Raw genomic sequence first — 144179 nt, forward strand, 5'->3', positions numbered from 1 at the left:
CTTGAACGACACACCCCGACCACCATGCCGCCCACACAACCATGGTGACCGGATAGCGCCCGAGCCGTGTGCTCCGCCCACGAGCACCCCGTCTACCACCAGCAGGGCCACCGCCCAAGCATCCGAGCCCAACCCTCAACCACAGATACACTGTACCAACGCGGCCGACCGGAAAGGGCAGAAAACCCCCCTTCCACCCCAAAGCGGACACCTTGGGAGGTTTATGGCCTCGACGGCCAAAATTGGGCGAGGGGAACTCTATCAGCCACACGGTGCAGCCGCCCGATGCAACAGAGGGGCACCCTAGCCCCCTGCCTGAAGTCGCCTGCCACCTTCTGAAGGAAATATGCCCTAGAGGCAATAATAAAGTTATTATTTTTTTCCTCATATCATGATAAATGTTTATTATTCATGCTAGAATTGTATTAACCGGAAACATAATACATGTGTAAATATATAGACAAACATAGTGTCACTAGTATGCCTCTACTTAACTAGCTGGTTAAATCAAAGATGGTTAAGTTTCCTAACCATAGACATGAGTTGTCATTTGATTAACGGGATCACATCATTAGGAGAATGATGTGATTGACTTGACCCATTCCGTTAGCTTAGCACTTGATCGTTTAGTATGTTGCTATTGCTTTCTTCATGACTTATACATGTCCCTATGACTATGAGATTATGCAACTCCCGTTTACCAGAGGAACACTTTGTGTGCTACCGAACGTCACAATGTAACTAGGTGATTATAAAGGTGCTCTACAGGTGTCTCCGAAGGTACTTGTTGAGTTGGCGTATTTTGAGATTAGGATTTGTCACTCCGATTGTCGGAGAGCTATCTCTGGGCCCTCTCGGTAATGCACATCACTATAAGCCTTGCAAGCAATGTGACTAATGAGTTAGTTGCGGGATGATGCATTACATAACGAGTAAAGAGACTTGCCGGTAACGATATTGAACTAGGTATTGAGATACCGACGATCAAATCTCGGGAAAGTAACATACCGAGATGACAAAGGGAATAACGTATGTTGTTATGCGGTTTGACCGATAAAGATCTTCGTAGAATATGTGGGAACCAATATGAGCATCCAGGTTCCTCTATTGGTTATTGACTGGAGACGTGTCTCGGTCATGTCTACATAGTTCTCGAACCCGTAGGATCCGCACGCTTAAAGTTCGGTGACGATCGGTATTATGAGTTTTGTGTTTTGATGTACCGAAGGTAGTTCGGAGTCTCGGATATGATCACAGACATGACGAGGAGTCTTGAAATGGTCGATACGTAAAGATCGATATATTGGACGACTATCTTCGAACACCGGAAGTGTTTCGGGAGGTTTCGGACATTTACCGGGGACCGGGGGGTTACCGGAACCCCTCGGGGAGTATATTGGGCCTAATGGGCCTTAGTGGGAGAAGAGGAGGGGCGGCCAGGGCAGCCGCGCCCCCCTCCCCCTCTAGTCCGAATTGGACAAGGAGGGGGGCGGCGCCCCCCTTTTTCCTTCTCCTCCTCTCTCCCTTCCTTCCCTTCTCCTACTCCTACAAGGGTGGGAGTAGGACTCCCCCCTTGGCGCGCCCTCCTCCTGGCCGGCCGCCTCCCCCCTTTCTCCTTTATATACGGGGGCAGGGGGGCACCTCTAAACACACAAGTTGATCTGTTGATCTCTCCCGGCCGTGTGCGGTGCCCCGGCTCCACCATATTCCACCTCGGTCATATCGTAGCGGTGCTTAGGCGAAGCCCTGCATCGATAGCAACATCATCACCGTCATCACGCCGTCGTGCTGACGGAACTCTCCCGTGAAGCTCTACTGGATCGGAGTTCGCGGGACGTCATCGAGCTGAACGTGTGCTGAACTCGGAGGTGCCGTACGTTCGGTACTTGGACCGGTCGGATCGTGAAGACATACGACTACATCAACCGCGTTGTGCTAACGCTTCCGCTTTCGGTCTACGAGGGTACGTGGACTCACTCTCCCCGCTCGTTGCTATGCATCACCATGATCTTGCGTGTGCGTAGGAATTTTTTTGAAATTACTACGTTCCCAACTGTGGCATCCGAGCCAGGTTTATGCGTAGATGTTATATGCACGAGTAGAACACAAGTGAGTTGTGGGCGATACAAGTCATACTGCTTACCAGCATGTCATACTTTGGTTCGGCGGTATTGTTGGATGAAGCGGCCCGGACCGACATTACGCGTACGCTTACGCGAGACTGGTTCTACCGACGTGCTTTACACACAGGTGGCTGGCGGGTGTCTGTTTCTCCAACTTTAGTTGAACCGAGTGTGGCTACGCCCGGTCCTTGTGAAGGTTAAAACAACACTAACTTGACGAAATATCGTTGTGGTTTTGATGCGTAGGTAAGAACGGTTCTTGCTCAGCCCGTAGCAGCCACGTAAAACTTGCAACAACAAAGTAGAGGACGTCTAACTTGTTTTTGCAGGGCATGCTGTGATGTGATATGGTCAAGACATGATGCTATATTTTATTGTATGAGATGATCATGTTTTGTAACCGAGTTATCGGCAACTGGCAGGAGCCATATGGTTGTCGCTTTATTGTATGCAATGCAATCGCCCTGTAATTGCTTTACTTTATCACTAAGCGGTAGCGATAGTCGTAGAAGCAATAGTTGGTGAGACGACAACGATGCTACGATGGAGATCAAGGTGTCGCGCCGGTGACGATGGTGATCATGATGGTGCTTCGGAGATGGAGATCACAAGCACAAGATGATGATGACCATATCATATCACTTATATTGATTGCATGTGATGTTTATCTTTTATGCATCTTATTTTGCTTTGATTGACGGTAGCATTATAAGATGATCGCTCACTAAATTTCAAGGTAAAAGTGTTCTCCCTGAGTATGCACCGTTGCCAAAGTTCGTCGTGCCGAGACACCACGTGATGATCGGGTGTGATAAGCTCAACGTTCATCTACAACGGGTGCAAGCCAGTTTTGCACACGCAGAATACTCGGGTTAAACTTGACGAGCCTAGCATATGCAGATATGGCCTCGGAACACTGAGACCGAAAGGTCGAGCGTGAAGATATGATCAACATAGTGATGTTCATCATTGAAAACTACTCCATTTCACGTGATGGTCGGTTATGGTTTAGTTGATTTGGATCACGTGATCACTTAGATGATTAGAGAGATGTCCATCTAAGTGAGAGTTCTTAAGTAATATGATTGATTGAACTTAAATTTATCATGAACTTAGTACCTGATAGTATTTTGCTTGTCTATGTTGTTGTAGATAGATGGCCCGTGCTGTTGTTCCGTTGAATTTTAATGCGTTCCTTGAGAAAGCAAAGTTGAAAGATGATGGTAGCAATTACACGGACTGGGTCCGTAACTTGAGGATTATCCTCATTGCTGCACAGAAGAATTACGTCCTGGAAACGCCGCTTGGTGCCAGGCCTGCTGCAGATGGAACTGCAGACGTTGTGAACGTGTGACAGAGCAAAGCTGATGACTATTCGATAGTTCAGTGTGCCATGCTTTACGGCTTAGAACCGGGACTTCAACGACGTTTTGAACGTCATGGAGCATATGAGATGTTCCAGGAGTTGAAGTTAATATTTCAAGAAAATGCCCGGATTGAGAGATATGAAGTCTCCAATAAGTTCTACAGCTGCAAGATGGAGGAGAATAGTTCTGTCAGTGAACATATACTCAAAATGTCCTGGTATAACAATCACTTGATTCAACTGGGAGTTAATCTTCCAGATGATAGTGTCATTGACAGAATTTTTCAATCACTGCCACCAAGCTACAAGAGCTTCGTGATGAACTATAATATGCAAGGGATGAATAAGACAATTCCCGAGCTCTTCGCAATGCTAAAGGCTGCGGAGGTAGAAATCAAGAAGGAGCATCAAGTGTTGATGGTCGACAAGACCACCAGTTTCAAGAAAAAGGGCAAAGGGAAGAGAAAGGGGAACTTCAAGAAGAACAACAAATAAGTTGCTGCTCAAGAGAAGAAACCTAAGTCTGGACCTAAGCCTGAGACTGAGTGCTTCTACTGCAAGCAGACTGGTCACTGGAAGCGGAACTGCCCCAAGTATTTGACGGATAAGAAGGATGGCAAGGTGAACAAAGGTTTATGTGATATACATGTTATTGATGTGTACCTTACTATAGCTCGCAGTAGCACCTGGGTATTTGATACTGGTTCTGTTGCTAATATTTGCAACTCGAAACAGGGACTACGGATTAAGCGAAGACTGGCTAAGGATGAGGTGACGATGCGCGTGGGAAATGGTTCCAAAGTCGATGTGATCGCTGTCGGCACGCTACCTCTACATCTACCTTCGGGACTAGTTTTAGACCTAAATAATTGTTATTTGGTGCCAGCGTTGAGCATGAACATTATATCTGGATCTTGTTTGATGCGAGACGGTTATTCATTTAAATCTGAGAATAATGGTTGTTCTATTTATATGAGTAATATCTTTTATGGTCATGCACCCTTGAAGAGTGGTCTATTCGTGTTAAATCTCGATAGTAGTGACACACATATTCATAATGTTGAAACCAAAAGATGCAGAGTTGATAATGATAGTGCAACTTATTTGTGGCACTGCCGTTTGGGTCATATTGGTGTAAAGTGCATGAAAAAACTCCATACTGATGGACTTTTGGAATCACTTGATTATGAATCACTTGGTACTTGCGAACCATGCCTCATGGACAAGATGACTAAAACGCCGTTCTCCGGAACTATGGAGCGAGCAACAGATTTATTGGAAATCATACATACTGACTCTGTTGGAAAAGGCAGTGCCTAGGAGGCGCTTAGGCACGCCTAGGCGCAAGGCAATGGCCAAACGCCTCGCCTAGGGCATAAATGGAGGTCTAGGCAGGGCAAGCAAGGAATTGCCTACCCAAGCAATAAATCATGCCGCATGCTGCACTGATATGCCAACCGAGTTATATTCCAATGGCAGTAGATGGTAATTAACTTATTTATATGCCCTAAACTAATATGAACACCCATATAATAATCACAAATACACTACGAGTAAAGACTATATTACCGCCTAGGCTGCACCTAGGGCGCTTAGCCACCGCCTAGGCACTAGGCGAAGGCCAACCGCCTCGCTTACGACTATCGCTTTTTCCAACCTTGCATACTGATGTATGTGGTCCAATGAATATTGAGGCACACGGCGGGTATCGTTATTTTCTCACCTTCACAGATGATTTGAGCAGATATGGGTATATCTACTTAATGAAACATAAGTCTGAAACATTTGAAAAGTTCAAAGAATTTCAGAGTGAAGTGGAAAATCATCGTAACAAGAAAATAAAGTTTTTACGATCTGATCATGGAGGAGAATATTTGAGTTACGAGTTTGGTCTACATTTGAAACAATGCGGAATAGTTTCGCAACTCACGCCACCTGGAACACCACAGCATAATGGTGTGTCCGAACGTCGTAATCGTACTTTACTAGATATGGTACGATCTATGATGTCTCTTACTGATTTACCGCTATCGTTTTGGGGTTATGCCTTAGAGATGGCTGTATTCACGTTAAATAGGGCACCATCAAAATCCGTTGAGACGACGCCTTATGAACCGTGGTTTGGTAAGAAACCAAAGTTGTCGTTTCTTAAAGTTTGGGGCTGCGATGCTTATGTGAAAAAGCTTCAACCTGATAAGCTCGAACCAAAATCGGAGAAATGTGTCTTCATAGGATACCCAAAGGAAACTGTTGGGTACACGTTCTATCACAGATCCGAAGGCAAGACATTCGTTGCTAAGAATGGATCCTCTCTAGAGAAGGAGTTTCTCTCGAAAGAAGTGAGTGGGAGGAATGTAGAACTTGATGAGGTAACTGTACCTGCTCCATTATTGTAAAGTAGTTCATCACAGAAACCGGTTCCTGTGACACCTACACCCATTAGTGAGGAAGCTAATGATATTGATCATGAAACTTCAGATCAAGTTACTACCGAACCTCGTAGGTCAACCAGAGTAAGATCCGCACCAGAGTGGTACGGTAATCCTATTCTGGAGGTCATGTTACTTGACCATGGCGAACCTACGAACTATGAGGAAGCGATGATGAGCCCAGATTCCGCAAAATGGCTTGAGGCCATGAAATCTGAGATGGGATCCATGTATGAGAACAAAGTGTGGACTTTGGTTGACTTGGCCAATGATCGGCAAGCCATCGAGAATAAATGGATCTTCAAGAAGAAGACAGACGCTGATGGTAATGTTACTGTCTACAAAGCTCGACTTGATGCAAGCTTTGACACTGATCCGGACGATTCTAAATCGCAAACTGGATACGTGTTTATATTGAACGGTGGAGTTGTCAGTTGGTGCAGTTCTAAACAAAGTGTCGTGGCAGGATCTACGTGTGAAGCGGAGTACATAGCTGCTTCGGAAGCAGCAAATGAAGGAGTCTGGATGAAGGAGTTCATATCCGATCTAGGTGTCATACCTAGTGCATCGGGTCCAATGGAAATTTTTTGTGACAATACTAGTGCAATTGCCTTGGCAAAGGAATCCAGATTTCACAAGAAAACCAAGCACATCCAGAGACGCTTCAATTCCATCCGGGATCAGGCCAGGTGGGAGACATAGAGATTTGCAAGATACATACGGATCTGAATGTTGCAGACCCGTTGACTAAGCCTCTTCCACGAGCAAAACATGATCAGCACCAAGACTCCATGGGTGTTAGAATCATTACTGTGTAATCTAGATTATAGTCTCTAGTGCAAGTGGGAGACTGAAGGAAATATGCCCTAGAGGCAATAATAAAGTTATTATTTATTTCCTCATATCATGATAAATGTTTATTATTCATGCTAGAATTGTATTAACCGGAAACATAATACATGTGTGAATACATAGACAAACATAGTGTCACTAGTATGCCTCTACTTAACTAGCTCGTTAAATCAAAGATGGTTAAGTTTCCTAACCATAGACATGAGTTGTCATTTGATTAATGGGATCACATCATTAGGAGAATGATGTGATTGACTTGACCCATTCCGTTAGCTTAGCACTTGATCGTTTAGTATGTTGCTATTGCTTTCTTCATGACTTATACATGTTCCTATGACTATGAGATTATGCAACTCCCGTTTACCGGAGGAACACTTTGTGTGCTACCAAACGTCACAACGTAACTGGGTGATTATAAAGGTGCTCTACTGGTGTTTCCGAAGGCACTTGTTGAGTTGGCGTATTTCGATATTAGGATTTGTCACTCCGATTGTCGGAGAGGTATCTCTGGGCCATCTCGGTAATGCACATCACTATAAGCCTTGCAAGCAATGTGACTAATGAGTTAGTTGCGGGATGATGCATTACATAACGAGTAAAGAGACTTGCCGGTAACGAGATTGAACTAGGTATTGAGATACCGACGATCGAATCTCGGGCAAGTAACATACCGATGACAAAGGGAACAACGTATGTTGTTATGCGGTTTGACCGATAAAGATCTTCGTAGAATATGTGGGAACCAATATGAGCATCCAGGTTCCGCTATTGGTTATTGACCGGAGACGTGACTCGGTCATGTCTACATAGTTCTCGAACCCGTAGGGTCCGCACGCTTAAAGTTCGGTGACGATCGGTATTATGAGTTTTTGTATTTTGATGTACCGAAGGTAGTTCGGAGTCTCGGATATGATCACGGACATGACGAGGAGTCTTGAAATGGTCGAGACGTAAAGATCGATATATTGGACGACTATGTTCGGACACCGGAAGTGTTTCGGGAGGTTTCAGACATTTACCGGAGTACCGGGGGGTTACCAGAAGCCCCCGGGAGTATATTGGGCCTAATGGGCCTTAGTGGGAGAAGAGGAGGGGCGGCCAGGGCAGCCGCGTGCCCCCTCCCCCTCTAGTCCGAATTGGACAAGGAGGGGGGGTTGGGCGGCGCCCCCGTTTTTCCTTCTCCTCCTCTCTCCCTTCCTTCCCTTCTCCTACTCCTACAAGGAAATTAAGGAGGAGTCCTACTCCCGGTGGGAGTAGGACTCCCCCCTTGGCGCGCCCTCCTCCTGGCCGGCCGCCTCCCCCCTTGCTCCTTTATATACGGGGGCAGAGAGGCACCTCTAAACACACCCAGCCGTGTGCGGTGCCCCCCTCCACCATATTCCACCTCGGTCATATCGTAGCGGTGCTTAGGCGAAGCCCTGCATCGATAGCAACATCATCACCGTCATCACGCCGTTGTGCTGACGGAACTCTCCCGTGAAGCTCTGCTGGATCGGAGTTCGCGGGACGTCATCGAGCTAAACGTGTGCTGAACTCGGAGGTGCCGTACGTTCGGTACTTGGATCGGTCGGATCGTGAAGACGTATGACTACATCAACCGCGTTGTGCTAACGCTTCCGCTTTCGGTCTATGAGGGTACGTGGACTCACTCTCCCCGCTCGTTGCTATGCATCACCATGATCTTGCGTGTGCGTAGGAATTTTTTTGAAATTACTACGTTCCCCAACACCTTCGGCAAGTCCTCACGCGCACCAACACCGCACCACGGAGCCACCCCTGCCTGTCGAGCCCATACGTGAAGCCGTAACGGAGCGAAGAAGCCCACCTGAGTCAACCGCGGATGAACAGACGCATGAGCAACTCCCGCCGTCGCCGCGAGCGGACCAGGCCGACCACGCTGCTGCAAACCACCACCACGCAGAGCCCACGAAGGACCTCTGTCGCCACCCCGCGACGGCCCCCGCCGCCAGTGCCCAAATCCTCACGGATCTGGACGAGGCGCGCCGGCCCGCCACCGCCCGATCTGACCTGCCGCAGCTGCCGATCTGACCTCCGTAGCTGCCGCGCCGCAAGACGCCCTCTAGCTCACCGGCGAGCATCCACCAGGGCCCCCCAACGCCATCCCGACGGAGCGCCGCCCCGCCGCTATCCCCCTCCATAGGCCAGTGCCCCCGCTCGTGAAGCCGTCCCGCGCCGGCCCAGGACCATAGGTTGAGGGGAAAAGGAGATCCCGCCGCCGCCCTAGCCGGCCGGGCTTCACCCGGCGGCCCCGTCGGGTGGCGGCGAGGGAGGTGTGTAGTGGAGGAGGGAGAGGAGGTAGCGGGTGAGGTTCCCCTCGAGGCGCTCGCGGGAGCGCCGTGAGAGGGGAGGGGAGGGGCGGTCAGTCACAAAGTTTTTTTAAGCTCATGCTACAGTTGCATGAATGTTTACAACATGATTTTGTTCTCTCTTCTTCAACTCACCACAAATCCGATGTGACTACTCTTGGCTTTCTTATATTTCATTTTGAATGCCATTTATGTGCGAGAATATTTCGTTTTAAGACTCAGTGCCCCCCCCCCCCCCCCCCCCCCGGCAACTGTCGTTTTATCAGGAAGAGTCGAATACATAAACCCATAATGTTCACCACATTTAACTTTGTTTATTTTATTTTTCTTTCTCATTGCATAATTTGAATGCTCTCTTTTTTGAAATAAATAAACGCCTTTTGATGTCGTATTCTCTACTCACATCTAATGCACATCCAGGTACGCTACTAAGAAGATATGCAATGCTATTATCAACCATCCGACAGCTCGCCCCCCCTTCAAATGGTTTGGAAACCCCGTCATCTGCCAAAACAGAAGTTTTTCTTCTGGTTATCTAGCACACATGGGTTTACACTTAATATGTACTCCCTCCGTTCACAAAATATAAGATGTTTTAACTTTTTTTTTTGAGTAGACATGTTTTAGTGTGCTTGTTCACTAATTTCAGTCCGTATGTAGTCTATACTAGCACATATGTCCGTGCGTTGCAACGGGACAAATTGATGTTTTGTACAAACATAACGTTCCACAACACCAGATTTTCTATAGAAACATGCTGCAACGCAACATCCTTCTACAAAATGAACATAAAAAAATATGATGCAATTTAGCCATGTTCATATTTTCTTTGCTGGGCATAATGTCCCACTGATTTCATTTAAGTATAATCCTTCCTTTAATTACCATGAGTCCTCACCCATTTTAGTCGGGAATCAAATCCTTTTTTTTCTAATTTAGTAGACTCAACACATTGAAGCATACATATCCTTCCCTTTAATTATCCTACTTTTTACCTCAAATCATTACTTTAATTAGCCTCATCTATTTAATATTATATTTATTAAGACCACAATCTTTCTTTTAATTATTCCACCGGCTTACCCATAATCCTTTCTTTAATTAGCACATCCGTTTAAATATTCTATTTAAACCCACAATCCTTCTTTAATTAGCTCACTTGCTTAATTAACTCGCCCTAAAGATAAGGACAGCCACTTGTATATTTAAAGCGAGTTGGGTTTAGTAAATGTGAAAGGCCCTTAGGTCGTTGGTTGTTATATTGAAGAGCCAGACAGGTGGTCTTGCGTTCAATTCCCACAATGTTGATTTATTTTGACCCAATTATTTTTTGCGGTCTCTATGAAAACCCATAAAAGGCCCATCAACATACAAGTACCTGGCCCAGATCGCTTAGAGTGTGTATGAACTTTAGCGTGCACTCAAACCAAACAAAAAGGACCGAACCAAACCAAGAATACCTATTCCCTTTAATAGTAGGTATAGATATAGATTGAAATGCCCAAAACATCTTATATTTGGGGAAGGAAGGAGTACCTTGTAATCAACTTTGTTTCATGTTGCGAACCAACCTGTGGTTGGATGGTTAGAGGGACTGTGGTATCCCCAGCCCACCAGGGTTTAAATCCTGGTGCTCGCATTTATTCCTGGATTTATTTCAGGATTTTCGGCGATGTGCATTCAGTGGGAGGAGACGTTCCCGTCGACGACGAGGCGCCTATGATGACTTCGTAAATCTCAAGATGATATACCGGCTCAGTCTTTCGGAGGCGCTCATAGGGATAGGGTGTGCGTGTGTGCGTTCATAGGGGTGAGTGTATGCGCGTGTATATGAGCGCAAGATGATATGGGCCAGGTACTTGTATGTTGATGGGCCTTTTATGGGTTTTCATAGAGACCGCAAGATGATATGCCGGCTCAGTCTTTCGGAGGCGCTCATAGGGATAGGGTGTGCGTGTGTGCGTTCATAGGGGTGAGTGTATGCGCGTGTATATGAGCGCTTGTGTCTGTACTGATGTTTAAAAAAATACCCTGTTTCATGTTTGTTAACCGTACATTAAGGCATCTAAAAGAACAAGAATTTTGCTGTCTTGACAAAGATTTGTTTTCCACGCACCCTACGGCGTGGGAAAGGTACCAGACTTGCACAAGTCATTATACGCAAGTCCCAGTCCCACAGCTGGAGCATTCTGAACAAGAGTTGGAGCATTCTCAAGAAGAGCCTGGGCATACTGAAGAAGAGTGAGAGTGTTCTGAATAGAAGACATCGTATTCTCCGTATAACTCTAATGGAAAAACGTTGGTGCTGTTAAGACTTTGTTTGGGCAAAAGCCTATCATCTTGGATGCTATTAGATCTTGCATAGACATACTGAAGAAGTAATAATGATGGTCTGACCTCCAATATGGAATAACCGCATAGCTTGGTAGTTGTTTTCATTCCAGCTGTGCTTCCGCCTGCTGCTACCGTGTAGCCAAAACATCTCTCATGTGGGTTGAGTTAACAGTATGATCGATTTGGCACACTCATATCTTTTTTACTTTTGGCATTGCAGTTTTCCCCGTGGCCTTTTCAGTGTTGTTTTACTTTTTTTTTGAGACAACAGTGTTGTTTTACTTTATAGTTCTTGACGCGGTTTGGGCCGGCCCACAAGCAGTAGATGTGGTCCTCTCGCATGCCGGCTCGCTTGCTGCTCTCCGCTCACCTTTTTTTCCTGTGGTTCGCTACTCTAAGAAAACACCAGGGAAAACCAACAGGTTCATGGTTTGGAAAAAAGCGACTATTGTTCATAAAAAATTCAAAAGTTTTCCTAAGTAAAAATGTTCATATTTTAAAAATATTCAGGAATAACGAAAATTTCGTAAATTTAGAAAATGTGAAAGTTTTTATAAAATTTTCAACAATTAAAAAAGCACGTGTTTGAAAAATCTTTGTGGATTTTTAAACATGTTCGTGAATTTGAAAAAAAATCATGATTTGAAAAGTATTGATGATTTACAAAACAATACCCAATTTCTAAAAATATTCATGAATTTTAATAATGTTCAATAATTTCTCAAATTCTGATCAGTATAGAAAAATGTTTACGAATTTGAAAAACTATTCTTGACTTTAATGCAAATGTTCAATTTCAAAAAATTTCTGTAGATTTCAAAATTTTACATTTTTAAAAATAATCTTGAATTTTAAAAATGGTTGTAGACATGAATTTTGAATGAATTTTAAAAATTGCCACATATTTAAAATGAAGGTATAAAATGGAGCAAAAAATAAGATGAAAAATTTGAAAAAGGAAAAAAGAAATGTAAAAGAAAAAATAAACTGAAAAGGAAAATATTTGAAGCAAATTAGACGAAAGCAATTATGCTTATCATCCTTTTTTCAAAAAAAGATCTAGAACTATTAGAAAGGTTAACCGGAAGGAGAAAACATTACAAACACAATAAAAATTACCCGAGGTCCCTATACCACCGAACGGCCACTGCCACCGCCTTAACGGGTTGTCAATGATCCGGATGTCATTGCTGGCATACCATCCAAACATAAAAAGGGACAATGCACAAACTAATTGATCGAAATTGCCCCAATTCTTCAGTAGTTGGGAATGAGTACGATGAACGTATGGTACTATCCATATGGTAAACATGTTCGCGAATTTGAAAAAAAAACATGATTTGAAAAATATTCATGATTTAGAAAACAATACCCAATTTCTAAAAATATTCATGAATTTTAATAATGTTCAAGAATTTCTCAAATTCGGACCAATATAGAAAAATGTTTATGAATTTGAAAAACTATTCGTGACTTTAATGAAAAGTTAAATTTAAAAAAAATCTCTAATTTCAAAAAATGTCTGTAGATTTCAAATTTTTACATTTTAAAAATAATCATGAATTTTAAAAATGGTTGCAGAAATGAAATTTTCATGAACTTTAAAAATCGCCACATATTTAAAATCAAGGTATAAAATGGAGCAAAACATAAGATCAAAAAAATGAAAAAGGAAAAAGAAATGTAAAAGAAAAAAGAAACTGAAAAGGAAAATATTTGAAGCAAATTAGACGAAAGCAATTATGCTTATCATCTTTTTTCCAAAAAAATCTAGAACTATTATAAAGATTAACCGGAAGAAGAAAACATTACAAACATAACAAAAATTACCCGAGGTTTACAACCGAACGGCCACTGCCACCGCCTTAACGGGTTGTCAACGATCCAGATGTCATTGCTGGCATACCATCCAAACATAAAAAGGAACATTGCACAAACTAATCGATCGAAATTGCCCCAATTCTTCAGTACTTGAAAATGAGTATGATGAACGTATGGCACTATCCATGACAATAACATTAGCCCAAGCCTTGGAAATTGTTGTTGCCGTGCCCAACCGCTGTCTAGCCCTAGCTCTCCTCTCTGTCGCTCTCTAGCCTGAACCAAGCAGAAGAAGGAAGGAAGGAAGAAGATAGTGGACACGCGAGGGTTTTTTTCCGGCGCTCGAACGCCACTTCCACGAGCACGAACTCGTAAGCCTCAGCGATTACACAGGGGCCGGGGGGAGACCTTATACACACGCGCGCACGCGTGCCACGCCGCGCCTACTCGCCCCATTCCCCACTCTCCGCGCTCCACGCTCCACGGCTCCCGCACCCGCCGCGCACACACACGGCCGGATGCGACCAGGTCCAGCACCCAGCGCGGCCACCCTCGCGCGCTCCTCGCTAACCACACAACACGGCAACGCACACACACACTGACTCATGCACACACACACACACACACACACACACACACACACACACACACACACACACACACACACACGTCTACACCTGGGCGCGCTCGCACGCACCCGAGGCCGCCACGGGCCAGACCTGACGCGACCTGCGCATGCACACACACGCGCACACTCTCAGCCCCGCCGTGGCTTATTCCTTCATTTCACTCCCTAAGCCATGACCGACAGTAGGACACCGTCCTCGACGCCGGCGTTCGCCAGCAGCGCCTGCTCCGCCGCTGGTGCCCTTTGGAGCTAGGGACAATCCCGCTTGAAGTGGCCGCACTCGCCGCACTTGTAGCAGCGCCCGCGCCTGTTCCCGCCGCTGCTCGATGCCACGCTCTTGTCGTCCTCCTCCTCCTGAGCACCGCCGCGTCGCCGATCCCGCACTGCCCACTGCGCCGCCGTCATGAGCAGCTATCCGTCCACCTGCTCGCCGCTGTCCTGTCGTCGACGCCGAACTCGTTCGTCGTACGCGCGCAGCCGCCCGAGCGCTTCATCGAACGCCATCGTCGTCACATCGTGGAACTGCTCGATGCCTGCGACGACGGGGAAGAGCCGATCCGGCACCGTATCCAGGAGCTTCTTGACGAGCGCCGCGTCGCCCAGCGTCTCCCCGAGGTTGGCATACCTCGCCGCCATCGCCGCGAGCCTCCGGCCGTACACGTCGAGCTCCTCGCCGTCCGCCATCTTCAGGCCGTCGAATTTGCCGCGCAGCGTCGCCAGCCTCGCCGCGCGGACCCGATCGGCGCCGACGAACCTCACCTTCAGGGAGTCTCCCAAAAACCTGGCGGTGAGCTTCATCGACATCTGCAGCAACACGTCCTCCGGCAGCGCTCCGAGCAGCAACACGTGCGCCGTCTTGTCCTTCCGCGCGTTCACCGCCGCATCGCCCGGCGCCACCGCCTCCCACACGGTGTGCACGTCGAGGATGGCCTGCGCCTTGATCGCCCAGACGGTGTAGTTGTCCACCGTGAGCATCGGTATCGCCATCGACGCCGGTCCGCCCGCGCCGCCGCCGTGTGGGATGAGCGCCATGGTCGCCGGTGATCGCCCGAACCGAAGCTCTGTATATCAATTGTTGTTGCCATGCCCAACCGTTGTCTAGCCCTAGCTTTCCTCTCTGTCGCCTCTAGCCCGAACCAAGCAGAAGAATGGAGGAAGGAAGAAGACAGTGGACACGGGAGGGTTTTTTTCCGGCGCTCGAACGCCACTTCCACCAGCACGAACTCGTAAGCCTCAGCGATTACACAGGGGCCGTGGGGAGACCTTATACGCGCGCGCGCACGCGTGCCACGCCGTGCCGTAGGCGCGCCTACTCGCCCCACTCCCCACGCTCCGCGCTCCACGGCTCCCGCACCCGCCGCGCACACACACGGCCGGATGCGACCGGGTCCAGCGCGGTCACCCTCACGTGCTCCTCGCTAACCACACAACGCGGCCACGCACACACGCGCTGACTCGCGCGCGCGCACACACACGTCTACACCTGGGCGCGCTCGCACGCACCCGAGGCCGCCATGGGCTGGACCTGACGCGACCTGCGCATGCACACACACGCGCACGCTCTCAGCTCCGCCGTCGCTTATTCCTTCAGAAATATTTGTCTAGTGTAGTAACCAAGTCCAGCCCATGAGCCATCTCGAGTGGAGGCTGGTCAATGAAGGCAAATTACATGTTTCCCACGGGTCATGAAAGAAACCACAGCATGCAGTGGGTTCCTGTAGAATCTCGGCTGGGGGCGTCCACAGCTTCATTATTTTTAGATAACAGTATATAGAAAGAACGCTCGTAAGGAGTCCTATTAAAATCAAAATGCAGAGACCAGTTTGCATTTCGCTCCATCTCTTCTTTTTTCTGACTGGAAAAGCATAACCTGTCCATTAGACAAATACAACCTCTATCCCATAGGGAGGAAATCCCCCCTCAAAAAATGAAAAAAAAAATTCCCCTACAAAAGATAGGGAAATCGTCCAGCCATGCATACATACAAGAAAAAAGCATCTCCGAATTAGGATAACTACTCATGCGCGACATGGTAACAAACTCTCAGATAGTGGATACAAAACACGAAAAGAATCAAAGCTATATAAGCAACAATAGAGCATCCTTCAGGTATTGGTAAGATTAGCTCCATTCTTCAGCTAAACATGAAAAGATTAGCTGAAGTCTTCAGAGCGCCAACACATTTTATTTTATTTTGCGGGTAAGAGCACTAATACATTACACATGCTTGGAATGACTCCTGGAGCCAGGTTATGCAGTTTCCCAGCTACTATCATCCTTGGACATCTCTCACAGTTCACACACATATTTCACTGATAGCACCAGCAAAACAGAGCACGGCTACTTGCATGTCATACAAATTAAGGGAGAGCAGCGATTCATGACAGTTATCTGCTAGCTAGGACTAATTAAGTGCACGCATCGGTCATGATAAATTAATAACGTCTCACATGGCAAACTGCCATGTATAAACTGCTGCTCATATCACATAATTAACACTGCTATAAGCAATCATCATATATAGATCAGACAAGCTATATATATACAATGAAAGTGCTCATTTACAATAAACAAAAGCAGCAGGGAGCGACTATTTTTACCCTCTAACCGGACAGGTGGCCGCTTTCACAGTACATGCCTCAAGACCTGAAGCGGCAGGCCTTCTAAAGCAATCGTTGACGAGTAGTACCTCATCATCATGACTCAATCAGTTAAGTAGGAGATCGACCAAGGGGATCAGCACGAACCGGTGAATTAGAAGACAGAGTTCAGTTGTAGGATGAGCCAGCCTGAGGCACTCCACCTCCAAACAGGTTGCTGACTTGCTGGGCATGCATATTGGGCCTGCTATTAATTTTCAGTAAACAAAATGAATGACACTTTGAAATCAATGGAGTACTTTAAAGTTGAAAACATAAACGAAAGGCTATATATCTTCGAGTGCAAAGGAGCTAATTTACCTTTCCATTTATTTGTAGGTGGGAATCTGAATCAAACTTTATCTGATGTCTTTCCAGCGGATATGCGCGATCTTTGGCCAACTTTCTCCATCAGGTGCTCGGCAGCTTTCCTTCAAGGGCTCAGAACAACCCCATATGGTTATGTGCTGGAGGGAGGATGGCAGATCTGGTAAAGATGATATGTTGGGGCAGTCTTAGATGTTAAGACTCTTCAGATTGAAGAAGCACTTCAGATTTGTTGGTAGGGTAATCATTTGACAATCATAGAAACTCAGGCACTTGACAGATGTAAAACTGGCGGATTCTTCGTATGAAATGATTGGTTCCTTGCATCCTTTAAGAGATAGAAATGCTGGAACTGTGAAGCCTTGAGCCATGAGCATGTTGTTGAGTATTACAAGACTGCTAAATAAGAGTGAGTTATGTACTCGAAACTGTGAAATGCACTCGGCGGTCAGTTTTGGAACATCAATCAATTGTACGTGTGCAAGTTGCAGGGAAGACAATCCTTCGAGCATACATAAATCTGGCAAGTTCCACAGTGTGAAGAATGCTTTAACGAAGGTGAGACTACCAACAAACAAGCATGGTGTGCTTCTGCAATTGGTTATTTCAATATCATTCATGTGTGGCCAGTCAGTATGGAGGAAGTCTGCTGCAAGTATGCACTTGCCTATGCTGAGCCTCCTTAGGGATAACGGCAAACATTCTGCTCCACATACTAACTCTAAAGAAGGGCAGGAATTCAATCGAACAAGGGAAAGAGAGGTAACAACTCGTAAGCCCCCTAATGACCTGAGACACCAACAATATTGGATGGACAAGCGGTTAAGTTTTGTCAAATGTTGGAGGACCTCTTCCGAAGGAAATGTTGTTAAAGTCATGATATCTTGCAAGCGCAATATTTTCAGTGAAGCCAGGCTATGAAGGCAAACAGCTAAAGCTCCATCTGTAATACTGCATGAAGAAAGAAAAAGCTCACAAAGTCCTGATGGTGGAACCAGTGGCAGCTCAATGCTCATTCCATACATGAGTCTCATCCTCTGCTCGTGACAGTTTATCCATGATTTGATATCATCCTCTTTTACCAATACTTCATCTTCCTCTCTTTCTAGAGAAGTTTGAAGGTTTCGAACATGTGACACATCTGCACGCATCCATATCATCAGCTGCTTCAGAAAGAAACATTCCCATGAGAGTACATTCCTAATATTCGATCCTGAATCCACTTCCCAGAATAAACAAAGTTGTGATGCCAAGTGGTCCATCCTCATGATATTCTCTCTCTTATCATAATGTTCATCCATATAAATAAATATAAGCACTGGGCATTTGTCTACTCTTAACATTTTAAGGCCTAGTGGAAGACAAGGTAATGTCTTCAAGTTGGGCACATTTTCGAGGACAAGTGAAGAGCAAGTCACAAACAACTCAGAATTGGATGGTAGGCTTTGTAATGCGCTGCAATTAACAAAATTGAGATTTTTCAAATTCTCAAAATACGAACCATCAAGTAACCAACCCGGATATTTTGAAGATCTATATCCATCAATCATAAGACCCTCAAGATGAGACGGTGGCATCAGGCCTTCTAGAATGTCCAAATGTAAACTGTCCTCTGCATCCTTGATATTCTTGCGACTCCAGACAAGTTGCAAGCTGCCAAGATGACATTTCTGATACAACTTCGATTCTAGTGCATGATCCTTCCAAGTGACATTCTCAAGATTTGTGCGTCTTAATCTGCCACGAATCTCGTTCATGTCCCTCAGCTGTTGCAACTCATATCCCTTTTTCTTTTGCACAGAAAATTCCCCAGAGTGTTAAAGCGAAATTAGTTTGCCAATGTTAGGAATTGGAGGCAATGCTTTGTGTGACGGGTTTCTTCTGGTATCATGTCGTTCAAAATGCCGTAATTTCCATAAACAGCCGAGTTTCTCAGGAAAACTCTCAACTTTGTCATTTAAAAGAAGTGACTCCAAGTGGTAAGAGCATCTCCAGCCGCGCCCCCAACAGGCCCCCAGGCCACTTTTTCGGCGCCGGCCCCAAAAAAACACCACAGTCGCGTCCCTAGGACGCCGAAAAGCGCCGGTTCGGCCATTTTTTGCGCCCGGCGGTCGCAGGCCGAACCCGGCGCACTGGGGGGCGATCGGGGGCTCCGGTGCAAGGGAAAAGCGCGGCTGGCCCACACCGTCAGGTGAAAAGTCAAGATTTTCTCTCCCGACTTGCCTCCCACCCCCCGCGCCCTCGGCTGCCGCTAGCTATATCCCGGCGCCGCCCGCCGCCCTTCACCGCTAGATAGCCATTCCCCGCCGGAAAAATAGCAGAGGTTCGCCGCGGCAGCCCCTCCAACAGCAGTTGGGCGTTTCCTGCTGCCGTTTCCGGCCGCGGAGGGGCAGTTTAGCGGCCGGTACACGCCCACCGGGCGCAAGGTGTTCGGCGATTTGCCTGCCTCGGCGATGGACTTGGATGACGAGGAAGCGCTCGCCGCGCTGCTGGAGGAGGAAGCCGAGGCCGACGTCCAGGAAGAAGAGCATCTCATGGTGCTCGCCGCCCTCGCCCAGCTGATGGCGAGCAATGAAAAGCCACAGCGAGGTGGCTCGGCGCCGGGGCGGGTGAAAGCAAAGAACATGCATCGACTCGAAGGCTACTGCATGCTCTACTCCGACTACTTCGCCGATGCTCCACTTCACGGCGACAAAACATTTCGGCGCCGTTATCGGTGTTGGGGATCGTTGTAGAAATTTAAAAAAAATTCTACGCATCACCAAGATCAATCTATGGAGTTTACTAGCAACGGGAGGGGAGGAGTGCATCTACATACCCTTGTAGATTGCGAGCGGAAGCGTTCAAGAGAACGGGGTTGATGGAGTCGTACTCGTCGTGATCCAAAACACCGATGATCCAAGCGCCGAACGGACGGCACCTCCGCGTTCAACACACGTACGGAGTGGTGACGTCTCCCACGCCTTGATCCAGCAAGGAGGAAGGAGAGGTTGAGGAAGAAGGCTCCAACAGCAGCACGACGGCGTGGTGGTGGTGGAGTGACAGTTCTCCGGCAGGGCTTCGCCAAGCACACGCGGAGGAGGAGAGGTGTTGGGGAGGGGAGGGGCTGCGCCTTGGATGTGGTGCTGCAGCCCTCCCCACACCCCTCTATTTATAGGGGGAAGGGGGCCGGCCCCTCTAGATGAGATCTAGAGGGGGGCGGCGGCCAAGGGGGGAGGGAGCTTGCCCCCCAAGCAAGGGGGGCGCCCCCCCCTTTAGGGTTCCCCCCAAACCCTAGGCGCATGGGCCCTAGGGGGGTTGGCGCCCAGCCCACTAAGGGCTGGTTCCCTTCCACCTACAGCCCATAAGGCCCTCCGGGGCAGGTGGACCCTCCCGGTGGACCCCCGGAACCCCTCCGGTGGTCCCGGTACAATACCGGTATACTCCCGAATATTTCCGGTGACCGTATGGTGACTTCCCATATATAAATCTTTACCTCCGGACCATTCCGGAACTCCTCGTGACGTCCGGGATCTCATCCGGGACTCCGAACAACATTCGGTAATCACATACAAACCTTCCTTATAACCCTAGCGTCATCGAACCTTAAGTGTGTAGACCCTACGGGTTCGGGAATCATGCAGACATGACCGAGACACCTCTCTAGCCAATAACCAACAGCGGGATCTGGATACCCATGTTGGCTCCCACATGTTCCACGATGATCTCATCGGATGAACCACGATGTCGAGGATTCAAGCAATCCCGTATACAATTCCCTTTGTCAATCGGTACTTTACTTGCCCGAGATTCGACCGTCGGTATCCCAATACCTCGTTCAATCTCGTTACCGGCAAGTCACTTTACTCGTTCCGTAATGCATGATCCCGTGACTAACTACTTAGTCACATTGAGCTCATTATGATGATGCAATACCGAGTGGGCCCAGAGATACCTCTCCGTCATACGGAGTGACAAATCCCAGTCTCGATCCGAGCCAACCCAACAGACACTTTCGGAGATACCTGTAGTGCACCTTTATAGCCACCCAGTTACGTTGTGAAGTTTGGTACACCCAAAGCACTCCTACGGTATCCGGGAGTTGCACGATCTCATGGTCTAAGGAAATGATACTTGACATTAGAAAAGCTTTAGAAAACGAACTACACGATCTAGTGATATGCTTAGGATTGGGTCTTGTCCATCACATCATTCTCCTAATGATGTGATCCCGTTATCAATGACATCCAATGTCCATGGTCAGGAAACCGTAACCATCTATTGATCAACGAGCTAGTCAACTAGAGGCTCACTAGGGACATGTTATGGTCTACGTATTCACACATGTATTACGATTTCCGGATAACACAATTAAAGCATGAACAATAGACAATTATCATGAACAAGGAAATATAATAATAACCATTTTATTACTGCCTCTAGGGCATATTTCCAACAGTCTCCCACTTGCAGTAGAGTCAATAATCTAGTTACATTGTGATGAATCGTACACCCATAGAGTTCTGGTGTTGATCATGTTTCGCTCATGGAAGAGGTTTAGTCAACGGATCTGCGACATTCAAATCCGTATGCACTTTACAAATATCTATGTCTCCATTTTGAACATTTTCACGAATGGAGTTGAAGCGACGCTTGATGTGCCTGGTCTTCTTGTGAAACCTGGGCTCCTTGGCAAGGGCAATAGCTCCAGTGTTGTCACAGAAGAGAGTCATCGGCCCCGATGCATTGGGAATAACTCCTAGGTCGGCAATGAACTCCTTCATCCAGATTGCTTCATGTGCTGCCTCCGAGGCTGCCATGTACTCTGCTTCACATGTAGATCCCGTCACGACGCTTTGCTTGCAACTCCACCAGCTGACTGCCCCACCATTCAAAATATACACGTATCCGGTTTGTGACTTAGAGTCATCCAGATCTGTGTCGAAGCTAGCATCGACGTAACCCTTTACGACGAGCTCTTCGTCACCTCCATAAACGAGAAACATATCCTTAGTCCTTTTCAGGTACTTCAGGATGTTCTTGACCGCTGTCCAGTGTTTCATGCCGGGATTACTTTGGTACCTTCCTACCAAACTTACGGAAAGGTTTACATCAGGTCTGGTACACAACATGGCATACATAATAGACCCTATGGCCGAGGCATAGGGGACGACACCCATCTTTTCTCTATCTTCTGCCATGGTCGGGCATTGAGCCGTGCTCAATCTCACACCTTGCAATACAGGCAAGAACCCCTTCTTGGACTGATCCATATTGAACTTCTTCAATATCTTGTCAAGGTATGTGCTTTGTGAAAGACCTATGAGGCGTCTCGATCTATCTCTATAGATCTTGATGCCTAATATGTAAGCAACATCTCCAAGGTCCTTCATTGAAAAACACTTATTCAAGTAGGCCTTTATACTTTCCAAGAATTCTATATCATTTCCCATCAATAGTATGTCATCCACATATAATAAGAGAAATGCTACAGAGCTCCCACTCACTTTCTTGTAAACACAGGCTTCTCCATAAGTCTGCGTAAACCCAAACGCTTTGATCATCTCATCAAAGCGAATGTTCCAACTCCGAGATGCCTGCACCAGCCCATAGATTGAGCGCTGGAGCTTGCATACTTTGTCAGCATTCTTAGGATCGACAAAACCTTCCGGCTGCATCATATACAATTCTTCCTTAAGGAAGCCGTTAAGGAATGCCGTTTTAACGTCCATTTGCCATATTTCATAATCGTAGAATGCGACAATTGCTAACATGATTCAGACGGACTTCAGCTTCGCTACGGGTGAGAAGGTCTCATCGTAGTCAACTCCTTGAACTTGTCGATAACCCTTAGCGACAAGTCGAGCTTTATAGATGGTAACATTTCCATCCGCGTCCGTCTTCTTCTTAAAGATCCATTTATCTTCTATCGCTCGCCGATCATCGGGCAAGTCTGTCAAAGTCCATACTTTGTTTTTATACATGGATCCTATCTCGGATTGCATGGCTTCAATCCATTTGTTGGAATTTGGACCCGCCATTGCTTCTTCATAGTTCGAAGGTTCACCGTTGTCCAACAACATGATTTCCAGGACAGGGTTGCCGTACCACTCTGGTGCGGAACGTGTCCTTGTGGACCTACGAAGTTCAATGGTAACTTGATCATGATCGTCATCATTAACTACCTCTCTAGTCGGTGCAGGCACCACGGAAACATTTTCTTGTGCTGCGCTACTTTCTGGTTCGAGAGGGGTCATCTCATCAAGTTCCACTTTCCGCCCACTTACTTCTTTCGAGAGAAACTCTTTCTCCAGAAAGGACCCGTTCTTGGCAACGAAGATCTTGCCTTCGGATCTGAGGTAGAAGGTATACACAATGGTTTCCTTAGGGCTGGTTCCCTTCCACCTACAGCCCATAAGGCCCTCCGGGGCAGGTGGACCCTCCCGGTGGACCCCCGGAACCCCTCCGGTGGTCCCGGTACAATACCGGTTTACCCCCGAATATTTCCGGTGACCGTATGGTGACTTCCCATATATAAATCTTTACCTCCGGACCATTCCGGAACTCCTCGTGACGTCCGGGATCTCATCCAGGACTCCGAACAACATTCGGTAATCACATACAAACCTTCCTTATAACCCTAGCGTAATCGAACCTTAAGTGTGTAGACCCTACGGGTTCGGGAATCATGCAGACATGACCGAGACACCTCTCTAGCCAATAACCAACAGCGGGATCTAGATACCCATGTTGGCTCCCACATGTTCCATGATGATCTCATCAGATGAACCACGATGTCGAGGATTCAAGCAATCCCGTATACAATTCCCTTTGTCAATCGGTACTTTACTTGCCCGAGATTCGATCGTCGGTATCCTAATACCTCGTTCAATCTCGTTACCGGCAAGTCACTTTACTCGTTCCGTAATGCATGATCCCGTGACTAACTACTTAGTCACATTGAGCTCATTATGATGATGCAATACCGAGTGGGCCCAGAGATACCTCTCCGTCATACAGAGTGACAAATCCCAGTCTCGATCCGAGCCAACCCAACAGACACTTTCGGAGATACCTGTAGTGCACCTTTATAGCCACCCAGTTACGTTGTGACGTTTGGTACACCCAAAGCATTCCTACGGTTTCCGGGAGTTGCACGATCTCATGGTCTAAGGAAATGATACTTGACATTAGAAAAGCTTTAGCAAACGAACTACACGATCTAGTGCTATGCTTAGGATTGGGTCTTGTCCATCACATCATTCTCCTAATGATGTGATCCCGTTATCAATGACATCCAATGTCCATGGTCAGGAAACCGTAACCATCTATTGATCAACGAGCTAGTCAACTAGAGGCTCACTAGGGACATGTTATGGTCTATGTATTCACACATGTATTACGATTTTCGGATAACACAATTAAAGCATGAACAATAGAAAATTATCATGAACAAGGAAATATAATAATAACCATTTTATTACTGCCTCTAGGGCATTTTTCCAACAATCGGATGAGCCGAAAGCTCTTCCTCGGGATTGTGAATTCCATCCGGGAGTTCGAGAGCTACTTCAAGTGCAAGATGGATTGCACCGGCAAACTTGGATTCACCTCGATCCAGAAGTGCACGACATCGATGAGGATGCTTGCATACGGATCTCCTCGTGATTCACTTGACGACTATGGGCGCATGGCCGAGTCCACCATCATAGAGTGTTTCTACAAGTTCTGTCGGGCAGTGGTGGCAGTGTTTGGACCGCAATACTTGAGAACCCAATGCGGAAGACACTGCTCGGATCCTAGCACAGAATGCAGCAAGAGGATTTCCTAGGATGCTTGGAAGCATTGACTGCATACATTGGAAATGAAAGAATTGCCCATTTTCTTGGCAGGGGATGTACAAAGGCACCAAAGGCGGTTGTAGTGTGGTACTTGAGGCGGTGGCCACACAGGACCTCTGGATTTGGCACTCCTTCTTTGGTATGCCAGGAACTCACAATGACATCAACGTGCTGCAGTGCTCTCCTGTCTTTGCCAAGCTTGTTGAAGGTCATTCTCCTCCGGTGAACTTCGAGATCAATGGGCGGCACTACAACAAGGGGAACTACCTAGCTGATGGCATCTATCCGAGATGGTCTACATTTCTGAAGACTATCTCAAACGCTGTGCCAGGAGGCAAGAAGTCCCACTTTGCCAAGGTGCAGGAGGCTTGCCGGAAGGATGTCGAGTGAGCATTTGGTGTGCTCCAATCTCGATTTGCTGTTGTCCGGTACCCTGCTCAGACCTGGTCGAAAGATCATATGTGGGAGATCATGACTTGCTGTGTGATCTTGCACAACATGATCATCGAGAGCGATCAAGAAGACCCAGTGTTTGACACCGAACCATACAATAGGCAGGGTCCTCTAGCCAAAGTTGATCACCAGCTACCGGCAACCTGGACTGCCTACCTCAGTATGCGTCAGGAGATCCGAGACCCACAGGTGCATCATCAGCTGCAGCAGGATCTGGTGGAGCACCTATGGAGGCTCAAGGGCGACGCCGGGCACGACGTGTGATGAAATATGAGTTTTTATTTGTTGAACTATATAATTTGTATTGAACTATTTGTTGTTATACTATTTTGTTGAACTATTTGATTTTTCTGTGATGAACTATGTGATAAAAAAATATTTATGTTCATAATTCAACGCCGAGCCACGGCGAACCACGCCGAATATGGGCCTATTCTCGCCCATATGGGCCCTTTATTCGCCGAAAGTGGGCTGAAAAGTGGGCCAATATCGGCGCCTGGGGGCGACGGCTGGGCGCAAAACCGCCCCCAGCGCCGATTGTATCGCTGGCTCGCCCCCAGGGGCGATTTTTATGCGTCCTGAGGGGGGGGGGGCAACGGCTAGAGATGCTCTAAACTGTACACACTAGTGCATAAAATTCTAGCTATGGCGTGCCAAAAAGTGCCTTGCTGGCGTAGGAGCCCGACGCCACCAATATGACGCCAATGTTAAAATATAGCGGCATCGTTGGTTCGTATGCCAGTACAGTATCTGGTACCTATGGCATTGGATAAAGTGACATGCCGGCAGTGCCAAATATACCCACGACGTAGGTGTTTCTCCACACGTCACAGATATGGAGAAACCTTAGAGGCGTTGCATATACTTCCGACGCCATTACTTAGTTTGAAAGCATAATAGAAAAAAGCTACCACGTCAGCCGAAAAACGGTGTCGTGGCAGCGTTTTTTAAGATCAATAATATTTCTAGCCACGTCACATTAATTAAAATACATCCATGATAATTATGTGTAGCACTTAAAATTAAGATAGCTAGGCAAAGTGTACGTAGCTGATCGAGTAGTTCCACCGACCTACTTCTTTCGCCTATATATACTCTTATACCCTGAAAATATCCAGGAGAGCCACGAAACCACTTTTCCACCGCCACAACCTTCTGTACCCGTGAGATCCCATCTTGGGGCCTTTTCCGGCAATCTGCGGGAGGGGGATTCAATCACGGAGGGCTTCTACATCAACACCATAGCCTCTCCGATGATGTGTGAGTAGCTTACCACAGACCTTCGGGCCCATAGTTATTAGCTAGATGGCTTCTTCTCTCTCTTTGGTTCTCAATACAAAGTTCTCCTCGATGTTCTTGGAGATCTATTCGATGTAATACTCTTTTGCGGTGTGTTTACCGAGATCCGATGAATTGTGGGTTTATGAACTTGATTATCTATGAATATTATATGGTTCTTCTCTGAATTCTTATGTGCATGATTTGATATCTTTGCAAGTCTCTCGAATTATCGGTTTAGTTTGGCCTACTAGATTGATCTTTCTTGCAATGGGAGAAGTGCTTAGCTTTGGGTTCAATCTTGCGGTGCTCGATCCCAGTGACAGAAAGGGAACCGGCACGTATTGTATTGTTGCCATCGAGGATAAAAAGATGGGGTTTATATCATATTGCTTGATTTTATCCCTCTACATCATGTCATCTTGCCTAATGCGTTACTCTGTTCTTATGAACTTAATACTCTAGATGCATGCTGGATAGCGGTCGATTTGGAGTAATAGTAGTAGATGCAGAATCGTTTCGGTCTACTTGACATGGACGTGATGCCTATATTCATGATCATTGCCTTAGATACCATCATAACTATGCGCTTTTCTATCAATTGCTCGGCAGTAATTTGTTCACCCACCGTAATATATGCTATCGTGAGAGAAGCCACTAGTGAAACCTATGGCCCCCGGGTCTACTTTACATCATATAAGTTTCCGATCTATAATTCTAGTTTACTATATATTTTGCAATCTTTATTTTCCAATCTTTACAACAAAAATACCAAAAATATTTATCTTATTATCTTTATATCTCACTTTTGCAAGTGGCCGTGAAGGGATTGACAACCCCTTTATCGCGTTGGTTGCAAGGTTCTTTATTGTTTGTGCAGGTACTAGGCGACTTGCGTGTAGTCTTCTACTGGATTAATACATTGGTTCTTAAAAACTGAGGGAAATACTTACGCTACTTTGCTGCGTCACCCTTTCCTCTTCAAGGGAAAACCAACGCATGCTCAATTGGTAGCAAGAAGGATTTCTGGCGCCGTTGCCGGGGAGATCTATGCTCAAGTCAAGACATACCAAGTACCCATCACAGACTCTTATCCCTCGCATTACATTATTTGCCATTTGCCTCTCGTTTTCCTCCCCCCCACTTCACCTTTGCCGTTTTATTCGCCTTTTTTCTGTTCGTCTCTTTTCGCTTACTTCTTATACTTACGCTACTTTGTGTTGGATTGATTGTTTGTCACGATGGCTCAAGATAATACTAAATTATGTGATTTTTTCAAATACCAACAACAATGATTTTATTAGCACTCCGATTGCTCCTATTACCGATGCTGAATCTTGTGAAATTAATGCTGCTTTGTTGAATCTTGTCATGAAAGATCAATTTTCTGGCATTCCTAGTGAAGATGCCGCTACCCATCTAAACAACTTTGTTGATTTGTGCGATATGCAAAAGAAGAAAGATGTGGATAATTATATTGTTAAATTGAAGCTATTTCCATTTTCGCTTAGAGATCGTGCTAAAACTTGGTTCTCTTCTTTGCCTAAAAATAATATTGATTCATGGAATAAGTGCAAAGATGCTTTTATCTCTAAGTATTTTCCTCCCACTAAGACCATCTCTCTTAGAAACGATATTATGAATTTTAAGCAACTTGATCATGAGCATGTTGCACAGGCTTGGGAGAGGATGAAATTAATGATACGTAATTTCCCTACACATGGTTTGAATTTATGGATCACTATACACATTTTTTATGCTGGATTGAATTTTGCTTCTAGAAATCTGTTAGATTCGGCCGCGGGAGGCACTTTTATGAAAATCACTTTAGGAGAAGCTACTAAACTCCTAGATAGTATTATGGTTAACTATTCTCAATGGCACACCGAAAGATCCACTAGTAAAAAAGTTCATGCTACTAAAGAGATTAATGTTTTGAGTGGAAAGATGGATGAACTTATGAAATTGTTTGCTAATAAGAGTGTTTCTTCTTATCCTAATGATATGCCTTTGTCCACTTTGATTAAGAATAATAATGAATCTATGGATGTGAGGAACAATTTTGGTAACAACACATATAGAGGAAATTTTAATTCTAGGTCGTTTCCTAGTAATTCCTCTAATAATTATGGTAATTCCTACAACAACTCTTATGGAAATTTTGATAATACGCCCTCTGATTTTGAAACTAGTGTTAAAGAATTTATGAATTCGCAAAAGAATTTCAATGCTTTGCTTGAATAAAAATTGCCTAAGATTGATGAGTTGGCTAGGAACGTGGATAGAATTTCTCTTGATGTTGATTCTTTGAAACTTAGATCTATTCCACCTAAGCATGATATCAATGAGTCTCTCAAATCCATGAGAATTTCCATTGATGAGTGCAAAAAAAGAGCCGCTAGGATGCATGCTAAAAAAGATTGCTTTGTGAAAGCGTGTTCTTCTAGTTTTCATGATAATAATGATGAAGATCTAAAAGTGATTGATGTGTCTCCTATTAAATATCTGTTTTCCAATATGAATCTTCATAAAAATGGGACTGGAGATGAGTCAACTTTAGTTAAAAGGCGTCCCAATGATTCGGTGTTTTTAGATCTTGATGCAAAAATTGGTAAAAGTGGGATTGAAGAGGTCAAAACTTTACATAGCAATGAACCGACTATTTTGGATTTCATGGAATTTAATTATGATAATTGTTCTTTGATAGATTGTGTTTCCTTGTTGCAATCCGTGTTAAATTCTCCTCATGCTTATGATCAAAATAAAGCTTTTACCAAGCACATCGTTGATGCTTTAATGCAATCCTATGAAGAAAAGCTTGAATTAGAAGTTTCTATCCCTAGAAAACTTTATGATGAGTGGGAACCTACTATTAAAATTAAGATTAAAGATCATGAATGCTATGCTTTATGTGATTTGGGTGCTAGTGTTTCCACGATTCCAAAAACTTTGTGTGATGTGTTAGGTTTCCATGAATTTGAGGATTGTTCTTTAAATTTGCACCTTGCGGATTCCACCATTAAGAAACCTATGGGAAGGACTAATGATGTTCTTATTGTTGCAAATAGGAATTATGTGCCCGTAGATTTCATTGTTCTTGATATAGATTGCAATCCTACATGTCCTATTATTCTTGGTAGACCTTTCCTTAGAACGATTGGTGCAATTATTGATATGAAAGAAGGAAATATTAGATTCCAATTTCCATTAAGGCAAGGCATGGAACACTTTCCTAGGAAATAAATTAAATTAACTTATGAATCTATTATGAGAGCCACTTATGGATGCATACCAAAGATGACAATACCTAGATCTATTCTTGCTTTTATGCCTAGCTAGGGGCGTTAAACGATAGCGCTTGTTGGGAGGCAACCCAATTTTATTTTGTTCCTTGCTTTTTGTTCCTGTATAGTAATAAATAATTCATATAGACTCTGTTTATATGTGGTTTTATTTTTTAATTAGTGTTTGTGCCAAGTAGAACCTTTGGGAAGACTTGGGTGAAGTCTTTGCGATCTTGCTGTAAAAAACAGAAACTTTAGCGCTCACGAGATTAGCTGCCATTTTTTACTGGAGAATGATTTTAGGTTGATTCTTTTTGTAAGATGATTAATAGACAAATTCCTCACGTCCACCAATTTATTTAAGAATTTTTGGAGTTCCATAAGTATTCGTTTGATACATATTGCTACAGACTGTTCTGTTTTTGACAGATTCTGTTTTTCGTGTGTTGTTTGTTTATTTTGATGAATCTATGGCTAGTATCGGGGGGTATGAACCATAGAGAAGTTGGAATACAGTAGGTTTAACACCAATATAAATAAATAAAGAGTTCATTATAGTACCTTAAAGTGGTGGTTTGTTTTCTTATACTAACGGAGCTCATGAGATTTTCTATTTAAGTTTTGTGTTGTGAAGTTTCCAAGTTTTTGGGTAAAGATTTGATGGATTTTTGAATAAGGAGTGGCAAGAGCCTAAGATTGGGGATGACCAAGGCACCCAAAGGTAAAATTCAAGGAAAACCAAAAGCCTAAGCTTGGGGATGCCCCAGAAGGCATCCCCTCTTTCGTCTTCGTCTATCGGTAACTTTACTTGAGGCTATATTTTTATTCACCACATGATATGTGTTTTGCTTGGAGCGTCTTGTATGATTTGAGTCTTTGCTTTTTAGTTTAACACAATCATCCTTGCTGTACACACCTTTTGGGAGAGACACACATGAATCGGAATTTATTAGAATACTCTATGTGCTTCACTTATATCTTTTGAGCTGGATAATTTTGCTCTAGTGCTTCACTTATATCTTTTAAAGCACGGTGGTGGTTTTATTTTATAGAAATCATTTGATCTCTCATGCTTAACTTATATTATTTTTAGATTCTTTTAGAACATCATGGTAATTTGCTTTGGCTATAAAATTAGTTCTAATATGATAGGCATCCAAGATGGGTATAATAAAAACTTCCATATAGAGTGCATTGAATACTATGAGAAGTTTGATACTTGATGATTGTTTTGAGATATGAAGATGGTGATATTAGAGTCGTGCTAGTTAAGTAATTGTGAATTTGATAAATACTTGTGTTGAGGTTTGCAAGTCCCGTAGCATGCACGTATGGTAACCATTGTGTAACAAATTTGAAGCATGAGGTGTTTCTTTGATTGTCTTCCTTATGAGTGGCGGTCAGGGATGAGCGATGGTCTTTTCCTACCAATCTATCCCCCTAGGAGCATGCGCATAGTTCTTGGTTTTGATGACTTGTAGATTTTCGCAATAAGTATGTGAGTTCTTTATGACTAATGTTGAGTCCATGGATTATACGCACTCTCACCCTTCCATCATTGCTAGCCTCTTCCGTACCGTGCATTACCCTTTCTCACCTCGAGAGTTGGTGCAAACTTTGCCGGTGCATCCAAACCCCGTGATATGATACGCTCTATCACACATAAGCCTCCTTATATCTTCCTCAAAACAGCCACCATACCTACCTATCATGGCATTTCCATAGCCATTCCGAGATATATTGCCATGCAACTTTCCACTGTTCCGTTCATTATGACACGCTTCATCATTGTCATATTGCCTTGCATGATCATGTAGTTGACATCGTATTTGTGGCAAGCCACCATGCATAATTTTTCATACATGTCACTCTTGATTCATTGCCCATACCGGTACACCGCCGGAGGCACTCATATAGAGTCATATTTTGTTCTAGTATCAAGTTGTAATCCTTGAGTTGTAAATAAATAGAAGTGTGATGATCATCATTATTAGAGCATTGTCCCATGTGTGGAAAAAAAAAGAAAGGCCAAAAAAAAGAAGGCCCAAAAAAAGGAGAAAGGCCAAAAAAAGAGAAGGCCCAAAAAATTGAGAGAAAAAGAGAGAAGGGACAATGTTACTATCCTTTTTCCACACTTGTACTTCAAAGTAGCACCATCATCTTCATGATAGAGAGTCTCTTATTTTGTCACTTTCACATACTAGTGGGAATTTTCATTATAGAACTTGGCTTGTATATTCCAACAATGGGCTTCCTCAAACGCCCTAGGTCTTCGTGAGCAAGCAAGTTGGATGCACACCCACTTAGTTTCTTTTGTTGAGCTTTCATACATTTATAGCTCTAGTGCATCCGTTGCATGGCAATCCCTACTCCTCGCATTGAAATCAATTGATGGGCATCTACATAGCCCATTGATTAGCCACGTCGATGTGAGACTTTCTCCCTTTTGTCTTCTCCACACAACCTCCATCATCATATTCTATTCCACCCATAGTGCTATATCCATGGCTCGCGCTCATGTATTGCGTGAAAGTTGAAAAAGTTTGAGAATACTAAAGTATGAAACAATTTCTTGGCTTGTCATCGGGGTTGTGCATGATGAGAGCATTTTGTGTGACGAAAATGAAGCATGGCCAAACTATATGATTTTGTAGGGATGAGCTTTCTTTGGCTATGTTATTTTTAGAAGACATAATTGCTTGATTAGTATGCTTGAAGTATTATTATTTTTATGTCAATATTAAACTTTTTTCTTGAATCTTTCGGATCTGAACATTCATTCCACAATAAACAGAATTACATTGAAAATTATGCTAGGTAGTATTTCACATCAAAAATTCTGTTTTTATAATTTACCTACTCGAGGAGGAGCAGGAATTAAGCTCGGGGATGCTGATACGTCTCCAACGTATCTATAATTTTTTATTGTTCCATGCTATTATATTATCTATTTTGGATGTTTAATGGGCTTTAATATGCTCTTTTATATTATTTTTGGGACTAACCTATTAACCGGAGGCTAAGTGCCAGTTGCTGTTTTTTGCCTATTTCAGTGTTTCGCAGAAAAGGAATATCAAACGGAATCCAAACGGAATGAAACCTTCGCGATGATCTTTCTTGGAACAAAAGCAATCCAGGAGACTTGGAGTGGAAGTCAGAGACGCAATGAGGCGGCCACGAGGCAGGAGGGCGCGCCCAGGGGGTAGGCACGCCCCCACCCTCGTGGGCCCCTCGTAGCTCCACTGACCTACTTGTTTCGCCTATATATACTCTTATACCCTGAAAACATCCAGGAGAGCCACCAAACCCCTTTTCCGCCGCCGCAACCTTCTGTACCCGTGAGATCCCATCTTGGGGCCTTTTCCTGCGATCTGCCGGAGGGGGATTTGATCACGGAGGGATTCTACATCAACACCATAGCCTCTCCGATGATGTGTGAGTAGTTTACCACAGACCTTCGGATCCATAGTTATTAGCTAGATGGCTTCTTCTCTCTCTTTGGTTCTCAATAGAAAGTTCTCCTCGATGTTCTTGGAGATCTATTTGATGTAATACTCTTTTGCGGTGTGTTTGCCGAGATCCGATGAATTGTGGGTTTATGAACTTGATTATCTATGAATATTATTTGGTTCTTCTCTGAATTCTTATATGCATGATTTGATATCTTTGCAAGTCTCTTCGAATAATCAGTTTAGTTTGGCCTACTAGATTGATCTTTCTTGCAATGGGAGAAGTGCTTAGCTTTGGGTTCAATCTTGTGGTGCTCGATCCCAGTGACAGAAAGGGAACCGACACCTATTGTATTGTTGCCATCGAGGATAAAAAGATGGGGTTTATATCATATTTCTTGAGTTTATCCCTCTACATCTTGTCATCTTGCCTAATGCGTTACTCCATTCTTATGAACTTAATACTCTAGATGCATGCTGATGATATTAGTAGAGAAGTTTGTAATCTCCAATCTAAGTATGCTTTTGCTGAAAGTTTGCTAGGAAAAATATCCGATGCACAAGCTACTTTAGTAAATCAAATGGCTGCTAAACCAATCTCGTTAGTAGACAAAAGTGATGAAGATCTTAAAATGATTGGTGTTTCTTCTATTGATTCCTTGTTTAGTAAGTGAAGGATCTCCAAAGGCCTCTTTGAGTAAATGATAGTCGTGGGAGGGTGAGCCTTCTCATGTAACTTTCCTTCAATGCAAGCACTGCAAGCACGATCTTTGGCAAAACTAACATTTGTTACTCCACGGACATGGTGCCCCTTGAGAAGACTTTGCAAATATCTCATATTGACATGGGCTAATTAAACGATGATGCCAAAGCCATCCCACGTCAACTTTAGCCATTAGGCATGTCGCGGTCTTAGTGGGTTGCTCCGAAAAGTTAATCACATAGAGAGCGTTCTCGACATGCTCCACAAAGGCTACTTTAAGAGTCTTGCTCCACAAGAGGGCCACGGTATCAATATCAAAGGAAGTGGCAAAGCCCATGATTGCAAGTTGACGAACGGAAAGTAAACTGTATGCAAGGGACTCAACAAGCATGACCTTCTCGATCGTGAGATCATGAGAAATGACAACCTTGCCAATTCCCAATACCTTAGAAGACGAGACATCACCCCACTCGACATTGGTGGGCTTAGATGGAATCTTGTGCACGTCCACCACCAAGTCCTTGCTTCCGGTCATATGATTAGTGGCTCCACTATCGAGCAACCATGATCCCCCACCGGAAGCAAACACCTACAAGAGATCAATGCTTGGTTTTAGGTACCCATTTTGTAATGGGTCCTTTGATGTTAGTGACAAGGGTCTTAGGAACCCAAATAGACCATTCAATGTACTCATAAGGAGAACCAACAAATTTAGCATAAACATGCCCATCACTAGCACGGCATAACACATAGGAAGGGTTAAAGTCGTCGGCTTTGTTGGAAGGGGTGGCATTACCCTTGTTGACACCACCAGTGTTCACATGGTTCTTCTTCTCCTTATAAGCACCCTATCCCTCTTTCACAAAAGTTTGCTTGAGAGGAGGAGGTCGTTCGGCCTTGTCATTCTTCTTCTTGCTCTTGGACTTGGGTGCGAACCCAATCCCTTCCTTGGCCACAACTTCCTTTTGATTGCTCAAGAGGTCGTTGAGGTTCTTCTCACCTTGTATGCACGACACAAGGCCTTTCTCAAGTTGCTCCTTCAACTTTGCATTCTCCTCAACAAGATGCACATGCTCACAACAAGGGTTAGTAGCATTTGCATTATCAATTAAAACCATATGAGGAAAAGTGGCTTTCTCCTTGGTTAGCTTCACTTCGAGTTGATCATGAGACTCTTTAAGACTAGCATGAGTCCCCTTCAAGGCCTTGTGAGCCTTCTCGGGTATATCAAACTCCTCCTTTAGTCTAACAAGATCAACCCCAAGTTTGGCCTTCTCGGAATTTAGCACACGAGATACAACAAGAGCATGATCAAGATCTTTCTTTAATCTAGCATGGTCATCGTTGTGTGACTCCTCACGAGCCAAAAGGTGACCGCGCTCTTCCTCAAGCGCATTAGAGAGATCCGATATCTCATCGGCATAGTCACGACTATGCCCCTCCATCTTAGAGATGGTTTCTTCATGAGCCTCGATCATGTCATTGGCTTCACCAAGTTGTTCCAAGAGAGCAACAAAGTGCTTCTTGGATTTAACCTTGAGCTTACTCATAAAAGACTCAAATTCATTTTCCTCCTCATTACACCCCTCATGTTCATCAATACAATCCGTCAAAGAAGGATTAGTAATGACGGTAGTTTTGATGTTGGGGATTACCTTGTTGGTGGATTTAGCCATGAGGCACTTGGCAGTGATGTTCTCATTGGGTGAGTCGAAGGGAGACCCCCGTGGAGTTGTCGCAATGGCAACAGAGGACATGGCAACCGACTCACCGTCTTCATCATCATCATCATCCTCATTGTATTCTTCTTGTGCCACTATTCCCTTGGGAGGAGTCTTCTTGGTGAAGTTGCTCTTGTTGGGGAAGGACTTGGCCTTGTCTTTTCGGATGAGCTTGCCACCATTGTCTTCCCTCTTCTCATATGGGCACTCCGCAACAAATTGGCTCACATTGCCACAATTGTAGCAAGTCCTCACTCGTTGCTCTTGCCCTTCGCGCCACTTGAGTTGTTCTTGTTGAAGTTGGGCCTCGTGTTCTTCTTGCTCCAAAATTGCCTTGAAGCGAGAGCCATGTGCTCATGATAAGCATATTTTGTATCTTCGGGATTGCTCTCCTCTTCTTCCTCTTCATCCTCTTCTTCCACACTAACCTTGGCCTTCAAAGTAAGGTTGGGCTTCTTAGCTCTTTGAGAACGCAATACCACATTGTCGGCGGTCTTGTCCAAGATCCTCATTGCCACAAACTCGTCCAACACTTCACTTGAGGACAAGGTGTGGAAGTCCGGCCTTTGATGGATGACGGAGGACATGCCCTTGTGGTATGGCATCATGGCCTTGAGGAATTGGCGCTTGATCCAATTGTCATCCGTATCCTTGCTCCCATGATCTCGGAGTGAGACCGCGAGAGTGGTTAACCTCCGGTAAAGCTCACAAGGTTCTTCATCTTCATTCATTGCAAACTCATCGGCTTCATCTTGCACCACTTCATAGTTGGAGCGTTGAATGCTTGCGCTTCCCTTGTAAAGGGAGACAACATGGTGCCATGCTTCCTTGGCCATGGTGAAAGGTCGGAGATGTGCAAGATCTTCGGATGGAATTGCATCTTGGATGATGAAGAGAGCATTCTCGTTGAATTGATGATCCGCTACTTCTCTAGGGGTGAAGTTGCTTGGGTCATGCGGATAAAAACCTTGCTCAATGATTCTCCAACGGTTAGTATTAACATGATTTAAATGACGTTTAAAGCGATAAACCCAAGCGTCAAAATCCTCATTTTTCACAATCTTAGGAGGAGAGCCGGCATGATTTAAATGAGTGGAGGGAATAGGTCCTCCATAAGTAATAGGAGGTTCCACATGGGCAAAGATGCCACTACCATTTCTACCACTAGACAAAGGAACTTTCTCACTAGTAGCTTCCCCCTTGTCGGAGTTAGCATCCGTCACCTTGTTAGTGGGATCGACCACTTCCAACGGTGCGGTGGATAATTTGAGACCATCAAGAAAGTTCTTAAGCATGCCTTTGACCTCGGCCGTCATGGAGGTTTTCAATGTGTCCAAAGCCACATTGAACTCCTCACGAGAGACCGAGGTCCGTACCTTCAAGATATGTCCTATATGAGAGAAACAAAAAAGAGAAAATTTCACATAGACACTTAGTAGTGTCACACGGATCTTAAAGCGATATTGGAGAGCTAGGATAGCAGGGCCGGGGTGCAGGTGCTCTAAAAATCACGTCCCATAAATTTTGAGATGACTTGTCGCCAGTGCCGATTTGCGGTGGAGACACAAGAACGGTGTGTGTGACCTGGGCTATGCGCGGGTGTGGGCTGGGCTGGGATGTGTGCGTTGTGTACTGAGCTAAGGCCCAGTGGGCCCGCCGTGTTGCGTTCTGTGTTCTGTCTTTGGGCCATGTTACCGTCCTTTGTTTTTACAGCTACAATGCGCAGTATTTCTCAAAAAAAGCACCAAGAAGCACCGGATGAAAAATGCCACTGCAATTTTCATCCTTCGAAAAAGTGTCACTATAGTGGCATTTTCGGAGCTCCATAGTGACATTTTTGAAGAATCTAGAGAACTGTAATGATATTTTTCAAAAGCTGAAAACTAGAATTGCATCTTTTCTGAATCTGCTAAAATTTTAGAGTTTTAAGTTTGACCTCAAACACTCTTGAAATTCTTTGTTTAATTACACCTAAGCTTGACAATCTTGCACTCTTGAAGCCTCTATCAGGTTATTTTTACATTCTTATAATCTTAAATAATCGAATATGTTTGAAATTGTGTAGATATTTAAAAGGAACGCATTGTAATACATTAAGGGCATTAAGTAAGACCGGTATGACTGTGATACTTCTGGTTTGCCTAGATTTATGGTAAATATATTCTAACAGGAAATTTAACATGACAAATAGAATAAAACATATTTTTGCAACATAATAGCATCTCATATTAATATAATTTTATTTTAATAATGAATATTATAATTATATGCTAAATATGCATATTGATATATTGGCATGATGTTATTGTCAAAATTTGTTTGTTGTATTTAAAAAATACTGATATATATTATATCAGTTTGCACAAACAACATATATTTAGTAGCAGTATATGAAAAAATTTAAAGCAGAAAACTTTATTATTAAATACATTAGAATGATTGATATTATATCTTTTCACTCTAAAGTTTATTATACATATACCAAAATGCGGCAAATAAAAACTATTCCTTAATTCTATGTCCTATAAATTTTGACATGATGTGAGGCTTTCAATCTAAATCCTTACATATGTTGCCAGCTCCGAAAAGGTCGGAATCTAAACTCTTCAATTTTTTAATGGTAGAAGAACCAGATTATTGATTTTCGAACTTTTCAGTGATAACATTGACTACAACGTTCGGAACAACATCATCTCTGGCATTAAAGAAAAATGAATTGTATTGTACTAGATTATCAAAGTCTTCACTCAAAAAAATATGTTTTGTTTGATTATAACTTCAGAAATAGTCTTTGTAATAGCTTAACTTTTTTTCATAATACGGTGTTCCATATGATTCAAATAATAAGACAGAAGAATTGTCGAAATACTAAGTTTTCACGTTCCAGTTTCTTCATGATAATTTTTCAAAGGGCGCACCGAATTTTCCATTGTATCCCATATATTTTTAGGGGTCGTCCACGACAGTTAAGCCAAATTTTGAAGGAGTTTCACCTGTGTATACTTACAAACACATTAGTCCCTAACAATTTTTGTTGTTAATATACAAAACTATAAAGGGGCACTATATGCACCTACACTTCCTCGATGCTTGCAAAAGTAACAATCTGTTTTCTTATATAGTGCTTAATGCAGTGCTGATGGATGCTTTTTTCTTCTTCTTCATCCACGCGTATGATCTGGCCACCATACAACATAGTATATCGGACACCACATGTGTTTGAGCCTATGCTAGCAAGAGTCTCATTCATCTAAGCACATGCGTGGACATACTAGAATTGGAGAAAGTTAAGTGCTTAATGACACGCCAATACCCTCTCCTTAAGGCCTTGTATAGTGCAGAGTGCTTGGACACAAGTAATATCACCCCCAGAGCTTCCATCTGCAATATCATTGATGAAATTTTTGCAATCGGAGGCAACTTGTATTCAACGTACTGCTAAATCGGCAGCAAGAGCGAGCCCTTTGCAACGAGCCAAAGCTTCAAGGCTTGCAGGATGGACCATACTGCTATTCTCGCCTCATCACGGAATAGACTATATCCCGCAATTCGGGACAACGCATGAACCATAGATGCGGTCTTTTCCGCGTGCTGGTTGGCTCGTTCCCCACTACGTGCTTTTTTCCATGCCAATCGCTACTCTGAAAAAACAATAGAGAAAACCAACAATATTTTGGTGTAGAAGAAAACATGGCTATTGGCCATAAAAAATTCCAATGTTTGTAAATAAAAAAACACAAATTTAAGGTATCACGATTTTGTACTTTCAAAAATGAAATTTTAAAAATATTCAAGAATTTGGACATTTTCATGAAATTGAAAATATGTTTGCGAATTTGAAAAGTTTTTGTAATTTTTTAAAAACATCAAGAGTTTCAAAAAATATCCATTAATTTGGAAGTTTATGAATTTCATAAGTGCTCGTGCATAAAAAAATGTTCACAAATTTAAAATATTTTTAAATTTGTAAAACTTTTCATGAATTTCAAAAGGTTCACAAATACAAGAAATGGTCAAGAATTTAAAATAAATATTCATCAATTTGGAAAAAATACCTTGTTTTTTTTGTGAAATTCAAATTTTCTTTAATTTGAAGAAAATATTCAGGAATACAAAACTGTTCTCAAATTTTAAAATGTCTGCAGACTTGAATAAGATAATATAAGAAGGAGCAAAAAAGGAAAACAGAAAATTGGAACACAATCGAAAAAGGAAAAGAAAAGATATGAAAAAACTAGAAGGAAGCAATTTTTCTCATCAAATTGTATTCGTCTTCTTTTATAAAAAAGATCCATATCTATTAAAAGGCTCAACCGAACAACAAAAGTACACTCAAACATAATAAAAAATACAATGAGGTCATTGGACCATCAAATGACCATTGTTGCCACTATAATGAGCCATCAATGAGCTGCTGCCACTATCGGTTTTGGAATAATCATTTCGATATAGTCAGGAAGTCTTTCTGCACGTGCCCTTAAGTACCAATGCCTTGGAACACAATTGTCCTCAGCAAGAATTAGCTTCAGTCTTGTTTGACTTTACTAGTTGCTGGTGTGATTTGTTTGTTTGTGTGTCTGTGTGTGTGTGTGTGTCCATTCTAATTATGCAGAGGCCATGTGTCGTGGAATTGTCACGACAGATGTCCTAGTGTGAGGACTTAGTCATGGAGCCATCGCACTAGGTTAGCTTAGAGGGGTTAAACGGGACAAAGGACATATGAGTTTATACTGGTTCGGCCACTTGCGGTGAAGGTAAAGGCCTAATCCAGTTTGAGGTGGTATTGCTTATGTTTCAATTACCAGGGAGCGAATACGCTTGAGCTAGCTTTCGATCTGTTATCTCTTGCGCTAAACCGTTCGGGTCGTCCCTTTATATACATAGGTTGACGCCCTGCGGCTTACAGAGTCCCGACCGGCTCATAAACGTGTCCGGCCCGGTGACTAATTACACTTGCCTTACAATACGAGTCATGCATATATGACGATTTACTCCTATGGGCCGTAAGCCGCCTTTGGGCCTTGGGCTCTTCATAAGTCATCCTCATGAACCGCCATCTCCGATTCCTTCATGGGCTTTGTGACAATGAACCGCTATTGGTATAACCCGGCCCCTCCTGGGCGGGTCATACCTAATAGTTATATCCCCAACATTAGGCCACAGGTTGATTTGAACTTGTTCATGTCAATCTTCAACACTTGAGAAAAATCCTTCTTCACCTGTTCTCACAAGATATTGTAACCCGCCATGACGTCATCTCCTGGAATTACAGAAAACCGCCATGACGTCATCCGTCATTAATTTCACACAATACCCATCATATCTAATAGATCCTTATCTTTAATAGCCATCCCGAAAATCGAGGCGTTGGAACAGCTAGATAATCATTCCTTGGCCTCCTCGTTTCTCGCGCTCATTTATTGACCTTTTCCTTATAAATTGGGCCCGACAGCCTTTCCATTTTCCCCTTCTTCTTCTCATCTTCAACCTCTCCCTTCGCAACGCATCTGCACATCAGAGCACCGCCGCCGCCGAACTCGTCAGCTTCCTCAACTCCGGCTGTTGCATCAACCTGAACGAGACCAGAGAAACCGTGGCGCCTCCATTGCTTAGTGGATCCAGTAAGTGCCTCTCTTTTCCCTACTGTAGATCTCCATTAGGGTTTCTCGAAGTTCTTCAGAGTTCATCCTTGTTCTTCGCTGTAGCTTGTGACTTCAATCCAAACTTAGCACTTCTCCTGCACAGCGGCAGCCATGATATTTCTTTTTGTTATTAGATCATCTCCTTTGCGTAAGAAAAAACCGATCTGCACATATGAACTGCTCAAGCACTGTAATTTAGGTCAAAAAATATTTTTCATTATCCGAAGTGTCGCAGATCTGAAATCCTAACATCAATCTATGAAACCTGTTTGCTTCAACACTAAGTAGAATTCGCTCTTGACAGATCTTGAATACCATTGTTGTCATGGCGGCTTATGTCACCGGTTTATAACTATCCATATATCATTAGGCCCCACTTAAGCCGCCAGTCTGAATATATTCCGTAACATTTTACTTCTAGCTTAATGAATCAACTTAAACCGGCAAAATTTTCTTTCTTTTAGGTTTCTTCCTTCACAATGCCGCCAAAGACAGTCACCTCATGTAATTGGGTTCCCTCAATTGTCACTGAGAACACGCTCAAAGACTCTGTCAAAATCGGCTATTTACCAGCAAAAGATGTCATGCATTGGCGCGCCCCCAAACAAAGCGAAGAAAGACCTCACCCAAAGGATGGTGAAGTCATCGTTTTTACTGATCACATGAACCGTGGCTTGTCACCGCCCGGATCAAAAATTTTCCGAGACATTCTGCACTTCTTCCAACTCCATCCTCAAGACATCGGACCCAATTCCGTGTCAAACATTTGCAATTTTCAAGTTTTCTACGAAGTATATCTTCAAGAGGAACCCAGTGTTGAACTCTTTAGGGAATATTTTTATTTGAATCGGCAAAATGAGTTCAGGAACGGACCCAACTTGGAACTTGGTGGAATCTCAATTCAACGAAGAAGAGACGCCATCTTCCCCTATGCTTGCTTGCCGAGTCACCCGAAAGATTTGAACCAAACATGGTTTTACTTCAAAGATACCTCTCCGGCTAACGAGAATCCACTGCCGGGTTATCGTGTACAACGTCTTGACCCAAAGCATCGTCTTCCCGAAAAGCTTACCGCTGCTGAACATGCAAAGTTTGCCCCCACCATTGCAAAGGTCAAAGTGATACGTCTCCAACGTATCTACTTTTCCAAACACTTTTGCCCTTGTTTTGGACTCTAACTTGCATGATTTGAATGGAACTAACCCGGACTGACGCTGTTTTCAGCAGAATTGCCATGATGTTATCTTTGTGCAGAAAACAAAAGTTCTCAGAATGACCTGGAAATCCACATTTTTTGAAAATAAGAAAAATACTGGCGAAAGAATCAAGGCCAGGGGGCCCACACCCTGTCTAGGAGGGTGGGGGCGCGCCCTCTCCCCCTGGGCGCGCCCCCTGTCTCCTGGGCCCCCTAGAGCTCCACCGACCTCAACTCCAACTCTATATATTCTGTTTCGCGGAGAAAAAATTCAGAGAGAAAGTTTCATCGCGTTTTACGATACGGAGCCTCCGCCAAGCCCTAATCTCTCTCGGGAGGGATGATCGGGAGTCCGTTCGGGGCTCCGGAGAGGGGGATTCGTCGCCGTCGTCATCATCAACCATCCTCCATCACCAATTTCATGATGCTCACCACCGTGCGTGAGTAATTGCATCGTAGGCTTGCTGGACGGTGATGGGTTGGATGAGATTTATCATGTAATTGAGTTAGTTTTGTTAGGGTTCGATCCCTAGTATCCACTATGTTATGAGATTGATGTTGCTATGACTTTGCTATGCTTAATGCTTGTCACTAGGGCCCGAGTGCCATGATTTCAGATCTGAACCTATTATGTTTTCATGAATATATGTGAGTTCTTGATCCTATCTTGCAAGTCTATAGTCACCTATTATGTGTTATGATCCGACAACCCCGAAGTGACAATAATCGGTATACTTCTCGGTGATGACCGTAGTTTGAGGAGTTCATGTATTCACTAAGTGCTAATGCTTTGGTCCGGATCTCTATTAAAAGGAGGCCTTAATATCCCTTAGTTTCCACTAGGACCCCGCTGCCACGGGAGGGTAGGACAAAAGATGTCATGCAAGTTCTTTTCCATAAGCACGTATGACTATATTCGGAATACATGCCTACATTACATTGATGAACTGGAGCTAGTTCTGTGTCACCCTAGGTTATAGCTATTACATGAGGAATCACATCCGACATAATTATTCATCACTGATCCAATGCCTACGAGCTTTTCACATATTGTTCTTTGCTTATTTACTTTTCCGTTGCTACTGTTACAATTACTACAAAACCCAAAAATATTACTTTTGCTACCGTTACCATTATTTCCATATTACTTTGCTACTAAATACTTTGCTGCAGATACTAAGTTATCCAGGTGTGGTTGAATTGACAACTCAACTGCTAATACTTGAGAATATTCTTTGGCTCCCCTTGTGTCGAATCAATAAATTTGGGTTGAATACTCTACCCTCGAAAGCTGTTGCGATCCCCTACACTTGTGGGTTATCAAGACTAATTTCTGGCGCCGTTGCCGGGGAGCATAGCTCTATTCTTTGAGTCACTTGGGATTTATATCTGCTGGTCACTATGAAGAACTTGAAAGAAAACAAAACTAAAATTTATCCCTCAACTACGAGGGGAGGTAAGGAACGGCCATCTAGCTCTGCACTAGATTCTCCTTCTATTTTGAGTAAGCTTGCGACACCTAAACCTGCTACTGCTATTAATTCTAATATGTCGCATGTTATTGATGATGCCACTTCTGCTATGCATGATACTTATGATGAAACTACTTTTGTGCCTGATACTACTGTGCCACTAGGTGAATTTCTTGATGAACAACTTGCTAGGGCTAGAGAGAATGAAATTATTAATTATGATATTATTGAAGATAGTGACGATGAAGGTTCTCCCCCTAATTGTGAATTGCCTGTTGTTCCTGAGGGTTATGTTATGGATGAAGAAACTGCTAGAGATCTGTTTGCTTGCAATGATAGATCTGATCTTAAGAAATTACTAGCTAAACTTAAACAACAAACTCTGAATGCTAGAATGAAATATGACCCTGCTTTTGCTACTTCAACTATCTTTGTTACTGATAAGGATTATGAATTCTCAGTTGATCCTGAGATAATCAGTTTAGTTGAATCTGATCCTTTTTATGGCTATGAATCTGAAACTGTTGTGGCACATCTTACAAAGTTGAATGATATAGCCACCCTATTTACTAATGATGAGAAATCCCGCTACTATTATATCCTTAAGATATTTCCGTTCTCATTAAAGGGTGATGCTCAAATTTGGTTTAATTCTCTTGATCCTGGTTGTGTGCGTAGTCCCCAGGATATGATTTATTACTTCTCTGCTAAATATTTCCCTGCTCATAGGAAACAAGCTGCCTTGAGGGAAATATATAATTTTGTGCAAATCGAAGAAGAGATTCTCCCGCAAGCTTGGGGGAGGCTTCTCTGATTACTTAATGCTTTGCCTGATCACCCACTCAAGAAAAATGAAATACTTGATATCTTTTATAATGGACTAACCGATGCTTCCAAGGACCACTTGGATAGTTGTGCTGGTTGTGTTTTCAGGGAAAGAACAGTCGACCAAGCTGAATTGCTATTAAATAATATGTTGACTAATGAAAATAATTGGACTCTTCCTGAACCAATTCCCGAGCCAATTGAGCCAGCTCCTGAGCCTATTCCTAAACCTACTCCGAAGAAGAGAGGTGTTCTATTTCTCAGTCCTGAAGATATGCAAGAGGTAAAGAAATCAATGAAAGAAAAAGGTATTAAAGCTGAAGATGTTAAGAATTTACCTCCTGTTGAAGAAATACATGGTCTTAATATACCGCCTGTTGAAGAAACACATTGTCTTGATAACCCGACAGAGGTAGTAAAGGTAAATTCTCTCTATAGATTTGATGAAGGTGATATTCCTCGTTATAAGTCTACTAGCCAATGCTTAGATGAGTTTGATAATTTTATTGTTAAGCAAGAAAACTTCAATGCTTATGTTGGTAGACAATTGAAATACAATACGGATACGCTTGAACACTTGAGTAATTATATGTCTAGAGTTAAGGGTGAACTTAAACTCATTAGCAAATATGCTTCTATGGTTACCACTAAAGTAGAACAAGTACTTAAAGCTCAAAATGATTTGATCAATGAATTGAATAGTAAGAATAATGACTATGCTGTCAGAGTGGCTACTAGAACTGGTAGAATGACTCAGGAACCTTTGTATCCTGAAGGCCACCCTAAGAGGATCGAGCAAGATTCTCAGAGAAATACTTTAGATGCACCTAGTCCTTCTAAAAAGAAGAAAAAGAAAAATGATAGGACTTTGCATGCTTCTAGTGAACCTATTGTAGACACACCTGAGAATCCTAATAAATAATATTTCTATTTCTGATGCTGAAACACAAGCAGGTGATGAACATGAACCTAGCGATAATGTTAATGATAATGATCATGTTGATGCTCAACCTAGCAATAATAATGAAGTAGAGATTGAACCTGCTGTTGATCTTGATAACCCACAATCAAAGAATCAACGTTATGACAAAAGAGAATTCGTTGCTAGGAAGCACAGTAAAGAAAGAGAACCATGGGTTCTGAAACCCATGCCTTTTCCTCCTAAACCATCCAAAACAAAGGATGATGAGGATTTTCAGTGCTTTGCTGAAATGATTAGACCTATCTTCTTACGTATGCGTTTAACTGATATGCTTAAAGTAAATCCTTATGCTAAATATATGAAGGATATCATTACAAATAAAAGAAAGATACCGGAAGCTGAAATTTCCACTATGCTTGCTAATTACACTTTTAAGGGTGGAATACCAAAGAAACTTGGAGATCCAGGAGTACCAACTATACCATGCTCCATTAAAAGAAACTATGTTAGAACTGCTTTATGTGATCTTGGAGCCGGTGTTAGTGTTATGCCTCTCTCTTTATATCGTAGACTTGAATTGAATAAGTTGACACCTACTGAAATATCTTTGCAAATGGCTGACAAATCAACTGCTATACCTGTCGGTATTTGTGAGGATGTGCCTGTTGTGGTTGCAAATGTCACTATCTTAATGGACTTTGTTATTCTTGATATTCCCGAGGACGATAGTATGTCGATTATCCTTGGTAGACCCTTTTTGAATACTGCAGGGGCTGTTATTGATTGCAACAAAGGTAATGTCACTTTTCATGTTAATGGTAATGAGCATACGGTACACTTTCCGAGGAAACAACCTCAAGTTCATAGCATCAATTCTATTGAAAAAAGTCCAACTATTATTATTGGAGGTTTTGAATTTCCTCTTCCTACTGTCAAGAAAAAATATGATATTCTTATTAGGGGATGTTCATATCCCCGTTGAGGTAACCTAGTGTTATTCGAAATTTCTCCGGTTCCGTGTTATTCGGAATGAGTTTGTTAGCAAGACTTGATCAACCTTGTTAGTGGATTCATTTTGATGATCATGAGATGGATGAAACTAGAAGGCACAACCTTCTGTACCCTCTTTTTACTTTCTGTTATTTACAATAAATTAAGCAAAAATAGTATTATCTGTCTGTTTTCTGAATTTTCCATGCAATAAAAAAATATCCCGAAAATAAAAGTGCTCCAAATGCCCTGCCAATTTAGTATGATTTTTTCTGTAATATTTGAGGATTTTAGGCACTAAGAACACAGCAGGGGGCAAGTATCTGGCCACGAGGGTCCAGGGCGCGCCCCCTTGTCTCATGGGCCCACGGTGGCCCCCTCGACTTATTCCTGCACCCACACACTCCATCTTCCTCCCAAAAGAATCCCCATCCAGCTCAAGCACGAGTTCTAGCTCACTTTGCTGCGATTTTCGATCTCCTTGCTCAAAGCACCATTCACAAAACTGCTTTGGGAGATTGTTGCTTGGTATGTGACTCCTCCATTGGTCCAATTAGTTTTTGTTCTAGTGCTTTATTCATTGCAATTTTTGCTGCATAGGTGACCCTGTTCTTGTGCTTGCATGTCAAATTTATGAGGTCCCAAGTAATTCTAATGCATGATATAGGCTCTAGGCACTTGTATGAGTAGTTGCTACCAATCTTGTTTAGTTTGATTCACTTTTGTTTTGAAGTTACTAAAAATTTCAGAAATTTTTCAGAGAAAGAAATATGTCTAGGAAAATGTACCAAGGTGGTTCCTCAACAAAGAGAGGACCTAGGCGTGCTATGCGTGAGCAAGACGATGAACCACCAAGGGAAGCTGCGGTGCGGCCTTGTGAATGGCCGTTAGAGGAATTTATGGTCAATCCAGGCATCAAGGCTGAATTTGATGCATATGTGCGTAATGCCGATCTTGAGGACTTCATGCAAGATAAGTGTCCTCAGTACTATTATTTGACTGATTCATTCATGAGAAGGTTTAAATTTTCATCTTCGCGTAATTCTCAAACTGTCCTGTTTGATATATATGATCAATCCTATACCATGGACTTAGAAGATTTCACTACTGCTTGCAAACTCCCACAGTGGGGTAATGTTAATGAACCCCGTAAATCTGAGTATAAAGACTTTCTTGCTAGTATCACTGTGGGAGAATCTAGGGACATAGCACAAGCTACTATAGGGAGCATTCATTTTCCTGCTATACATTATTTCACTCTCTTCATTGGTAGATGCATTAATGGTAAGACGAAGCTTGTCACATGTGTGTTCCTGATCTCTGTGTCCTCAAGAGTGTTGTTTTAGGTAATAAAGACTACAACTTGGGGGCAATAGTTGCACGTAGGCTGCATAATAATGGTTTATCTGGAGATTTATTTGGAGGGATTTATGCGACTCGTGTTGCTAATTATCTTGGTATACCCCCACGTGAGGGTGACATGCAGTTGCCCTCCGCTTATTTAGATTATGACGCTATGGTCAGTCATCGTTTTCTTGTGGGGAATGAACAATTTTCCTCCAGTATCGACTAATCTTTGACAGACGTCGCGCTGTCCATGTTACTCTCCCTGCTCCTTCCCTTTTTCATTACCAGGCAAAACAAAGATATGTTGTAACCGGGGAGGAGGCAACCGAATACGAGAGGAGAGCGGGGGCAGCCCACCAACATGCCGCAGCTCAGGAGGCATTGGCTGCTGCATCTCAGTACGACCCCAGTTATAACTACGGATATGAGCCAGGCTACCCTTGGCATTAGACCAACTTAGGCCAAAAGCCTAAGCTTGGGGGAGTACGTATTTCTCCCCGACTTTACATTCATGTTCACACACTATTCTAGTTGTCGGTGCTCATACTCTTTCATTGTACTATCCATGCTAGATTAAATTCTTTTTCTAGCCTTCTTCTTGTGTGTTGGATAGACTTTAGAAAAACCAAAAAAATAGTTAGTTTAATTTCAATTCTTGTAGTAGTAATTAAAATGAAAACCCAAAAGATTTCTCATTCTTCTTTTACTTGTTGGGAGCTTTCCCGTGTAAATAATTTTATTTCTTTTCTTTTCTTTGGGGGTCGAGAGTAGAAGACCATAATGAAAATGTTTAGTGGCTCCAATATGCATGATTGTTGATTTAACCAAGAGCCCATATTGCTTTGTCTCCTCTCTTGAATTGAATGCTTGCAGATTCCATCTTAGTCCAATGGACGCGCACTATTATTATTATACACACCGTTCGGCCGTGCAAGTGAAAGGCAATAATGACGATATGTGATGGACTGATCGAGATGAGAGAAGCTGGTATGCACTCGACCACTTTTGTTTTTGTAAATATAATGAGTTCATCGTTCCTGATTCAGCCTATTATGAATAAACATGTTTGCAATAACAGTTAGAGATTATAGTTTCTTAATTAGCTATGAGTTTATAATGATTTACCTTGCGTGCCAACATGCTATTAAAATGATTGTGATGTGGTATGATGGGATGGTATCCTCCTTTGAATGAATTGAGTGACTCGACTTGGCACATGTTCACGCATGTAGTTGAAACAAATCAACATAGCCTTCACGATATTTATGTTCATGGTGGATTATATCCTACTCATGCTTGCACTCGGTGTAAATTAATTTTGATGCATGTTGATGACTATTGTCGCTCTCTCAGTTGGTCGCTTCCCAGTCTTTTGCTAGCCTTCACTTGTACTAAGCGGGAATACTGCTTGTGCATCCAAATTCCATAAACCCCAAAGTTCTTCCATATATATGAGTCCACCATACCTTCCTATATGCGGTATTTACCTGCCATTCCAAGTAAATTTGTATGTGCCAAACTCCAAACCTTCAAATGAAATTCTGTTTTGTATACTCGAGCAGCTCATGTGTCAACTAGGGTTGTCTGTATCTTCCATGCTAGGTGGGTTATTCTCAAGAGGAGTGGACTCCGCTCCTCATTCACGAGAAAATGGCTGGTAACCGGGATGCCCAGTCCCATGCTTTAAGAAAATCAAATCAAAATAATTGCAAACAAAACTCCCCCGGGATTCTTGTTAGTTGGAGGCACTCGTTGTTTCGAGCAAGGCATGGATTGATGCTTGTTGGTGGAGGGGGAGTATAAACTTTACCATTCTGTTTGGGAACCGCCTATAATGTATGTAGCATGGAAGATATTGCCATCTCTTGGTTGTTGCGTTGACAGTGAAAGTATACCGCTCAAAATATTATTTATCTCTATTTTAAAACCGAGCTCTGGCACCCCTACAAATCCCTGCTTCCCTCTACGAAGGGCCTATCTATTTACTTTTATGTTGAGTCATCACCTTCTTATTAAAAAGCACCCGCTGGAGAGCACCGCTGTCATTTGCATGCATTACTATTAGTTTATATTGGGTATGACTTGACTGGATATCTTTTACCATGAATTACAATGTTTAGTCAGTCCTTGAGCTTTAAAGGTGCTCTGCATTTATGTTTTGCGGTCTCAAAAAGGGCTAGCGAGATACCATCTTGTCATATCATATTATGATTGTTTTGAGAAAGTGTTGTCATCCGAGATTTATTATTATTGCTCGCTAGTTGATTATGCTATTGATATGAGTAAACATGAGACCTAAGTGTTATTGTGGATATGGCTAGTTCATACTCTTTGCTGAAAACTTGAATGCTGGCTTTACACATTTACAACAACAAGAGCAGACAGAGTTTGTAAAAGTTTTTCTTTATCACTTTCAGTTTGTCAACTGAATTGCTTGAGGACAAGCAAATGTTTAAGCTTGGGGGAGTTGATACGTCTCCAAAGTATCTACTTTTCCAAACACTTTTGCCCTTGTTTTGGACTCTAACTTGCATGATTTGAATGGAACTAACCCGGACTGACGCTGTTTTCAGCAGAATTGCCATGATGTTATCTTTGTGCGGAAAACAAAAGTTCTCCGAATGAGCTGAAAATCCACGGAGATTATTTTTGGAAAATAAGAAAAATACCAGCGAAAGAATCAAGGCCAGGGGCGCCCTCTCCCCCTGGGCGCGCCCCCTGTCTCCTGGCCCCCCTGGAGCTCCACCGACCTCAACTCCAACTCTATATATTCTGTTTCACGGAGAAAAAAATCAGAGAGAAAGTTTCATCGCGTTTTACGATATGGAGCCGCCACCAAGCCCAAATCTCTCTCAGGAGGGCTGATCTGGAGTCCGTTCGGGGCTCCGGAGAGGGGGATTCGTCACCGTCGTTATCATCAAACATCCTCCATCACCAATTTCATGATGCTCACCGCCGTGCGTGAGTAATTCCATCGTAGGCTTGCTGGACGGTGATGGGTTGGATGAGATTTGTCATGTAATTGAGTTAGTTTTGTTAGGGTTTGAACCCTAGTATCCACTATGTTCTGAGATTGATGTTGCTATGACTTTGTTATGCTTAATGCTTGTCACTAGGGCCCGAGTGCCATGATTTCAGATCTGAACCTATTATGTTTTCATGAATATATGTGAGTTCTTGATCCTATCTTGCAAGTCTATAGTCACCTATTATGTGTTATGATCCAACAACCCCGAAGTGACAATAATCGGGATACTTCTCGGTGATGACCGTAGTTTGAGGAGTTCATGTATTCACTAAGTGCTAATGCTTTGGTCCAGATCTCTATTAAAAGGAGGCCTTAATATCCCTTAGTTTCCACTAGGACCCCGCTGCCACGGGAGGGTAGGACAAAAGATGTCATGCAAGTTCTTTTCCATAAGCACGTATGACTATATTTGGAATACATGCCTACATTACATTGATGAACTGGAGCTAGTTCTGTGTCACCCTAGGTTATAGCTATTACATGAGGAATCGCATCCGACATAATTATTCATCACTGATCCAATGCCTACGAGCTTTTCACATATTGTTCTTTGCTTATTTACTTTTCCGTTGCTACTGTTACAATTACTACAAAACCCAAAAATATTACTTTTGCTACCGTTACCATTATTTCCATATTACTTTGCTGCAGATACTAAATTATCCAGGTGTGGTTGAATTGACAACTCAACTGCTAATACTTGAGAATATTCTTTGGCTCCCCTTGTGTCGAATCAATAAATTTGGGTTGAATACTCTACCCTTGAAAGCTGTTGCGATCCCCTACACTTGTGGGTTATCACAAAGCTCTGCTGGGAAATGGGTTAATTGGCATTGACTTCGTTCAGTGCTAGGTTACTTGGCGAATCAAACCCTTGAGCCGCCGGCCCGGCTTAGTGTGTACTTACACGGGTGGTATAAAGGATCCACCGTGCCACAGTTCCGTATGTTTAAGTGATGAGGCCATCAATGAAATGAAGAAGACCTTTCTGAATGAAGATCCGGAAGACTGCATCAAAGTGGGTCTGAACCCTTTCTACAAGCTTAACCCGCCACCAGATGTGAGTCTCTAAATCCCTTGCTTTTACCTCATCATTCAAATGTTCTATTAACTCAACTATGATGACTTTCACAGGCTGAATCGGATTTTTGGAAAAAGACATATGACCATGAAGCTGCCAAAAAGGCCAGGGCTGCCAAGAAAGCCGCCAAGAAAACTAAGAAAAAATCAAGTTCTTCCGAGATGTTTGAACTAAATGACAGCTCTGAGCCGGAGGTAGCCCTTGACTCCCTTGGCTCTTTTCTCAATTACCTTATTGACACTGATTATTATCAGGATGACACGGGGGCCAGCCAAGCAGTTGAAGAAGAGGTAATTGTTATTTCCTCCGGCTCAGCACCTTTGCCAAGACAGAAAATTCGACGAGTAACCCGGAAAGTAAGGTTTTCACACTCCTTAGCTTATTTGGATCCTCCCTTTCTTTTGAAGCAACAGCAGCACGAGAGCCGGCGACAGACTCGAACCGGCGGAGGTGAAGAATTATCATCCGGTTTACCGAATACTCCAGTTCTGCGGAAACGCCGAAACGAGGTCCTCCCGAACATAAACTCTTTTTACCCACTGGCGGGTCTCGTTCGCCAACCACTTAATTCTTCTGATTCAAACTACCAGGAAGCTGCTCGCTCTTCCTCCGACGACTCATTACAGACCCAGTTCCCGTCTTTCAAGACTACTCCTGGGTAATAACAATTTCTTTTATCCTCTACCTTCTTATGCTCTTGTACTTGTACTGACCTCTCATAACCCGTGCAGTGGACAAGCAAAGCCTAGTAAGAAGACAAAGGTGTCCAAGCTGGCTGAAGATCCTAAAATCCATGAACCAGAGCAGCAAGTCACAGCATCAGATACTTCTGAAAAACAACCAGAAGAACCTGCTCATGGTGCCCCACCAGAGATTCCTGACCTCTCTGGCGACCAAACAATACTCAATCCTTTGAATACAGAATCAGCAAGCCCACTTAAACCGTCAGAGACACATGCCGACGATGTTATGATCACTAGCACTGGCTTTACAGAACCGGGAAATCCGACTGTCCTGGCTAAGCACTCCGCTAAACATGAGTTCATTGAAAAGCGGTAAGTGAGATTTGATGTTGCCCACTACTCTCAATTGAGCAGTAGTGAAGTACTCTCTGGCTACCTCAATCAAGTACACACTAGCCGCGATCTTGAAATCGATATGGTGAAGCAGATGCATCAAAAATATGTGGTATGAATTCCTGTTTAAATAAATTATGTACATCTTGCCAGTCCCCAAGTCTACTGGGTATGATAAGATTGAATATGCTGTAGACTTAGAATAACCATGAGCATCGTTTGGAGAATCCTTCCAAGGCCGGTTTTCACATGTAGAGTTAAACCGGATTTCAAACACTTTAACATTGCATCCGTAGTCCCCAAGGACCAGTTTAATTAGCAGGAATGAGCCGGTCCTGTTCACCATTGTTTATAAAGGAAAGCGTACTTGTGTAGCCCCCATGAACCGGCTGTGATTGTTTACGGCACAACCGGGTCATCATAAAGTAGTAAGGAAACACAAGCAATATGCATTAGCCCCCAAGTGCCAAGTACTCTTGCTTGCAAAGTGCTTGGGACTTATTCACATAGGCCGATGTATGAAGAATTTTTTGGCAGGCATTAGCCCCCAAGTGCCAAATACTCTTGCTTGCAAGATGCTTGGGACTTATATTCCTGTAACCCGGATATGAATGTGTTTGCAACTCTGCGCTTGGACAGGATGCCACTGGTGAACTTCAATCACAATCGGCTGATGCAAAAACCCGGCTGGAGAATCAAGAGTCTGAGACCCGGAAAGCCGAGTCAAAATTCCAATTTAGCGTGGCTGAAACGGAAAAGCTGAAGGCCGGTTTTGAAGCTGAAAGAAACGCCTGGGCTGAAGAGAAAACTGCCTTGATGCAATGGGCTGAAATGGCGGAGGCGGCTCTCCAAGAGGTGGCAACTGAGCTTACCGGTTTAAAACACCATGTATCTCAGATGGTTTCTGCTATCTTTGGTAAGTCGTCTTGCTAACATCAAAACTGAATCTCTTCCTTGCTGGTATAAACTGTCTCTAACGAACCCATACTTTTTATTCAGGTCCCATGAGCAGCAATCTTAGCTAAGAAATGCTTGTGAAGCTTAAAGCTGTTTATACACTTGTTGAACAGCTATACGCTGGAACTCAGCGCGCATTGGCCACGATTTCTCTGACTAACCAAGCACCTACTCTCTTGAGTGATGTGTTGAAAAAACTCTTTGTTCTACCTGCTAGGATTGACGAGATGAAGCGGTCATCTGCAAGAGCCGATGCCGTGACAACGTTAAGCCGGGCCAAGGCATGGTTACCAGAACTAGAGCCGTCTGAGGTACCTATTGGATATCCAAGCTTGAAAGAAGATGGCACTCCATTTGATCAAAAAGACTTCGCTCCCTGTGTGAAAGAAATACGTCCTCTGGCGATTCTGATTGCTGATGAAACAAATCTATCAAAATATCAGCCGGCTTATGATGCAGAAAATCAGAAGATGCCCACGCCAGCTTATAAAGTGATGGATCTGATTCCCCCAATTCGTAAGCATATTTTCGCCCCTGAAGTTGACCCGTCCGAACTTATAGATGATGAAGTTAAATTCCGTGCCTTATGTGACATTGATTGGTCATCACCAAACTTCCAGACGGCGGAGGAGGACGAAGAACCGGAGAAGGATGATCCAGAAGCCTCAAGTCATCAAGGCCAAAAAGAGTGAACGCCGGGTGGTTTATATATTTGATCCTTTGAAAACACATGATCTTTTTTGGCTCACTGAGTCATGTAATAGGCTAGTGAAATATTGAACTGTCGTGCCATCATGCACGTTATTGTTTTGCACAACACTGTTTGATCTGCCAGTTGAAAAGCTACCATTTTGTGCCTATGATGATGTCAATTTATGCAGATGAGACTAATCATTACCCTGCACACAAGTAAATCACAGGCGCCCTGGCGGTTTACCGCAGGACGGGTCATAATACCCATATAAAAACACTGGTGACTAAAACAGTGCATAACCAGGTCGGTTCAATTATAATTAGATATAATCAAAAATATCATACCTGTGGTATGTGATTAAACTGCCGGTTTACCATATCAATGTAGTAAAGGTAATAACCCAGAACTTAGAAGACAATACTTCCAAGTATTAATATCATCATATACTGGCGACTTATCGTCCAAAGCCAGACCGGGTTATCAGAAACCGCGGATATACTCAAATATGAGCTTGTAAGAATTGAGGCTACATGGCCTAAATCATTTCAAATCATATGTCAAGATGAACCCAAAAATGTTAAAAAAACCAAACAAAGCAAGAAAACGAGGCTTTCATAGGCCGCCAAGCCTAAAGCTCCGAGGCTTTCATGGGCCGCCAAGCCACTGAGTTAACCTTTTACACTTTGTGAATCCGGCCTCACATGACCGCCGTTTTAACCTGGACAAGTTCAGGGTCTATGTAAGATTGACTTGTCAAGAGTTGACAAGTTCAGGGTCTATGTAAGATTGACTTGTCTACAGTTTGGCTTTTCATTCCAGGATTACCCGGGCAGAGTGGCAGACTCTACAAAGCAGGAGGGCCCGGAAGGGTTTGGCGAATACACCTGGTGTTCCAACCCAGCTCACAAGGGTAGTAACGCTATGTTCTCTTTGGTGAATACAGCTATGTTTGAACATGAAGCCCCCAAGTGTTTTGTGGCGTTGCGCCGATCAAGAGGGATATTCATAGCTGTGCTCGATGAGCAGGAAGCCCCCAAGTGACCATTTCGAGATGTGGCATTGAGCTGATCAAAAGGGATATTCACAGCCGTGCTCAATGAGCAGGAAGCCCCCAAGTGACCATTTAGAATGAAAAAAGACTCGTTACTCTTGGAAACGAAACGATAGAGGCCCTGTATTACCAGGGATGCCGGCTTTATTATAATCATCATAATATATACATTGTCAAGATATATACATTGTAAGAGCCGGTGGCTCAAGTGTAGTAAGGCCGAAGATGAGCAATATTCCACGGCCGACAGGTCTCCTCCTCCGACGTGCGTGAGTCCTTGTGGTCTCGAACGTCGATAAGGTAGTATGATCCATTATTCAAATTCTTGCTGACCACAAAAGGCCCTTTCCAAGGTGGGGATAGTTTATGCATATCAGTCTGATCATGAATAAGCCGGAGCACCAGGTCACCTTCTTGAAAAGTTCGGGTTTTAACCCGGCGACTGTGATAACGGCGCAGATCTTGCTGGTAAATCGCCGAACAAGCCGCCGCGATGTCACGCTCCTCATCTAACAGGTCAAGTGCATCCTAACGTGCTTTTTCATGGTCAGCTTCAACATAAGCCACCACACGGGGCGAGTCATGATGGATGTCACTAGGGAGAACCGCTTCTGCTCCGTAAACCATGAAGAAGGGTGTGTAACCCGTAGATCTATTGGGGTAGTATTGATACTCCATAACACGAAAGGTAATTCCGCCACCCAACAACCCAGCGTCCTTTGTAGCGGAACCATAAGCCAGGGCTTGATGCCTCTAAAAATTTCTTGATTAGCTCTCTCAGCTTGACCATTGGATTGGGGGTGAGCCACAGACGATACATCAAGTCGAATATGCTCACGTTGACAAAACTCTTTCATAGCACCCTTTGATAGGTTAGTGCCATTATCAGTTATGATACTGTGGGGAAAGCCAAAATAGAAAATCACCTTTGATGAATTGAACCGACGTCGCTGCGTCACATTTACTGACCGGCTCTGCCTCAACCCACTTTGTAAATTTTTCAAGTGCCACCAGGAGGTGTGTCTTTTTTATCCTTGGACCTTTTGAAAGGCCCAACCATATCGAGCCTCTAGACTGCAAACGGCCAAGTAATTGGAATCATCCCCAATTCTTGAGCCGGCACATGAGCTCATCGGCAGAATTTCTGACAACCATCACATTTACTGACTAGATCCTCCGCGTGAGCGTGAGCCGTCCGCCAATAAAATCCATGACGAAAAGCCTTAGCCACAAGAGACTTAGGGCCGGTATGATGGCCACAATTGCCTTCATGAATTTCACACAGAATTTCACGGCCCTCCTCTAGGGAAACACAATGTTGAAACGCCACTGTGACACTGCGATGATGCAACTCCCCATGAACAATAGTCATTGATTTGGACCGCCGGGTTATCTGCCTGGCCAAAGTTTCATCCTCAGGCAACTTGCCCCGGGTCATATAAGCCAAATATGGAACTGTCCAATCAGGAATCGCATGAAGAGCTGCCACCAATTGTGCTTCCGGGTCAGGAATAGCCAGATCTTCCTCTTTAGGCAATTTGACAGAAGGGTTATGCAGAATATCCAGGAAAGTGTTAGGTGGCACCGGTTTACGCTGAGACCCTAACCAGCTTAAAGCATCATCCGCCTCATTTTTCCTGCGATCAACATGTTCAACTTGATAACCTTTAAAGTGACCTGCAATAGCATCAACCTCTCGACGATAAGCCGCCATGAGCGGATCCTTAGAATCCCAAGTGCCAAAAACTTGCTGAGCCACCAGATCTGAGTCGTCGAAACACCTCACCCGACTTAAGCTCATCTCCTTAGCCATCCGAAGACCATGGATCAAGGCCTCATACTCAGTTGCATTGTTAGTACAAGGGAACATCAGCCGGAGAACATAAGAAAATTTATCACCTCGTGGGGAAGTTAAAACAACTCCAGCCCTCGAGCCTTCCAACTGCCTGGACCCATCGAAGTGAATAGTCCAATATGTGTTATTTGGCTTCTCCTCAGGCATCTGCAATTCTGTCCAGTCACTGATAAAATCCACAAGTGCTTGTGACTTGATGGCTGTACGGGGCACATACATTAAACCATGAGGTCCAAGTTCAATGGCCCACTTGGCTACCCGACATGTGGCTTCTCTGTTTTGAATGATATCTCCTAAGGGGGCAGAACTAACCACAGTGATAGATGACCCAAAAAATACTGCTTAAGCTTCCGGCTAGCCATAAAAAACCCATACACAAGTTTCTGCCAATGTGGATACCTCTGTTTGGACTCAATAAGTACCTCACTGATATAGTAAACCGGCCGTTGAACCGGATATTCTTTGCCTGTTTCCTTCCTTTCCACTACAATGGCAACACTAACAGCTCGGCTATTGGCAGCCACATATAACAGCAAACACTACAGGAATCAACTATTTTGCCGTCTGCCACGGCGGACGGCAAAGGCATGAACGGCGGATGGCAAAGACCTTTGCCGTCAGCCGCGGACGGCAAAAGGCTCCGGCAAAGTAGGCTACGGTAAAGAGCTAATTTGCCGTCTGCTTCCTGGCGGCTGACGGCAAAGGCCCTTTGCCGTCGGCCGCGGACGGCAAAGAGAGCGGACGGCAATAATTGCGCTGTCAGTCCGTTAAGTGGCTAACGGCAGGCCTTTGCCGTCCGCCGCTGATGGCAAACTTTCTAGTGTCTTTGCCGTCCGCCGTATGATGTCATCTACACGTCACTACATGGCAGGCCTTTGCCGTCCGCCGCTGACGGCAAAATCGTCTACTCTTTGCCGTCTGCCACTGTAGGCAAACTGACCAAATGGGTCAGCTCCCAGGAAGCACAGCTGGATGCCACGTGTCTTCTTTGCCGTCCGCCGCAGACGGCAAAGAGGCCGTTGCCGTCGGTGGCAGACGGCAAAGAGCCTGCATATTGGCTCTTTTTTCTGTTTTTTATTAAATCCAACAATTTTCACAGCAAATATATATGACATATATAGATATATTTCACAAGGCAATTACAGAGCAAACATATAAGATATCCAACACATAACTTCATCATACATGCATAGTTCCATCCAACCATACCAAGTTTCATTCATAGTTCCATCATACATAGCAAGTTCAACATAGAGGCATCCAACCATATATATTACAATAGTTTCATCCAACGATACATGCATAGTTCAACGATACAAAAGAAACAGAGAAAGGGATAAGGAGCACTCCATCTATGCAAGCTTTCGTCAAGTGAATGAAATCTGCAAAATGAAAAATAAGAAAGTTAGAAATAGGTGACTAGAATAAGAAGACTAGAACAAGAAGAGTAGAACAAGAAGAAGACTAGAACAAGAATACTAGAACAAGAAGAAGACTAGAACAAGAAGCGTATGTCATTTATGAGCTAACTTACGTGAAATGGATCATATATGAGCTAACTAAGTTGAAATGGGTCGTTTATGAGCTAGCTAAGGTGAAATGGATCATTTATGAGCTAACTTAGTTGAAATGGGTCGTTTATGAGCTAACTAAGGTCAAATGGATCATTTTTGAGGTAACTAAGGTGAAATGGATCGTTTTTTAGCTAACTTAGGTGAAATGGATCATTTATGAGCTAACTTAGTTGAAATGGATCGTTTTTGAGCTAACTTAGGTGAAATGGATCATTTATGAGCTAATTTAGTTGAAATGGATCTTTTTGAGCTAACTTAGGTGAAATGGATCATTTAAGAGCTAATTTAGGTGAAATGGATCGTTTTTAGCTAACTTGGTGAAATGGATCGTTTATGAGCTAAATTAGTTGAAATGGATCGTTTATGAGATAACCTAGGTAAGATGGGTCATTTTGGAGTTAACCTAGGTGAAATGGGCCATTTTAAAGCTAACGTAGGTAAAATGGATCATTTAGGAGCTAATCTAGGTAAAATGGGTCATTTTTGAGCTAACTTGGATGAACTGCATCATTTATAAGCTAACCTAGGTAAAATGGGTCATTTTGGAGGAAAAGAAGCTAACTCTAGGTCATTATGGTAAGCATATTGGAGGAAATAAAGCTAAGTCTAGGTCTTTATGCATTTGTTAAGCAAAACACTAGAGAAACTTACCGTGATCAGGGAGGTGTAGGAGCGGGCTGGCTAGTGCCGCTACCTGGAGAAGGATCGTGCGATGCGTTTCTGGAGTTAAGCTGCACCAAAGATCATTTCCAATGTCTCGTTAGCATTATGACACTCAAATGTTAAGACTAGCAAGTAATGTCCATTCAAATTAAACTCACCGTGCTCCCAGGAGCAATCACTGGCATCGGCGGAGCGGTCTGACCGGACTTTTCGCACACAGACTGCACATTTGGTTTTCACAACAGAGTCATACTAGTTAGTAATGAGACTCAAATGTTAAGACTAGCAAGTAATCTGCAGAAGAAACTTACCACAAGGAGCTCGTACATGGCCCTTGCCTGCATGTCATTCCGTGCCCTCTCCTCCTCCATCATCTTTCTCGTCCTCTCCTCCATCTCCCGCTGCCTCTTCGCCGCCTCCGCCAGAAGTTTCTCCGTTCTATCTCTCTCAGTCTGTATAGCAGCATGCAACACCACTCACATGACCATTTGTAATCATTGATGGAAGCGCACACAATGTAATGGAGAAAGATTACTGAGTATGTATCACTAACCTTGATGGCGAGTTGCACTGGCCGTTCATGAGGCCTTATCTCAGGAGCGGAGCTCACTGGCGCGCCTTTATCTCCGGGAGAGTGCTAGGACAACGGATAAGTCCATCTCCAATGGCTATGGAGCCATGGGACCTCCCGCCACCAGATATCATCACCAGCTCTGGATCAATGGGACCCTGGCTCGGGTTAAAGTCCTCCCCTTTCCTCGCCTTCCCCTCATCTCTATATCTCACGAGCTTGTTGTGGGAGGAGATGTTGGTGAAGTTGTTTGCATCATCGAGGTCAGACTGAGAGAAAGCCATGACTTTCTTGAAAGAGGCAGTGTGGGCCATGGCATACAGGTCGTACACCTCTGGCACCTTATCCACCTTATTGTGGCGTGCCTGAAAGAGAGAAACAATGTAAATTAGTAATTAAAGGGCTCAAGCTAGCATGATGAATGAATTGCATGAATCATGAAGCAAACCACATACCCAGTTGCGCCCGAACTGATATAAGTTGGAGCTGCCTTGATGGTGTGGCACACCTTCCATTTGGGCACGTTTGTCCTTGGCCTCGTTGTGGAGGGCTAGCCATTCTTTTGAGCACCACTCATTGACCAACACCTCCCAACAATCCATCCGATCCGCACACCATCTCGGAGGCGCCTAAGTTAGCAAATAGAAACTTGAGCGCTACGGCTAAGAATTACTAAATGAAGGAACTTAAGTAGAAGGCCTTAAGAATTACCTTCATGTACTGCTCCTTACTCAGGAACTTATCGCGGCACGCCGGCTTGGTCTTCTTGATACCACGCAAGGCGTAGTAGTCTCGAACAGCCTGCACCCGAGCCTCGTGCCGTAAGTTCTGTAGTAGGCGCTTGCAGACGTTCTCGATAACATGTGCCGCGTCCTCCTCGTATCCCTCCTCACACCTGTAGAATGTCTGCAATCAAATGAGACAATATTGATTAGTACAATTAATAACTAGCTAGTTGAAGATTTTTAAATGTGTAAAGGAGAAATTACCCAGAACTTTCTGATCACCATGTCTGCCCTCGTGTCGCACACGACACCGTCGATAATCTCATCCGGCGGGGCCGGGGCAGCCACGTAGTGCTCCCAGCTCAATCCAAGCTCTGGAAGCCGACCCTCACCAGGCAACGTGACAAACCCCGGGAAGTTTTGCCGGCAAAGAACTCCAAGGACGGAGTTGGGCCGGCGGACACTATGATGGTGGTCCCAACCCCTGCAGCATGACAAGGCCAACGCATTAGTTATTTGAAGAAACGTGAATGCAGAAGGTACAAAAATATTAAATGCACTTACGTACCTCTCCCCATCAGGGAAAATCAACCACCTCTGCTCGCGGGTCGCCGGCACGGATGGGAGCCGAGTAGAACCACGCTGGTAGACGGTGCCCCCCTCCTCCTCAATATCAGTTGGCTCCCCGCCATCATCAGCATGGCCACTCGGCTCCTCGGGCTGATCCGGCCAGGTACCCCATCCGGACGTGTGCTCCTCCGGGGTCTCGTGGGCCGAACTCTCGTGGGCCGAAGGCCAGTCGACCCGAGGCTCGTGGGCCCAAGACCCGTGGACCGGAGGCTCGTGGACCGGAGTCCGTGTAGCCTCCTCCTCGGACGAGTCCACCCTAGCAGTCACGTGCTCGGGTGAAACAGCTGGGGGTGGCGGCGAGGAAGGCGCCGTAGCAGTCACCCTACCTCCTCTCCCGTGACCACGTGCCTCACCTCCTCTCTTCCTACCTCGTCCCCTGCTGGGCACCGCGGTCGACGAAGAAGGGCCCGGCGGTGTGGCCATACTGTCCAGCAACGCTCGGCGGAGAGGTGCGTCTGGAATGGAAGACCTCAGACCACGCGCCGACGAAGAAGGGGCCTTGGCGCGCTCCCGACCAGCGCCCACCATCTTTCAACACCTGCCATGACAAACAGTAAACGAAATTAGTACAACATAAAAAAAAGACCGACATGAATAATAATATGTCTATCACTTAAGTGTATCATCATCAAGTACAACAAAAAAAATTTAATACCTGACACTACTAATAATCTCGATCAGTATCATCAATAAATGCATAATCATCATCATCACTATAATCAATGACGGGCTCATAGGGTTCAGTGGCATCAACATGTGGAAGGCCACCTTGACGTAATCGGTCAAGCAATGATAGGTCATCCGCAGCAGTAACCTCTTCTTGTTCCGGCTCTTCTTGTCCCTCCTATGGGGTGATGTCGGATTCACTGTCGCTGTCTACTTCAATGTTTTGGGGTGAAGTATAGCGGTTCTTGAAACGCTTTTTGGAAAGACGTGTCTCTTGGAAGAATTCTCCTTCATATGTGTCTGGGTTAATGTGAGGTTCATAATCCTCTTCCTTTGGGGCAGATAGTCTAGCACGTGGCGGCACTTCATAAACAACATCCCAACCTTTCAGATTTGGATTAGTTTGGCAGGCCCACGGTAGATAGAATACTTGGGTCGCCTGTTGAGCCGTAATATAGACATCAGGAACATCTAAATTGGTGCTTTGGTTGATTTCAACTAGCCCTATATGTTCATGAGTCCTTCTAGTCTCCTTCGGCTGAAACCAATAACATTTGAAGACTACGACATTCGGTGGGTTTTCACCATAGAATAGAAGTTCATAAATTGCTTCAACTCTCCCATAATACTCGGTACCTCCTTCGCCGATAGCAGATACACAACAATTTGTAGACTTTCGGTCGGCCATAGATAGCTCTTTGCCATAGGTACGAAAGCGATACCCGTTGATGTCGTATTTGTCAAATGAACGGACCTTATAGTCAAAACCATTAGCGACTTGTCTCAATTCGGCGTCCATAGACTCTGAATTAGCCTACAAGTTTAATATGAAAGGATTGTTGCATTACGCACAAATTAGCGAATGAAATGAAATTGTCTAATAGAAATTACCGTTTGTTTGAACCAAGAGATGAAACCGGGATAGCCGCCTCCTTGCTTTGCGAGAAGCTCATACTCTTCGACAGAATCCTTTTGGATCACCGCTCCATACGAGAATAAGGCGACGTATCGACTGTATGAAATATCCAGGAATAAGAGAGTTCAAAGGAAATAGAAGTTGCGAAACTATGTACCGAGAACTTACTCAATGTACGGCCGCACTTCTATCAGGTTGTTGAAGATATACAATGAAATGGTCCGCCATTGTTCGTTATCCAAAGATACTGGATTTGAAACACTGGCTGGTGCGAGATTCCCTTTGAATAGGCTGAGGTTGGATCCACCCTTTTTAGGGTCGTCAGCATTGTACCGAGGCTTCGGATTATGCAAATGACGATTTTTGGCTTCGTAGTGTGCTGTCACGAAGTTTGCCGCCTCCTCAGTGATGAATGCCTCAGCCATCGATGCTTCAATTCTACGTTTATTTTTACATTTTTGTCGAAGCGTCTTCTGCATCCTCTCAGTTGGGTAGCACCAACGATTTTGCACGGGCCCCCCAATCTTGCCTCGGTCGGGAGATGCAAAATCAAATGTTGCATTGGATTAAAGAAGCCCGGTGGAAAGATCTTCTCTAACTTGCAGATCAACTCCGGCGCCAACTCTTCCATTTCTTTTAGCACGCCAGGCGATAGTTCTTTCGCACAAAGAACACGGAAGAAATAGCTGAGTTCTGCCAGTACTAGCCATTCATCCTCAGGGATGAAGCCACGCAACATCACCGGCATTACCCGCTCAATCCATATGTGCCAATCATGACTCTTGAGACCAAATATCTTCAATTTATCAAGACTGGCTCCCCTCCGTAGATTCGCTGCATACCCATCGGGGAACATCAACTGCATTTTCACCCACAAGATAATTTCCCTCATAGCTGGCCTTCCAAGATTGAACCATGCCTTTGGCTTCGTCCAGTTCTACTTTCCTTTCGGTTCTTTCATGTTTTGTAACGGCCTATCACATAGCGCCTCCAGATCGACTCTAGCCTTAGTATTATCCTTTGACTTCCCATCTATGCCGAACAATGTACCAAAAAGTGCCTCGGCGATATTCTTCTCAGTGTGCATCATGTCGATGTTGTGTGGGCAAAGGAGGTCTTTGAAGTAAGGCAGATCCCATAAGCATGTTTTGTGAGTCCAGGCGTGCTTAGAATTATACCCCTTGAAGTACCCTGGACGCTCTGGATCTGGCTCGAGAGCGTTTAACTGATCCAGGGTCTGTTGGCCTGTCAATGCAGGTGGTGCAGAGTTTTTGACAACTCTACCTCTGATGAAGTTCTTCTTGTCTTTCCTGAACTTATGGCGAGGATTCAGGAACTGTCTATGCATGTCGAAGCAAGAAAACTTGCGACCGGCCTGAAGCCAACGAAACTCAAGAGCTCCCTTGCATGTGGGGCACGGGAACCTTCCATGCACACACCAGCCAACGAATAGCGCATACGCCGGCAAGTCATGCGTCGAGTACATGTACCAGACACGCATTATGAAGTTCGGTTTGCTATAGGCGTCATATGTCTTGAACCCATTATCCCAGGCTTCTTGCAATTCGTCCTTAAGCAGCTGCATGTACACATTCATATTTTTCCCCGGATAGTTGGGCCCTGGAATTATCAACGTCAGGAAAATGTTCTTTCTTTGCATAATCTTTCCGGGGGGGAGATTGAGTGGAAAGACAAATACGGGCCAACAACTGTATTGGGCTGCCGTCATACCAAACACACTGAACCCATCCGTGCTGATGCCGACTCGAGGATGCCTCGGATCTGCCGCTTTGTCACCATGTAATTCATCAAACTTTTTCCACGCAACACCATCCGATGTGTGTACAATCATCAGATTCCCATCTGCATCTAGTTCCGTTCTTTTGCCCATTTTGTGCCATGTCATCTATCTGGCCGTCTCTTCGACCATGAAAAGACGTTGAAGTCTTGGTACGATTGGCATATACCGAAGAACACTAACGGGGATTTTGGTCTGTGTCTTCTCACCCATACCGTTGTCTACCACAACATACCTGGAAGACTTGCAAATAGGACAATAGTTCAAGTCCGCATAGTCAAGCCTAAACAAGACACATCCTGTCTCACAGGCATGTATCTTATCATAGGGCATCTTCAGTGCACGGAGGATTTTGTCCGACTGGTACAGGTTTGCAGGCATTACATGGTCTTTGGGTAGAAAGCGTCCAAATACTGTCATCATTGCATCGTAGCATTCTCTGCCCAAGTTGAACTGAGCCTTCAGAGCCATTACTTGCGAGATGGCATCCAACTGACAAAGCTCAGTGTGCTCATGGAGCGGACGTTTTGAAGACTCCAACATTTCATTGAAGGCCTTTGCAGATTCCTCCATCTCCTCGTCCGAATCCCGAGCATCATCGAAGTCTTGCACCATGTTTTCCATCCCGGTACCATGCTCGTCGGTGCGACGACGATCCACCTCAGCTCGGTCACGTTGGGCAGACTCACCATGAAATGTCCACACCGTATAATCGGGCGTAAAACCACTCTTCTGCAGGTGTTTGCCCATTTCAGCCTCTGTCCTCTTTTCCCAATTGCCGCACCGTAAACAGGGGCACCAGGTTTTCCTCTGGCCATTTGCAAATGCGGCTCGCACAAACCCCTTGGTTTTTGTGAACCATTCAGTGCTCCATTTGTTCTGACCAGTGTGACCGGTGTACATCCACGCACGATCAGTCATCTTGACTTTCAGAGCTACTAGACACACAACAAATATATATATATATATATAATTCACCATGTATATATTCATCAGTTGATCTACTTTGTCAATTTCATTATGTCCATGCAACCTACACTCTAATAGGTAATGATAGGTCCTAATCCCACCCGAGTATGTTTAGATTGGGTTCATTTTCCCATGCTATGCTCCGGATCCTATGCAAAATTTCGGCAGCACCTCCCCGCTGTTCTCCTGATACACGTCTCCGCAATAAACAAAAGGATGTGTACCCGGAGAACAACAGGGGAGGCACTGACGAAATTTATGCGTCGGATCCGGAGCAAAGCATATGGGAAAACGAACCCAATCTAAACATACTCGGGCTATCCATGGATAGCGTTGGACAATTCGAAAGAATCAAGGTTATAAATATGCAAATGCATGCATATTTATAACTATGACGCTTTCAAACGGGAGACACATATTGGTTACGCATACTGATGATTCAAGACACATATATAGCTAGCTATCAAGTTTCATCGGAATAGATCAAATAATTAATGGGGGAGGAGGACATGTCATTTGTGCTCACCCACGAACGAAGGGGCAGAGCTCGTCAAACGCACGGCGAGGTCATCGAACACCAAACCTCGCAGCGATGAAACAACTGCACATTTAAAACTACCCGATCAACACAACTATATATGATGTTTTTCATAACAAAATCGAAAAATATATGACCTAACTAATAATCCACAAATATATGACCCCGTCGGCCTCTCGAAGGCCAAAGAACACCTTTTCGGGAGGTGTCGGGGGTCGGGATGTCGTGTCGGTGTCGGGGTGCCGTGTCGGGGTCGGGGTCGGGGTCTCGGGGTCGGGGTGTCGGGTCGGGGTGCCGGGTCGGGGTCGGGGTGCCGTGCCGGTGTCGGGGTCGGGGTGTCGGGTCAGGCTCGGGGTCAGGGTGTCGGGGTCGGGGTCGGGGTCAGGGTCTAGGGGTCGGGGTATCGTGTCGGGGTGCCGGGTCGGGGTCGGGGTGCCGTGTCGGGTCGGGTTTTTTTTCTCTTTTTTCCTTTTCTTCTTCTTCCTCTTCTTCCTTTTCTTCCTTTTTTTCCTTCTTCTGCTTCTTCTTCTTCTTCTTCTTCTTCTTCTTCTTCTTCTTCCTCCTTTCCTTTTTCCTCTTCTTCTCCTCCTCTCCTCTTTTTTCTTCTTCTTCTTCCTCTTCTTCTTTTTTCTTCTCCTCCTCCTCTTCTTCTTCTTCCTTTCCTTTTTCCTCTTCTTCTTCTCCTCCTCTCCTCTTTTTTTCTTCTTCTTCTTCTTTCCTCAAACTAAACTAAACCTAAAACTAAACCTAAATCTAAAACTAAAACTAAAACTAAATCTAAACTAAACATAAACCTAAAACTAAAAAAACAGAAAAAAGGAAAAACTAAATCTAAACCTAAAACTAAACTAAAACTAAACCTAAAACTAAAACTAAAACTAAATCTAAACTAAACATAAACCTAAAACTAAAAAAACAGAAAAAATGGAAAAAAGATGAGGTAGAGCTCACCTGGGGCAGGGCCGGTGGAGGAGGTGGCCGGTGGAGGAGTGGGGCGGGGCGGTGGAGGAGGGGGGCGGGGCGGCCTCGGGCGGCGACGCCGGGCCCGGGGCGGTGGGGCGCGGGGGGGCCGGGGCGCCGGGGCGGCGGGGGGCCGGGGCGGGGGGGGGGGGACGGGGCGGGGGGGCGGCGGGGGGCCGGGGCGGTGGGGCGCGGGTGGGCCGGGGCGGCGGGGGGCCGGGGCGGCGGGGGCGACCGGGCGGGGGGCCGGTGGGGCGCCGGGTGGTGGGGCGACGGCGGCGGGCGGCAGTGGCGACGGGGCGGGGGGCCGATGGGGCGGCGGGGTGGTGGGGCGACCGGGCGAGTGGTGGGGGCGGCGGCGCGCGTGTGAAGAGCAGGGAGAGAAACAGGGCGGGGTGGGGCGCGACCGTTAGATATGTTAAATCTTTGCCGTCCGCCCCCTTTGCCGTCCGCTTTTTTACTCTTTGCCGTCTGCTAGCAGACGGCAAAGAGGGGGGCCGTTAAGTTTTTCTTAAGCAGCTCGTCAGTGGGGCCCACCTCCCTCTTTGCTGTCTGCTAGCAGACGGCAAAGAATCTTTGCCGTCAGCTTTTGGGTAGCTGAGGGCAAAGAGCTTCTTTGCCGTCTGCTAGCTGACGGCAAAGAGCTGGCAGATGGCAAAGTAGCTGATTCCAGTAGTGAAAGGCTCCTTATCAATGGGAGCAGCAAGAACAGGCGGCTCAGCCAACTGTTTCTTCAAGTCCTCAAATGCTCGATCAGCAGCATCACTCCAGACAAAGTGATCTGTTTTCTTCATCATCTGGTACCGCGGTATAGCCTTGTCACCCAACCGGCTTATGAACCGGCTTAAGGCCGCAATAAGACCTGCTAGACGCTGAACATCATTGATACATGCCGGCTTAGCTAAGGAAGTAATGGCCTTGATCTTCTCCGGGTTAGCTTCAATGCCTCTGTTGGAAACCAGAAAACCCAAAAGCTTACTAGCTGGTGCACCAAAAACACACTTGGCCGGGTTAAGCATCATCTTATAAACCCGGAGATTATCAAAGGTCTCCTTCAAATCATCAATCAGGGTTTCCTTCTTTCTGGATTTCACCACAATGTCCACTACTGCAGGATGCTGCTAACGCGACACTACGATCAGAGACCCTTCGAGAAATTGTGTGCGATGCCATAATCGCAAACGGTGCTGTATGAAAAAACGTCATAAATGTGTAAAATGTTTGCGATGACGGATGCATCAAACACAGTTCAGGTTTTAGCTGCGTCTACGATGAAGGGCATACGGTTCAGTTCAATGAACTGTTTGCGATGAGGAGGAACAAAAGAAACGGGCAGCCAGATGGAGGCGTGTGCGATACACAACATACAATTCACTCGGATGAACTGTTTGTGATTAGGCAACACAAAAGAAACGGTCAGCTAGATCAAAGGCGTGTGCGATATACGGCATGCGGTTCACTCGGATGAACTGTTTGCATTGAGACATGAGAACATAAATGGTTCAACTTAACAAGATGTGTGTGATACGCGGGAAACAGGTCTGTAATCAGAAATGTGTCTGAAGACCGATAAGAACACAGACGGTTGCTGCTAATAAGACGTATGTGTTGTGTGATGGGATTGCATACAGAACAACAACATATATATATATATATATATATATATATATATATAGACACACACACACACACTTATAAGGACATGCTTGCATAACCAAATTAAACATCCACTTACATAGGTGCCTACTACAACCATGGCATTTGCACACACCAAAGTAAACTATTACATGCATAATTACATAGGTGGCTACTACACACATGACATTTCCACACACACCAATAAAGTAAACTATATATTACATGCATGATTAACTAGCATAAACGATCATCTGATCATCATCTACTTCTTGTGACGCTTGCTCTTCTTGTGGCTCGATTGGGGCTCGTCGATTTGGGTAACGAGGCACTTCCTCATGTCAACGATCCCCCTGTGCATCTCGTACCATGTGTACACGCTCTTGGCCGCAAACCTGAGGCGAGGTTCATCCAGTTGCCGCATCCAGGCCTTGTGCCAGGATATGGGACTTGTTCTCTGGGCATCCTACTTCATCTTTTCGTAGTAGGGGTGGATGATGGCCGAGGCAAGTTCGACCAGGGAGTCCTGCTTCGTGCTACCCCAGACCCTGTAGTGGTCATGGATTTCGACAGGGTTCTTGCAGGCCAGGCCCGTAACACTGAGCGCTTTACATCATCTTTGGTATCCACCGTGGCGAACTTGTAGTCGGTGCTTTTGACAAACCTGTTGAAACGGTCGCAAGGCTCTGTGGCCATGCAGTAGTGGTAGATGAGGCCATGATGGTGCGCGCACAACTGGGCAACGGCAACCTTCTAATCTATGCCGGGATGACCGGCGGTGTACTGGAGGTCGATGCCGACCACCTTGTACTTGTCTCCAGCAAGCAACTGCTCAACGTTGTTGATGTAGTCATCCACCACGGCCGGGTCGATGGTGTACACCACCGAGAGATCCGTCTCCCTCGCGTGGGTCTCCACTCTATGCTCGCCGAACTCCATTGGTGCGCCGCCGGACATCCCCTCTCTATGTGTCGTCATGGGTGTGCTTGTTGTGTTGTGGGGCGCGATCGAAAGGTTGAAGAGACTAAGGTTATAATGGCCGCGGGAATTAAAGGGGAAGCCGGACGGCCAGGAATATCGGCAAGCCCTGATGGCAGTTCTAATTTGCAGCGTGTAACTCCATCATGCCGCACGTATCTGCATCGCGTGGCAACGCGTGCGGCGCAACCGCATGCATATGGGGCCCCCGACGTGATCGTGCGCACGCCAAACCGCTGGCAGAGCGCGCGCGAAGGGACGCGAGCAGAGCGTTGAGTGGTCGCCTCCAGGAAAAGTTGTCCACAAGCCGAGCGCGCCGACGGACGCGAGCAGAGCGCGCCAACGGACGCGACAGAGCACGTCGCGACGCCTAACGATGAGCACAGCGCACTGCGGCGCCTAACAGTGAGCAGAGCTTGCCGAGGGACGCGAGCAGAGGACGACACAGTGATACGTGGCAAATAAGACGAACTGTGCGAGCGATGCCGGAGACATCAAGCACGAATCATATTAGAGTTGCGTGTGCGGTACATGGCAGACAATTGATCCATCAGAGCTGTTTGTGATGGAATAAGCCGTGTGTGTTGCGGGAAAACGCCTGCTGGTGTATAACCTTAAATTTAACCAAAAAAGTGTTAATGCATGTTACAAAAATTGTATAGTTGGAAACTATGTTCAAATATGACTCCAACGATATAATCTATGGCGACATGCATTCGTATTTTATTAGTTAAATCCTACTTATAAACCAGGACTGGGTATAGTAGGTAATTAAATTGCAAATGTTTTTTTATTAACTGTATCTGTACGTGTCCTCTTGTCCTCCTCTCGCACGTCTTGTCACCCCGTTGCTGCAGACGGCTTACAGCGCAAGTTTGCACAGCGCGCGGGGGCGTTCTTTTGGCCAAACGGTGGCGCCAATGAATCGTCGGTGAGCCCGTTCCCACCCAACCTCGCAGGTTCCCGTGCAAGCTTCCCGCTCGACTCGATGAAATCCCCCAAAATCCCAATGCTTACAGGCCTGCTATAAAAACCCTCACGGCCGGCGAGTCCTGCGTCGCATTTCCCCTCCCTCCCTGTAGCTTATCTTGTCTGCTTCTCCCACAATCACCAATGGCACCGGTCCGTCGTCGTCGCTCAGCCACTCCGCCGTCATCAGAGGACAGCTCCAGCTGGGAGGCTACACCATGGTGGCAGCGCAGTTCCCTGCGTAGTGTAGTGCGCGTGGCATCCCTGTTGGGTGTGCGCAGAACACCAACCACACGCTCTGCCGCCGCTGCTCATCGGCAGCTGTTGCCGGGCGCCGTTGCTGCCACACCACCGTCGAAAGCCAGGGCCATCTCCCGCTCCATCGCCGTGGCCTGAAGGCGGGAGGTGGCCGTCGTGGCCGCCACCCCACTGCCGGCCACTGTGGCCATCACCCGCTCCGCCACCGCGGCCCGAAGGCGGGAGGTTGTGGTCGTGGCCGCCACCACATCGTCGGCTGCCATGGCCGCCAGCCCACCGTCGACCGCCGGGATCATCACCCGCTCTGCCACCGCCGCCCGAAGGAGGGAGGCGGAGGTGGAGGCCCGCACGTGTGTCAGCGACCTTGCGCGCTACATCGAGTTCCTACGGGAGGAGGAGGAGCACCTCGTCGAGCACGCAAAGAGCCTTACCGCAGCCGTGGCCGCAGCACACGCCGACGCTGAGGCAAGGAATCAGGAGATCTACGAGCGGTCGGGCCGCTTCGAGAGGGATCGTCTGGAGCGGCCGTGGGCGTTCGAGCTGGCGAGCGTCGCTGAACGTGCTGCAGCGGCAGGCACCGTATTGCATTTGTCCAGCTCGTCGGTAGGCTCCTCCTCCTCCTCTACCTCTTACTGAGCGCGCTCAGCAGAGGACAGGCTGCCGGAAGTAGCACAAAGCCCCTCCGTGGTAGTAGTAGTATTTACGGGCTATTTTGTTCAGTTCATCTGACTATAGATGTGTGGTCGAACCGTACAACGTACTTAAAATTATCTAGTATATATAGTTGAACTAGCTATTTCAGTACGTGGTTGGCAACAATTGGGGAGAAGTTTGGTATGTTTAGCTGTTGAGTTGAACTGTTTGTATACATTAAGAACGACTGCTTAATCTATGAATGAAATCTATGCTTAATTACTGAATTTTAGTTCCAAAATCACATAGTGCTAATGATTTCTAGCTGCATATTTTGACAAATCGCAGTGTTACAAGGATTGACAAATGGCGACGTTACTAGATCAACAAATGTAAATCTTTCCAGTTTCACAAACGGCAACATACTCAATATGACAGATGCAAATCTTACCAAATTATTTGTATGTGGTTGCACACGGGTCATCCAGAACAACCGTTTGCATTGAAGGGATGCACAAATCCTGCGGTGGCCTTACTTTGCATACGGGTGTTCTATCTAAATCGTTTGCGATCAAGAGCTGCAGAAATCCTGCTCGGCACATTTTCTCTTGGCTTCCTGGGGAAGCTTTCGGTTTGCATACGGGTGTTCTAACTAAAACGTTTGCGATGAGTGTTTTATATTTAAAAAGCGAATTAAACTGCGGTTTGGGCACCATTAATGGAGAGGATGCGAGCAAGGCGGCCGGCCATGGAAGTCAAAGGACTCGCTTCCCAGTGAGCCTGCGCAGCGTACAACTCGCACGCTTCCCGGTGAGCGTGCGCACTCGAGGACAGCTTGCACGCCTCTCGGCCAGCCTGCACACCGGACGACGCTCACACGGTCCCGTTCAGTCAAGGTCAAGCAGCTGTCCGCATGGCACCTCCTACAGCCATTAAAACCAAGACACGTGGCGTCACGTGAATGGTTAACATAATTTTGGATTTACTAGAATTTAAAAACCAGGCATCTCAATGTTTTGCCGGCAATCAACGGTGCCCTGGTGTTTGAAATTCATGCCCATTTCTTGCATCAGACCTAAGCATGCACCCAAGGACAAAGATTTGTTTTTTCAACCAATTTATATGGACTGGAGCATGTGCATGTAGTTCAAATTTGAATTATGCACATAAATGCATTGAAAACTCAGTTAATGCATAAAAATGTCCAAATGAACCCCAAAAAATCACAAAAATTCACACAACACTCCTGTTGTTCTATGTTGACACGAGAAAAAAAAATTGAAAGCAATAAGAGGCAATGGATATCGTTTCGTCTCCAAAGGTGGGACGTTCCCTACCGAAAACCATCATGCTTGTTGTGAGAAGCTCCGGTTTGTGAGAAGCATATACCCAAACCTGCCCCAAATGGGACAAAATTTGTACCAAAGCATGTTGATGCCGCTCCATGATAGCATGCAAAGTTTCATGAATTTCAGACGAGTTTTGGATTTACTAGAATTTAAAAACCAGGCATCTCAATGTTTTGCCGCCAATCAATGGGGCCCTGGTTTTCGAAATTCATTCCCATTTCTTGCATGGGACATAAGCATGCACCCTAGGAAACAGATTTGATTTTTCAACCAATTTATATGCATGGGAGCATGTGCATATAGTTCAAATTTGAATTATGCACATAAATGCATTGAAAACTCAGTTCATGCATAAAAATGTCCAAACGAACCCTGAAAAATCAAAAAAATACACACAACACTCCTGTTGTTCTATGTTGACACGAGAAAAAAATTGAAAGCAATAAGAGGCAATGGATATCGTTTCGTCCCCAAAGGTGGGACGTTCCCTACCGAAAACCATCATGCTTGTTGTGAGAAGCTCCGGTTTGTGAGAAGCATATACCCAAACCTGCCCCAAATGGGACAAAATTTGTACCACGGCATGCTGATGCCGCTCCATGATAGCATGCCAAGTTTCATGAATTTCAGGCGAGTTTTGGATTTACTAGAATTTAAAAACCAGGCATCTCAATGTTTTGCCGGCAATCAACGGTGCCCTGGTGTTCGAAATTCATTCCCATTTCTTGCATGGGACCTAAGCATGCACCCTAGGACACAGATTTGATTTTTGAACCAATTTCTATGCACTAGAGCATGTGTGTAGTTCAAATTTGAATTATGCATATAAATGCATTGAAAACTCAGTTAATGCATAAAATGTCCAAACGAACCCCGAAAAATCACAAAAATTCACGCAACACTCCTGTATCTATGTTGACACGAGAAAAAAAATTGAAAGCAATAAGAGGCAATGGATACTGTTTCGTCCACAAAATTGGGACGTTCCCTACCGAGAACCATCATGCTTGGTGTGAGAAGCTCCGGTTTGTGAGAAGCATATACCCAAACCTGCCCCAAATGGGACAAAAATTTTACCACGGCATGTTGATGCCGCTACATGATAGCATGCCAAGTTTCATGAATTTCAGACGAGTTTTGGATTTACTAGAATTTAAAAACCAGGTATCTCAATGTTTGCGGCCGAGTGACGGTGCCAGGGTGTTTGAAATTCATTCCCGTTTCTTGCATGGGACCTAAGCGTGCAACCAAGGACACATATTTGATTTTTCAATAAGTTTATATGCACTGGAGCATGTGCATGTAGTTCAAATTTGAATTATGCGCATAAAATGCGTGGAAAACCCAGTTAATGTATAAAAATGTACAAACGAACCCTGAATAATTCCAATTTTTTATCGCACCTATAGTTGCATGTTCACTACAGATAAATGTTCTAATAATTCAAACACCATCCTTTGTAGCTGTGACCCCATTACGTAATTCAAATGATCAAGACGATAAATCAAGTAGACCACACACAGTTTATTATCACCAACCATGTGAGATGCAGCACAAAATATCTTGGAGCACCGTCGGTGTATAGTACGCCCATGCCTTACGAGAGAACGTGCGTCGGCTACAGTCCACAGCCGGCATGTCAAGCACACTAGCTAGCTCACTCCCCAAATATCATTTCACGGTTCATTCGTTGCCGGTACAAGATGGGGACGTGGACCCACGTCGTGAGGGCAACTTCGGCGGCCCACTCCGGCGATAGCGCGGCCTGAGCCGCCAGGCGCGTGCTAACAAGCTTCGTGAGGGCGACCGCAGTCTGCGTTTGGGCGGCCAAGGTAGCCCAAACGGCCGCTGTTGCTTCTCAGGCGGCGGCAACAACATCTGCCTCGGGGATAGCAACTGGCGAGAGCGGCATAGCAGCTGTCGGTTCCGCAGCGGCGGCCTTAGCCCTGCTGGAGGCCGCCCACTACCATGTCGAGGCCGTCCACTCCCAGGTCGTGGCGGTCACCGCACAAATCGAACGAAGCTTCTCCGACAACGGTCGGCAACCCACGGCCGAAGAGCTGGCAATCGCCGAGAGAGTCCGAGAAGCCGTCCATTCCTGCGCGGCATACCTTGCCAGGACGGAGCCCGCTAGTGCCCACATGGCGTCCGCCCACGCCCAGCTCGTGGCGGCCTTTTCCAAAGATATGGCGGACGCGGATGGGGAGATGCTTGCCGAGTATGGTGCAATTGATGCCATGGAGCCCCTTCCACAGGAGACCGTCGGGCGTGAGCTGGTCATGGAGGCGGCGGCAGAGATCGACGAGCACCAGCCGTAGTAGTACTCTTTGTTTTGTTTAATTAAGAGCGCCGGTCTTTAATTTGTTAGAGTAATGTTTAGGTTAGCTAGCTCTGTTTAATTGCTGAACATGCTCCATTAAGAAGTTAGTCTCCTTTGTGTACCCAAATTATGCAATGACGTGGATGAACACTGTAACCAGGGAAATTCGAACCAAAATTTTTGACGTTCAAACTCAACACACACGGGTTAAGCTATCTGAATCATTTGTGATGTTCACATATCGTACATAGTTCTGAATAAGGGACCGTGTCTGATGACACTTTGCGCGCCAGTTTTTTGGCTGAAGAGATTCCAAATTTCCGGCTTCCGCGGAAATATCTACCTCCCCGCCCCTGCCCCCTCCCCCTTACCAAAAGCCACATTTCCCCTCTTTCCGCCTTCCTTTCCATGTTGAAACCTTCACTCCTTGCTTGAAGCGCCGCTGCCTCCTCGCCGGCGACCCTCCTTCACGCTCCTCGGCCTCGCCTATCCAGGCAGGTAATCCACACCCGACCCCCATCCTCCTCCTCCTTCCACATCCCACATGCCCCTACCACCGGCGCGAGCGCGACACCTTCCTCCCAAATCACCAACCCCTCCACCAAATAAGCGCCGACCTAAGCCATGGTGCACGCAGTATAGCCAGCACTTCAAGGAGCATTTGGCAGCGGAGAAGCAAATCACGGCCGCACGCGCGGATGAGGTCGCGATGGCTGCCATTCGTGCCGTAGCCCAGATCTTGAAGGAGCACCTTGCCATTTGCTAGCTACGCCGGTTAAGCATGCTCAGTTTACCCGTTGCGTGTGCTGCTCGTGTCTTTCGTTCACAAATTCTAGTGAATTGTGCTATCTAATTTTACCATGCAATCTGTTGCTCTAGTGTATATGTTCTATATGTCGTGCAGTGTGGTGCTCACTTATTAACTGTTTTGTTAATTAGTTGTCATCTTCAGTTAACTGTTTGGTTCAATTCTGGAAAGGTGATGTTCAATTCTTCAGGCTGCAATTTTGTATTGTCTTCCATGTGAGAAATAAATCGAATTTATCTTTACAAAATTGTGGGTGCAGTCTGTTATTGTATACCATCTGAGGAATAAATTGAATTTGGCTATAGTAAATACATGAGAAACAAATACAATTGCTACAATTGGCTGTAGTTAACTCTTTGGTTAACTGTCTGATCTTCTATTAGGAGTATGTTATATTGTGCAATGTGGTTCTCAGTTAATATTTGGTTCATTTGTTCTGGTGTTTAGTTAACTGCTTGGTTCAATGTTATATTGTGCAATGTGGTGCTCAGTTAATGTTTGGTTCATTTGTTGTGGTGTTTAGGTAACTGCTTGGTTCAATTCTGCAATGCGATATCCAATTGTCGTGGGTAGACTTTTGTATTGTTGTGCATGTGAGGAATAAATCGAATTTGGCTGCACTTAATACATGAGAAACATATACAAGTGCTATATTTCGTAGTTCTCAATCATGCTTGGTTTGGGTAAATGGGGTTTCCCTATGGCTTGAATTAATCTGATGAATCTGCAACGTGATTATTTTTCATCAACATATTTTACTGATAGCATGCGAACCCTTACTTAACCTGATGACTAACTACCTTATATGTGTTGCGGGGAAACAATGGGAAGCACTGAGGTTTACAATCGAGGTTAGCACGTGCATGGTCTGTTGTCTAATAGCACATTATTGTGCAATTGCAGGAACCATTCTAATATTTAGGTTTTTTAACAATTTGGTCTTGCACATGTAGGTCCTGCTGTCAGAGGTTTTGACCCACTGTTCGGCCCTTTTTGCATATGGGGAAATGAGTTGTACATGAATATCAGTCAAGTCAAGAAACTCATAAAGATTGTTAGGATAAAGAAATTACCGACAAAAAACAACAAGATCTTTGTCTGCACAATGAATAAGACATCAGTTCACTACAGGATTGTACTAACTATTATACCTTGCCTTTTTAATTCCTTTGCCCCATTTCCAATATTGAGAAGATATTTATGCACATCCTTGTTTTCTGGCGTTTCCAAAGTAGTTCACTGATGATTACCTCTCAAACCACCAGTATGGTCAGGAGGCGAGGAAGGTATTCATACAACACCCATGGTTCAATATTGAAGTGTTCCTGAAGAGGACGAAGGATGGGCGGTCAATCATCCACAAGCACTGGCCTAAAGTTACAAAGACGTTCAACATCAATGAAGGCTCAATATTCGCCTTCTGCTTCAGCAGTTTTCCAGATGAGATACATCTGTCTGTGTACCGTCTATGATGTTAATTTCAAAAGGTTATAGATGTTGCATGTGAAACTTGGTCCTGGTGTAGTTGTGTAATGGGGTAGCTGAGTGCTGAAGCTATATGATGCTGTACTCTGATGTATTTAAATTATGAAAATGAAATATATTGTGTGCTTAATATGAACTGTCAATTAGATTAATAAATGGATTATGAATAATCGGATAATTAGCCTGCTAGTGGCGAATTAGCCTGCTAATTGGGTTTTGCTATTGCAAACGGTTGTTGAAAAAATACCGTGGGCGATGACCGCAGGCAACGCACACAGTTTCTAGTAATAAACCGTGTTGGATCAATGAACAATCACAGACGACTTTCTCTTGAAAACTGTTTGCGTTAGGCCACCTTGCGCAAATGTTTACCACATGAAGACTATGTGTGATGCACATCCTTTGCCACACAGTTTCTTCCACGCACCGTGTGTGATATATTCAATAACGCAAGCGATTTAACGGGAAAAATTGTGTGTGATGTACATGTGAACGGAAACGTTTTCCTTCGAGCGACTGTGTGGGATGTACATACGAACAAAAACGTTTAGCGGGGACTGAATGTGTGGGATGTACTTGCGACCGGAATCAATATCGCCATATAATTGTATTTTTTAGCTCTACTGTACGTATTCCCGTATTTGAGCGATCGCCGGTCGCACATGACCTCATTTTGCCGAACATGTGTGCCAGGAGGGCATATCCCCGACGGTTTCTGGGTCGTGTGGGAAGGACCCCCCTATCGCCCACACTCACTTGGAGACGGGTCCAAATGCCGTCGCGGAAAGGGGTTTTAAGCCGTTTGTTTAGGAGCTCGCTGTAACGACCCGGATTTGGTAAAATCCAAGTCTCTGTGCTTACTGTGCTATCCCTGGATCATAGCTAGCACACACAGTAACAAAAATGAATATCATTCTACTACAATGGTAGATCCATATATATATATATATATATATATATATATATATATATATATATATATATATATATATATAATCATACCTTAGGCACAGCTCAAGCTAGCAGATAATACAGCGGAATTATATGTAGTCGCTAAGTTAGGCTCCATCAACGCCACTGGGCTCGTTGAGTGTAGACCATATCCCTATCGTCTCTTAATCTGTCGAGATCTGCACATGACAGGTGCAGATGAGTACGTGGAATGTACTCGCAAGTTGCAAAGGAAAGTATAACAGATTATATATGCAGGGTAAGTATTGGTGGAGGTTTCCTTTGCATAAAGCCAGTTTTCTCCTATAGTAAATTTTGTAAACTTCTTTTGAAATAGAAATAGTTTTTAGTATAAAAGGTAGGAGTGAGACACTTGGATATACGCACCAGTGTTCATTCTCCAAAAATAGTTTAAAACATACATAAGGTTGAAGTGAAACACATTCACTGTGCTCATTCCTCAACTTTAACCCTTAAAACAGATTTTTAGAAAAGAGAGGGAAGATTCTTCTTCAGTCCAAGTCTTCAGTTGCTCAAAATTGCCCGTAACCGGGGGCACGGCTAATCGATTAGGTTAAACCCTCTGCAGAGGTCGTACACGTTCCCCACATGACACAACCAACCCTGTTTATCGTTACACACTTGGGTGTACGACTAGGAGGAGGTTGTGACGAAGCCTTTCCGTAACAGCCCCCTATACCACCAAGCCGCCCGCAACTTCGGCACGAAGGCCTCTCTCCGATGGTGGTCCTGGGGTAGGGTTTCCCGTTAGTACTAAGCTAAGCCAGAGCCCATAGTAGCATGTGGCTGTACTGGAAGCTACATCAAACTGTACTTGGAAGATCTCAGTCCTCTGGACGGCAATTCCCACCAAAAAAACCTGTGTGCAAGACCCCAGTCGGGCGCATTCACTGCAAGACCCCGATGGGCGCAATCACTTGTAGACGCTCCCGTCAATACCATTCCGCCCAGGGAGTAGAAGTATAATAGTATATAGTTTTGTTTTCCAAAAGTTTTCACAAAACATTGCCCCAAAAGAGGCAAGTTTAAAGGTTTAAAACAACTTTGGTTTTCATCCCACCCATTTTGTGCAAGCGTGTCCAAGCATGGTTGCAAGTCTTGAACTATGGCTCTAGCTAGTAATAATACTTGTAAAACTATTATAAAACATGCATAGTATTAAAATATAAAGGAATATGCATAATATGAAAACATAGGTCAAAGCATGATCAATTTGCAACTTGCCTGAGTCTTGAAGTTAATTCCCTACTTGTTATCGTCACTCCTTTACTTTACGATATATCTAACGATGAAAGAAAATACTTCAACACACAACAATTCAAATAAAGATCCAAATAAAAGATTCAAATTAAGAATACAAACACATTCTTAGGATAATTGCCATGTGGTGGCTATGGTTGAGATAAGAAGTTTCTTTGGATGGGAATGTGTCATAGATTTTATTCTAGGGTGGTCAAGTTGGTTCAAGGGAAGATCATGGTGTCAATATATAGAGTGATTGAGAGACAAGTTTTGACAACCAAATTTCCATAAAGAAACTATTTAGAATATTAGACTTGTGGTCGACTATGGGAATTGAAAGTTATGAGTTTAGGGAATTGAAACTAATAATTTAGTAACTCCAAATTTGTGTGGTAGTAACATATGACCACAGAGATTTGTAGGGATCAATCTAAGAGATTTATCTAAGCATACAATTTAATTGGTCGAAGATGTTAAATTATGAGTAAGGAACGTGATTTTATGGTGTAGAGGCTAAAACATGAACTAAGCATGGTTGAAAAATTAAGGTATGGGTCCTAACAGATAGGTATGGTTATAACGATCAAAATTTATATAATAAGTTTTTTGATATGAATTATAGATTAAAAGATATGGCAAAAAATATTCAATTTACCATTTAAATCAAAACTAAATTTTAGATTGCTCAAAAGTGAAATTTTATAATTTCATAAAAAAACTACAGGTTCCAAAGAATCCGTGGATATCTTATTTGTCGAGATCGGACATATGGTTTGGGAGATACGAATTTCCAAAGTTTGGATATTTTTCTATAAAAACACTTACGGAATTTTGAGGAGGCTTGCCGGAGTTGGTCGCCGGAGTTGTGGAAGACGGTCCCCGACGTCAAGTAGCAGATGAACAGCGAAGAGGCTGACAAGGGGAGTCCGTTGGGAAATATTCCGGGCTTGGCCTCGTCCCGTGGCGGCGTGGAGCGGCTGCCGGAGCTGCAGAACTCCGGCGCGCAATTGCTCACAGAGGAGGGCGAGGTAGAGAGGGGTTTCCTCGGGAGGGGGTGATGGCTGTGAGGTGCTCCTATGGGTACTATTTATAGGAGAGGGGGAGGTCAGAATTCGAGCAGATGGTGGCTGTTCCTCTGCCTTGTAATGGCCACTACGGGAGTCTCCATGGCGCACTGAGGAAGGAAAAGGGTCGAGGGAGGGCGCCGGTGACGATTCAGGAGGTCAGATGGTGCGGGGAGTGAAGGGAGAGGAAGCGTTGGGGTGCAGCCTAGCCATGGCTGTCTCTCTGTACGTGAATGTACAGATGTGCACTAGGAGGAAGACGAAGGCTTCGCTAGTGGGCTGCTCGGTCAGTTGGGCCAGCCTGTAGGTTTAGTTTTTTTTAATACTTATATTGCACAGAAAACTTTAATAGACAAAAGGAAAAATGTTCACAAGCACATAATTATAATTTTGTGCCTAATAAATATAGTTTCCAATTTTAATAAAATTATCTGTGTGCACAAACTACAATTCATTCTTTATGGACATAATTAAATTACACACAAAAAAATATCAATTTTGAGTTTTGCAAATTCACAAAAGGTAATTGTACCATATTAAATATATCCAAATAATATTTTTTTGAAGAAGTCACATTATCTCCTCTCATTAAATTTTATTTGAATACTTTGGAAATATTTAAATGGCATTAAAATTCCATATAAGATCCAATTCCAATGAAACTCAAAAATTCAAAGAACCCCAAATGGAATATTAATCCACCACATTTGAGAAAGTCATTTTATTCTCACTCATATATTTCAATGTGGTTTCAAAATATTCCAAACGAATTGAATGCCCTTTGAATTCTTGAATAAACTTTCCCAACCATATTTTTTTTATTGGACCAAAATGTTATACAATTTTTAACATGGTTTTTTAAATAAATAAATTAAACAAGGACTCAAAAAGTTTTAATTCCCTATGAAAATGAGAGCAATTCAATCAATATTAACATTCCAAAATTTGGAAAATTTTGGGATGTTACACTCGCTGTACTAGTGGTCATCCACATAAGCATGAACATTGAGCCCGATTTGATTATGAAGGCAATTTTGCACACACCATTGCTAGGTCGCCTGGGCACTCTTGAGCCCAAAAGGCATAGACACATAGCAGAAGGCTCCAAACTGAGTGATGAAAGTTGTCTTCTCCTGGTCCTTAACTGCCATTTTGATATGATGATAACCAGAATAAGCATCCAAAAACCTCAAACGCTCACAACCCGCCGTAGCATCAATAATTTGATCAATATGAGGGACAGCAAAAGGATCAGCCGGACAAGCTTTATTTAAGTCCAAGTAATCCACACACATACCCCAAGTGCCGTTCTTCTTAAGCACTAGCACTGGGTTAGCCAACCACTCAGGATGAAAACTTCAACGATGAACCCGGCCGCCATGAGCCGGGCCACTTCTTCCCCAATGGCCTTACGCCTCTCTTCATTAAAATGACGAAGAAACTGCTTTACCGGCTTAAACTTCGGATCAATATTAAGAGTGTGCTTAGCAAGTTCCCTCGGTACACCTGGCATGTCAGAAGGCTTCCATGCAAAGATGTCCCGGTTCTCATGGATGAACTCGATGAGCACGCTTTCCTATTTCAGATCCAGATTAGCACAGATAGTAAACTGCTTGGATGAATCACCAGGTACGAAATCAACCAGCTTGGTGTCATCTACCGACTTAAACTTCAAGACCGGATCATGCTCTGTAGTTGGCTTTTTCAAAGACGTCATGTCTGCCGGGTCAACATTGTCTTTATAAACCTTCAATTCCTCTGTTGCGCAGACAGACTTAGCATAGGCTGCATCATCTTCCTCGCACTCCAAAGCTATCTTCCGGCTTCCATGCACCGTAATTGTCCCCTTGTGACCCGGCATTTTGAGCTGTAGATAAACATAACAAGGCCTTGCCAGGAACTTAGCATAAGCCGGCCGTCCAAACAGAGCATGATAAGGGCTCTTGATCTTCACCACTTCAAAGGTCAATGTCTCAGACGTGGAATCATAATCATCCCCAAATGGAACCTCCAGAGCTATTTTACCAACCGGGTATGCCGACTTACCAGGCACCACCCCATGAAAGACAGTGTTTGACGGCTTAAGATTTTTACCAGTCAACCCCATGAGACGGAAGGTTTCATAATAAAGGATATTGATGCTGCTACCTCCGTCCATGAGTACCTTAGTGAATTTATATCCTCCAACCTGAGGCACTACCACCAAAGCCAAGTGACCCGGATTGTCAAACCGGGGCGGGTGATCCTCACGACTCCACACAATGGGCTGCTTAGACCATCACAAGTAACGGGGAACTGCCGGCTCAACGGCGTTCACAGCCCTTTTATGGAGCTTCTAATCCCGCTTGCATAAACTTGTGGTGAAGATGTGGTACTGCTGTGACACCCAAAATTTTATTTGGCTTTTTCAAAAAAAATTATTAGACTTGAGGGGAGGGTATTTAAAATTTTTTTTTAGAAAAGAACTCTCCCTTTCAAAATATTTTTTGGGAAAGGATTTGTATTTGGATTCACCCAAGACTTGATTTTGGTCTTGGAGGTTCTTTCTGTGATTTGGACTCAAACCAAAATGCCTTTCACTTGGGAAAAATGGCTTTTGAAAATTTCTTTGAAAAATGCACTATGGCCTTTGAAATGATTCTTTGCCACTTTCAACAAAACCTCTCTTGCCATGACCTTAGTGCAAATCCACTCTCATAAACCTCTCCTCACCTTTGGATCATGATTTACTTCTAATCCAGCAAGTTGGACCTCTCCATATATTTATTTCCACTTATTTATTATCAAAAACAATTTCTGCCTCATATCTTGACCCTTGGAGGTTTACAAAGGAACTACACTTTCTGCTTTGAATTTTATTCCCAAACCTTTTTCCCCTCCTAGTCCTTTGAACCCTCAACCAGGATCCATGAAGATCCACTGGTCTTCAGTTCAAAATTTTCAAACTACACTTGCTGCAAGTTTGGACCAGATTTGCCAAATTTGATAAAATTCATTCAAATCCTTCTCCAGAAATTCAGAGAAAAATCAGGCAACCTCTGGGTGCATTGAGAGGTCACCAAGTCCCAGCCCCAGGAAAAATTTTCTTCATACCAAATCATTCTGTCGAACACCTGCTGGACACTGTTTCTATCAGGTTCAGTCAAATTCAGTTAGAGTGGCTGGTTCACTGTCTTTTCTTCAGTGTCCGATGCCAATCTCACCAGTCCCCGGCGTTGCCGCGTTCCCTGTCCCCTCCCCCTTGTCCTCTGCACCGCACGAGCGCCTAGATGTTTGCGGGCGTCGGCGACGTGCTGGAGGAGGTGAGCCGCCCCGTGACCGACGCCAGCGGCGGCTTTGCGGCCGTCAGAGGGAGACGCAGCGCAGACGGCGCCACCCAGCGCCGCCCAAGCCACCGGAGGCCGCCGCGTGGCCTTCCACTCCCCCATGCGCGCTGCCACCCTCGTCGTGAACCGCTGGGCGCGGAGCGCGCTCTCTGCCGTTGTTGTGCCCGTGTGGCCACCCCACTGTGGACCGACGCCATTACGCCATGCCCGACCGAGTTTAGCAGTGGAACGGGACCAGTAACTCTCACTGGTGCTGCCTGTCCACCTAAACCCTCTGCCAAGCCACTGCCTCGCCGTAATCGCTCGCCGGAGATCCTCCGTTCACGGCCACCCCCTCGAGCCGCCTATAAATAGAGGCCCCGAGCTCCAGCTAGTGCCCACACCACCTCTGCACTCCACCAAGACCCTGCCTAGCCACTGGGAGAGCCCCGAGGAAGTCTCCTTCCTCAACTCCGGCCGCCGCGACCCGCCACGGGACCCAGCTCGATTCGCTCCCGTGCGTGCACCCCTGCCTCCCATCTCTTGCCAGTAACCCTCTAGTGCATCCCTCCTTCTGACCTGCGCTTCAATTTGAGGATTGCAGCACACCACCGGAGTTCCCCACCATCGCCCGAGCCGCCGTCCGCCGGAGAAAGTGTCGCCGTCAACGTGGTGCTCTCCGACGCCCAAGTCCACCACCCACCGACGCGGAAGGACACGCTGATACTCTTGGTACACTCCAATCACCCTGACTCGCCGTGGTTCGACGCCGGCAACCACCGCAGCCTTCGGGCACCGGCGAGGTTTTCAAACCTGACATGTGGACCCCCCAAGTCAGCCTCTATTTCTTTCCCCGCGAACCGTTTTCTGTTGGCGCCTTCGGGCAGAGTACGTTTTCTCTGTGGGCTTGCGCGTTTCTATTCGAACTGTTTTCTGCTTTCTCAGTTTAACCCCTGGAACTTTTCTGTTTCATTACAGATGAGTCCCTGGACAGAAACCCTTATAACTTTTTAATAAAAATTGATTTTTGAGTGATTCTTTTTCTGACAGTCTTAAAATTTTGTCTAGTTTTTTTTTGGGATTTATTTGAAATTTTTTTGGAGAAGTTTTTATGCACGCGTTGGTTTTCACGTTAGTGCCCGTTTTCGTTATGCCGTAGGTTCCGGGAGAGGTGACGGAGCTGCGAACTTCGCCGAGCTAGACTCCGACTTCTCCGAACCAGGCAAGCATGTTCGAACCTTTGATATGATAGGTGTTTTGCATGTTTGCGTGAAAGTTTGTGCATGGCATATGAGCATCGGTGGGTATCTCGTTGCATGTGAGACAACTACCCGTGTGTTCCAAAGTTACTGAGATCTCTGATGAGAGATGGCCTTGTCATGTGGTGACATGAAGAACAGTGAGGTGGTACTGTTGTAGCATGCCAGCCTTACGTCTTCCGTTTAAAATTCCGACGTTAACGTGGACGGAGTCACGTTATCGTTCTTTCCCCTTTCGTGCTACCACATGTTTTCTGCCAGAATGCGGTTTAGTAAGTTGGTAACCTCTTTCCGTGTACACACCAAACAGAGGGGCCGGGATGATGGTTCCATGGCCCTGGATTAAAGCCAGTCATCCGGTCAGGGGGCATGGGTGTTTCCGGTTGGGACCGAGAGGGGGGCACCCCTTAGAGCGCGCGTATAGAAATTTGATCCCATGCTACGCGAGGTTGTAGCCTCCCCGTCTCAAGGTTTTTCTTGAACATTGCCGAGGGTGATCCCTGGCTTCGGAATGTTAAATGGGTGTGTACTGGTTAGATGTGTTTCTTCCAAAACACCGTAAACGGAACTAGTCCCTGTGACTACTGAAATCCGTTGGCTGTGGTTAAAGTACAAACTCTGCAGAGTCAAATCCTTCCGAGTCATCGTATCCATGATCAAGTAGCATGATCAGTATATCCATATCTATCCTCGTGGAAATTTATCCCCGGTGAACAAGCTCAAGTGGTAAACCCAGTTAAATTGTTATTTCTGTGGATGGACTAACCTTTTATTTATCTCGTACTTGTAATGATTTATATTCTCGAGCTACTGAATTATTGAGCTACGATATAAGCCCTTTATGTGATGTCGCTCAGACGTCCGACTGTGGCATGTTTGTCTTCTACTTTCAATATAAGCCCTTTATGTGATGTCGCTCAGACATCCGACTGTGGCATGTTTGTCTTTTACTTTCAATATAAGCCCTTTATGTGAAGTCGCTCAGACGTCCGACTGTGGCATGTTTGTCTTTTACTTTCAATATAAGCCCTTTATGTGATGTCGCTCAGACGTCCGACCGTGGCATGTTTGTCTTCTACTTTCAATATAAGCCCTTTATGTGATGTCGCTCAGACGTCCGACTGTGCCACGCACTGCTTTTTATTTCTGTTATAAGCCCTTTATGTGGTGTCGCCTTGACGCCCGACTACGGCATTGTTATTCTTGCTTTTTCCTCTCGAGGAGTCATTCAGACCCTCGTTTGGCACCCAGTATATTATTTTGGGATTTCGGGAGGACTACCGCCCGACTTCTCTTTTATTTCCCGCGCAGTATTATCTCTATGTCTGAGTGCACTTGTTAACCTGTTCTTATGCATCATGTTTACATTTGTTATATCTTATGTCCGAACTGTCTTGCGAGTGCTTTCATAGTACTCACCTGGCTTGTTGATTTGGCCAGATGTTGACGAAGGCGATCTCATGGATGAAGAGTTTGATAGTGAGTCCGACGCCTAGAGGAGTCCCAGTCAGCCCCGTGCGATCCTGGATATTGGTCACTTGTATCATATACGCTTCCGCCACCCGAAATAAGTCTCCTCGAGCCTCACCCCGACGCTCGAAGAGCTGTAGTTTTCAGGAGTCATATCACCTGCGCCGCTGTGATATTTCCACCACCGTTGTTATCGTGAGTTAGTAGTTATGCCACCCTATCCGCCGTTATGTTTTATCGGCGTGCATGTAATAAATTGTTGAGCAGTCTCCGCTCAACCTTGTACTATATTCAGTACTCCTGGTATTTGTCTTCTGTGACCAAGATATTGTCTGTCAGTGAGAAGGAATTCTTCTTTACTGGTCCGTAAAAGGGATTGGTCTCTCAATAAATATTTTATTGAAAAACCGGTCGTGACAAGCTTGGTATCAGAGCCAGGCTGACTGTAGGAAGCCACTAGGTGCGATCGCTAATCGGTTATTAGCGTCTTTTGTGCTTTTTCAGCATTTTGCAATTGTAGCTATTTTCTGTTGGTCATCATAAATTTATGACTTGACTACTCAGAATTTTTGCCTACTTTTGTAGATGGCTGGCAGCAACTGCGAGACTCGAGTGTTCACGAACGTGCCCGAGGGTTTTGTCAAGCTCCTCGTTGCCGTCACCAAGCTCGCGATCGGGCCAGCGACTCTCCCGGAGTTCACACTTTACCAGCACAAGCTCAGTGACGACGTGTCTATGCACCAAGCCGTGGTGCAATTCAAGGGAGGATGTTCTGCATCACGCCACTTCCGTTTTGTGGGAAGGGCCATGCCTACGGAGAGGCATGCCATGCAGATGGCTGCCCGTGAGGCGATAGCTCGTCTTCGGGACATCCTTCCTGTGATGAAGACTCGTCGCTACCGCTACCTCCCATGCCATGTGCCATATACCTGGCACTATGCTTTTGCCTGCCATCGGGGAGAACGAGATGAAGCCATCGAGATGGTTGTGGAGTATCTCAAGGCTCTGGAGGAGTCTTTCGACAACCTCATGGACGATCTTGTGGCTGCCCGGATGGACTTAGTTCGGGGCGGTCCTACCTGCAGGAAGGAGCTTCTTCACACAGCACCGCCTCTGACTTTCGTCTCATCTTCAGCCTCTTATGCACCGACCATTTTAGCCACTGCTCGCCGTCTGCCTACCTCTGAGGAGTTCGACCGAGTCATCGCTCCTACTCCAGTCAGGGCTGCACCGCCTGCCGCACCCACACTGCCACCGGTCGCCCCCGCGCCATCACCGCAGCGCAGTGCTTCGCGCCAGGAGCCTGCTAGAGAGGAGGTGGAGGTTGAATCTCCTGCACCGCTGAGTCTTGCCCTCGGCAAGGGAAAGGTCATCGTCACCATCTCCGACTGAGAGCGCCGAGTAGCCGCGCGTTATGTCTGCTTGTATGATGTGTTTTATCCGTACGCTAGTTTGTAGTAGTTGTGCTCGCTGCACCCCCGAGAGTGTGCTAATAACATGTCAGGAATGTGTACACACATCCTGAGTGTTGTATCGTATGTTTGCGTTTCGCGTGTAAGATTTGTGTTAAGCGTCTCTTCTCCGTGCAGAGTTGTTTATGTTTTCTTGAAAATCTTGAGATCTTTTAAATTTTTGTCTTTGCAAGATTTTCCTTGCACCTCGCAGTTCTTCTCATGATTTTCGCAAATAATACCCCAGAGTGGAAAATGTCTCGTCCATGGACTCGTTCCATGCCCAATTAGCCAGAAGAAGTATTTGGGACTCAGACTAGCAACAACTTCACTCAGGGACAGTCCAGTCAACAGGACAGCAAAGCAGCCTTGTCTCAAGTATGCCGTCTCTTCGAACAAAGCCAGCAACAGCACCAAGAGATGATGAACCACGTCATCAATATGGGAAACCACCGTGAGCCGTACCAGCCACACTCCAAGTTGTCTGAATTACAGAAGGCTCGCCCTTCAACGTTTGCTCACACCGATAGGCCACTTGAAGCTGATGATTGGCTTCGTGACATCGAAAGGAAACTGATTATTGCTTAGTGTTCAGATCATGAGAAGGTTCTTTATGCACCACACTACCTTACTGGAGCAGCTGCAGCATGGTGGGAAAACTTCCTACACATGCATCCCAGTGAACACAACATCACCTGGGAAGAGTTCAAGGAAGGCTTTTGTGGGGCGCACATCCCCAGGAGCATCATAAAAATCAAGAAGAGAGAATTTGATGACCTCAAGCAAAGAGGCATGTCAATGACAGAATAGAACGGTCAGTTTACCCAGCTATCTCGTTATGCCTACGACGAGCACATGACGGAGAACAAGAGGATGGAGAAATTCTTGGACGGCCTGGCACCGGCACTAAGATGCCAACTGGTTGTACACACTTTCCCGGATTTTAAAACTCTGGTTGACAAGGCCATTACCTTGGAGAATGAGCGCCGTAGTCTGGAAGATATCCGTAAGCGAAAGAGGGACAAGATGACTCTTGCTCGCAACAACCGAAGCAGGACTGAGGTCCCAAGGACAGAAGCAAGGAAACCCATGACTACTGATCCAAGGCCCGTCAGACAGTTTCATGCCAGAGACAAGGAGTTCACGTACCGTCCAGGGGTCACATGCTATGCTTGTGGTGAAGAAGGACACTATGCCAAACAGTGTCCAAAACCAAGGAACTCGGCCCCCAAGCCAAACAATGGTGGGAATAATCCAGCCCCCAAGCGCAACAATTTCAATCCCAACAACAACCACAGGAAGGGTCACCTGAACCATGTGACCAAGGAAGAAGCGCAGAATGCCTCAGACATCGTGCTCGGTACGTTCCTTGTCAACACAGTACCTACCACGGTTTTGTTTGATTCTGGAGCTTCCCATTCGTTCGTTTCGAAGAATTTTGTTTTGCAACATGGTTTTCCGATACTTCCCTTGGAAAAATCTATGATCATCAAGTCCCCCGGAAATAAACAAATCGCTCAGAGTTACTGCCAAGGAGTGATCATTGAGTTCGAAGGACTACCATTCCAAGCAAACCTCATCGTGTTGGAAAATAAAGGACTGGATGTCATTTTAGGGATGGACTGGTTGACCACCAACAAAGGATTTATTGACTGTTTCAATCGGACTGTGATCCTCACTCATCATCACGGCAAGACAATAAAGGTTACAGCTCAGGAAAGACCACGGTCACAGCGACCAAATTTGAACAAAATGGACATTTCGGAATTGAGAAAGGTTCCAGTGGTGTGCGAGTTTCCAGACATATTTCCTGAAGAACTACCAGGCATGCCACCAGACTGAGAAATTGAGTTCAGCATTGAACTAGCACCTGGCACCACTCCCATCTATAAGAAACCTTACAGGATGGGACCCTCAGAATTGGTAGAGTTGAAGAAGCAGATAAAGGAATTATTGGACAAAGGATTTATTCGAGCCAGCTCCTCACCTTGGGGTTCGCAAGTTTTATTCGCCAAGAAAAAGGATGGGACACTGAGATTGTGTATAGACTATCGAGCTCTCAATATGGTTACCATCAAAAACAAATATCCGATGCCACGGATAAATGATTTGTTTGACCAGCTCGCGCAAGCCAAGGTGTTCTCAAAAATTGATTTGAGATCGGGGTATCACCAATTGAAAGTACGGGCATAAGATATCCCTAAAACAGCATTCACCTCCAGATACGGATTATATGAATTCACAGTGATGCCTTTTGGATTGACAAACGCTCCCGCTTATTTCGTCCACCTCATGAACAAAGTGTTTATGAAGTTTATTGACAAATTTGTTGTGGTGTTCATTGACGACATTCTGGTATATTCAAGAACACCAAAGGAGCATGCTGAGCACCTCAGAATCGTTTTGGGAGAATTAAGGAAACACCAATTGTACGCCAAATTTAGCAAGTGCGAATTTTGGCTAAGGCAAGTTGGTTTCCTGGGTCATATATTGAACCAAGAAGGCATAGCCTTAGACCCAGAAAAGGTCAAAGCCATACTTGACTGGAAGCCACCAGCCAACGTGACCGACGTTCGGAGTTTCCTAGGAATGGCTGGATATTACCGGAGATTTATTGAAGGATTCTCCACTGTGGCAAAGCCAATAACCCAGTTGCTCAAGAAAGATAAGAAGTTTGTATGGACAGAAGCATGCGAGAAAAGCTTCCAAGAACTCAAGAAGAAACTAACAACCGCACCGGTCTTAACCGTGCCAGACATACACAAGAGCTTTGAGGTATATTGTGACGCATCCCGGAAGGGCCTCGGATGTGTGCTGATGCAGGATGGCAAAGTTGTCGCGTATGCCTCCACGCAACTAAGGAAGCATGAAGAAAATTACCCAACACATGACTTGAAGCTCGCAGCAGTCATACATGCACTCAAGGAGTGGAGGCACTTTTTGTTGGGAAATCGTTGTGAAATATATACGGACCATAAGAGCCTCAAATATATTTTCACACAGCCAGAACTAAATTTACGCCAACGACACTGGTTGGAATTGGTCAAGGACTATGATGTCGGCATTCACTACCATCCAGGGAAGGCAAATGTAGTGGCTGATGCCCTTAGTCAGAACCCCAGCCCGGACAATGACAATCCACAAAACTTGAGGCCTGAGTTTCAGCAAGAGTTCGCTAGGCTCAACATGGTATTAGTCTCTGAGGGCACCGTATCGAATCTGGAGATACATCCCACCCTAGTGGAACAAATTAAGATGGCTCAGCAAGGGCACCCCAGCATCGAGGGAATAAAGAGAAAAGTGAGTCTTGGAAAAGCGTCAGAGTTCGTCACGGACAATGAAGGAATATTATGGTACGGAGACAGACTGTGCGTACCTAACATTGAGGAACTCAAGCAACAAATCCTAACCGAAAGCCACACCGCCCCATACTCGATCCACCCTCGAGGAACCAAGATGTACAAAGACCTTCAGGAAAGATTTTGGTGGCACGGTATGAAAAGAGATATAGCCGCGTTCATTGCTTGTTGCGATTCATGTCAACGCATCAAGGCCGAACATCAAAAGCCAGCAGGGCTACTCCAGCCAAACAGGATACCTGAATGGAAGTGGGATGAGATTGGGATGGACTTTATTGTCGGACTACCTCGATCACAACGCGGGAATGATGCCATATGAGTCATCACAGATAGGCTAACCAAGGTAGCCCATTTCATTCCCGTGAAGACAACCTACTCCACTCAAAGGCTAGCCAAGCTTTATCTCTCCCGTATAGTTTGTTTGCATGGAGTCCCAAAGACTATAATATCCGACCGAGGCACTCAATTTGTCTCTAAATTTTGGGATCACCTGCAACAAGCTCTAGGCACACAACTAGCTTTCAGTACAGCGTACCACCCTCAGACTGATGGACAAACAGAACGTGTAAACCAAATCCTGGAGGATATGATGAGAGCCTGTGTGCTCACCTATGGATCCAGTTGGGAAGAGAGTTTGCCGTATGCCGAGTTTGCTTACAACAACAGTTACCAAGCCAGCTTACAGATGGCACCTTTTGAAGCACTCTACGGACGGAGGTGTCGTACCCCACTTAATTGGTCAGAAATAGGCGACAGTCGTATTTTCGGCCCAGACTTGCTCAAGGAGGCCGAGGAGAAAGTTAAACAGATCAGGGACAGACTCAAGACAGCACAAAGCCGACAAAAGAGCTACTACGATCAAAAGCATCGCGAGGTCAGCTTTGAACCCGGTGATTCCGTATACCTACGAGTATCTCCTATGAGGGGCCTGCAACGGTTCAAAGTTAAGGGAAAGCTAGCCCCAAGATTTATTGGACCATTCCGTATAATTGCACGAAGAGGCACGGTAGCCTACCAACTAGACCTGCCCAAGGAGCTGTCAGACGTCCATGACGTGTTCCATGTCTCACAATTGAGAAAATGTGTAAGTAACCCGGAAAAGCATGTACCTCATGAAAGCATTGATATACAACCAGACCTCACCTACAGAGAGAGGCCAGTAAAGATTTTGGAAGAGTCTGAAAGGAGGACCCGTCAGAAAACAACAAAAATTTTCAGGGTTCAGTGGAGCAACCACACTGAGGATGAAGCTACATGGGAAAGGGAAGATTTTCTCCAGGCAGAATATCCATATCTATTCGAGGATCAGCTGAAATCTCGAGGACGAGATTTTTCCTAAGGGGGTAGGTGTTGTGACACCCAAAATTTTATTTGGCTTTTTCAAAAAAAAATTATTAGACTTGAGGGGAGGGTATTTTAATTTTTTTTTAGAAAAGAACTCTCCCTTTCAGAATATTTTTTGGGCAAGGATTTGTATTTGGATTCACCAAAGACTTGATTTTGGTCTTGGAGGTTCTTTCTGTGATTTGGACTCAAACCAAAATGCCTTTCACTTGGGAAAAATGGCTTTTGAAAATTTCTTTGAAAAATGCACTATGGCCTTTGAAATGATTCTTTGCCACTTTCAACAAAACCTCTCTTGCCATGACCTTAGTGCAAATCCACTCTCATAAACCTCTCCTCACCTTTGGATCATGATTTACTTCTAATCCAGCAAGTTGGACCTCTCCATATATTTATTTCCACTTATTTATTATCAAAAACAATTTCTGCCTCATATCTTGACCCTTGGAGGTTTACAAAGGAACTACACTTTCTACTTTGAATTTTATTCCCAAACCTTTTTCCCCTCCTAGTCCTTTGAACCCTCAACCAGGATCCATGAAGATCCACTGGTCTTCAGTTCAAAATTTTCAAACTACACTTGCTGCAAGTTTGGACCAGATTTCCCAAATTTGATGAAATTCATTCAAATCCTTCTCCAGAAATTCTGAGAAAAATCAGGCAACCTCTGGGTGCATTGAGAGGTCACCTCACCAAGTCCCAGCCCCAGGAAAATTTTTCTTCATACCAAATCATTCTGTCGAACACCTGCTGGACACTGTTTCTATCAGGTTCAGTCAAATTTAGTTACAGTGGTTGGTTCACTGTCTTTTCTTCAGTGTCCGATGCCAATATCACCATTGCCCCGGCGTCGCCGCGTTCCCTGTCCCCTCCCCCTTGTCCTCTGCACCGCACGAGCGCCTGGATGTTTGCGGGCGTCGGTGACGTGCTGGAGGAGGTGCGCCGCCCCGTGACCGACGCCAGCGGCGGCTTTGCGGCCGCCAGAGGGAGACGCAGCGCAGACGGCGCCACCCTGCGCCGCCCAAGCCACCGGAGGCCGCCGCGTGGCCTTCCACTCCCCATGCGCACTGCCACCCTCGTCGTGAACCGCTGGGCGCGGAGCGCGCTCTCTGCCGCCGTTGTGCCCGTGCGGCCACCCCACTGTGGACCGACGCCATTACGCCATGCCCGACCGAGTTTAGCAGTGGAACGGGACCAGTAACTCTCACTGGTGCTGCCTGGCCACCTAAATCCTCTGCCAAGCCACTGCCTCGCCGGAATCGCTCGCCGGAGATCCTCCATTCACGGCCACCCCCTCGAGCCGCCTATAAATAGAGGCCCCGAGCTCCAGCTAGTGCCCACACCACCTCTGCACTCCACCAAGACCCTGCCTAGCCACTGGGAGAGCCCCGAGGAAGTCTCCTTCCTCAACTCCGGCCGCCGCGACCCGCCACGGGACCCAGCTCGATTCGCTCCCGTGCGTGCACCCCTGCCTCCCATCTCTTGCCAGTAACCCTCTAGTGCATCCCTCCTTCTGACCCGCGCTTCAATTCGAGGATTGCAGCACACCACCGGAGTTCCCCACCATCGCCCGAGCCGCCGTCCGCCGGAGAAAGTGTCACCGTCGACGTGGTGCTCTCCGACGCCCAAGTCCACCACCCACTGACGCGGAAGGACACGCTGATACTCTTGGTGCACTCCGATCACCCTGACTCGCCGAGGTTCGACGCCGGCGACCACCGCAGCCTTCGGGCGCCGGCGAGGTTTTCAAACCTGACATGTGGACCCCCCACGTCAGCCTCTATTTCTTTCCCCGCGAACCGTTTTCTGTAGGCGCCTTCTGGCAGAGTACGTTTTCTCTGTGGGCTTACGCGTTTCTATTCGAACCGTTTTCTGCTTTCTCAGTTTAACCTCTGGAACTTTTCTGTTTCATTACAGATGAGTCCCTGGACAGAAACCCTTATAACTTTTTAATAAAAAGTGATTTTTGAGTGATTCTTTTTCTGACAGTATTAAAATTTTGTCTAGTTTTTTTTGGAATTTATTTGAAATTTATTTGGAGAAGTTTTTATGCACGCGTTGGTTTTCACGTTATTGCCCGTTTTCGTTATGCCGTAGGTTCCGGGAGAGGTGACGGAGCCGCGAACTTCGCCGAGCTAGACTCCGACTTCTCCAAACCAGGCAAGCATGTTCGAACCTTTGATATGATAGGTGTTTTGCATGTTTGCGTGAAAGGTTGTGCATGACATATGAGCATCGGTGGGTATCTCGTTGCATGTGAGGCAACTACCCGTGTGTTCCAAAGTTACTGAGATCTCTGATGAGAGATGGCCTAGTCATGTGGTGACATGAAGGGCAGTGAGGTGGTACTGTTGTAGCATGCCAGCCTTACGTCTTCCGTTGAAAATTCCGACGTTAACGTGGACGGAGTCACGTTATCGTTCTTTCCCCTTTCGTGCTACCACATGTTTTCTGCCAGAATGCGGTTTAGTAAGTTGGTAACCTCTTTCCGTGTACACACCAAACAGAGGGGCCGGGATGATGGTTCCATGGCCCTGGATTAAAGCCAGTCATCCGGTCAGGGGGCATGGGTGTTTCCGGTTGGGACCGAGAGGGGGGCACCCCTTAGAGCACCCGTATAGAAATTTGATCCCATTCTACGCGAGGTTGTAGCCTCCCCGTCTCAAGGTTTTTCTTGAACGTTGCCGAGGGTGATCCCTGGCTTCGGAATGTTAAATGGGTGTGTACTGGTTAGATGTGTTTCTTCCAAAACACCGTAAACGGAACTAGTCCCCGTGACTACTGAAATCCGTTGGCTGTGGTTAAAGTACAAACTCTGCAGAGTCAAATCCTTCCGAGTCATCGTATCCATGATCAAGTAGCATGATCAGTATATCCATATCTATCCTCGTGGAAATTTATCCCCGATGAACAAGCTCAAGTGGTAAACTCAGTTAAATTTTTATTTCCGTGGATGGACTAACCTTTTATTTATCTCGTACTTGTAATGATTTATATTCTCGAGCTACTGAATTATTGAGCTATGATATAAGCCCTTTATGTGATGTCGCTCAGACGTCCGACTGTGGCATGTTTGTCTTCTACTTTCAATATAAGCCCTTTATGTGATGTCGCTCAGACGTCCGACTGTGGCATGTTTGTCTTTTACTTTCAATATAAGCCCTTTATGTGAAGTCGCTCAGACGTCCGACTGTGGCATGTTTGTCTTTTACTTTCAATATAAGCCCTTTATGTGATGTCGCTCAGACGTCCGACCGTGGCATGTTTGTCTTCTACTTTCAATATAAGCCCTTTATGTGATGTCGCTCAGACGTCCGATTGTGCCACGCACTGCTTCTTTATTTCTGTTATAAGCCCTTTATGTGGTGTCGCCTTGACGCCCGACTGCGGCATTGTTATTCTTGCTTTTTCCTCTCGAGGAGTCATTCAGACCCTCGTTTGGCACCCAGTATATTATTTTGGGATTTCGGGAGGACTACCGCCCGACTTCTCTTTTATTTCCCGCGCAGTATTATCTCTATGTCTGAGTGCACTTGTTAACCTGTTCTTATGCATCATGTTTACATTTGTTATATCTTATGTCCGAACTGTCTTGCGAGTGCTTTCATAGTACTCACCTGGCTTGTTGATTTGGCCAGATGTTGACGAAGGCGATCTCATGGATGAAGAGTTTGATAGTGAGTCCGACGCCTAGAGGAGTCCCAGTCAGCCCCGTGTGATCCTGGATATTGGTCACTTGTATCATATACGCTTCCGCCACCCGAAATAAGTCTCCTCGAGCCTCACCCCGACGCTCGAAGAGCTGTAGTTTTCAGGAGTCATATCACCCGCTCCGCTATGATATTTCCACCAGCGTTGTTATCGTGAGTTAGTAGTTATGCCACCCTATCCGCCGTTATGTTTTATCGGCGTGCATGTAATAAATTGTTGAGCAGTCTCCGCTCAACCTTGTACTATATTCAGTACTCCTGGTATTTGTCTTCTGTGACCAAGATATTGTCTGTCAGTGAGAAGGAATTCTTCTTTACTGGTCCGTAAAAGGGATTGGTCTCTCAATAAATATTTTATTGAAAGACCGGTCGTGACAACTGCCCACTATTCAATTGCTTCGGGTTACTTTGATATCCAGATTGTTGTTGCTGATTCCCCTGACCGGACTATTGATGATAACCGCCCTGATTGCCTTGATTGCTTTGGTGACCCTTGAAACCGGAATTAGAACCGCCACCACCGTAACCCGGGCCATGAGAACCGCCACCACCGGAACCTGGGCCACCGCCCGGCCCATGATTGTTCTGGAATAAATCAGAATTTTTGAACTCCTTCATAATGTAGCAGTCCTTCCAAAGGTGACTGGATGGTCTTTCCCGTGAACCATGCTTTGGGCAGGACTGATTCAACATCTGCTCATGATTTAAACCTGACCCTCCCGTCCGAGGAGGTGGCTTCCCCTTACGATGCTGACCATTATTCTGCGTATAGGTTTTGGCAACAAAATCTTAATTGTTATCGGCCTTGCGCTTGCCATTGCCCCCTGGCTTGCCGGGTTATGATGCTGACCCTTGGTGCTGCCACTCTTCTTTCCCTTTCCCGGCTTTTCATCATCAGACTCGGGGTCCTTGGTACTATCAGAATCAGCATATTTAATGAGAGCCGCCATCAGCTCGCCCATATCATTGCAGTGACGCTTGAGCCGCCCTAGCTTCTGTATAAGAGGCAAAAACGGCAATTCTCCTCTAACATGAGGACTGTTGAACCGGCATTGATGTTATCCGATGAGTGCAAGATGGCTTTGACCCAGCGCACCCAATGGGTCGTTGACTCGCCTTCTTCTTGGGTGCATGCATCAAAATCCACAATCGACATGGGCTGCTTGCACGTATCCTTAAAATTCTGGATAAACCGGGCTTTTAACTCGGCCCACGACCCGATGGAGTTGGCAGGCAACCTTTTTTTTGGAAAATACAGGCAACCCTTTTAACCAAGTATGAGCCATCCCATCCAGCATCATGGTGAAGTATTTGGCACATGCAGCATCGCTAACCTCCAGCAGCTCCATGGCCATCTCATAACTCTCAAGCCACGCCTCAGGGGGTAAGTCGGCTATGTAGTTGGGCACCTTATGAGGTCCTTTGAAATCCTTGGGCAGATGCTCATTACGCAGAGCCGGCACTAAACATGGTACACCCGTGATTCTAAAGGTCACGCCTGCTTCTCGGGAGACAAAGGAGTAGATAAAGGACTGGCCATGATGACACATGGCGACACAAGAAGCAACCAAAAAGAGGCGAACAGAAAAGAGGGCGAATAAAATGGCAAGGGTGAAGTGGGGGAGAGGAAAACGAGAGGCAAATGGCAAATAATGTAATGCGAGGGATAAGAGTTTGTGATGGGTACTTGGTATGTCTTGACTTGTGCGTAGACTCCCCGGCAACGGTGCCAGAAATCCTTCTTGCTACCTCTTGAGCACTGCGTTGGTTTTTCCCTTGAAGAGGAAAGGGTGATGCAGCAAAGTACCGTAAGTATTTCCCTCAGTTTTTGAGAACCAAGGTATCAATCCAGTAGGAGACCACACGCAAGTCCCTCGTACCTACACAAACAAATAAGAACCTTGCAACCAAGGCGATAAAGGGGTTGTCAATCCCTTCACGGCCACTTGCAAAAGTGAGATCTGATAGAGATAATAAGATAAATATTTTTTGTATTTTTATGATATAGATTGAAAGTAAAGATTGCAAAGTAAAAATAGATTGGAAACTTATATGATGGAGAATAGACCCGGGGCCATAGGTTTCACTAACGGCTTTCTCTCAAGATAGCATAAATATTACGGTGGGTGAACAAATTACTGTCGAGCAATTGATAGAATAGTGCATAGTTATGAGAATATCTAGGCATGATCATGTATATAGGCATCACGTCCGCGACAAGTAGATCGAAACGATTCTGGTTCTACTACTATTACACCACAGATCGACCGCTATCCAGCATGCATCTAGAGTATTAAGTTCATAAGAACAGAGTAACGCATTAGGCAAGATGACATAATGTAGAGGGATAAACTCAAGCAATATGATATAAACCCCATCTTTTTATCCTCGATGGCAACAATACAATACGTGTCATTTCCCTTTCTGTCACTGGGATCGAGCAACACAAGATTGAACCCAAAGCTAAGCACTTCTCCCATTGCAAGAAAGATCAATCTAGTAGGCCAGACCAAACTGATAATTCGAAGAGACTTGCAAAGATAACCAATCATACATAAAAGAATTCAGAGGAGATTCAAATATTGTTCATAGATAATCTTGATCATAAACCCACAATTTATCGGATCTCGACAAACACACCGCAAAAAGAGTTACATCGAATAGATCTCCAAGAAGATCGAGGAGAACTTTGTATTGAGATCCAAAGAGAGAGAAGAAGCCATCTATCTACTAACTATGGACCCGAAGGTCTGAGGTAAACTACTCACACATCATTGGAGAGGCTATGGTGTTGATGTAGAAGCCCTCCGTGATCGATACCCCCTCCGGCGGAGCGCTGGAAAAGGCCCCAAGATGGGGTCTCACGGGTACAGAAGGTTGCGGCGGTGGAAATAGGGTTTCGTGGTGCTCCTGGATGTTTTCGGGGTATATGGGTATATATAGGAGGTAGAAGTAGGTCTGTGGAGCTGCGAGGGGCCCACGAGGGTGGGGGGTGTGCCTAGGGGGGCAGGCGCGCCTCCCTGCCTCGTGGCCTCCTTGCTTCTTTCTTAACGTCCACTCCAAGTCCCCTGGATCACGTTTGTTCCAAAAACAACTCTCCCGAAGGTTTCCGCTTGGACTCCGTTCGATATTCCTTTTCTGCGAAACACTGAAATAGGCAAAAAAAACAGCAATTTGCACTGGGCCTTTGGTTAATAGGTTAGTCCCAAAAATAATATAAAAGTGCTTAGTAAAGCCCATTAAACATCCAAAACAGATAATATAATAGCATGGAACAATAAAAAATTATAGATACATTGGAGACGTATGAAGCATCCCCAAGCTTAATTCCTGCTCGTCCTCGAGTAGGTAAATGATAAAAACATAAGTTTTGATGTGGAATTCTACCTAGCACAATTCTCAATGTAATTTTCTTCATTGTGGCATGAATGTTCAGATCCAAAAGATTCAAGATAAAATTTTAATACTGACATGAAAATAATAATACTTCAAGCATACTAACAAAGCAATCATATCTTCTCGGAATAACATGGACAAAGAAAGTTATCCCTACAAAGTCATATAGTTTGGCTATACTCTATCTTCATCACACAAAATATTTAAATCATGCACAACCCCGATGACAAACCAAGCAATTGTTTCATACTTTTGATGTTCTCGAACTTTTTCAATCTTCGCGCAATACATGAGCGTGAGCCATGGACATAGCACTATATGTGGAATAGAATGGTGGTTGTGGAGAAGACAAAAAGGAGAAGATAGTCTCACATCAACTAGGCATATCAACGGGCTATGGAGATGCCCATTAATAGATATCAATGTGAGTGAGTAGGGATTGCCATGCAACGGATGCACTAGAGCTATAAGTGTATGAAAGCTCAACGAAAGAAACTAAGTGGGTGTGCATCCAACTCGCTGCTCATGAAGACCTAGGGCATTTTTGAGGAAGCCCATCATTGGAATATACAAGCCAAGTTCTATAATGTAAAATTCCCACTAGTATATGAAAATGACAACATAGGAGACTGTCTATCATGAAGATCATGGTGCTACTTAGAAGCACAAGTGTGGTAAAAGGATAGTAACATTGTCCCTTCTCTCTTTTTCTCTCATTTTTTTCCTTTTTTGTGGGCATTTCCTCTTCTTTTTTATGGGCTCCTTTTTTTAGTCGGGAGTCTCATCCCGACTTGTGGGGGAATCATAATCTCCATCATCCTTTCCCCACTTGGGACAATGCTCTAATAATGATGGTCATCAGACTTTTATTTACTTACAACTCAAAAATTACAACTCAATACTTAGAACAAAATATGACTCTATGTGAATGCCTCCGACGGTGTACCGGGATATGCAATGAATCAAGAGCGACATGTATGAAAGAATTATAAAGGTGGCTTTGCCACTAATACGATGTCAACTACATGATCATGCAAAGCAATATGACAATGATGGAGTGTGTCATAATAAACGGAACGGTGGAAAGTCGCATGGCAATATATCTCGGAATGGCTATGGGAATGCCATAATAGGTAGGTATGGTGGCTCTTTTGGGAAAGGTATATGGTGGGTGTATGATACCGGTGAAAGGTGTGCGGTATTAGAGAGGCTAGCAATGGTGGAAGGGTGAGAGTGCGTATAATCCATGGACTCAACATTAGTCATAAAGAACTCACATACTTATTGCAAAAATCTATTAGTTATCGAAACGAAGTACTACGCGCGTGCTACTAGGGGGATAGATTGCTAGGAAAAGACAATCGCTCGTCCCCGACCGCCACTCATAAGGAAGACAATCAATAAATAAATCATGCTCCGACTTCATCACATAACGGTTCACCATACGTGCATGCTACGGGAATCACAAACTTTAGAGCAAGTATTTCTCAAATCCACAACTACTCAACTAGCATGACTCTAATATCGCCATCTTCATATCTCAAAACAATTATCAAGTATCAAACTTCTCATAATATTCAATGCACTCTATATGATAGTTTTTATTATACCTATCTTGGATGCTCATCACTTAAGGACTAAAATTTTAACCAAAGAAAATTACCATGCTGTTCTAAAAGACTCTCAAAATAACATAAGTGAGGCATGAGAGATCAATTATTTCTATAAAGTAAAACTACCGCCATGCTCTAAAAGATACTCCCTCCGTCCCATAATATAAGAGCGTTTTTTACACTACACTAGTGTCAAAAACGCTCTTATATTATGGGACGGAGGGAGTATAAGTGAAGCACTAGAGCAAAATTTTCTAGCTGAAAAGATATAAGTGAAGCACATAGAGTATTCTAATAAATTCTGATTCATGTGTGTCTCTCCCAAAAGGTGTGTACAGCAAGGATGATTGTGGTAAACTAAAAAGCAAAGACTCAAATCATACAAGACGCTCCAAGCAAAACACATAACATGTGGTGAATAAAAATATAGCATCAAGTAAAGTTACCGATGGACGAAGACAAAAGAGGGGATGCCTTCCGGTGCATCCCCAAGCTTAGGCTCTTTCCACTCCTTGTTCCATAATCCATCAAATCTTTACCCAAGAACTTGAAAACTTCACAACACAAAACTCAACAGAAAATCTCATGAGCTCTGTTAGCGAAATAAAACAAACCACCACTTTAAGGTACTGTAATGAACTCATTATTTATTTATATTGGTGTTAAACCTAGTATTCCAACTTCTATATGGTTCATAACCTCCGGTACTAGCCATAGATTCATCAAAATAAGCAAACAACACACGAAAAACAGAATCTGTTAAAAACAGAACAGTCTGTAGTAATGTGCATCTAACGCAAACTTCTGGAACTCAGAAAAATCTACGAAAATAGGTCGACCTAGACAATTTGTTTATTGATCTACTGCAATTTGAATAAGTATTTTATCACGTTGTGGTGATTTCTAACAATTGTTTTCGTGAGCAGAAAGTTTCTGACTTTTTCAGCAGGATCTAAGAACTATCATCCAAGAAGATCCTATAGGTTTTACTTGGCACAAACACTAATTAAAACATAAAACCACATCTAACCAGAGGCAAGATCAAATATTTATTACTAAACAGAACCAAAAAGCAAGGAACAAAAATAAAATTGGGTTGCCGCCCAACAAGCGCTATCGTTTAACGCCCCTAGCTAGGCATAAAGGCAAGAATAGATCTAGGTATTATCATCTTTGGCATGCAATTCTTCAATAGAACACCTATAGCCTTTAGGGTTTTCCTTCCTCTTATTAATGATCAAACTCCTAGGCAAGAAATCAAGAAATTCATTTGTAGCAAATGGTTCCTTAATGATAGCGAAAAAGTCGGGGTGGACACTTATTGATTTGAGATCCACAGTTTCCTTACTAGAAGATTCACCCTTATTTTTAGGAACATACATAAATTTGGCAATTTTGGTAGTAGGAGGATTTGGAGTATTTCTTACGGCAGAAAAAGCGGACCCTAAGTTGGTAATAATACCCTCAAGTTTATCAATTCTAGTGGAATCTTGATCTATTCTTTCATTAACTAAGTGTTTTTTTTCTTAAAACTTTTCAGAGTAACTCCTACCTTAGATCCATATTGGGTAATTTCGTTGTGGATCTTTTTATCCACATTCTCAATCAATTCCACAGTGGCAACTTTATTTTCAATAATTTCAAGCCTTTGAATCACATGTTCCAAAGTTAGCATAGTTCCATTAACCAAAAGAGGTGGTGGGCCAAACAAATCTATCATAGAATTATAAGAATCAAAAGTATGGCTACCCAAGAAATTCCCTCTGGTAATGATATCAAGAATATATCTATTCCAAGGAGTGATGCCTACATAAAAATTGCGAAGAAAGAACAGAAGTAGATTGCTTCCTAGTAGATCTATTTTGAGCATTGCAAATTCTGTACCAAGCATCTTTTAGATTTTCTCCCTCCATTTGTTTAAAATTAAGAACTTCATTCTCGGGAGACAAAGGAGTAGATAAAGGACTGGCCATGACGACACACGGCGACACAAGAAGCAAGCAAAAAGTGGCGAACAGAAAATAGGGCAAATAAAACGGCAAGGGTGAAGTGGGGGAGAGGAAAACGAGAGGCAAATGGCAAATAATGTAATGCGAGGGATAAGAGTTTGTGATGGGTACTTGGTATGTCTTGACTTGTGCGTAGACTCCCCGACAATGGCGCCAGAAATCCTTCTTGCTATCTCTTGAGCACTGCGTTGATTTTTCCCTTGAAGAGGAAAGGGTGATGCAGCAAAGTAGCGCAAGTATTTCCCTCAGTTTTTGAGAACCAAGGTATCAATCCAGTAGGAGACCACACGCAAGTCCCTTGTACCTACACAAACAAATAAGAACCTTGCAACCAACGCGATAAAGGGGTTGTCAATCCCTTCATGGCCACTTGCAAAAGTGAGATCTGATAGAGATAATAAGATAAATATTTTTGGTACTTTTATGATATTGATTGAAAGTAAAGATTGCAAAGTAAAAATAGATTGAAAACTTATATGATGGAGAATAGACCCGGGGGCCATAGGTTTCAGTAATGGCTTCTCTCAAGGTAGCATAAATATTATGGTGGGTGAACAAATTACTGTCGAGCAATTGATAAAATAGTGCATAGTTATGAGAATATCTAGGCATGATCATGTATATAGGCATCATGTCCGCGACAAGTAGATCGAAACGATTCTGCATCTACTACTATTACTCCACACATCGACCGCTATACAGCATGCATCTAGAGTATTAAGTTCATAAGAACAGAGTAACGCATTAGGCAAGATGACATGATGTAGAGGGATAAACTCAAGCAATATGATATAAACCCCATCTTTTTATCCTCGATGGCAACAATACAATACGTGTCGTTTCCCTTTCTCTCACTGGGATCGAGCAACACAAGATTGAACCCAAAGCTAAGCACTTCTCCCATTGCAAGAAAGATCAATCTAGTAGGCCAAACCAAACTGATAATTCGAAGAGACTTGCAAAGATAACCAATCATACATAAAAGAATTCAGAGGAGATTCAAATATTGTTCATAGATAATCTTGATCATTAACCCACAATTTATCGGATCTCGACAAACACATCGCAAAAAGAGTTACATCGAATAGATCTCCAAGAAGATCGAGGAGAACTTTGTATTGAGATCCAAAGAGAGAGAAGAAGCCATCTATCTAATAACTATGGACCCGAAGGTCTGAGGTAAACTACTCACACATCATCGGAGAGGCTATGGTGTTCATATAGAAGCCCTCCGTGATCGATACCCCCTCCGGCGGAGCGCCGGAAAAGGCCCCAAGATGGGATCTCACGGGTAAAGAAGGTTGCGGCGGTGGAAATAGGGTTTCGTGGTGCTCCTGAATGTTTTCGGGGTATATGGGTATATATAGGAGGAAGAAGTAGGTCGGTGGAGCTGCGAGGGGCCCGCGAGGGTGGAGGCGCGCCCAGGGGGGCAGGCGCGCCTCCCTGCCTCGTGGGCTCCTCGCTTCTTTCTTGACGTCCACTCCAAGTCCCCTGGATTACGTTTGTTCCAAAAACAACTCTCCCGAAGGTTTCATTCCGCTTGGACTCCGTTTGATATGCCTTTTCTGCGAAACACTGAAAGAGGAAAAAAAACAGCAATTTGCACTGGGCCTTCGGTTAATAGGTTAGTCCCAAAAATAATATAAAAGTGCTTAGTAAAGCCCATTAAACATCTAAAACAGATAATATAATAGCATGGAACAATAAAAAATTATAGATACGTTGGAGACGTATCAAGCATCCCCAAGCTTAATTCCTGGTCGTCCTCGAGTAGGTAAATGATAAAAACATAATTTTTTATGTGGAATTCTACCTAGCACAATTCTCAATGTAATTTTATTTATTGTGGCATGAATGTTCAGATCCAAAAGATTCAAGATAATAGTTTAATACTGACATGAAAATAACAATACTTCAAGCATACTAACAAAGCAATCATATCTTCTCAGAATAACATGGACAAAGAAAGTTATCCCTACAAAGTCATATAGTCTGGCTATACTCTATCTTCATCACACAAAATATTTAAATCATGCACAACCCCGATGACAAACCAAGCAACTGTTTCATACTTTTGATGTTCTCAAACTTTTTCAATCTTCGCGCAATACATGAGCGTGAGCCATGGACATAGCACTATATGTGGAATAGAATGGTGGTTGTGGAGAAGACAAAAAGGAGAAGATAGTCTCACATCAACTAGGCATATCAACGGGCTATGGAGATGCCCATTAATAGATATCAATGTGAGTGAGTAGGGATTGCCATGCAACGGATGCACTAGAGCTATAAGTGTATGAAAGCTCAACGAAAGAAACTAAGTGGGTGTGCATCCAACTCGCTGCTCATGAAGACCTAGGGCATTTTTGAGGAAGCCCATCATTGGAATATACAAGCCAAGTTCTATAATGTAAAATTCCCACTAGTCTATGAAAATGACAACATAGGAGACTCTCTATCATGAAGATCATGGTGCTACTTCGAAGCAAAAGTGTGGTAAAAGGATAGTAACATTGTCCCTTCTCTCTTTTTCTCTCATTTTTTTCCTTTTTTGGGCATTTTCTCTTCTTTTTTCATGGCCTCCTTTTTTTTAGTCCGGAGTCTCATCCCGACTTGTGGGGGAATCATAATCTTCATCATCCTTTCCCCACATGGGACAATGCTCTAATAATGATGGTCATCACACTTTTATTTACTTACAACTAAAAAATAATATAAAAGTGCTTAGTAAAGCCCATTAAACATCCTAAACAGATAATAATAGCATGGAACAATCAAAAATTATAGATACATTGGAGACGTATCAGCCGCCAGCTCAGCCTCCCAACGTGCTCTATCCTGATCCATCAGGGCCTAAGTATTGCGGGGCGGGTCATGTCCACGGGGCGGGTTATGGCGCTGCTCACTGCTTGACTCCGCTGGGGTGTCCATGTGTCTGCTATAACTCCCGCTTGGGCGAGGGGTTGAATGGATCCTCTCACGACTGTAAGAATAAGCCTCCTGCTACACCAATGCTGTCTGAAGAAGCTCTCTAGCCCTCCGTGTTTCAACCGCAGCTGGAGACTTGCCTTCAACTGGGAGAGCCGCCAATCGCGACGCCGCAGCGATCATGATATCCAAAGTGTTAGAATAATGAACCGGTGGTGTCGGCACATGTTCTGGTGGAATATTATTCTGACGACGCGGGACCGTCGAGCGTGGTTGAGCCGGCGCTCCAGTCCCAAGCGCAGCTACTGCCCGGTTTATCGCTGGCGGGTCACTGGTCCCCGCACCAGGTGTGTTGAAGAGGTTCCTCGCCTTGTAAACTGGAGGCAGACGACTCCGGTGCCTTCTCCTCAGGACTTCGTTTGAAGCATTCTGATCCAACGAGAGTCGGAAGGAATCAGCCTGGATTCGTTGCGCCTGAGCATCCAAAGCGGCTCGTTCCACAGTCATCCTTGTATCCTCCGTCGCCAGATCTTCCTTGGCTTGAGCTATCTCATCTCATAGTTTTGCAACTTCCGCGTTATGCTGAGTTTGATTTGGCGGGTTAACCTCTGCTGTCAACAATGTTTTCAACATGTCCAATAAGTCGGACAAGACCTGAGCCGGCGGGCGCGCAGGGCCTCCTACCCCGGCCGCCGTCGCCGCTGCTGACCCGGAAACCATTGCCGTTGCAGTCGAAGAATTCTGCACTGACTGCATACCAGCCATGAAGATCGCGACCCGGTTCGGCGTCTCATAGGGGTCCGGAATACTGTCGCCGTAGGAACAGCCCCCAAGCCTGCCGTCCTGCAGTCGATACAATGAAGTAGACTCGTGTGTGGACGACTCACCATCAGAATAGATGGCCGTCTCACCGCCAGACATGGATCCTTCCTCTAATTCTCCCCCATGGATGAATCCAACGAAGGCGCGCTTCACGGCGGGTTGAACCAGGGCGGGTCGTGCACGCTGAGCCGTCTCGATGATGTTGGTGTAGGTGTCCGGCCCAGGGCCCGGTTCGCCGATTTTGCCGATGAAAAGACGTGAATTCCGCCGAAGGGGACCCGGTACCCGTACTCGATTGAGCCGGCCTCGGGGCCCCAGCCTGCGTCGTCGATTTAGAGCTTCCCGCGATGACTCTTGGTCATCCGGCCCACGGCGTATCCTTTGATCCCTTCAAAGTTGCCCTGTAAGAACTCGAAACCATCGTGCGCTGGCCCCACGATGGGCGCCAACTGTCGTGGAATTGTCACTGCAGATGTCCTAGTGCGAGGACTTAGTCGCGGAGCCATTACACTAGGTTAGATTAGAGGGGTTAAACGAGACAAAGGACACAGGAGTTTATACTGGTTCAGCCCCTTGCGATGAAGGTAAAGGCCTAGTCCAGTTTGAGATGGTATTGCTTATGTTTCAATTCCAGGGAGCAAATACGCTTGACCTAACTTTTGATCTGTTGTCTCTTTCCCTATACCGCCGCTGGGTCGTTCCTTTATATACACAGGTTGACGCCCTGCGGCTTATAGAGTCCCGGCCGGCTCATAAACGTGTCCGGCCCGGTGACTAATAACACTTGCCTTACGATACAAGTCATGCATATATGACGGTTTACACCTATGGGCCTTAAGCCGCCTTTGGGCCTTGGGCTCTTCATAAGTCATCCTCATGAACCGCCATCTTCGATTCCTTCATGGGCTTTGTGACAATGAACCGCCGTTGGTATAACCGGGCCCCTCCTGGGCGGGTCATACCTAATAGATATATCCCCAACACCATGTGTGTGCTTTTTTTTCTATCCCTTTAGTGCTTCTTTTCAAGCTAATAAATTTCACCTTTTATCGAAAAAGAAAAGGAAAAACAACAAAACAACAGTTGTTTAGTGACTAGGACTAAATAAACAGAGCACGGAGTCGCCACTACAAATGATGCGCCAACAGTATGAGCGGATATACCCCCGGAAGATAGTTGAATAGATGAGAAGTGAGCAGAAGAATAGATTCAAAAGAAAGGGTTCTACAATCTCCATACAATCACAAAAGGATCCGATCGTGACTTTAGTCCGTTAGGTCATGGCTATGGCCGTTGAGGGGGACCACATATTATGATAATGGATGGTCATGGTTTACTTTTTGTCATAATTTTCTTTAACATCCATATCAAAATATCGTATTATCACTATTTCTGGAGGCATTTTTTGTTCTTGTTTCATTATAGCATAGTGCTATATGGAGTTAACTATAAATTTTCCTTAGACTATCCAAGATGCAGATATTGCCATATGGTGGTACTTTAGTGATCATTTAGTAGACTTATTGTGCCGCCTTTCTTGCGCACATGGGTTTACAGTTAACAAGTACGTTATAATCAACTCCACTTCTTGTGCCGCCAACTGTAAGATCCCAAAGTTGAGGCGGTGGCATTGGGCATTCTAAAACCTCCAAATGTAAATTATCCTCACATTTGTATTATTCTCGCAACTCCAGAGAAGTTTCAACCAACCAGGATGACTTTTCTGATATAGCTTTGCTTCTAACGCTTGGTCCTTACCAGTGACAATCTCAGTATTTGTGACACTTTAACTTCCACGAATCTGATTCATCTCCGTGAGCTATTGCAACTCATATTCCTTTTTCTTGTACACAAAAAATTCATTAATTTGTTGAAGCGAAGTTAGCTTGCCAATGTTAGGAATTTGAGGCCGCGATTCTTTGTTTGACATGTCTATTCTATCTTCACGTCGTTTAAGATGGTGTAAATTCCATAGATTGCATAATTTCTCAGGGTTAACATAACTAATTGCAAGTGGTACAGAGAACACAATGATCTTGGCAATTCATGACCAGTCCTCTCCCCGCTCCTGCTAGGTAGCCAAACTCCCCCCCACCCCCCCCCCCCCCCCGCGCCGCTGGCCGCTCCGGCCGCGGCGGCCACAAATCTGACATTCATGGCGCCCCGTCCGGTCAGTCCCTCGAGCCCCACCCCGGTGGTTCCTCGGCTTCAGGCGGTCCGTCGCGCGCTCCTGCCTCACCATCATCACCGACCACCACTCTGGCGGGCTCAGATCCGGCTTCCACGCCGCGAATCCTGCATCGGGGCGAGTTGTCCAGCTCGGGGCTTCGGCTTGGTTCGACGGATCTGGGCGCGTCCCCACATTTTGGGCAAGGCCGTCTTAAATCCATCGTGGTTGCCCCGCCCGCTGCAGTCAACCTTCCCCATCTAGGCGCGGAGGAGGGATGGACGGAAGTCACCTCCAAGAAGGGCAGGCGTGCAAGAGAAGACCCTGTGGTCCATCCGCAGGGGCGGACCGGGCTCCGCTCAGACCGGCAACCCGCATTCACTGCCATGGCTGGCTGTGTCGCCTTCTTAAGCAGATTCAAAGGCAAATGCTTCCGGTGCCTCAGCACCGACGCAAGGACTACAGGGACCCCCTCCGCTGTATCATCTGTGAGCAGCTTGGCCATTTCGACTGGGAGTGCCCGCAGAACCCGAGGAACGGGCCTCCGGGCAGGTCCGTCTGGGAGAGGCTGCCGCCGGTGGCGCCCCGGGCCCCGGTGCGCAAGCGTCTGCGTTTTCGTTCGCCTCCTGTGCCCTCTTCGTCGCCTGCTCCCCCGCCCCGTCGCCGCACCATGGATCGGTTCCTCCACTGCGACCCCTCGCGGCGACCGCACGTCAGCTACAAGGTGGTGGTGGCCTCGCCTGTGCTGGAGCGTGAAGAGTTCGTCCTACGCCAGCACGCCGTCACCCTCACCGCCGCTGACGGGGTCCACTCCACCAATCCCATGGTGGTGGGCAAGAAGGCCATCGAGGCGCAGCTGGGACACCCCCCCCCCCCCCGTTCCAGCTGCGTGTCACCTCCCACCACCCGGAGGCCTTCCTGGTCCACTTTGACCTCCCGGCGCACCGCGACAACGCTGTGCGACGTGGCATCCTGAAGGTGGACAGCGCCAAGTTCTTCATCCGCGCCTGGCACGAGGACGACCATGCTACCATCATGAAGCTGCCCCTGCACGTCCGCATCGCCGGTGAAGATCTCCCGATGCAATTCTAGTCACTGGAGGGGCGGAGGAGGTGTTCGGCGACTTCGGCCGCATCGACCGCCTCGACAGCAGGACGCTGGAGCGGGTCCACACCAGAACCTTCGCATTCTGGCTTTGGGCCTGGGATGTCGCGCACATCCCGAACAAGCGGGCGCTCTGGGTGCTCAAGAGGGGAGCGGGTAGGGTCTACGAGATCCTCAGCTACCCCCCCCCCCGGACCGCCGCGTGCCCCCTCCGCCGGGTGTGCACCACTACGACCTGCTGTTGCATGTTGATCGAGTTGAAGACTGGACCCCCTCCTCCGACGACGACGACAATCGCCCTTTCCCCCGCGTCGAGCCTGGGTCCTGGGCGGGAGGCATTGTAGAAGGGCAAGGGCAGGGACGCCGTCCGGCAGCCTGGCTAGCCATGACTGGTTGCCGGGAGGCCCCTCGGGCGGAGAGGCGCGACCACGACCAAGATGGCAGCAGTGGACAGCAGCGCTCATGGCGCGATGCGTTCCTGGGCAACTCCTGCCACGCCAAGGGCCAGTCCATGGATGTCATCGAGGCGGCACCAAGACGGCGCAGCAGGACCCTGGTGGGGCGCCGGCACGGCGACCAGGGGCGGGGATGCACCAAAAGCAAGGCGGCGGCCGAGGCACGCCTCTGCGGGCTACCCGACCGCTCCCTCTCCGCCCGGTCGCGGCGATCCCGCGTCTCAATGCTCTAGAGCCGGACCCCGTGGCCGCCTTCTTCTCCTTCCCCGGTGGCCTCGCGCTCTCCCCTCCGCCGCGCACGGACGTCATGCAGCTTGAGATTGAGAATGCCATGCTCGAGGCCCTCAACTCCCCGCTGGCCTTTGAAGATGGTGGGCGCTCGCAGCTGCATGCCAGGACACGCTCTGGCGCGATTGAAGATTTCAACAAAGACGGCGACATCCTCCCGTGCATTGCTGACCTTTCTGCCCCGCTCTCCAGCCCCTGCATCACCTCGCCTGCTCCGGCCGCGGTGGGGTTCCATGTCGACGCGATCACGCAGAAGGTGGACCGCATGCAGATCGGCGGAGAGAAAGATCCCGGCATTCCAGAGGTGGGGGACTGCAGCAGCCGCGAGAGACTGCCTCAGCTCTTCGCTCCTGTGCCCCAGGCCGTCCTGCCCAGTCCTCCGGTGCGGCCACATTCTTCTGCACCACCAAAGGTGCGGGCCACCTCCGCACCTTCTCGCCGCAGTGCTAGGCAGGCGGCGGTCGGCTGTCCGGTGCCGGTCGCTCGGAGGGCGGCGCTGCGCCTCATCTAGGAGCTCGGTGGGCTCGGGCCAAAAGACAAGATGACACCCAAGGCTGCCGCTGATCTTCTCAAGCGTTTCCAGGAGATGCTGACCAACAGGGACATTGCTGCAATTGCCAAGCTCACAGGCTGGACTACGAGGCCCTGAAGATCGCTGCCGGCATGGCCGGAGTGAATGATGATGATGTCCACACTACTAGGGAAAACCTTATACACAGAAATTTAGCAGTAGCGCTTGTTAAAAAAGCGCGGTAGTGCTAAATAGCAGTAGCGCATGCAGGATAAGGGCGCTACAGATACAAACGTAGCAGTAGCGCGCCTAACTATAAACGCGCTACAACTAAAATTCTCACGAGTAAGTCGATAAGCTACACATAGTAGTAGCGTTCTTATTTAAACCACGCTACCGCTATGTCTATTGTAGCAGCGCGTTTACGTAGAAAGGCGCTACTGCTAACGAAAAGAAAATAAATCGAACAACAAATAGAAAAGTAAATGAAAATGAAAGAAATAGAAAAAGGAGAAAGGAAAAAAAATAAAATTTTAAGAAAAACAGATGAGAAAGGGAAAAAAGAGACATGCTTAGCAATAGCGCGTTCAGCTATAGCGCATTTCGTTTAACGCGTTACCGCTATGTTTCACTTAACCAGCGGTTTTCCCTCCACTCGGCCACCAGTTCTCCCCCAAATCCCTCGCCCCCACTTCACTGCCGTGTCCCCAATTCGCCGTCGCCCCACTTCGCCGCCGTCTCCTGCCGTCGTCGACGCCCCCGGAGCCACCAGAGCCGCGCGCCGTCGACGCCACCAGAGCCGCCCCAACGCCACCGGAGCCGCGCGGCCTCATCAACGCCACCGGAGCCGCCCTGGACGCCCCTGCCTCCCTCGCCACAACTGCCTCCCTCGCCGTCACCGGAGACGCCCCTGCCTCCCTCGCCACCACTGCCTCCCTCGGCACCACCGGAGCCATCGTCTGTAAGCACCCCTCCTCTCTCTCTCTTTCTCTCTCTCTCTCTCTTATGCATAGCACAAACATTGGACATACTAACTAGCTAGGTTAACTAGTTTAATTAGGTTAATTTTCTAGGTTAGTGCAAAAATGTAGTTAGGGCTTTGACAGAGAACTAGTTAGGTTAACTAGTTTAATTAGGTTAATTATCTAGGTTAAGAAAAAAATTATTTAGGGCTTTGACAGAGAACTAGCTAGGTTAACTAGTTTAATTCGGTTAATTATCTAGGTAAACTAGGTTAACAAGCTAGGTTAACTAACTAGCTAGGTTAATTTGGTTTGTTAGGTTAACAAGCTAGGTTAACTAGGTTCGCTAGGTTAGAGGAAAAAAATTATCTTCGACCACTATTTTTCTAGGAAAATAATTTAGGCAAGTTTTATTTTAAAGCTGGTCCCTTCCTAGACTTTTATTGTTGATTATATCTTTTCATTGAAGTGGTTCGATTGTGGCCAAGTGGCCTTTTGTTGTTTCCATGGAATGAAGCTGAGTGGCTTATGTTTTGCCGGAATGTTGATTCATTTCCATTCCGGCAAATTTCAGGTCCTCGATTTGTCCACTTTTTAGCAAAGGTCATGCCGAAATTTTCCGTGAATTTCGGCATGACTTGTGCGACAAACTAGGACATATCGAGTGCCCGGGATTTGCCGCACCGGGAAGGAGTCAACGTTCCTGCAAAACATAGGCCTTTTTATGTAATTATTCATTTTATTACGTCTAGAATTAATTGACTAGATTTAATCGTAGGAAACATGGCTAGCAACGATGAAGGACAGGGTTCTAGTTATTGCGACGACATCTACCTGGCGGCAGACGAATTTTTGAGCCTTGCCGACGATCAACCGATGTTGTTGCTGGGCCCACCGGTCGCATCGGGGACTGAGACCGACACGCAGACCGGTGCTAAGACTGAGACCGGCGCTAAGACTGAGACCGGCGCTAAGACTGAGACCGGCATCGAGACCGGCGCTGAGACTAAGGCCGGCGCTGCCTCGAGGAGCGGAGCCGGTGTAGAACCGAAAGCAAAGAGGCAACAACTTCCTAACAAACTCAGGACTACTAGACTGGTGGTCGCGGAGGTGGACGACAGCAATTTTGAGCCAACCGCGCCCGAGGAAGTGCGCGCGTGCTACCGTAATCAAATAGGCTGCATCGTACGGACAACCGCCACCATCAACCATGAGAAACTAAAGAAGATAGATAATATGAGGCCCTCCCTCCTAAAGAAGCTGCACCAGATATTCTTGTTCCCGGGCCGGAATGAAAAGGATTACAAAGATCCAAATAAGGACCCAGCAATGAAGAAGATAAACAAACAAGCCATGTCCAAGTTTAGCGACGCATTGGCCGCCTGAAAAATAAGGGTGAAAGCAAGGATCATCGACAAAAAGGAACACTACTCCGAGATTGTAAAGGATAATCCAACAATCACGGCAGAGCACTTTGAAATATTTAAGGCGGCTTGCGAGGCCGAAGATGGCAAAAAAAAAAAGTCGAAGTACATGAAGGGGCTTCAACAGAGGAACATTGGGTGCCACCACCTCGGAAGCCATGGTTACGGCGGGAAGAGGTCTATATGGGCCATGGAGGACGCGGAAGCGGCGAGTCTGGGCATCCCAGACCCCTTGGCGGAGTTCACCGTCCCGCAGGAGCGTGACGTCCTCAGGGCCCGGCACCGTTGGGACCCAGTGAAGAAGGTTTTCGAGACGAACGCGGTCACGGCGGAGTTCATGAGACTGCTGGTAATTTTAATTTCTGATCAATTCGACTACACGTTAGTCATATTTGTCAACGATCCTTGTGCCTTTTGCAGAGAGAGCAGCACAGGATTGCGGCCGAAAGCGACTCACCGTCTGAGGCGTTGGTGAGGCCCAAGTGGGACACTCCATTCAAGGGCGTTGAACATATTGAAACGACTCCCGGTGTTGACTCGACCGTCGTATGGACGTGTGCACGGTGTCGGAGACGGCGTCACGTGGAAGAACTACTACCGTGAGACCACAGAGGAGAGAAAGGAAAGACGGAGGTTAACTGAAGAAAACATTGACAAGAAGGTTGAGATTGCGGTTGAGAAGAAATCATCTCAGACAGTCGCAACAGCGGTAGCTTCCGCAAAGCATGTGGTTGTAGATATGTCTACTTCCTTGGTTCCGGCCATTTTCAGTTGGACCAGGCAAAATCCAGAAAAAAATGCAGCGGACTTTCCCCTTGCTGACTTCTTGGGGAGCAGCTCGACTAGGTTGCACCAGCCCCGGCTCCCGCACCGGCTCCTGCACCTGCTCCGGCACCGGCTCCGGCACCGGACGTGCTCGGCGGTGCTTCGTCTTTGGCTGAGCTCGACGCCCTCACGGTATCTGTCACACCGGCCCCCTTAAAAAAATGTAGAATCTCCCATTTTCGTTGCCTTTCAGATGTCTCACATCGCAGACTTCTCTTTGCAGGCCGACGAAACCCCGTGCACCATATTGTACACCATCGGCGACCAGAAGGTGGACGTGGGGAAGGCGGCGATAATGAAGCCGAAGGAACCATTGTTCCACAGCCGGCCGATCCCCCCGAATGTCTTCAAGGCTTCCGTAGGAAGTGTCAAACTGGGCCACGAGAATTTGCCTCCTTTGGTACTAGTGGGGATGACGATGAGACCCCGCGGCAGCTTGGTGATTGTTGCAATGGGTGGGTCCTGTTGTGGCCAAAGAGTCTGCTTCGTCTGGAGGTGGCCGGGAGCACACCCACGAGCACGCAGTTAGGTATGAAAAGGGGGTGTCGTGCTTCACCTACCCAATTAGCGTCGGCTGTCGTGCTGGGTGATAGCGGAGGGGGTGAGGAAAAGGCTCCAATAGTCATTGGTCACATCGCCATAGATGAGGATGAGGATGACGATGGCACTCAACAGTATGTCTATACTAGCGCCTACTTAGTGTTTGAGCGTCATCAGTCGGTGCCTGAATTGCCGTCTCCGGAGGCTGAACGTATTATGGACGACCTTTCGGTAGTAAAGAAGTCTAGGAAGAGATCAAGGAAAGGCAAAAATGCTGATTCTATGATCCAGCCGCTTCAGCAGCCTCGGGTTCAAGACTGTGTAGATATCCCCGGTGCGGATAAATGGCATATCCCTGGTCAACCAATCCTACCTTCAGCAGCGCTAGGGGCCAGATTCGGCGATCTAAGCAGTCTTCATGACGATGTGCTGCGGATAGAGAAAGGCCTCATCGCCTGGAAAGATCCAGGATACCGACTCTACATGGTTAACGTTCCACGGCAATTGTCGTACGTCGACTTCTTCCCCGCGGATAAGTTCTTCCTTCGATTCGATTACATATTCGACATGTTTCGCCTGAAGAAGCTGGATTTTACGTTTGTCCGCATTTATGCCTTGCACATGAACTACATCATCGGGGTTGAGCAGATACCTCATGCACGAGGGCTTCTTGGGAGTCTGCGCAAAGCACAGTGAATACGCGAGGGAATACATCGTCAATTTCATGCTCGCCAATAAGGACAAGGAGGCGATTCTCGTGCCTTATCATCCCCTGTAAGTCATCCGCGTGGATATCCTTCCTTCGATTTCAATCATTCATTTGCACGGTGGAGGCTAATTAATTTGAGGTGTACTTATTTTGCACAGCGGCGGGCGCGCCGTCCTCATCATCCTCTACCCCCGATACTCCCACGCTCTTTACTTGGACTCGTCAAAGAACATTAACAAAGAGGATTACACCCACATCAAGGATGTTCTTGACAGTGCTATGTTTTAGTACGACGCACGGGGTGGAGAGGTCAAAGACAAGAAGAGAAGGGGCGGCAGGCCCGCCTTCGGCCATAAGACCGACTTCTGCTGCATCCAGCAACCGAGTGATTCTCTTAATGATGGATTCTATGTCCTACACCACATGCTGGAGTATAGACGGGATCACCAAAACCTTCGCATGTCACCTACATCCGGCGATTCCCATATTCTGCAATGGGCAAAGAATGTAGGAGATATCGAGGATCATCGACTTCGAGCTGAGTTCTATCACATTTAGCGTGAACTTACTCAAATCATCATGAAGGAGGTCGTCGGAAAAACAGGGATGTTCTATGAAGAAGGACAAATGTCGCGGGAAGACGTCCGAACACGGGTAGCCTCTCAGCGTCTCGACCTGAAGCCTTTCACTAGGCTCGAGGACTATCTCCCTGACTTGGATGGATGTTACGACATGTTGGAGTGATTGTCGATATATGACAATGCGTCCCTTTAGTCCATACTTTCTCTATGACGAAACTTTGAGTTATGCACGACGAAACTTTATTTGTGATGTAATTAAACCGTCCTCCTCGACTAGCGACGATCACTCTAGTTAGGGCATTTTGGGTACGATCAACTTTGTTATTTATGCTTATGATATGTTGCTTCTATTTTTGCCAAGTCTGTCTCTTCTGTTGCCCAACTATATATGTTGCATATCATTGACTCATGTGACGATGCAGGTGCATAGATCATCGATGACGAAGAAGTGCTACGCCAGGAGTATATATACGACGAGTGGCCGGAGTGTCAAGCCTAGGTGTACCGGTTACGGTTTCCGAGCGACAAGCAGTAGTTTGTTTAGGTTCATGCTAATGCGAGAGAGGGATACGAACTCATGTACTGCATAGTTCCGCTCTCACTCCAAGTGATAGCTCTTCTCGCATATATCATTGTTTAGATGGATGACGATGTAGTTGCAAGTAATCGAGACTTGTATCGCTATTTTCGAGATGATGACGAGAGACCACTTTGTGTTGGATGATGATTATGCTGATGACATGATTTGATGAGAATAGTTGTATGTATATGCTATAATTACATTTGTATGTATATGATATGCTAAAGATTATTGTATAAAGCCTATTCAAATACAAAACAAATATGCAGAAAAAAATAATAAAACTAGCAGTAGCGAGGGGAACAAAGTTAGCAGTAGCGCTGCCTTACCAGTAGCGCTTCCTTCTAAAAAGCGCTATAGATATTAGCAGCAGCGCTCTTCACTAAAGCACGCTACTGCTATCCATGTATAGCAGTAGCGTGGGACGACAGGCGCTACTGCTACACGTTAGCTGTAGCGTCTTATCAGTAGCGCGTCGTCCCGCGCTACTGATAGGCAAAATACCCGCGCTAGTGCTAGGGTTTTCCCCAGTAGTGCATCGAGGATAAAAAGATGGGGTTTATATCATATTGCATGAGTTTATCCCTCTACATCATGTCATCTTGCTTAAAGCTTTACTCCGTTCTTATGAACTTAATACTCTAGATGCATGCTGGATAGCGGTCGATGTGTGGAGTAATAGTAGTAGATGCAGGCAGGAGTCGGTCTACTTGTCACGGAAGTGATTCCTATATACATGATCATACCTAGATATTCTCATAACTATGCTCAGTTTTATCAATTGCTCGACAGTAATTTGTTCACCCACCGTAATACTTAAGCTATCTTGAGAGAAGCCACTAGTCAAACCTATGGCCCCCGGGTCTATTTTCCATCATATTAATCTCCCGTCAAAAAGCTATTTCTGGCACCATTTATTTTGCTTTCTTTACTTTTAGTCTTTATGATAAAAATATCAAAAATATTATCTTATCATCTCTATCAGATCTCACTTTTGCAAGTGGCCGTGAAGGGATTGACAACCCCTTTATCGCGTTGGTTGCAAGGTTCTTATTGTTTGTGTAGGTGTGTGGGACTTGAGCGTGGTCTCCTACTGGATTGATACCTTGGTTCTCAAAAACTAAGGGAAATACTTATGCTACTTTACTGCATCAGCCTTTCCTCTTCAAGGGAAAACCAACGTAGTGCTCAAGAGGTAGCAAGAAGGATTTCTGGCGCCCTTGCCGGGGAGTCTACCCACAAGTCAAGACATACCAAGTACCCATCACAAACTCTTATCCCTCGCATTACATTATTTGCCATTTGCCTCTCGTTTTCCTCTCCCCCACTTCACCCTTGCCGTTTTATCCGCCCTCTCTCTCCGTTCGCCTTTTTTTCCCGCTTGCTTCTTGTTTGCTTGTGTGTTGGATTGTTTGCTTGTCACGATGGCTCAAGATAATACTAAATTGTGTGACTTTGCCAATACCAACAACAATGATTTTCTTAGCACTCCAATTGCTCCTCTTACCGAGGCTGAATCTTGTGAAATTAATGCTGCTTTGCTGAATCTTGTCATGAAAGATCAATTAGCCGACCTTCCTAGTGAAGATGCCGCTACCCATCTAAATAGCTTTGTTGATTTGTGTGATATGCAAAAAAGAAAGATGTGGGCTCCTAACAAACTGCAAGAGAGGGATACGAACTCATGTACTGCATAGTTCCGCTCTCACTCAAAGTGATAGCTCTTCTCGCGTATATCATTGTTTAGATGGATGACGATGTAGTTGCAAGTAATCGAGACTTGTATCGCTATTTTCAAGATGATGACAAGAGACCACTTTGTGTTGGATGATGATTATGATGATGACATGATTTGATGAGACTAGTTGTATGTATATGCTATGATTACATTTGTATGTGTATGATATGCTAAAGATTATTGTATAAAGCCTATTCAAATACAAAACAAATATGTAGAAAAAAACTAATAAAACTAGCAGTAGCGAGGGGAACAAAGTTAGCAGTAGCGCTGCCTTACCAGTAGCGCTTCCTTCTAAAAAGCGCTGCAGATATTAGCAGCAGCGCTCCTCACTAAAGCGCGCTACTACTATCCATGTATAGCAGTAGCGTGGGACGACAGGCGCTACTGCTACACGTTAGCTTTAGCGCCTTATCAGTAGCGCGTCGTCCCGCGCTACTGATAGGCAAAATACCCGCGCTACTGCTAGGGTTTTCCCTAGTAGTGCCTTGTTGTGTGATCATGTTATTCTTCCTAGGTAGTCTTCGTCGACGGCTGGCCTTAAACCAGCTCGAGCTAGATTTTAATCCCATGTGTTGTGCTCAGTGTAGGGTAGTGGTAGTTAGACGGTGTCGGAATTTGGGGCCTATTGGTGGTCGGCATCTCTCCCCGCAGGGTTGTAAGGCGTGAGTTTCTGTTCGTGTTACCTTCGGTAGTAATTTCAGTCGACGAAGAGATATCTCTTATCTCCATGATTGATATGAACTTCAGAATCATGTCCCGGAACGTGAGGGGCCTAAACTCATCGGCGAAGCATTCGGCCGTCTGCGAGGTTGCTCACGCAAATAAAATTGCAATTCTTAACCTGCAGGAAACTAAGATCGAGTCCTGGAGCCCGTAATTAGTTGTAGAAGTAGGGGGAGCTTCGCGTCAGGGTTACGTTGTCCTACCCGCGATGGGTACTAGAGGCGGCGCAGCCATCTTCTAGGATAAGCAGTTAGTCAACATAGTCACGCACATGATTGCTAGTTTCTCCAACACAGTTAGGGTAGAGATCATTGGCAGCAGCGAGTTTTTTTGGATGACAACTGTCTACGGGCCTACGGAGGATGAGCAAAAGGCAAACTTCCTAACTGAATTAGCTAGTGCGGCCCTCCTACCTCTGAACCTTGGATGCTGAATGGCGATTTCAACATGATCTATCAGGCTAGGGATAAGAACAATGGAAACATTATTAGAAGGATGATGGGCCGCTTCCGCCGGACGATCGATCTCGCCGGAGTCAGAGAGGTCAAGTGCAGAAACAGGAGGTTTACTTGGAGTAGTGAAAGAGAATCCCCAACCCTATGCAGCATCGACAAGGTTTTTTTGTAACTTGGCATGGGAGGACATGTTTCCTGATGTGATGCTCACGGCGGCTTCAACATCCTTTTCTGATCACTATCCACTTCTGTTGGCTAATGGAGCACCTCCGATCAGGAAGGCTAGGTTCAGGTTTGAGAATTTTTGGCCGCTATTTCCGCATTTCCAGGAAACGGTGCAGCACGCCTCGGCTCGGCCCGTGAATCACTACTGCCCCTTCATCCGCATTAGCAGGAAGTTATAGAGGGTTGCGATCGACCTGAAAATCTGGAGCAGATCCATTTTTGGAGGCGCCAAATTGCAGTTCCACATTGCAAACGAGGTGATTTTGCAGCTAGACATGGCGCAAGAAGCTAGAAATCTGCGGAGCAAGAGCGCCTGCTGCATAAGCAACTTAAACTGAAAGTGCTTGTGTTGGCCGCCATTGAGAGGGCTAGGAAAAGACAGGCGTCCAGAATCATGTGGTCTAAACCGGGTGACGCAAACTCAAAAGTTTTCCATGCGAAGATCAGAGCTAGAAGGAGGAAGAACTACATCCACTCCATCAAGGTGGGCAATGCTGAAATTACAGAGCACCATGAGAATGCCTCGGCCGCGGCGTGATCACTTCACAGAGACCCTAGGGCGGCTGCACCAGCGTTCCTGCACCCTGAACTGGGACGAGCTGCACCTCCCAGATATAGGCATATCTGGGCTCGACCTCCCCTTCACCGAACCTGAGATCTGGGCGGCGATCTTGGCCTCGCCGGCTGAGAGGGCGCCTGGACCCGACGGTTTCACCGGGCGATTCTTCAGGGCATGTTGGAGCATCATCAAGTATGACATTATGGCAGTTTTTCAGAAATTCTACAGCCTAGAGGGGGACATTTTGAGGGGTTTAAACACCGCTTTCATAGCTCTGCTGCCAAAAAAGGACGGGGCAGCTGAGATGCGCCATTTCAGGCCTATCAGCCTCATCCACTCCGTAGCGAAGCTCATTGCTAAGGTGCTATCTCTGCGGCTGGCCGTCAAGCTCAAGGATCTGATCTCTCTGGCTCAGGCTGCCTTCCAGAAGGGCAAGTGTATCCATGATAGTTATCAATATATGCAGGGATGTGTCAGAGCACTACATAGAGATAAGCAACCGGCTCTTCTATTCAAATTGGACATTGCTAAAGCTTTTGATTCAGTTTCCTGGGAATAGTTGCTGGAGCTCCTGTAGAGATTGGGTTTTAGTTCAAGATGGAGGGACTGAACCGCCATGCTGCTATCAACGGCTAGCTCCTCCGTTCTGCTGAACGGCGAGTCGGGAGAGGGGTTCTGGCACCGCCAAGGCCTGCGTCAGGGAGACCCTTTCTCCCAGTTGCTCTTCATCCTCGCCATCGATCCACTTCACCCCCTGCTGGTTGCGGCTGTGGAGCGGGGGATGCTGGCTCCGCTGCTGGGCCGGGGAACAAGCATGAGAGTAAGCCTCTACACAGATGACACAGTAATTTTTGCCAACCCGTCTAAGCTAGAAGTTGAAACGCTGCTGGGTCTGCTTGCAATCTTTGGGGAGGCCATGGGGCTCCACCTCAACCAAAGTAAATCTTCTGTGGCCGCAATTAGGTGCGATGATCTGAATTTGTCAGAAGTGCTACAGGGTTTTGGCGGCTCCCTGGTAGATTTTCCAATGACTTACCTAGGACTGCCGATTTCGACGACCAGGATGAGATTGGTTCACTTCCAATTCATCCTCGACAGAATCAAAGCGTGGCTGGCGGGCTGGAAAGGAAGGGTGCTCAACTTGGCAGGTAGGAGGGTTCTAGTCTGTAGTGTGCTCTCTGCCCTGCCAACTTTTGCCATGACAGTCCTCAAGGTTCCTAAGAAGATCTTAAGTGAGCTAGACAAGGCTCGAAGGAGGTTCTTATGGGCTCAGGAGGATGAGCTCACCGGTGGTAAATGCAAGGTGGCCTGGTCAAAAGTATGCTCCCCGGTGCGGCAAGGTGGGTTGGGCAACCTCGACCTGAATAAGTTCAGCACTGCTCTTCGACTAAGATGGAAATGGTTAGCGTGGGAGCAGCCGGGAAGACCTTGGGCGCAGCTGCATCTCCCGGCTACGGAGAAGGAAAGAAGAATCTTCAGCATGGCAACAAGAGTTCGAATCGGAAACTGTCGCAGAGCTAGCTTCTAGATTGACAACTCGATAGGTCATACTCCTTTAGCAATTTCATTCCCAGCAGTCTTCAATGATGCCCGCAGAAAAAACAGAAGTGTCGAGGCATCTCTTTAGAATGATCAGTGGATCAAAGACCTTCAACACGGAAACACCATGGCCATAGCACCTGACTTTTTCTCCATTTGGCGTATGCTCCAAGATGCAAACTGAGGAAGACGACCACATAAGATGGCATGGTACAAACAATGGCTGCAACACTACAAACTCAACCTATAACAACCAGTTTCAGCTGGGTGCTCAATCAAGCCTAAACTCACTGGTCTGGAAGGTGTGGGCTCCTAACAAACTCAAGATATTCATGTGGCTCCCGCTTCAAGACAGACTTTGGTGCAATGATAGGCTTTAGAGGAGAGGATGGCCCAATGGCTACTTCTGCCAATTGTGTCTCCGCAATCTCAAAACCTCTACGCATTTGTTTCGGTACTGCAGTTTTGCACGGGATGTATGGCTGCAGATGGCAGGGTGATCTGGTTGTTCATCTCTGGCTCCCTGGGACAGGGGACTCCTCACCTCTATTCAAGTAAGTCAGGAAATCATCAACCGGACTCTACCGCAAAACAGTGCGGCTATCAGATCGATGATCATTATGATCTTGTGGGAAGTATGGAAGGAGAGGAACGAATGCACCTCCAGGTGAGCGCTACCAAGTACTCAGCGTATATGTGCAAGCATCAAGAGCAATTTGGAGCAACGGAGACTAGCAGGATCCAAGAAATTAGAGACCCCATTCGGGGATCTATTGGGAGAAGATTAGCTCAGTAGAATCTAGGAGGAGTAGATGGTCCCATGGCTATCTCTCCTTTTTCCTTTCCTGATCATTTTGATCAAACATTTGTATTCTCCTATCTACTAAATCAATGAAGCTAGCGATCTAGCTGGATCTTTCAAAAAAAAATCCTGGCAATTCAGAAATTAGTGTTATGATAATGTTCAAATACCGAAGTCCTTTAACTCACCAATCGATTCTGGCAACTTATGACTGTTGTAAGATGACAAAGGTCGTAACCGCTACATCTTCAAATTTTGTAGTATCCGATTAAAAAGATCACTTAAATCATCCATTAGGGGGTCTATGCAGATAATAGTGCATAAGTGATGTAGTTAGCAGATACTTTGCTTGTGTTTTTGCATACTACCAACATGAACAGATAGGAATCTGACAGTGGATGGTATTTCTGTCACCTTATCATCTTTCAGTCTGAAAGTTCTTCTTTGGAGAGTGATTCTGCCAACTCATGGAGGAGATCAGGCATAACATGGTATTTTGGAGTGTGTTTCCCAGAAACTGCTTGAAAAGCGAAACAGGGATCATCTCATTGAAGCAATCCCTCCCAATGTCCTCCACTCTCTTGTTTTGGTTGCACAAATCAACAAAACCCTCTGCTATCCAAAGATGAACTACCTCATCAATGACATAGTTATGGCCTTTTCGAAACAAGCTGCAATATAGGAAGCACCTGTGCAAACATGTATATAATTTCTTATAACTCCACAACAGAGCTCTCATAGGCTCACTTAAGTTGTCAATCTTTATAGTTAGAACATCCTTCCGTGCTTTGATATGTGTTTTTCGCTTCAACTTGGAACCCACAACTTTTGGTGCCCAAGAAGATTGTTCGAGTCTTTTAGCAATCTTCTCTACAAAATCTCCAGTTTTTTCACGCACCTGCAGATTTTTGATTTGTGGTCCAAAGAATGCATGGTGTTTGAAGAGTGCCAAGAACTGGGCATCTTCCATGTTTACAAGAGGACACACTTCACGACAAAGAGCAGTTGGAAATGTATCCTGTCGAGAAGTTATCAAAACTTTGCTTCCCGTCTGTTGGGAAATTAGAGGAGCTAACAGTTGGTCCCATTCACTCTCACTGTCAGGTTCAAACCAAACATCATCCAACACAAGTAGGAATTTCCTCGATTCATGCAGCATGTCTGTCAACTTGCGCTACAGAGTCTCAAGGTTATCAATGCGTGGGCATTCCCCACGGGCGGCAGACTTGATGATCTCTTGTGTAGGATGGTGGAGATGGTCTTAGTTATTAGCATTATTTAATTGCCTATTGCAAGATAATATGGTTAATTAACTGGTTCTCTTGTATGACATGAATGTATGCATTCCAAACTAACCCTGAAGCAGTAATAATATATTTACCACTTGTGTAACATAAATATTAAATATATAAATCTGAGAGAACCGACCTCATCTTGGCACCCGATTACAGAAAGTGTTTCTAGGTTAAGTGGAATATATTTCCTTATTAATGTCAATATATACCATATATAAATCTGATTAAGCAAACAAGCAAAACTCCATGTTTCTAGGTTACAGAAAGTTAAGGAGAGAACCGACATCATCTTGGCACCCGAACTCAAGATCGGCTTTACCTCCTATATATTCACGTGCCCCACCTCTATTGCAGTCTGGTTTCACCTTTGGACGTGTCCATTGTGCATATAGTTTTTGGTAATAAAAAAGTAAAGAAACATTTGTGACACCTTGTACGCTCTTGAAACTAAAAGGATGTATGTAATAGAAATTTCATTTTAGCCGTCTATGATAAACCTATTCCAGCCATTTTTCAACGAGTTGGATAGTTCGAGGGTAGGGCTAAACAAACCCAAAAGACTAACAAGTGTAAGTTTGACCTCAACCACTCTTGAATTCTCTTTCAGTTACAACTAAGCTTGACATTCTTGCACTCTTGAAGCCTCTATCAAGTTCCGTGTTACTCTCTTATAGTCTAAAATATTCGAATACAATTCAAACTATGTAGATATTTAAAAGTATACTACAGAAACACATAACACATACATATAATTGCAATGCAATACATTAACTAGATTAACTAGTTTCAGTAATAGTGTGATACCTAAGGCTTGCCTTGATCTATTATAAATATATTGTAACATGAGATTTAACATGCCAAATTGCATACAACATTTTTGCAACATAATATCATTTCATATTGTAGATGAATTTTGGAAATAATGAATATTAGAATTAATGAAATTTATATATTTATATATAGTGGCATCATGTTATTGTTAATATGCGTTTCTTGTATGAAAAAATATTGAAAGATACATCAATATATGCAAAACATCATATCTGGTCACAATATATGAATAATTTTGAAGCAAAAAAGTTTATTATAAAAACGTGAGAACGATTGACTTTATGTTGTCTTAGCCCTAGACAAGTTATCTTGGCTAAATAGATAAGGTAGATTCACGAATCACTATCTAGTTTATCTACTTTAGTGTGTTTTAAAGTCAACTCTCTCAGATTTTCCAACAAATCAAAAGATAAAAAGTCTAGAAACTTCTGTTCGATGTTGGGATACATACCATCTGGTTGCTAGTTCAGATACATACCATCTAGTTTACTAGCATCTCACATTGGAAGTTATCCCACATCCTCGTAGCAATCTCATCCTTCAAGTCTTTACCTAGGATGTTATTACCTTGGTGGTTAATGTGTTCGTGATCTTTACCATTTTGATGTTATGGAAGACGGCCACGGCTACTGGGATATTAACTTGGTTTTTTCGTTTTGATGGAATGTACAGACACGAAGAATTAGGAAAATAGTTATTAAGAGCTCCTAGGTCTTTTCTACATGGTTGCACAACACGACATGCCGATGATTGAACAACTAATTGTAGTTCCATCATCGATGGAACTCATGCCCAAACTCCTTGAGGTGACACTGTACACCCTGATATGGTGCTAGGAAGGATGTGGTATTTTCATAATCACTATCAACTAAATAGAACTTCCGTTCGCGTAATTTGAAGACACAACTGAAGGCATATTGGAGTGCTCTATCTTCTATACCTGACTCCTCCCAACCACATGCAAATAACATGAAGTTTATGTCAAGGTCACATGCAACCATGATATTATGTCAAATTCTCGTTCTATTCCTGAAGGGGCTACATTGTCAAGCAAATAAACTGTTTGCACCTCAACAAGGTTGTGGTGTTATCTTAGATTTTGTTTCCAAATACTAGTAATGTTTTCCAAACACTCATGTTTTTCCTAAACACATTTTGGATATTTCATTATGAGAGGATTTGAATTTCGGGTTTATAAACATTAGCTTTATCTAATTGGAATCCTTTAATATTCATACCAAGTGGTTTCATTCAACAATAATAGTAATAAAATTTTGATTTGGAGTTATACCCTATTGTTTGTAAACTAATAATTATGTCATCTATTGCAATATAAACATTGCAAATTACTTTAATGAAAATACTTTGTTTTGGTAAACAATTTGGTTATATTATCCCCAATATCCTATATGGATTTTTAGGGTAGAGTTGGCAGGAGGTTTCACCTTCGTGGTCACTCGCTGATTTTACCTAGAACATGTTTTATTATTACAAACAGTGTAACAACCTATTCCATAAGCAACATAAAAATCAAACAAATAAAGGATAGAGTGAACAGAAGTCAACTACAGAAAATAATGAAATCAACGGTTTCCATTCTGGTAGATAACTAAGTTAAACTATTATGTTAGTCATATTTTCAATGGCATGATCACCATGAAAAGTATGAGTCTCACTTTTCATGAAATTAATTTTCCAACCAAATTTGATCAAACATGTATACAAAAGTTATGGTCAATTGTTACGAGTTGGAGTAAAGATGTGATTGATGGGGAACGTTGCATGGGAAACAAAAAATGTCCTACGCTCACCAAGATCAATCTAGGAGATGACCTTCTATGAGAGGAGTGATTGGATCTACATACCCTCGTAGATCGCTAAGCGGAAGCGTTAAGCAACGCGGTTGATGTAGTCGAACATCTTCGCGATCCAATCACTATCCGTCCCACGAACTCTCGATCCAAGTATCGAACGGACGGCACCTCCGCGTTCAACACACGTACGGCTTGGTGACGCCTTCACCTCCTCGATCCAGCGAGCGAGGATGAAGTAGTAGGTCGAGTTCCCGGTAGCACGACAGCGTGGTGGCGGTGGTAGTTGAGCAATCTCACCAGAGCTTAGCTAAGCTACGCGGAGAGAGAGAGAGAGGAACTACGAGGGAGAGGGAGGCCAGCGTCGTGCATAGATGGGTGTGGCTGCCCTCCCTCTACCCCTCTATATATAGGGGGATGGGAGGAGGGGGCGCCCCTAGCATTTCCCCCAGGGGGCCGACCGCCATAGATGGGGGCGCCCAGGGTTTGGGTGCCCCCCAAGCCAGGGGGAGGCTGCCCTAGGGGGGCGCACCACCTCTTCTTGTGGTCATGGGTTGAGGTGAGGGGGGCGCCCAGCCCCTTGTGGGCTGGTGTGCCTCCTTCCCTTGGCACATGAGCCCCCCAACACTTGCCCCCCCCCCAGAAACCCTTTTTGATTCTCTTGGCGATAACCAGGTACCCACGGAACACTTTCGGACTCCGATACCCTTCGTCCTATATATATCCATCTTTACCTCCGGACTATTCCGGAGTTCCTCGTCATGTCCGCGATCTCATTCGGGTCTCCGAACCACTACTAGGGAAAACCTTATACACAGAAGCTTATCAGTAGCGTGGGCTAAAATGAGGCGCTACTGGTACTTAGCAGTAGCGCGTTCTCAGAAAGGGCGCTACTGCTATCCACATAGCAGTAGTGCGTCAAGAAGAAAAGACACTACTACTATAATTAACACACCATTGCCGCTAGGCTAGGTATAGTGGTAGCGCGCTTGCAAAAAACGCGATACTGCTATGGAGTTTAGCAGTGGCGCTTTCCCCTAACACACGTTGCTGCTAATCCCGTACTATCTTCTCCACCAGCCGCCCCTCACTCTCCCCTCTCCGCTCCACTCTCACTCTCCCACGCACCCCGTCATCCGCCGCCGCCGACGTTCGGCCCTCCCCGACCACCGTCGTCGCCCGCCACTGCCGACTCTCCTGCTCCTCCTCCAGCGAGGTAGCTCCTCCATCCCTCCTCCTTCCACCTCCCTCCCCTCCTCCCACCCCGACCACCGTCGTCGCCCGCCGCCGCAGACACTCCTGCTCCTCCTCCATCCCTCCTCCTTCCACCTCCCTCCCCTTCTTGTCCCTCTCACAATCCCTCCTTCCTTCCATCTCCCTCTCCTTCCTCCCTCTCGTCTCCTCCCTCCCACCTCACTCCCTGCCTCTTCCGTCCTCCTCCTCCCTACCTCTTCCGTCCTCCTCCTCCCTTCCTCCCCCACTCACCCTTCCCTTCGTTCCTGCTCCTCCACCTCCCTCTGTTTTTGAAATTTTAATAATAGAAATTTTTAGGTATTAAATTTAGTAATGGAAGTTTGTAGTAAGAAAATTCAGGGTAGAACTAGGGTAATAGAAATTCTAGTAAGTGTTCAATAGAGTAGAACTATGGTATTTAGTTATGTCAACATCACATTGCCAAATTTACACAGAGAGACACCTATATTGTACGAATGAAATTTTTAGTAAGTGTTGAATAGATTAGAACTAGGGTATTTAGTAAGTGTATGATGGTCCTATTCAGTTATGCTTCTTGTCTGAATGAAATGTTAGGATTATATACAAGATATATTGAAATTTTTTTGGTAATATTTTCAACCATTGAAATGCAATGAGCATCAAGTTTGAATGCTCATGTGGCGCAAGGTACATAGATCACCGATGAGCCAGCCGACGACGCCCAGAAGATCACCGACGACACCCGCACCCTCGACAACCATCGTCTATAGTGAGTAAACATGTATATCTAGTGTTGTGTACTAGCTAGTGTTGCTCAAATATGATGTAGATATAAACATGTATATCTAGTGTTGCTCAAATACGATATGTGCTTGCCCAAGTGGCCTATGTTTGCAGGGAAAGCCTCAGAGTGGCCTATGTTTTGCCAGAGTGTTGATTAATTTCCTTTCCGGCAAATTTTAGGCGCTCGATATGTCCTTTTTTTAGCAAAGTACATGCTAGATTTTCCCGTGAATTTTAGCATGGCTTGTGCTAGAATGTAGGAAATATCGAGTGTGTTGGATTTGCCGGAAAGAGCATTAAAAGACATTTTGGGTCGACTTTAAGTCTGTTGGGGCTCCATATATGACAGTTAAAAAACTGTGAGGGAGTGTCCACCATATATGAGAGAAGAAGAATGCCGACTATTGTCGTCGGGGTCGTTCTTCCTCTTCTTTCTCATGATAGACCTTTTGGTAATGCACGGGAAGGAAGAGAAGAACGAGCATTGCTACTTCTTGAGCTTGCATTGGTTTTTCCCTTGAAGTGGAAACGGTGATGCAGCAAAGTAGAGATAAGCATTTCCCTCAGTTTCCCTCAGTTAAGAACCAAGGTCTCAATCCAGTAGGAGACAACGCACAAATCACCTAATACCTGCACAAACAATCAAAGAACTTGCACCCAACGCGATAAAGGGGTTGTCAATCCCTTCATAGTTACTTGCAAAAGTGAGATCTAATAGAGATAGATAAACAGTAAAGTAAATATTTTTGGTATTTTTGGTTTATATATCGGAAAGTAAAAGATTGCAAACTAGTATATCAGAAACTAATATGATGGAAACTAGAACTTATATGATCGAAAATAGACCCGAGGGCCATAGGTTTCACTAGAGGCTTCTCTCAAGATAGCAAATAATACGGTGGGTGAACAATTACTGCCGAGCAATGATACGTCCATTTTGCATCATGTTTTCGTACTGTTATTTATGATGTTTTATGCATAATAATGCTTTTTGGAGTAATTCTAATGCCTTTTCTTTCATAATTTGCAAGGTACACACAAAGAGGGAGAATTCCAGCAGCTGGAAATCTGGACCTGGAAAAGCTACGTCAGGCTACCTATTCTGCACAACTCCAAACATGCTGAAACTTCACGGAGAATTTTTACGGAATATGTGATGAATATTGGAGCAAATAAGTACAAGAGGAGGCCCACCAGGTGGGCACAACCCACCTGGGCACGCCAGGGAGCACAGACGCGCCCTGGTGGGTTGTGCTCACACAGATCCACCTCCGGTGCCCATCTTCTGGTATATTGGTCATTTTGACCTAGAAAAATAAGGAGAGAACTTTCGGGACGGAGCGCCGCCGTCTCGAGGTGGAACTTAGGCAGGAGCACTTTTGCCCTCCGGCGGAGCGATTCCGCCAGGGAAACTTCCCTCCCGGAGGGGAAAATCATCGTGATCATCATCACCAACAACTCTCCCATCTTGGGGAGGGATATCTCCATCAACATCATCAACAGCACCATCTCATCTCAAACCCTAGTTCATCTCTTGTGTTCAATCTTGTTACCGGAACTATAGGTTGGTGTTTGTGGGTGACTAGTAGTGTTGATTATATCTTGTAGTTGATTACTATATGGTTTATTTGGTGGAACATTATATGTGCAGATCCAATATACTATATAATATCCCTCTGATCTTGAGCAAGATTATCATTTGTGAGTAGTTATTTTTGTTCTTGAGGTCACGGGAGAAATCATGTTGCAAGTAATCATGTGAATTTGATATGTGTTCGATATTTCGATAGTATGTATGTTGTGATTCCCTTAGTGGTGTCATGTGAATGTCGACTACATGACACTTCACCATATTTTGGGGCCTAAGGGAATGCATTGTTGAGTAGCAATTAGATGATGGGTTGCGAGAGTGACAGAAGCTTAAACCCCAGTTTATGCGCTATTCCGTAAGGGACCGATTGGATCCAAAGTTTAATGCTATGGTTAGAATTTATTCCTAATACTTTTCTCGTAGTTGTGGATGCTTGCGGGAGGGTTAATCATAAGTAGGACATTTTTTCAAGTAAGAACAACACATAAGCACCGGTCCACCCACATATCAAGTTATCAAAGTAGCAAACACGAATCAAACCAACATGATGAAAGTGACTAGATGAAATTCCCGTGTACCCTCAAGAATGCTTTGCTTATCATAAGAGACCGTTTTGGCCTGTCCTTTGCCTCAAAAGGATTGGGCTACCTTGCTGCACTTTTGTTACTACTATCGTTACTTGCACGTTACAAATTATCTTGCTATCAAACTACTATGTTACTTACAATTTCAGCACTTGCAGACATTACTTTGCTGAAAACCACTTGTCATTTCCTTCTGCTCCTCGTTGGGTTCGACACTCTTACTTATCGAAAAGAGCTACAATTGATCCCCTATACTTGTGGGTCATCAAGGCTATTTTCTGGCGCCGTTGCCGGGGAGTAAAGTGCCTTTGGTAAGTGGAATTTGGTAAGGAAACATTTATATAGTGTGCTGAAATTTACTGTCACTTGTTACTATGGAAAACAATCCGTTGAGGGGTTTGTTCGGGGTATCTTCACCTCGACCAGAACCACAATTAGCTACCCCTCAACCTATGGCACCTTCTGAAAATATTGAATATGAAATTCCTTCGGGTATCATAGAACAATTGTTAGCTAATCCTTATGCAGGAGATGGAACCGAACATCCTTATAAGCACTTGATATATGTGGAACAAATTTGTGGATTGTTCAAGCTTGCAGGTTTACCCGGAGATGAAGTGATGAAGAAGGTTTTCCCTTTATTTTGAAGGGAAAAGCATTGGCATGGTATAGGCTATGCGATGATATTGGATCTTCGAATTGGAGTTCCACCAAAAAAATTATCCTATGCATCTAGTTCATCATGATCGGAATTACATATATAATTGTTGGCCTCGTGAAGGAGGAAGTATCGCTCTAGCTTGGGGGAGGCTAAAGTCAATGTTATATTCATGCCCCAATCATGAGCTCTCATGAGAAATTACTATCCAGAATTTTTATGCTCGACTTTCTTGTAATGATCAAACCAAGCTTGATACTTCTTGTGCTGGTTCTTTGAACAACATCCTCTGCTTAAACACAATTTTCCTATTGAAACTCTAGGATGTCCTCCTCCACCTAAAGGTGATCCTGTGTTTGAATTGAAATAATTGCCAGACACTTTGAAATATGCTTATCTTGATGAAAAGAAGATATATCTTGTTATTATTAGTGCTAACCTTTCAGAACATGAAGAAGAAAGATTATTGAAAGTTCTAAGGAAGCACCGAGCTGCTATTGGATATAGTCTTGATGTTTTAAAGGGCATTAGTCCCACTCTATGTCAACGCAAGATTAATATGGAACTTGATGCTAAACCTGTTGTTGATCACCAACGCCGATTAAGTCCAAAGATGAAATAAGTGGTAAGAACGGAAATATTAAAACTACTGGAGGCAGGTATAATCTATCCTATAGCTGATAGTAGATTGGCAAGTCATGTTCATTGTGTCCCTAAGAAAGGAGGAATTACTTTTGTTCCCAATGATAAGAATGAACTTATTCGACAAAGAATTGTTACAGGCTATAGAATGGTAATTGATTTTAGAAAATTAAATAAAGCAACTAGAAAATATCATTACCCTCTGCCTTTTATTGATCAAAATGCTAGAAAGATTATCTAAGCACACACATTTCTTTCTTTCTTCATGGATATTCTGGTTTTTCACAAATACCTGTTTCTCAACCTGATCAAGAAAAGACCACTTTTACTTGTCCCTTTGGAACATATGCTTAGAGACGTATGCCTTTCGGTTTATGCAATGCACCTGCTACCTTTCAAAGATGTATGACTACTATATTCTCTGACTTTTGTGAAAAGATTATTGAGGTTTTCATGGATGACTTCTCTGTTTATGGGAAGTCTTTTGATGATTGTTTAAGCAATCTTGATCGAGTTTTGCAGAGATGTGAATAAACAAATCTTGTCTTGAATTGGGAGAAGTGCCACTTTATGGTTAATGAAGGCATTGTCTTGGGTCATAAAATTTCTGAAAGAGGTATTGAAATGGACAAAGGTAACGTTGATGCAATTGAGAAAACGCCATGTCCTAAATATATCAAAGGTATTCATAGTTGTCGGTGTCAAAACCGGCGGATCTCGGGTAGGGGGTCCCGAACTGTGTGTCTAAAGTCGATGGTAACAGGAAACAGGGGACACGATGTTTACCCAGGTTCGGGCCCTCTCTATGGAGGTAATACCCTACTTCCTGCTTGATTGATCTTGATGAATATGAGTATTAGAAGAGTTGATCTACCACGAGATAGTAGAGGCTAAACCCTAGAAGCTAGCCTATGGTTATGATATTGTGTGTCCGCCTATCCGGACTCTCTCCGGTTTATGTAGACACCGGAGAGATCTAGGGTTACATGGAGTCGGTTGCATAAAACGTAATCTACATGATTAATTGCCAAGCTTGCCTTCCACACCAAGGAGAGTCCCCTCCAAACACGTAGAGGGTCTTCGGTCTTCACATCTTCATGGCCCATTAGTCCGGCCCATGGCTAACAGGCCGGACGCCCGGGGACCCCTTAGTCCAGGACTCCCTTAGTAGCCCCTGAACCTGGCTTCAATGACGAGGAGTCCGGCGCGCAGATTTGTCTTCGGCATTGCAAGGCGGGTTCCCTTCTTCCAAACTCCAGAATAGTCTTCGGATGTAGTAAGTATGTCCGGACTTGTACAGGCAACTTCAGAGAATATAATATTTCACGAGTCCAACCTGCTGACAATTGTTTATGACGCCACGCCCGCCAGGTTATTGATCCGAACCATTTGGCTAGCCCGCCGCCCCACGTCTCGGACGCGGTTTCACTGGCACGTCTTATCAAAGCAGAGATCGTGTCTCCTTTATTCACGGGATTTTGTAACACCCCAAAAATTTAACCATATTTTGTGTATTAAAATTTTGCCAGGAAATTAAATTTTTATTTTCTGGATTTATCTTTTGATTTCAGAACCTCTCTTTTCTTTCATATTGTGAAGTTTTTACCCCAAGTGAAAACTTTCCAAAAAATATTATTGGACTTATATACCCTCTCAAGAAAACATTTCTTTTATCAGTGGATTTATTTGCATAATTGTTTTTCCTGAACTTTATTCTTTTAAACATGATTTTCATAAGTTTCAGAGCTCTATTTGCACTACAACCCTTTCAGAAAATTCTTTAAAATTCTCACCAAAATTTGGGGATGTCATGTGATGTTCCCACATAGCTTTTGTGCAAAAATATCTTTTAGTCAATGGAGGTTTTGAGCACTAACCCAAGTTTTCAAAACTGGTCCAGTTTGTAGTTTGGCACTGCAACATATTTAAATATTTCTTTAAATTTTTTTCCAAATGTTTGGAGATGTCAGTAGATGCATATAATTCAACTTTATGCAAAAACCCATGAGTGTTCTTTGAAAAAGTTGAGCAAACCATCCTCTTTTGCTCTCTGGCTCAGTTTGGTATTTTCTACTGCAACCATATTTTAACTTGCCCTTTTACCCTTGATTCTTTCTCCTGCTTATAGTCCTCCCTGCAAAACCCTTAAGTCCAGGAGAGTGGACCTATTTTAGTATTTTTGGTCCATGAAACTATGCCCTTTACTTTTTGTCCAGAATTGGTTTTCTCAAAAACTTGCACTAACAAGTTTTTGTTTTTGACAAACTAACCTTGCCACCCTCACCTACATCTAAAGAGACTTTGATCTGGAGGCTTTGGCCAGCAGAAGAGATGCCTAGATGCCCTTGGCATTTCATCAAGCAGGTTAAGGGCATGGCCAGTTTTGGCATGCTTTTAGACTTGCATTAGGAAGTTGCTCTAATGGCCTTACCAGCATGTCTATTAGCTCTCACATAATCATTAGCCTAGTTCTGTTTAGTTACAGGGGCATCAGAGAGGCCTAGAACGCGTTGGCATTGCGTCGAGCACCTGGCGTGCGTGCGCTGGGCGCGCCCAGAGCGCACGTTTTGCACGCGTGCGCACCGAGTCGCCGCGTCCCACTGCCGCCTCCCCGCGCTCGTTCTGGCCACTCCCCTCGCACAGCCTGCACGCCCGAGCCCTCCCTCGCCGCAGAGCCGCCCTGGCCCCCTCCTGGCGCCCTACAGCGCCGCCGTCAGGTCGGCCATCGCAGCAAGCGGGCGGCCGCAGCAGCCCCCGCCATGGACGGCGCCGCCCGAGCCATACGCGTGCGCCAGCTGCCCTCTGGAGCAGTCCGAGCTTATCCAAGAACGCGTCCGCTAGGGCCCGTCGCCACCACGCACCCCCTGCTGCAACAGAACGGCGGTTCGCCGGCGTTCTTATCCACGGCCGCGGAACCGACCTAGTTGCGCTCTAAATGGAGGCCCCGAGCTCATCCAAACACCCAGGCAGCCTCAAGCCATCTCTCTAGAGCCCCCTCCCCCCCGGTAGGCCAGAAGCCCTTCCCTTCCCCGTCTTCGGCCAGTTCGGCCGCCGCCGCCCTCCGGTCCAGTTCGTCGGTAGTAGAGCTCCTCCCGTCCATCTAGCACCACCACCCGACTCCCCTTGACCGTGCGGAGCTGACGAGCACCTCAAACTCGCTCGGGAACCGTCGTAACCCAAAGCCCCAATTCACCTGAGGTCGCCGTCCGCCGCAGAACTCGCCGCCAGCGATTCCCTCCACCCCCGCCGACCTAGCGACCACAGGGAGGACCGCCCTAGACTGGCGGATCCATCCCCGCCCTCAGAACCCTGCGGGGAGCCGTCGTTCGTCGGCGTCGATCGCCGGAGCCCCGCCTCTGTTCGGCCAGAGGAGGAAGGAGGCGGGGGGACCACTGGTCAAACCTGACCAGTGGACCAAGGGGACCCACTGTCAGTGACCCACGAGTTGACCCACGCTGGCTTAAGTGGAAACGTATTCCACTGAATACGCCTTCGCTAGGGGAAAGCGTAAGCCCCCGAACCGTTTTCTTTTTCTGATTTTTATTTTAAAAACAGAAATTTGACGAAACTTTGACTGGCCATAACTTTTTAAATATAAGTCCAAATGACTTGATTCTTTTTTTGTTGTTTCTCAAATTCTGTCTAGTTTATTTTCATATTTATTGGAAAATTTTCCAAACACCTTTTTTGTACTGTTTTAAAATTATGTGTTAATTTAAATTTCCTCAAAATAGGATTTTGGAGAGAGAAGAAAACTTTCAAAAATGTTTTTGGGATGCACCCTGCCTCTCCACAACTTGAAGGCAAGCATTCTGAACCCTGGCATAATATTTTTGTGTGTTGTTTGATACGGTTACAACACCACCTTGACATGGAGCAATCGTTATTTTATGTGACGATACGATCATACGCATGAGTGCATAATGAAGATTCTTTGCTGTTAGAAATGGATATGCTTGTGATAGTAATCATCTTCGTATGCCTTTCGTGCCTACCGGAAGGAAGCCGGGAAAGCCTCTGTCTTGGGTAGACACGAGCTTGTCTCCAGTCTCCGTCGAGACGGTTGTGTCCGGTATGGCATAGTAAGGTATGATGAGTGGGGATTCTGTCTGTTGGTTGAAACACATTTGCGATGCTAATCATGCAGGGAATACTTAAACCTCCTGAGTCGGCCGTAGATCGAGTCTTGTTCCAGTAACCCCCATACTTGTTTCGTACTACCACTTGTCCCTGCCATAGGTAGGGTACGGTTTAGTAAGTTGTCAACGCCTTACCTAGCACACACCGTACAGAGAGGCCATGGTGGAAGATACCGGAGGCATCCGGTAGGCATGCCACCTGGTCCGGGGGCATGGGTGTTTCGGTTGTAGCCGAAGGGGTAGCTCCCCTAGTTTGTGCACGGTATAAATTTTGTGATCCCATGCTAAGTCGAGGTTGTAGCCTCCCCACTTAGAGTTTTGCTTAATGGGTGTCCTGGGTAATTCCAGACACCGGTAAGTTAGGCTGGTGTGTGCGGTTAGGTGTGTTTTCAATTAAAAGACCGTAGACGGAATTAGTCCTGATGGACTAAAGGAATCCGTTACCCGTGGGTAAAGAGTACACCCTCTGCAGAGGTTAAATCTATTCGAATAGCCGTGTCCATGGTTAAGGACTACAGTCTGGGATGGGTCAAGTGTCGGTCTTAGTGTCGGTCTTCGGGGGAAAAACTACTAAACCAGAACATTGATTATGGCCTGTGACATATGATGATGATGATTATTGTGGACTAACCATTTACATTGTTTGAATTATTGAGTATCCCTGGGACGGTTCTACCTCCTGGATATTCACTGTGATTATTCTTATATAAGCCCTTTATGTGGTGTCGCTCAGACGCCCGACTGTGGCATGCTTGTTATTTAAATTATTTATAAGCCCTTTATGTGGTGTCGCTCAGACGCCCGACTATGGCATGTTTGTTATTTAAATTATTTATAAGCCCTTTATGTGGTGTTGCTCAGACGCCCGACTGTGGCATATTTGTTATTTAAATTATTTATAAGCCCTTTATGTGGTGTCGCTCAGACGCCCGACTGTGGCATGCTTGTTATTTCTATTATTTATAAGCCCTTTATGTGGTGTCGCATAGACGCCCGACTGTGGCGTGCTTGTTATTTCTTCTATTTATAAGCCCTTTATGTGGTGTCGCTCAGACGCCCGACTGAGGCAGGATTTATCTTATTATCCTTTCGAGGCGTCGCTTCAGACACCCGATCGGTGCATTCTATTTTTACTCCCTTATTGTATATTCATGTTTTATATGAACAACCTGCATGCGTGCATCATGGATTTTGTTTATTTCGTGACTGACATTGTGATCATAGAATATTTCAGAGCATGATTATCATTCGTTGTATTATACCCGTGTTCATAATGTTTGCGAGTACATTCAAAAGTACTCACTGGCTTGTCCCTGGCTATTGTCTTGGCCAGATTTCTTGCTTGGAGAGGAGCATTGCGATGACAGCCCTGGAACCTAAGCAACGGTGATAGCAGCCTCGCGAAGATAGGAGTTAACCTGGTCAGCTGTTCCTGTGGGAAATGGAGTCCCATGGCCACTGATGAACCACAAACCGCTTCCGCCATCAACCACTAGAAACCAGTTGTTGTACTCATAGGCCAGAATGGTCTTGTACTACATATTATGTACTTTGCATGGAATTTCGGTATCAAGTTGGTGCCTCATCAGCTAACAGTAATCCTGGGGCTGGTGAGCACAAGGGCCATTTTCTGGGAAATTAATATCCCGAAAACCGGTCCTGACAGATTTTCATCAATGCGAGCGTGGGTAACCCAATCGTCCCCCGGGTACAACTCTTTGGAGATAGGTAAGTCTCGAGACCCAGGAGGAGACGCTCGGTATTCGGGGTCTTTAAATAGGGACCCAGGCTCGTCTTTTTCCTTTGCGCTTGCTTCTTCCTCAACCCCAGCCACCTCGTGTTCTAACCCTCGGGCTCTAATCACCACGAGCCCCAATCATGTCCGGATCCAGCCGTTCAGGCTAGTGGGTTGCTTCTTCTATCACGGAGGAGGATATCATGAAGCTCCGCGCGGCGAGGTATCTGACCCCAGAGATTCTTCATCGGCTCCCAGCTGCAGGGCAGGTTGTACCTACCCCTAGATCCGATGAGAGGGTGGTATTTGTAGCCCACTTCCTTCACGGGTTAGGGTTCACGCTTAACCCCTTCGTCCGAGGGCTCATGTTTTACTACGGACTTGATTTTCACGATCTAGACCCTGACTCCATTCTTCTTGTCTCGACATTTATCGTTACGTGTGAGGCCTTCCTCCGGACTCCTCCGCACTTTGGTTTGTGGCTCAAGACCTTTGACGTGAGGTCGCGGGTGACAGAGGAGGAGCAGGCAGAATGCGGCAGCGCCACAATAGGCAAGCTTGCCGGCGCGGTTTGGTTTGAAGGGTCTTTCTCCGAGTCCTCCGACCTATGGCAGCAGGGGTGGTTTTATATCAGCGAGCCGCGTGGCTCCAGGTTGTGACACCCAAGTTTTTATTTGGATTTTTCAAAAGAATTTTTTTATTTTGACTTGAGGGGAGTGATTTAAATTTTTCTTCAAGAGAACTCTCCCCCTCAGATAATTTTTCTTTATGGCAAAAATTTTATTTGGATTCAACCAAGATCTGTTTTTGGTCTTGGAGGTTCTTGCTTTTCATTTGGACTCAAGACAAAATGTTTTTCATTTGGGAGAATAACTTCTGAAAATCTTTTTGAATTTGCACTATGGCTTTTGGAAAGTCCTTTGCCACTTTCAACTATTCCGTCTTGCCATGGCATTAGTGCAAATCCTCTCCCCTAACCCTTCCCTCACCTTTAGATCATGTTTTACACCTAATCCAGCAGGTTGAACCTCTCCATGTGATTATTTTCATTCAAATTCTACTCAAGCAAATTTCTGTCTTCTCTTCTAGCACTTGGAGATTTACAAAGGAACTCCTTTTTCTGTTTTGATTTTTGCCACCAAACCTTTTTCCCCTCCTAGTCCTTTGAACCCTCAACCCAGAACCATGAAGATCCACTGGTCTTCAGTTCAAAATTTTCAAACTACATTTGCTGCAAGTTTGGACCAGATTTGCCAAATTTGGTGAAATTCATTCAAAACCTTCTCCAAAAATTCCAAGTAAAATCATGCAGCCTCTGGGTGCATTGAGTGGTCATCTCACCAAGTTACAGCCCCAGAAAAATTTATCTCATAGCCAAACCCTTCTGTCGAACAGCTGCAGTGCATGGTCATGTCAAATTCAGAAAGTTTCAGAGATTCAGTTCAGTGCTCACTGTCGTTTTCTTCAGAGATGGACATCGATCTCGCCAGTGCCACCGCGTCGCCTTGCTCCTCGTCCCCGCCCTCTTGTTCCTGCACCGCACGAACGCCTGGCGCCTTGCGGGCGTCGGCGACGAGCAGCAGAAGGTGCGCCGCCCCGTGACCGACGCCGGCGGCGGCTTTGCGGACGCCAGCGGGAGACACGGCGCCGACGACGCCACCCAGCGCCGCCCAAACCACCGGAGCCCGCCGCGTGGCCTTCCACTCCCCCGAATGCGCTGCCGCTCTCGTCGTGAACCGCAGGGCGCGGAGCGCGCTCTCTGCCGCCGTTGAGCCCGTGCGGTCACCTCACCGTGGACCGACGCCATTACGCCGAGACCAGCCCCGTTTAGCTGTGGAACAACTCCAGTAATCTCCACTGATGCTGCCTGGCCGCTCAAACCACCTGCCAATCCACTGCTCCGCCGTAATCGCTCGCCGGAGATTCTCCGTTCACGGCCACCCCGTCGATCTGCCTATAAATAGAGGTCCCGAGCTTCAACTCGAGCACCCACCATCCCTACACTTCCCCGAGAGCACGCCTAGCCACTGGAAGAACCCCGAGGAGGTCTCCTTCCTCGACTCCGGCCGCCGCGACCCGCCACGGGATCCAGCCCGATTCGCCCCCGTGTGTGCTCCTCCGCCTCCATTCTCTTGCTAGTAGCTTCACCTTGCATCCCTCTTTCTGACCCGCGCCTCAATTCGTAGTTTGCAGCCCTCCACCGGAGTTCCCCATCCTCACCCGAGCCGCCGTCCGCCGGAGATAGTGTCGCCGTCGACGTGGTGCTCCCCGTTGGACGAGTCCACCACCCACCGACGCGGAAGAGGACGCTGAAGTTCTTGGTACCCTCCGTTTCTCCTAACTCGCCGTGGTTCGACGCCGGCGTCCACCGCAGTCTTCGGGCGCCGGCGAGCTTTTCAAACCTGACATGTGGACCCCGCGTGTCAGCCTCTGTTCTTTTATTCGCTAACCGTTTTCTGTTGGCGCCTTCGGGCAAAATACGCTTTCTCTCTTGCGCTTGCGCATTTCCAAACGAACCGTTTTCTGTTTTCTCAGTTAAAACCCTGGAACTTTTCTATTTCATTACAGATAAGTCCCTGGACAGAAACCTTTATAACTTTTTAATAAAAAGGTATTTTTGTATTTTTCTGACATTCTTAAAATTTTGTCTAGTTTTTTATGGGATTTATTTGAAAAATATTTGGAAAAGTTTCTGTGCATGTGTTGGTTTTCACGTTAGTACCCGTTTCGTGATTACCGTAGGTTCCGGGAGAGGTGACGGAGCCGCGAACTTCGCCGAGCTAGACTCCGACTTCTCCGAACCAGGCAAGCACGTTTTGAACATTTGATATGACAGGTGTTTTGCATGTTTGCGTGAAAGTTGGTGCGTGGCATATGAGTGTCGGTAAATACCTCGTTGCTTGTAAGGCAACTACCCGGTTGTTCCAAAGTCGTGATGATCTCTGATGAGAGATGGCCTAATCATGTGGTGACATGAAGGGCAGCAAGGTGGTACTGTTGTAGCATGCCAGCCTTGCGTCATCCGACTTTCTCCGACGTTAACGTGGTTGGAGCCACGTTATCGTTCTTCCTTTCTTTCCGCATGTTCCAAAGTTGTGATGATCTCTGATGAGAGATGGCCAAATCATGTGGTGACATGAAGGGCAGCAAGGTGGTACTGTTGTAGCATACCAGCCTTGCGTCATCCGACTTTCTCCGACGTTAACGTGGTTGGAGCCACGTTATCGTTCCTTTTCCGCATGTTCCAAAGTTGTGATGATCTCTGATGAGAGATGGCCTAATCATGTGGTGACATGAAGGGCAGCAAGGTGGTACTGTTGTAGCATGCCAGCCTTGCGTCATCCAACTTTCTCTGACGTTAACGTGGTTGGAGCCGCGTTACCGTTCTTTCCCCTTTCCGTGCTACCACATGTCTCATTGCCAGGGATGCGGTTTAGTAAGTTGGTAACCTCTTTCCGTGTACACACCAAACAGAGAGGCCGGGATGATGGTACCTTGGCCCAGGATTAAAGCCAGTCATCCGGTCAGGGGGCATGGGTGTTTCCGGTTGGGACCGAGAGGGGGGGCACCCCCTTATAGCGCGCGTATAGAAATTTGATCCCATGCTACGCGAGGTTGTAGCCTCCCCGTCTCAAGGTTTTTCTTGAACGATGCTTAGGGTGATCCCTGGCTTCGGATGGTTAAATTGGGTGTGTACTGGTTAGACGTGTTTCTTCCAAAACACCGTAGACGGAACTAGTCCCCGTGACTACTGAAATCCGTTGGCTGTGGTTAAGTACAAACTCTGCAGAGTCAATTCTTTCCAAATCATCTTATCCATGATCAAGTAATGAAAACATTATATCCATATCTATCCGCGTGGAAAACCTGTTCCCGGTGAGCAAGCTCAAGTGGTAAATCCATAACTATTGTTATTCCTGTGGATGGACTAACCATATAATTATCTCATGCTTGCGATAATGTATGTTCCCGAAACTGTTGTACTATTGAGCTGTGATATAAGCCCTTTATGTGACGTCGCGCAGACGTCCGACTGTGGCGTGTTTTTGTTTCTTACATTAAATATAAGCCCTTTATGTGATGTCGCTCAGACATCCGACTGTGGCATGCACCGTCCTTATTTTCTGTTATAAGCCCTTTATGTGGTGTCGCCTCGATGCCCGACTGTGGCATTATTATTCCGCATTTTCCGCTCGAGGAGTCTTTCAGACACTCGTTTTGCACCAGTATTACTATTCCGCATTTTCCGCTCGAGGAGTCTTTCAGACACTTGTTTGGCACCAGTATTATTATTCCGCATTTTCCGCTCGAGGAGTCTTTCAGACACTCGTTTGGCACCAGTATTATTATTCCGCATTTTCCGGTCGAGGAGTCTTTCAGACACTCGTTTGGCACCAGTATTATTATTCCACGTTTTCCGCTCGAGGAGTCTTTCAGACACTCGTTTGGCACCAGTATTATTATTCCGTATTTTCCGCTCGAGGAGTCTTTCAAACACTCGTTTGGCACAAGTATTGTTTTCCGCATTTTCCGCTCGAGGAGTCTTTCAGACACTCGTTTGGCCCCAGTATTATTATTCCGCATTTTCCGCTCGAGGAGTCATTCAGACCCTCGCTTGGCACCCAGT

The 144179-nt window shown here is 45.4% G+C and overlaps 1 protein-coding gene across 1 annotated transcript; it reads right to left on the minus strand.

Moving 5' to 3' along the window:
• Positions 1-17034: 17034 nt before the first annotated feature.
• LOC109765889 (uncharacterized) lies at positions 17035-110008 on the minus strand. The gene is made up of 4 exons (XM_073503462.1): positions 109929-110008; positions 92795-92801; positions 17596-18636; positions 17035-17508 (listed from the first exon to the last, which is right to left on the minus strand). The coding sequence occupies exons 1-4, from the start codon at positions 110006-110008 to the stop codon at positions 17035-17037; spliced, it is 1602 nt and encodes a 533-aa protein (XP_073359563.1).
• Between the last annotated feature and the right edge of the window lie 34171 nt (positions 110009-144179).

This window comes from Aegilops tauschii, chromosome 7 (assembly GCF_002575655.3).
Source record: "Aegilops tauschii subsp. strangulata cultivar AL8/78 chromosome 7, Aet v6.0, whole genome shotgun sequence".
Classification (NCBI taxonomy): Eukaryota; Viridiplantae; Streptophyta; class Magnoliopsida; order Poales; family Poaceae; genus Aegilops; species Aegilops tauschii.

Coding starts and splice junctions, on each gene's coding strand:
- LOC109765889 (XM_073503462.1), bottom strand. CDS start 110,008: ATGTCAAACAAAGAATCGCGGCCTCAAATTCCTAACATTGGCAAGCTA. Junction 17,509..17,595: donor TTGTTACCTCTCTTTCCCTT/GTTCGATTGAAT, acceptor AGCATAGGCAAG/TGCATACTTGCAGCAGACTT.